Genomic DNA, 144179 nt, shown 5'->3' on the forward strand with positions numbered 1-144179 from the left:
TTCCCTCTATACAGTCCTTCCTTCCTCCATTATTGCCCCCCTCCCTAACCCTAACTCTAACCCTAACACTAACCTCTCCCACCCCCCATTATGTGTCATCATCCACTTATTAGCGATATCATTTGTCCTTTGGTTTTTTGAGATTGGCTTATCTCACTTAGCATGATATTCTCCAATTTCATTCATTTGCCTGCAAATGCCATAATTTTATCATTCTTTATGGCTGAGTAATATTTTCAAATGTAATTTTTCACTCATCATTTCTACATGACCAAGTGGGCACTAATCAGATTTGAAAGAAATAAAATTGTAAATTTAGCTCTTAAATTACCATTGACTTCAATATATACTTGTTCACTCAACCTTGCTATTAATTGAGATTTCAAGTTAACCTACGGAAAGCTTTAGTTAAGCATATACATTTCTGGGAGCAATTTCACCTGTTGTCACAATTCATATCTCCAGGACATCTGGAAAGGCTGACTAATGCTTATCTTTTAAATTCTCCCTCTTACATTCTGTATTAATAGGTAATAAGTATAAAATGATTTGAAATATACTGCACCTGTTACTATTTAGATGAAACAGTGTGATATCTAAGTAGATCCTAAACAGAAAGATCTTCAAAGTCTCTGATCTGATAACCATGAGCTCAGTTCTGTCTTATAGCAGTATAATTTTAAATTGTGCTGAAATTACTTTGCATTTTATTATATTTAGTTCATCTAGGTTTTGGTGTAACAATTTTATTTTGTTGTGTTCTTAATTTTATTTTCCTTTAACATTATAACCTAAAAGACCTTCCTTAACATATCTTTCTATACCTCAATTTTCTCTCTCCTCATCCTGTTACAGTCATGTCTATTTGAGCTGATTGACTCTTAAAGTTATTTATAAGGTTTTATTTTGGTGTCAGTGGACAGTTATATATATTTAAGGGGTACAATGTGGTGCTTTGATACATGTATACATTATAGAATCAGAAAATTAGGCTAATTAGCATACCCATAACTTCAACTACTTATCATTTCTTTGTGAGGAGAACATTTAAAATACTCTCTTTTTAATTATTTTGAAATATACAATGCATTATTATTAACTATAGCCACCATATTGTGCAATAGAACACCAGGATTTATTTCTCTTATCTAACTGATTCTTTGTACCTAATGACCAGTCTCCCCTTTCCCAGTTGATCCACTACATCAAGCTTCTGGTAATCACTTTATTCTCTACTTCTATTAGCTAGATATTTATTGATTCCGCATGTGAGCCGATACTATATTAGCCTCTCTGTGCCTGACCAGTTCCACTTAACATAACATCCTCTAGATTCATTCATGTTGTCACAAATGACAGAATTCCTTTTTTTTCTTTTACATTTTTAACAACTGAATAGTATTCCATTGAATACATATTTATATATGTATATAGTGATATATATGTATATAATGATACAGTGAACATGGTATTGCAGATATCTTTTCAACATGCAGATTTCAATTCTTTAATGTATATTCGTAGTAGTAGGAGAGCTGGATCACATGGTAGCTCAATTTAAATTTTCTGAAGAACCTCCCACGGTTTCTGTAATGGATGTACTAATTTACATTCCTAATAACAGTGTTTAAAGGACTTTTTTCTCCACATTCTCATCAACACTTGCTATCTTTTATCATTTTTATAGATAACAGGTTTGAAGTGATATCTCATTGTGGTTTTAATTTCATTTCTTTTAAGATTGGAAATGTTGAACCTTTTCTCATATATCTGGTTATAATACTACATTGAAAATTCCCAAGTCTTTATCTCTGCACTTGATCTCTACATTGAGATCTAGATGTAAATTTCTAAAATCCAAATTTATTCATGCCAGTATTTCACTATGATAGCAAACACAGCCTATTTCAAATTGAAATAATCATTACAATTCTACTCTCCCATTTCACCTGAAAATGTGTTCCTATTTTTCTGTTTCACACTTCTTCATCAACCTTTCAGTGAAGTTCAGATGTCAGTATTTGTGATTCATGTCTTTGTATCAGTATTCATGTTTAATTAGTCATCAGATATTGTCCATGCTATTTCATGATTTCCTTCATGTTTTTCTCCAACTTCCATTTCCATCAATCTGTCCCAGGTCCCATCATCTCTTATCTATGTTATTGCAGCAGCCTCCTGATTTTCAATTGTCCTCTCTTTTCTCTGTAATCCATCCTTTACAAAATTGCTATATGTATATATCCTGCTAAAATTCAAAATCAAGCCTTTCTTAAATGTTATTCAGTTTTATTATAATTTTTATTTCATCTTGCCTTTCATTGTAGCTCTTGTTTATACATGTTTTTACCTACAGATGATAAACCTTTTGAAGAAAATGAACTATAAATATCTGACATTAGCTAGCAATACTTTGTTCACAGTAGGTAGGTAATATTACCTGACTTGAATGGTCTTTGCAATTCTATATGTAGTAAGTTCTGAAAATTCATGGAATGAAAATATTTATGTAGTGAATAGATTTATACTGAAAACTTTCCTGAAGTTGTTTTTGGTGAACATTTATTCTTAATACAACTGTAAAATCTAAATCAAGTCATTATAGCCAGCATATATTTTGAGAAATTACTTGCAAAAGACAGATTATCACAGTGAAGTGGCATATTAAATTGCTTATAAGTGTATTACTGTAAGAATGTAATGCACGTGCATATGTATATACATCATTCTTTTGAATACATTTTTTAATCAAAACCAAAGTATGTTGCTAACCAGGTAAGTGCAATTTTATGGTCTAATTTTCATGCTCATTCAGTTGAGGTAGACTTAATAGAAATTGTAGTTAGATCTTTGTCAGATTTCTAACAATGTGAAATCAGTGTGTGTATCTCTGTATATATGCATGCCTGTCAGCATAGGAATGTGCCTGTGCACTTCTGCCAGGTTCCGTAGTGATGGGAAATGAACAAACTATCTTACTATTTTATAGGGAATTTACTACTTGAAGTTTTTTTGTTTTATTCTGTGAGACATGATTTGGTTCATGATATGTATATGTATTAGGGTTCTCTAGAGGAACAGAACCAAGAGGAGATGTGATTATAAAAAGGGGATGTATTAGATTGGCTCACACAACCAGAAACTGGATAGTACACAATGGCCATCTGCAGGCTGGATAGCTAGAGGAACCAGTAGCTTCCCAGTCCAAGATGCTGAAGCTTCAAGACAAGGGATCGACAATGCTACCCCAGTCAAAGACTGAAGGCTTCTGGAAACTCCCTGGAGAATCACTGGCAGAGTCCACTTTGGAAGAGTAAAGGAGTAAGAGTCTGATAACCTAAGATGATGGTAGCAGCAATCAAGAACCTGTTCAAGAAGAAAGGAGATTGCTTGTGCTGCTGCTTCCTTGCTTTTCCAACTTTTATTCCATCCAAGTCTCTAACCTACTTGATGCTGCCACCTATGCTTCGGGAGAGTCTCCACTTCAGTTTGATATCACACATGCTTGTCGTTCCTAGACACACCCTCATTGACACACTCAGAAGCCTCTTAATTTGCAGTATCTCTTAATCCAATCAAGTTGACAGTTCAAATTAACCATTACAAGTCCACCACTTGTCAACTTGATATCCAAACATGACTCTTTACATCAGAGTTAATCTCCAAATAAACACAGTAACAAGGTCATAATTCCACCTAACATAACTTTATGCTATCCTATACTCAAAATTGTATTTTGTTTTTATGTTGAAATTTCTGAATTTTTTTTCAAGTTTTTCTCCAGGTATTCTTTACAAAAATTTTGGAAATTACATGTAATTAAAAATTATTGAAATTAAATTTTGACCTTGGTACCTTTACACATATTAATCCATGTTATTGGTAATTCAATCCAGACTTTGCCTGCTTCTGTTAGATCACATGATATTTCTTAGCTATTTATGAAGTATCTGATATTTGATTTGAACTTCTAAATGGGGCAAGACCAGTCTTCAAAGGAAAGTGTTCTGTTGAAAACACCATATATCCACACACACTCAAATCCAGACTCTTCTGCAGTTGTATTCTCCTTTTTAAGTTTCTCATTGTGAAATGAGGAAATAGACTTCAGCTTGAAATGATAACAGTTCCCCAGGTTTTATTACATATCATTGAATATAGTTTGTAGAGTTAGATTTTTAATGAATTCATTCATGATAACTAATTTTGCATAATTTGACTCTTCTTTCCTCCATAGTATATTGGGAAGTCTAATAGTTGTGCATTATGTTCTTAGTTTTCAATGTCATTTGATCTTGCAAATGAATTTAAATAACTTAAGTTATTTATCTCAGGAAATGAGAATTTTCACACTTCAATTCCTTAAAATGAAGTAAGAATGATTTTTGTCTATTTGATAATTAGGCATAGAAAGATTAGAAATAAAGGATTATAGTTTACTAAATTTTAGAACAATTTATGACTACATAGGCAAATATTTATGATGTTGAAAATGCTTTTGTTGGTGAACATTAACATATATCTTAATTTCATATAATTAAAGGTTAGTGTCCATGTCTGTAATTTAAGTCAGGATCATTCTGCTAAAGGATAAAAATAATATTTAAAACACTTTTTTTTTAGGGTAAAATCTTAATCCTTGAAACACTAGATGCATTTTGGTTTAATTGAAAGAAAAAGTTTAACTCAAGGTAATCAGCTTGTAAAATAACTGGCACTGCATAATGACAGAGATAAACACTTCTTTATATAGTAAGATTTTATAGGCAGCTAGAGATCTGGAACTGAAGTAGAATTGAGAGAATTTCTTAGGAGAAAGACTTAGAAATCACTGATGTAGAGATCACTGCTCAAATCTAGGAGCAAATGAAGTTTATATGACAGTTAATATAAATGAACAAATGCAGTGAAACAAGACTGATACCTGGGGCCTGCTCATATGTAGATGTCTGGGTGGAAAAGTGAGACTGATGAACATCAAGGCATAGACAGGAAGAGAGAGATGGTATATTATAATACATAAAGAGGAGGTTTCAAAGAAGGGATGGTTAAGAGTTTATAAAAGATAAGATTTTTATGAGCAAAGCAATGTAATATTTGCATCCTCATAGCCTGCATATTGTAGCCACTCAGTAAGTTTTTGTCATATAAATGAATGGAAGAATGAGTGAAAAACTTGTCAAAAGAAAGTTATATTTAACAACAATTTAAGAAACACATCATTAGTTACTTAAAAACACATTCTTAAATTGCCTGTGGTCTGCCAGCAAATGATGACCTAGAGTGGTCATTTAAAGGCAGATTTTTGAAACCTGTCTCCAAATTGATGAATTGGAGTATGCATTTATAATAAATAACAGATGTAAATTCTTGTCTCACTAAAGTTTGCAAACATTTGCATTTGAATTTATATAAGAGTGAGTGATGGCAGTTACATGTATCGGTATCAAGTGGGAAATATGCAGAGGATGTGTGAAATGTTACCATAGGATGCCTTTAATTAGCTAAGAAATAGAGGGAAAGGATTCAAATCAAGTGGAGATCTTTCAAAGATGTGTATTCAGCATACAAACTTGAAATCAGACACCACTTATTTTGACCATTTCAGTGCAACCTAGTGTTATCTCATGCCAATTGAATATTTCCATATTAGGACCATAATAGACTGTTGACATGCAGCTTTTATTTCATGGAAGTCTATGACTATATTATTTTTCTTTAAGTTGTGTAATCAGTTAATTATGGGAAAGAAATCAAGTATTCCAAGTACATTTGAATAATGTGAATTGTTCTGGTGTCGGGGAAGCTAATTTCCTGAACAGGTCTGTTCTCAAGAGTACAATAGCAAGAGAGCTCATGGTTAAGTTGCCAAGAATATTCCACTGACTTGCAGTCTTGTTTCTCCACCTCTATAATAACTAATTATTTAAACAGATATTTTAGCTGCATGAATATCCATGTCTTAAATCACTGCACAGATCCTGACCCTGAGTTTACTCAGAATGCTATCTACTAAATAGCAGGAAGATAATTCATGTTTGTTTGCTAGTACTCACTGATATGCCTGGAGCGTATGAAAAGAAGTATTTGAGATTTTCTAGAATTATTTACATGTTGAATGCTGGCGATAAACCAAAGAGAAATGATGATACTAACACTGGAGTTAAGAATCTGTTGGAAAATAAATCAGAAAGGTAGAAATGAAAATAACTTGTTGATAACTTACATTAGCCTGAATTATGTATGTTATCAGTGTGTATTTAATAAACTTCCAAGTATGAGAAAACAAACAACTGTACTATTCAGGGTTCTCTAGAGAACAGAACCAATAGGATGGCTGTGTATGTGTGGAGGGAGAAAGAGAGAGGAGAGACAGAAAGGGAAAGAGAGAAGCAGTAATGGAGGGAGAGAGGGAGGGAAGGGAGGAGAGAGAAAGAGAGAAGAGAAGGAAAGATTTATTACAAGAAATTAATTCACAGGATTACAGAGGCTAGCAAGTTCCAAAATCTGCAGTTGGCAAGCAGGAGACCCAGGTGAGCCAATGGTATGTAGTGCCATCCTAAATGCCATCAGACTTGAGATACACAAACAGTCAATGTTTCAATTCAGGTTTGAATACAGGAAAATAAAATCTATGTCCCAGTTCAAAGGTAGTCCAGCAAAATAAGGAATAGTTTTTACTCAGTGGAGAGTGAGTGATCTCTTCTGTTTAGGTCTTCATCTCATAAGATGAATTCCACCAAATTAGAGAGGACATTTTAACATTCTACTTTTTCTCAGTCTGTCAATTTAAATGCTAACCTCACCCAAAAACATCCTCACAGAACTAACCAAATTATGTTTAATCAAATACCTGGGTTCCCCATAATTGACACAAAAGTTAACTATCACACCTAAAAAACAAGAGGGGAAAATAGGGAAAGATAATAGTAGGATTTGGATTTGTAAAAAACTCCAGCCAAAAAAATGCCAGGCAAAACTTGGAAGTGTTCATTTCTCATTCTATAAGTTCTTTTTAAATCTATTGAATGTTGGTGCTGGTGGAATCTTAGAAATCTGTTCAGCCTATTCATATTATATGTGAAGAATTTGAGAAGTAAAGAAGTGTTTTATCCATGGTCACACAGCCCATTAACTTTAAGTCAGAACTAAATCCTAAAACTTACAAATTCAACATTATTTCTAAGGATATACTAGTATAATGTCCCTATTCTCACCTGTATACAAAACATAAGAGCTGGATAAAATTCAAACTAAATTTCAAAATGGCATTGGTAAATACAGCCCTGATTCATGATAGTCTTTTGTAGAAATAATTAACTCTTCACAAATTAGTGATTCTGATTCAGATCTCAGTGCACTTTGGGCACACCGTTGAGCAGTGTGGTGATATTGAATTAATGCAAAACATACCCTTTACATTCTTTCATACGAACTTCTGAACAAAGAAAACAAGACCTTAATGTGGCCTGTGAAAGTAAAGGATATGATAAGGAGGCGTTTACATTGGCATGAAGTCAGAATGGACTATTCATTTTCAAGCTTTGGTCACTGAAAGAAGACATTTCTTTAACCAATTTAGAAAACACATGTAAGCTTAAAATTCCTACTTCCCTTAGTGGAGTGTATATATGTGTGTAGGTGTTTTGCTGTTTTTTTGTATGTGGTAATGAGTAATCAGCACCTTCTTATGTTTCTGTAATTGTTCAAAATTTCAAGTAAGTGTTTATTTAGAAACACATTTTCAGATGAGCTGTGGTTATAACTACAGATCTGCATGAGGGGATTCATGACATGATGCTTTTCCTTAATGAACTACTTTCAAAATTTTCACAAGAGGAATCCAAAATAGATCATAATGAATTCCCTTGTCACATATTCTCCTAGGACAAAGTGACATATTTTCAAAAGTGGGTTACCCAAAAATTAGTCTGGTAGGGGGAGGGGTAAGGAAATCCACAAAGAAGTGAGTTTAAATACTTTGCTTTAATTTACTTGCCTAGGGCTGCAACTACTGAGTCTGGGTAGGAAAGAAGCTGGGCTAGACATTTGCATGTCCAGGCTGGAGGGCTAGTGAGCTTGCGGATCTAGCAGCTGGGGTGTGTTGTGGTAGCTGCTTTCCTGTGCTAAGCTGATTTACTTGTTTAAGGTCTGACCTCATCATCCTGTCAGTATGGGTTCCCACCTACACTGTTAGCAGCGGCAGCTTTCTGCCTCAGATAGAAGGCTAGAAGTATTCACAGTGTATCACAGGAGAGGGGGAGGGGAGAGAAAACAAGAAAGACTGCTCTCTTGTGCTTTTGTTAGTTTTACAGAAGAGGCAGAGAAACAAGAGATAACAAAGGCTCCGTTTCCTTTCTGTTAGAGGAGGCTTTGTCTTTCCTTTTGCAACAATGTCAGTGTCCGGCAAGAGAGAGTTTGATGTGAAACAGATCCTAAGGCTACGCTGGAGGTGGTTTAGTCACCCTTCTCAAGGTTCGCCTAACACTGGAAGCTGCCTTCAGCAGGAAGGATATGAGCATAGAGGGACCCCGGTTCAGGGCAGGTTGAAGAACCACTCTCGGGACAGAAACGGACTGAAGAAAAGCAACAGTCCTGTCCACTACAATATACTGACACCAGTGCCAGGACCGGCCCCTGCCCATCAAAGAGCCCTTCAGAATTGGCACCAGCAGAACCTGATAGAACATCTTCAAGCAAATGAAGATAAACCTAAAGCAGTACCAGAGGAGAATTTGTTCAAAGAAGATCGTGGTAAACGCTCACACAATTTGGAGATGATGGCTGATGACAATGTAGGAGATTCTAGAGCACGGTAGGAGTTTTGGGTTATATAAGTGAAAGCCATAACCTATTTTAGCTTATTCTCTAAAACTCCCAGGGTTAAATAGAAGGTGTTACAATAATCTCTGAATTTTTATGCATCCAATTAAGGTCTCCAAGAAACTCCCTCCTCTAAGTATATAAAGGAAAACTGTAATACCACATACATTTTGAAAATTAATGGGAATATTTTTAGGGTAGTGAGTTTATTTCTCCTGTTTCATTCCCACTCCATTAAGAATCGTTGTAGTTCTAAGAGAGATTTTTATAATTTTTAATTTTTTAGATGTTCAAATAGTTGTGATTCTTTGTGCAAGGGTGATAAATTGCAAGAACTCTTCCTAACTTTGTGAGTTAGACCAACTTGGACAAAATATAGACTTCGGCTGCCCAGCACATCCTTATCTATTGCTTAGTTCACAGCTATAATAAGGATTTATGAAATTAGGTTATTGTATGTGAGGATATGAAACTTTCTTTGGCATTTGAGATTACGTTCAAGTTGTGCTACTTTCACAACTAGTTTACAATCATGAAAATAGTCTGCATAAAGCACATAATAAGATAGTGCTTACAGCAATGAGATCTTGAAGTAGGAAATGGAATATGTCAACTATTTCAGGACATTAAAATGGAGGAAGAAAATATATAGTGTGTTCAGGTATAATTCAGAAACCATTTGATTTGGTTACTTTTGTGTCCATTGGTCCCATCTGAGTGGAAGAAAATTATGTTCTGCCCTCAAATATTGTCAAATATAACTTAACCTAGTGGATTTTTATGTCTTTTCTTTTTTTCTTCATTATCAGAAATCTTCATATTCTCAATATCTTTTAGACACAGGTGATGAACTTTCCAATGTAAGTTTTGGAAGTGCTATAGAGAAAGAGGTATTTTGATGTGCTTAAATAATATAACAGTTCAACAAAAAGTTATGCAATTTTATTTGAAAATCTGGAAACTTGGCATACTGTATCTTTATGGAGGACACAAATTTATCTCTTGATAAAAGTTTTTACAATGTATTTTCAGAACACTGTCTTGCTTCCATAAATTCAAAAGAGAAAGTCTAAAGAAAAATAACATAGTAACGTTATGACAAAAGACAAATCAATTGTGCCAAATGACATCTTTATAGAAACTCAGTTATGTTGAAATGTAAATACACAGATTTTTTTGAAATGACTTTATAATATTAGTTTACTGTGATATAGGCTTCTTAAGAAATTAAGTTGCCTGTGTGTATTTTCTAATGCACTTTGTGTTTTCCCAAGGAAATGTTATGTAAATATTGGGATTGAAAGTTGCATTTGGTACAACTAACAGGACCTTCAAAATAATATAAAGCCTATACTATTAGACTCAGCAGCTTTTCAAATTATTTCTCCTCACTGTGAATATGTTTTAAAAATGTTGAATTTTGAGAGTAATGAATGCATTTAACTCACAGTAGACAATTTTAAATTGCTCACTCTGCTTTTCTGACAAAATTCTCTGAGGATTCATGAATTGATTTTAAATCATGGAAATGTTTACAATAAATTAGATGCTAGAAGAAAATGATGAATAAGGTGTTGAATATAAAGTATCACCAAGTACTATATTTTTTAAAAGTAGTTTCTCTTTTGATATTCTTCCTGATGAATTTTTTATGTTTTAAAACAATATTCTGTTAATTTTCCAATGGTTTCAGAGGAAAGCAAATATTTTCTTAAAATAAAATAGGAAGTGGTCTTATAGATATGTTAAGGATATCTTAAGCATAAGGAAAGAACTAAATTGAAAACCTTATTAAATGAAATATGATGCTTTATTACTCTTTCATTACTCAGTCTGAATCTCCATGTCTTGCCTCAGGAAAGACTAAGAAGCAGTTGACTGATGTCTTGATTCTCTAATGCCTCTCTTCTTCAGCAAGATTAGGGAGCAGGATGAAAGAATTGTGGCAGTAGCCTGTATCACCACAATATAACTCTTTTGGTTTAAAAAAAAAGAAAACAGTAGTAAGTGTGCAGAATTACCACAGTATGAGATGACCTCTGACACTTATGCAAAGTAAGGATCTTTATTCCATTTTCTATGAACATTACAGGGAATGAACAGAGAATGGGCTAAGTTTGAAATACACAATATAACAGAATAAACTACAATTTAGTACCCCAAGAGATATTAAATCTAACATATTAAAATTTTATGTTGCTTTTGATATTTAAAAATTCAGATACATTCCTATAGAGTTGTATTATAAGTATGTAGTATATCAGAGAACAGCTCTACATCATAATTCAACTTCATAAGTATGCACACACATATATGATTATTATTAGAGACTGGAGCTCAATTATCATTTTCTTATTGTCCTAGTTATCTACAGAGTCTGCATCTTTGCTTCTCTGTAAATACCTTGCTTAAGTATTCTTTCTTTATTTCAACCATAGCTTCCAACAAAACATATTTTAGTAGTGCTTTATGATTTTGCTTTTTGTGACACAATATTTGGTTATGAATCCATATATATATATATTTGCAGTTGCTCATAAATAAATGATTGCATAAATACTCAGGTGGATGCCACAGTGTTAACACTAGGAAAGATTATTCAAAACTGCATTGGCTAAATCAAATGGAGTTATCTCTTCATCATGTTTGATGATATTGACAAACATGCAAATAACCTATTTATGGTCCAAGAACATGTCTTAGTACAAAATTTGAGGTTCACAAAATTGCTTATTTGAAAGAAATTGGCAGAAATGGGGATCATGATCGCATTCTACCTGTTAGGGATTTAGGCTTTTGCATACGGTGCCAACTATACTGATATATTAGTTCGTATATCTTTACCAGTGCTGCACTGTTCAACAAGACTCCAAATTACCTCTCTACTTGAGCTCTTTTGAATTTTCAAGTAAAAATTGCCTAGAAAAAAGAACAAGTATCAGTATTTATATTGATATCCAAAAGGAAAGTGGATTAGATGACTAAGACTAAGATTTATTAATAATTTATCCACAAATATTGAGCATCCATTGTGTGTCAGACACTCTTCTAGGTTCTAGGAATGAAATAGGATTAAAAATCAATCGTTTTCACAGAATAAACATTCTAATAGAGAGGGTCATTAACATAATCAAAAATATAATATTTAAGTTGTTATAAATGGTATGAAGAAATATTAATTAGAAGGAAGAGAGTGAATGGGTAATGCTCCTTTGGATAGGGAAGGCTTTTCTGATGAGGTGACATTTGAGCAGAGATTTAAATGAAATGATGGAAGAAGCCAAGATGGCTGAATCAAGAATTCAAAGCAAATGAGAAGTTACTGCTTCTATTCCACAAGAGAGTGCTTAACTGCCATACATCTTTTTCTACACAAATCTGTGCCACATGTCCCTACACAATGCCCTTAATATCCCTTAACTTAATTGATGAACTAAAAAATATGCCCTGCCCTTATTTTTATTAATGATTTTAAGATCATATGCATGGCCTATGGTTACAGAGGTGACTTTTAACCATCCTGTAATCATGTTACCATTTTGTCATCTGGAAATCTTTATATTCAACCAATAGATCATACACTTCATGTACAGAGACTTATGCTTTGTGAGACATTGCCACATGATACTCTGCTTCCTTTTTTAACAAAATTATTCAGATAGAGACAAATGTAGTCTGGATCTTCATCCTCTACAGAAACCCATCTGTGAAATGGAATCTGCTCGGGAAATGTTTATGCATGAGGGAAATCCTGAATTGAAAACAGTGAAAATTACTGTAAGATTCTTTTCTGATAAAATAAAAATGAGCTATGTGGATATTTGTAGGGAGAACTTTCCAGGAAGAGTGAACAACAATTTCAATTACCTTGAGATGGGACTGTGCATGCTGTGTTCAAACACAAGAAGGTCAGTGCATCTAGAGTAGATGGTTCAATAGAAAGAATGGTAGAAAATGAATTTGGAAAGGTAACAATAATAAAGCAATAATAATACAACAATTGCAGCCTTTTTCCTGGGAGTGAAATACTGTGGTCCTCCTGTCTCATTTTGGTCATACAACTTAAGTTAGGATTTTTAAAAATATATTTAATATTTGAAAAATTTAGTACTCCCTTCCATTTAAGAATCTGTGATATTTTGTGACCATGTTTCTTTAAATATTATGATTAAGCACTTGTAGTCTTTATTTCTGATATTTGAAATGCAAGGTTTTCACCTCTGCATTTGCAAACAAGTATAAATTATGCAAAATGTTTTATACTATTTATTATGTGACTCAAGAGCAATATATCACATTTTCCTGTTGCAAATTCCATATATGGAATATATGTCTGCCCCTTGATGCTATTTTGTTTTTTTGTTGTTGTTGTTATTTTTTGTAATGGGAATTGAACCCAGGGACACTTAACCACTGAGCCACATTCCCAGCTTTTTTGTATCTTATTTAGAGAGAGAGAGTCTCACTGAGTTGCTTAGGGCCTCACTAATTTGCTGATGCTGGCTTTGAACTAACTCACTATCCTCCTGATTCAGCTGCTCAAGCTGCGGGATTACAAGAGTATACCACTGCACCTGGCCCTTAATGCTAATTGTGTTGAATTCTTTCCTTTGATTTTCTAAGCAAAAAAAGTCACATATTGTGTGTATGTATATATATGCATATATACATGTGCATATATATTTATGTATGTTTACTTATCAATTTCACATTATTTTATCTAAAGGAAAGTGTAAACTGAAATCAAGGGGGAGGACTGGAGAGCACTGGATCCTCAATAAATATATTTACTTCAAAGTATAATATTCTGCAAGATGAACATAGAATACCTTGCAGTTTCAGAAAATAAGAAGTGATAAAAATAATAATGCATATACGTTAAAGGAACACAGGAATGACTTAAACAGCCCCCAATACAAAGTAGAGTAGTAAAATAGAGTAGCATTAGATTATGAACCAAAGTATTAAATAAACATCCATGCGTCCACACAGATATAAATAAATGATTGAATGGTTAGAGAGATAAATATAGGACTCTTGAAGTGTAATTCCAAATAATTTATTTAGAAACTCTACCCCCAAGAAGGTGGGGCAGAATATAGGGAAGAATACATTTAAATTTTCAGTGGAGAAAAATAGCAAACATTACCTTAGTTGTATAATTAAGGTTAACATCAAAAGTGTTCAATCACCTCAAATGTGCACAAAATGTATGTTGTGATGAGATTGATATTTTACCTGTCTTCCTCCTCTTCAAAACCTATCACCCCAATTTAATTATGAAAGAAAAATCAGAAAAATCCAAATAGGAAGACATTCTACAAAACACCCAGTGATTTATCCTGACATTGCCAATGTCATCAAAAACAAACAAAAAAGGGCCTGGGGATATAGCTCATTTGGCAGAGTGCTTGCGAGGCATGAAATACTGTCATGACCAAGAGGAGCTTAAGAAGAAACAATAATTCCATTCCTAGTCTTTTGAGAATTCTCTATACTGCTTTTCAGAGTGGTTGCACCAATTTGCAGTCCCACCTGCAATGTATAAGTGTACCTTTTTCCCCACATCCTTGCCAACATTTGTTGTTGCTTGTATTCTTGATAATTGCCATTCTGACTAGAGTGAGATGAAATCTCAGTGTAGTTTTAATTTACATTTCTCTAATTGCTAGAAATGTTGAATACTCTCAATCATTTGTTGATCTTTCATATTTCTTCTGTTAAGCATCTGTTCCTTTGTCCATTTATTGATTGGGTTATTTGCTTTTTTGGTATTAAGTTTTTTGAGACCTTTATAGATCATGGAGATTAATGCTGTATCTGAGGTGCAGGTGGCAAAGATTTTATCCCATAATATGGGCTCTTTCTTCATGCTTTTGATTTTTTCCTTGCTGCGGAGAATTTTTAGTTTGATACCATCCCATTTATTAATTCTTGATTTTACTTACTGTGCTTTAGTAGTCTAGTTGAAGATTTCGGTTCCTAAGCTGACATGACGGAGAGTTGGGCTTACTTTTACTTCTAGTAGGTGCAGGTTTCTGGTCTAATACTTAGGTCTTTGATCTACTTTGAGTTGAGTTTTGTGCAGGGTAAGAAATAGGAGAAATATGAATTTCCAGTTTTCCCAGCACCACTTGATGAAGAGGTTATGTTTATACCACCTTTGTCTAGTATGAGATAACTGTATTTATGTGGGTTTGTCTCTGTGTATTTTCCTATGTATATACATGGATACACCACAATGAATCACAACATCATGTATATCCACAAGACTGGGATCCTAATTAGAATAAGACATAATTCATGTTTGTATATATGTCAAAATATACTCTACTGTCATGTATAATAAGAAGAACATATAAAATAAAATGCAAGCCAAAAGAAGACATGATGAATATGTGGAACATATTTATATAATGTGGAAAAAATAGAACCTTTGGTAAAAACAGAAATCTGAACAAAGATTGACCTTATTTATTGATAAAATATTAATATTGGCTACTGAATTTAAAAATTCTTACAATACTAATATAAGAAAGGGAAACTGAGAGTGGGGTAAATGGGGACACTCTCTACTATAACTAAGCAATCACAGGTTTTCTATAAAAACATTTCGCCACTTTAGGAAGTACTACCTTAGCAAAGAAATTTCCTAAATAAACACTAGAGGACTATCCAATCACGAAAACTTTTTTTTTTTTTTTTTTTGGTGTGTGTGTGTTTCTGTGTGTGCTTTGGCAGCTAGATAAAAGGAAACATGCAAAATGTCATCCAGATGACATTAATTGTATCTATCATGTGATATGCACCAACTTTAAGGGCATAACAACTAATAAGGTCACAGTAAACTATCTCTTTTTGATGCCATCTGAAACAAAAATCATCTTTTAATCACTGAGAATATAATGGATACTGATGAAGTGGAATAAATTTATTAGTACTTTCAAATAAAAATGACCTGTCACTTTAATAAAAAATTAGTTGCATCCCTGTTTCTGACTTCTCTTTCAGGAGGAAAAAATGACACATATAAGACAAGCTTCCTTATATAAAAAAACTTTATCTTCCCATGCAAAATGACACATATAGCCATTAAGTATATACTGTTTATTGTATCAGGTTCATGCACCCCAAGTGGTACAGTAAGGAGATTTTCTAATTAGACTAAGAACTACCTAAGAGAAGGTGACTAGAATTGAGAAAATCTAAAACAGTTATAGGAAGACGTCGGATGGAACAGGTATTACTGAAATTTTATTTTATTTTTTTTTATAGATGACTTACTTTGGAAACACTGCAAAACATGTAATTCTTAAGTCAATAGCTAGATATGATATGTATATATCACTATAATTTGCATTAGAAAATGCAATGTGGATGGTCATATTTATTGCAGGTAACAAACGAATCTATAATTTTTTATTAATCCTGGTTAACTTTTCTCAGACTTTCCCATTGGTCACAGTGATTTATCACTTATATACTTCCAAATGCTATTGTATAGAATGTACCACTCACTCTCCTCACTACATGTTTATTCCCGTTGCTTCCTCCGTACCTATAGTCAACATCCTGAAATGTTTTCCAACACATCTTTAATTTAAGGTATTTGTTCTTGGTCATGCCACTGCTAGGTTACTAAATGGAAGCTATCTATTAAATCTCTTATCTAAATTTTCCCTGGGAATTAGATTGCTGACACCACAATTAGACTTAGGTGTTCTTTTCTGGTTAATGTTTATTATAGCACCTGTTAAAAGAACTAATAAACAACTGTATGAATAACAGAGTTTTACATGAAATTTTACGCAACACGACTATTCATATTAGTCTGAAGTCTGCTGCAGTATTTGACAAGCCAGTTGCTTACCTGAGATATTGGCGTTCTCTTTTTTTCTTCTATTCAAGAAGTAAGCCCTAAACACATTAAAATACAAAAAAGAATCCTGGCCAGATAAACCTTGAAACACATCACAGAAGAGATATGATTTGAAATAAACTTTGAGGAACAGGTAGCACCTTGATCCAACTGTCAGATCCTTTATTATTTTTGTCTCCAAATTGCATCAGCAAATAAATTATAAAATCAGAAATACTGTATTTAATGAATTCAAGATCGTTTTAAAATTTATTTGGTTTGTAAAAATCTTTATATTGAAACATCTTAATCACTCATTCTTGCTAGTACCATTAAGTGTTATTTTCCTCAAGAAGTCATATTTTGATGCTTGTGTGTGATCAAAAGAAATAAAACACAGAGAATTTATTATTTCCAGTAGAGCAATCTGTCTCCTCCACCTTAACTTACCATTCTGAAAGAAGAGAGTTCTGGGATTTACAAGAACAATACTTAATCAGTAACAGCTTGGCTATGCTTAAGTTTCCATATACCATGCTAGAAAACTAAAAAGTACATTTGAAAGTAAAAGAGTAAATATATATCAATATTTCCTTAGCATTTTTGCTTCACTTGATATGTAAGAACCAAGAAATTGTTAATTTGGAGCAACTTGTCCTTTAAAAACACATTGATTTGATTGCATCAAGATGTGGTAAAACACAAGATGATTTTTATTTTATAACATTTGTATGAATTCTAAAGAATGTTTTCTCCAAACATAATATAGCCTTATATTAGTGATTCAATGTTATATGATTTTGTAGCTTTTCAACTTTAACTGCAATGCATAAATGACACTATGATTTTTTTATCTCAAGCTCCATAATACTGTACAACCAATTTTATAGATATATATAGATATATATACATATATACATTCTTCCTAGAATAGATCAAACTTTCAAAATCTATGTCTTGTTTCTAAAGTGTAACTAACAAAATATATTTTGTTTTATAAAAGAAATACTTAAATGAACCTTAAGTTTAAACATTAAGGCATGTTCTTTAAATTTTACTTCAGTTTTTTTCTATTTCCACATTTCTTTTAGTTATGCCAGTTGCTATACTCCTATTATTCCCATTTGATGAAAGCTAAAAACATGTGGTTACAAAAGGGGGACATGTTAAACTTTTATATTGATTTGATCCTTGTATTTAATGTCAGCTAGTCTAAAACTGAATAGGAGACAACTTCAAATCATTTATTTGGTATTTCATTAAGAAACGTTTATGAGGGCACACATTAACTGAAGATGAGTCTAGCTTACTAGAAAGGCATAGTTCTGTACTTAATATCAAATAATAATGTAGGGATTTTTTAAAAAGATGAGCAACTTACTTCAGATTCCATTATATGCCAGGTACAGATATTGTTTAAGCTCTAATTATTTTCTCTTTATTTCCCTTTATTTTAATATTTATGTTTGTCTTAACTCTCTCTTTCTTTCTTTATTATTTAATTCCTTCCAAAGAGTGGAATCACAGAAATAGGAATTGATTTATGGAGGGACATCTCACCTGTACTTTTTGTCCAAAAGAGTGACTTTATGATGTACCAGAAGTCAGCATGAGAATGTTAAAGGAGAGTGTTAATCTGTGCCCCATGTGTGTTAGTGTTGACTGTGTCATAAATTCAAGGTTGCATCAGAAACTGACTGTGTTCTAAAGATCGTTTCTATATAGCTGGGTATTTACTATAAGGATTATTAAGATTATTGATATTCCTTTTTGGAAACTACCATATTTATCCTAATGATCTTTGCTTGTTGGGTTAATTTTATTAGCAGAGTAAAACCATAAATAAGGTAATATATTTGACAAACTTTTTAAAAATACCTTTAATTAATTACTTTATTTTTTTATGTAATGCTGAGGATCAAATGCAGTGCCTCACTCATGCTAGGAAATTGCTTTACCACTGACCTACAACCCCAGCCGAAGATGACAAATGTTTTAGAAATATATTACTGGGGGCTGGAGTTATGGCTCTAGTGGTAGAGCACTTGCCTAGCATGTGTGAGGCACTGGGTTCCATTCTCAGCACCACATATAAGTAAATGAATAAATAAAGATCTATCAACATCTAAAAAATATATTTTTTAAAAAAAGAAATATATTACTGTAGTTAGAACATCTGATGTATGAGAAAATGTTCTTTGGAAGATTCTGTTTAATATATTCTACTCATAATCATACTGGGAAATCCCAACTCCATCACTGTATGTTATTTTTTTAAGGAAGAGCTTTACTTTGATGTAGCTTGTGTAATACCATGGTGAAATATAATGAAATGTCCCAAATTCTCCCATCATATATCATTTATGAAATTTCAAATGTGACCTTCACCTAGCTCTGTAACTTTTACTGCGATTCCTTTGCCTTTTTCCACTTAAACTTCAAATATTAACTGTGAGAAAACTTGAGAAGGATAGAGAACACCATGGACCCCAAGCTACACCAAATCTTTTATTGGAGTTAGTTCCCTCACTGGACATTTTTGCCAAAATCCTTTGATTTTTCTTATATTTCATTTAAGATTATAGACACTTAAAATATGAAATAAAGCAAACCACATGGGAATAATTCTATTTTCCTATTTTATGAATATTTATAACTGCAATAGTCATTAACATTTGAAGAGAAAGAGTTACACAGTAGGTATAATAATTTATATTTCATGAGATTAACAATTTTAAATGCTCAAGAATATACAAATTGTATTATCTATATTATAAATACAGTGCAATAATTAATGCTATATATGTATGTATGGTAATAATAAGTCTTTTGAGTCATTTTGAGTTCAGGCTGTTCTATGCTAGTGTGTGTGGAATTGTCCACTTCAGAGACTTCTCATTATTATGCAGTATCTGCTGCATTTCATGAACTGTACTAAGGAGGACATAGAACTATTTTTTCCATTTAATCTTCTTGTCATTTTCAAAATTTTTTTATTTATTCTAATTAGATATACATTACAGTAGAATGTATTTATGTACTTTGATAAATCATACATAAATGGAGTATAATTTCTCATTTTTCTGATTGTACATGTTGTAGGACCACATCAGTCATGCAATCATATATATACATGAGGTAATAATGTCTGTTTCATTCTACTATCCTTCCTGTCCCCATACCACTTCCCCCCATCACTCCCCTCTATGTAATCTAAGGTAACTCTATTCTTCCCTAGTGCTCCCCCTTATTGTGAACTAACCAATCCCCAAAACCAAAGGCTGAATGTTTTTCACAATCTTCTTGTGATTTTTCAAATGTAAAATGTACTCCAGTTTTTTTCCCTGGAGAATCCAATTCTTTAAATATGTCCTCTATAATTGAAAAATAAGTTTATCCCTTCTGAAACAACCCATTCTTCATAATTTCTTTATCAATTTTCTGCCTAGTATATCAGACTTTTAGACTTAATTTTTTTCTGGGCTTCAAGAATACTGAACAACTTGTTTTTATGTTTATTTTTCTGTTTTCTGCAATTTGAGATTATTATTTTATGCATGCAACTTTTTTCACATTGAAAATTCACAATCTAATAGGATGTTCTGCAGAAGTTGTTAATTGCTTTTAATTTCCTCACATACAGCATTGCAAATCTAGTAAAATTCTTTTAATCTCCACTCTTATTTCAATCATTCAAGAGACATCTACTTATTACGAAATACTCAACTTTGGTTTTCATGATGTAACTAGTAGCTATGAGTTGGCTGGTAATTCAAGCTAAATTTCACATGTGTTTTTAGAAAAAAGACTGGAAGCAAAAAATATAAGTAAATACATTCATGTTCCTTTTAAAAATATTGTATTTATTTATTCATTTACTTTTTATGTGGTGCTGAGGATCAAACCCAGTGCCTCATACATGCTAGGTGAGTGCTGTACACCTGAGCCACAACCCCAGCCCCTGCATTAATGTTCTTTTTTTTTTTTTTTAGAAATCTAATTATTTTTTATTATTTTTTATTTATCTTTTAAATTTTTACAAACTACATTTTGATTCATTATACACATATGGAGTGCATCATTTCATTTCTATGGTTGTACACGATGTAGATTCATACCATTCATGTACTCATACATGTACATAGGGCATTTGCCACTTGATGCCGACCAGCGGGACAAAGGACACGTACACTTCAGAAGTTCAGAAAGCATCTTCTACTTTATTCGGATAACACCCTCAATATATAAGCAGTCTCATGCATAAGCAATTGTAATCAGATATGTCCATCCAATCCTATTAAAGGTCAAGCGATCATGAGCTCAAGCATACATGTAAGATATATCTGTCCACGCACTAAGCAGCTGAACTAATTATCATACAACCAATGGTAAACGCTTCCTGTTTTTCTCAAGGTGCATTCAGCATGTCCTTTGGCTCTCTGCCAGTCGCCATCTTGGATGCATGTGGTGTAACCCTGGGCCCTGGGTCTTGCCCGCCACATTTCCCCCTGTTTATTTATATAAGACTGTGCCTGTTTTAGGTTGTCCATGGCAGAGCAACATCCTTACCCGTCATCGGACAATGAGGCTCTTGCCCTCATTTCCTATCTTAGGTCAGTATGAGCTCCCCATGGATCTTACCCGTCTTTGACTACCCGTCCACCATATTTAACCAGACTTGGGGGGATGAGCCAGTATCAATTGCGACGAGAGCTTGGCGAATAATGGCTGTTTCTCTGCGCTGATGTATACGCATTTTGTATAAACACTATATGCACAGAACAGATACAACACACAATAGACCTCCCACGGACAAAAACCCAAACCATTCTTTTCCCCATTGAACAACTGACTGGAGAAATGTGGCCAATTGTTGTAAAAATAGGAGGATATAGAATAGAAGAGTTGGTAAGGGGTACAAGATAGGGCCACGTCTTTACTATCCCCCATAGTTCACGCGAGTCTCCTCCATTAACTTGGTGAGAAATCGCCAACACCATCAGCTGGAGAAGCCTCCTCATCTTCTTCCTGTTTTTGGGTCTCTGTTGAGGCCTTGACCAATCTCTCCTGCACCCAAATTGGTGATTCTGCATCCTGTGGGAAAAAACAAACAGATCCTCGGGTCCAGATTAACACCGGATTTCCATTGTCCTGATAGAATGTCCTTCCAGAGCACTTGAGGTAGATGTTTTTTATTAGGCTCTGATTGACGGTCAGCAGCCCATCAGCCCTCAGAATCAAGATTTAAAAAATTTAAGATGAACAAGGCAACAGATAATTTGTCTTTTGGGGATCTGTATGATGCCCCTATTCCCCCTTTTTGTTTATAAAGCATGTTTTTAAGCATTAAATGGGCACACTCAACAATGCTTTGTCCAGTAGGATAATAGGGAATTCCTGTGACATGTTGAATACCAAAGGTGGAACAAAATTGTTTAAAGGCCTGGGACGTATATCCAGGACCATTATCTGTTTTAATTTGTTTGGGAACCCCCAGGATGGAGAAAGAGTGTAAACAGTGTGTTATTACATCTTTGGTTTTTTCCTCCAGTATGAACAGAGGCCGTAATAAATCCTGAAAAGGTATCAATAGACACATGAATGAATTATAGTTTTCCAAATTCTGAATAATGAGTTACATCCATTTGCCAAATATGATTGGGCTGAAGCCCTTTTGGATTTACTCCTAACGAGGGGTAAGGAATAAGTGTAGCATATTTAGCATAAGACTTGACTATGTCCTGAGCTGTTACCTTAGTAATGTTATAGCATGTACGTAGAGTGGAAGTATTTATGTGAAATTTGGAATGAAAAGTTTTTGCAGTTTTAAGCATATTAAAGATGTGTGGATCTCTGGTGGCCGTGTCTGTTAAATCATTGTGTAAATTTAGAGGACCTGGAAGGTCAGTATGAGCCCGAACATGCCCAATAAAAAAGGATCTTTTCTGTCCCAGATAAGTTTTTTTAAGCATTGTAAATATTTAGTAATAGTGGAGGTGAGGGAAATCAGACCAGTTAATTCTAAATTTTGAATAGCATTAAACATATTTGCTATCAGAGAATAGGTTAAAAGGCTCATGTTGGGTTTTGAATACTTCTATAGCTACTAATAGTTCTGTTTGTTGTGCAGATAGAGTATTAAACAGCAATGTTGTTGTAACATTATCTATAGTAATAGCACCCGTACCATTTATTGATCCATCAGTAAATATAAGGTTAGCTCCTATAATAGGTTCTTTTCGGGTGACTTTAGGGAAAATTATGGGATGTTGACTCCAAAATTGGAGAAGAGGATCAGAGGGCAAATGGTTGTCAAACACAGCAGAAGTACTAGTAAAGACTATAGCCCATGAATTTCAATTATTAATAAGATATTGTATCTGATCAGTAGTATAAGGAGTAGTTATTGTCGAGGGATGTGACCCAAAGGTGGAAAGGGATACTTTTAATGCCCTAAGGATTAATTCTGCCACAGGTTCAATAAACAAAGATAAGACCTTGTTAGGGGCATAATTCATGTGAACCCATAGAATAGGACCCTTTTGTCAAAACACTCCTGTGGGTAACTTATTTGTGGCCAAGACAATGAATGATAAAGGCTTAGCTAGGTCAATACAATCAAGATGAACGTTTTCCATAGCTGTTTCAACAAACTTGAGAGCTGTTCGAGCCTTAGGGGTAAGCACCCGCTTAGAAAGGGGGTCAGAAACACCTTTAAGAGTGTCAAACAGGGGGCCCAAACTTGAGGTGGGTAAGTGAAGGTAAGGTCTAATCCAATTAATATCACCCAAAAGTTTTTGAAAAGCATTTAAAGTTCTAAGTTTGTCCACCAGAATGGTAATTTTTATGGGTTTTAACCATAGTTGCATTTATGATAGATCCCAGGACGTTTTTGGTGTCTGTCATTTGTACTTTATCAATGGCAATATGTAAGCCCCATCTTTCCAGTGACTTTAGTAAGGAATTATAACATTGCTCTAAGACAGGTTTTTCCTTATGAGCTAGCAAAATATCATCTATATAATGATAGATTGAAAGTTGAGGGTTTGCTAGGTGTATGAGTTCAATAGTCTTGCCTACATATATTTGACACATAGTGGGGCTATTGGCCATGCCCTGTGGGAGGACTATCCATTCATGTCTTTTATTAGGAGAGCTATTATTAAGTGAGGGCACAGTAAATGCGAACCTTTTGGTGTCTGAGGGATGTAACGGAATGGAAAAGAAGCAATCTTTTATGTCAATAACAATGGAGGGCCAATTAAGTGGGATAGTCAATAAAGTAGGTAATCGTAATTGAATAGGTCCCATGGGCTCCATTATAGAATTTACTGCTCTTAGATCATGTGATAGCCTCCATTTTCCTGATTTCTTTTTTATTATGAATATTGGTGTGTTGAAAGGAGAGGTGAATGGTTTGATGTGTCCGGCATCTAGTTGTTCTTTAACCAATTGCTGGGCCGCTTCTAATTTGTCTTTTGAGAGGGACCACTGAGGGACCCCGACAGGTTTATCAGATTTCCATGTTATTTTAATTGCTTCAGTGGTCCCTAATGAAAATCCAATCCCTTTTTATCTTGTTTTGGAGTAACTAAAATGGGTGAAGAGGTTCTTGACTATTTTTCCCAAGACCTTTTGCCCATATGTGTCCTTGGGCTAACATCATTTGATTAGCTTTTGGATTACTGTATGGGATCTCAGATGTGAGATGTAAATTCATCTGTTCCATGATATCTCTCCCCCACAAGTTTACCGGGAGATGTTCGAGGATGTAAGGTTGGACAGTACCATTATAACCTTCCTCATCCTTCCATTTTTATATGGCTGCACTCTTGTTAGGATTGGAAACTATACCCAATCCCCTTAAAGTCTGATCTGCTTGTTGAAGTGGCCAGGCTTTGGGCCATTCTGTAATTTTGATAATACTTTTGTCAGCCCCAGTATCTAATAAGCCCTCAAAACTTTTGCCTTTTATCACTAACTTTGTCATAGGTCTATCTTTTAAATCCAATGTTAACATGACCATATTTTGGCCAGTAGAACCTAATCCTTTATTTCCCCTAATAATATTCTTTGATGGATATTGATCATGGCAGCTGGGTAAGACCAACAATTGTGCTATGCGATCACCCTGAGCTATTATTGCTACACCTCTTAGTGAAGAAGCAAGGATTTTTATTTCTCCTGTAAAATCAGGGTCTATAACTCCAGGGACAATATTTAATCCTTTTAAAGCAGAAGAACGCCTCCCCAGAACTAGTCCCACTGTTCCTTTTGGTAATGGGCCGACAACTGAAGTTGGTATTGGTTGTACTCCCATCTCTGGAGTTAATACTGCTCTGGCGGAGGCACAGAGGTCCAATCCTGTTCTTCCTCTTGTTTGTCTAATTGGGGAGTCAAGGGGTAATGGGTCCGAGGCACGGACTGGATAGCCCCGTATATTTGTGAGCCCCAAGCCCGGGGGCCCTGATTCACGTTTTTTGAAGGTAAAGGGTTACCATCTTTGTCTCTAGTTGATTTACAGTCACTTACCCAGTGTTTCCCTTTTTTACATCGGGGACATAGTTTTGGCACAGAACCTTGGGGGCAGTCCTTTTTCATGTGTCCAAATTGTTTACATTGATAACACTGTTGGCCTGGGTGGGAGCTGGTATTACCTCTAAGACCCTGTGCAAGTGCTGCAGCCATCACCTGATCTTGAATAAAATCTCATTAATATCCCTACAAGCCTTTAAGTAGGCTCCAAGGTCTTTGTTTTTCCAAGGTCTTATTGCTTCTTTACCCCATTTATTTGCTTGCTCATATGCAAGCTGTTTGACTAAAGGCATAGCCTGGTCTATATCTCCAAATATACGTCCTGCTGTTTGAATCAATCTGTCTACAAAATCGGCATAGGGTTCATTGTTGCCTTAAATAACCTTAGATAACTGTCCTTGAAGATCGCCAGCACCTGAAAGCATTTTCCAAGCTTTAGTGGCAGCAGCACTAATTTGTTGATACACACCGGGGTGGAAATTAATCTGATTACCTTGCCCTTCATATGGTCCTTGGCCTGTCAGCATGTTTAGATTCCATTGAGGATTGCCCGCAACTGCATTACGTCAGACAGTATCAGAGCATAACTCCTGGTTAGCCACCTTTCACATGAGATATTGTCCCCCAGATAAACATGCCTTTGCTAAATTATCCCAATAAGTTGGAGTAAGATTTTCACTTGCAACATTCTCTAATAAAGAAATGGTAAATGCAGCTTGTACTCCATAAGACATAACTTCCTCTTTTAACTGTTTTACTAATTTTATATCTAATATTTGATGATATCTCTGATTGTTTTCATCTTCAAATACCGGGAATATTGGGAACACTGAGATTCTATATCAGCCCACTGTCTGGGGGCCGCCCCTGTGCAGCAAGTACATGCGCCCCTACAACTTGGAAAAGAGTGGTGATTTGGAGTATACGCCGGAGGGTGTGGAGCAGTAGGGGTTAAATGCCACTGAGAAAATTTCTTTTCTAGCTCTGTCTCAGATAGCTCCTGTTCTTCAGAGTCACATCCCTGTTCTGAATCTTAACATCTACTTTCTCTTTCAGAAGCTCAACATGATTGTTCTTCTTTTACAGTTTCTAATATTTTTTCCCCTTCTCTTAACTGTTCTTGAAATTTTGGTATTTTGGAAGTCAGACAGAAATGAACTAATGTCCATATTGCCACAACAACAACAAACAGAAACCAAACAAGAAAAGGTAACACAAATAACATCTTACACATAATTCATTTACTACATGATGTCCTTTGCTGTCTCTTAGGACAACCTTCTGTTAAGTTCCCTCACTAGGGGAACCTTCCGTTAAACCTTAAGGCCACCGTTTCCTCAAATAGGGAAACCTTCTTGTTAATTATGCTAGCAAAACTGTTTTTTACTTATCTTATCCTTGTGGTGCTGATAAAGCCAAGGCCGCGGTTCGATCCCCGTACGGACCACCACTTGCCACTTGCCGCCGACCAACAGGAAAAACGACACATACACTTCGGAAGTTCATAAAGCAGCTTCCGCTTTATTTGGATAACACCCTCAATATATAAGCAGTCTCATGTATAAGCAATTGTAATCAGATATGTCCATCCAATCCTATTAAAGGTCAAGCAATCACGAGCTCAAGCATACATGTAAGATATATCTGTCCACGCACTAAGTGGCTGAACTAATTATCATACAGCCAATGGTAAACGCTTCCTGTTTTTCTCAAGGCACATTCAGCATGTCCTTTGGCTCTTGTCAGTCGCCATCTTGGATGCATGTGGCGTAACCCTGGGCCCGGGTCTCTCCCGCCACAGGCATTCATGTTCTTGAAGTTTACTGGTACAATTAAGGAAATGATTCTCATACATTGACTTAGTGTAATCTAAAAAGTATCATGTCATTATTATTTAATGAAACTTTATGCTAGGCATTCTATTGCATATTAGTCTATATTTATACCATTGCCAGCTCAAAGTAGTAACCTTGCAATTCAAACATGGTCTAATTATTCCCTATTACAAACTTTAACCAGCGGCCATTTTTTAACATTCTATGTATCAGAATGCTTTCTTGTATAACTAATTATGAACATGAGAGTATCTTAATTCTAACATCACCTTCTAATTAACAATGACCATTGCAGTGGTGAAAAATTGTTTCAAGATTGTGCTGTTTTAGTCCTTAAGTGAATACACACACACACATGTACACACACACACACACACACACACACACACACACACATATATATATATATACACACACATACATATCCATTAGTGGTTTATTTTCTTCTGAATATAATTTTTACATGAACTTTTATTGGACTTATTTAAAAATGATTGTAACTTCACTGGAATTGGAAGTGTAAAATGGCAACTTGCATTATTGCAACTGGGTAGCTTCACAGTGGCTTTCTCTTGAGATATTGAGAAGGTGCTATTTATTATCCTGTATGAGAGATGGAGTTATCTGTATCCTAGTTCATCTTCTTTATAAATGTATTATATTTTATCGTGCAAGATAGTTTTGGTAACAATCAGACAAATAGAAACCAGGTAGCCAAGATAGGCGTTGAAAGCCACATGCACTTTTCTTAAAGTGGTATTTAATATCATATGATTTCATTGCATAAAATATAATGTTTTGAAGTATATATACATTGAAAAATGGTTAAATCTAGCCAGTAACTTTAATTGCAACTGAGAATTGACTTCCCAGGATGTTTCCTAACACTGATCTGGCAAGTGAAGGTTCTATGAGGGCCACTTAGTAGTGACAAGTTGGAAAGAAAAAGGGCGAAATTAACATGATCTACAAAAAATATAGAATAGGACACCATTATAAAACTATAACTGGTTAATTTTCAGAGTGAGCTATTACTAAAAAAAATCAATAAAAATTTGCCAGTATTAATATCACTGGATTTCATGCAGACATTACTGAAAAGTCAGCCCTGAGCTTGTAAGTAAAAATATCCACTTGCTGCTGAACAAATGCAAACTAAATTTCTTTCTGTCCTTTGATCTTTCCTATGCTGCTGGCTCCAAATGTGGAGATTACACCATAATCATTATAGATGGCAAAGTGTGATTTTTTTGTAGTTATGGTTTGTTCTTCCTAGAAGGATCATTTTCTTTGTCTATTAGTTGTTATTCAATCTTTTCAAAATATCAACCATCATTTGTTTTATGGAAACACTAGGAATGACAAAGTACTCTGATGAAATGTTTAATATTCTGAAGGAACAAATCAATTAACTGATATTAATAATGAAATTTATCTTCAAATAATGATAACCAACTTAAAATGCCCATTATTTTTAATGTATGGTCCCACATCTACCCCCAAGGAAACTTTGTTTGTGTTCTGGGACATTTTCCTACTACCTTGCATAAAAAGGCAGAATATGGTGCCTTTTGGAGTCAAAGTATCTAAATGCAAATGACAGTTCTGCCACTTATTTGATCCTATGTCCTTGAGTGAATTATTTAACTCTGTGAACCTCAATTTCTCTCATTAATAAAACGAAGAGAGTACTTACCCCTAGTTCATATGACTGTGTGAAACATTAACTGTGGTAATAAACAGAAAGGTTTTGAAACAGTGCCTCACAAAGAAGTGTTCCATAATTGTTAACACTATTTTGCATTTTGAACAATTTTTACTATACTTTATATAATAGTGTAAATTATCAAGCATATAATAGTTGCTTAAAGATGATAAAACTGCTTTCTAAATATTTTGCCATTGCTTATTCGTTCAGTGAATTATTTTAGAAGTATGTCATTGTTCTTTTACCAATCCCTTTGTTTAATTTCTCATGTGGTGAAATTTCCCTATATATCCATATCCAGTCAATTACAAACATCCTTCCTTCATTTACTAAAGTGAATTTCTGGAGTAAAGTAATGTTCAAAAACTAACACTTTCTCATAGTGGGAGCAATGAATGGAATAAGAGAGATTTAAAAATCCATCTAATACGTCATTGCTTTATTTAGATTGTGTTAAATCAATCTAACAAAATCTAGAAAACAGGATGATAAAAACTCTTAAGTCTTTGCTGGATATTCTAGAAGCAAATTGGTAGGCATGCATGTGATGACTGTTTTAGAGCAAGGGTAAGTGACCATTTTCAGTAAAGGAACTGGGAGTAAATATTAAGGATAGTAGGACATCTGTACTCTGTTACAACTCCTCAACTTTGATATTAGCTTGAAAGCAACAATAACTAGTATGTACATGAATGAGTGTGACAGTGTTCTAATAAAACCAAATTTATGCACATTGAATTTTGTACTTATAATTTTGAATTCCTCTTTTTAATTCTAACCAATAAAATGTAAAATTTAGTCCTACTTCAAAAGAATATAAAATGGATGGATGACTAGATTTGGCCCACAGGCTATAATTTGTCAATCCCTTTTCTAGAAGCACTCTGTGAGATATGAAATGAATGCTTTCTATAAGTGAAAATCATGAGTATTTTCATGTCAACAGCCTTAGTTGAGATACCTATAACTTTGAACCTTCACACTATTGCTTATTTTTCAGAAGTATTTCTATTTTGTACTCTATATAGATTCAGTTTCATATGTCAGTATGCTAACACAACTGTTAAAGAGGCTAATGTAAATCTGACTGCAAGTTTTTTACACCAATACAAAACAAAATAAGAAACAAGAGAGAGTATTAGTATAAATTGCTCTCATATCCATAAAATGAAAATTCTGTGAAAGTAAAAATTTCCCCCTAAAGTATACTTCCAGTTTTAAGTTCACTTGAAATTTAGAGTATATGACAAATGCAAAGCATTTTGAAACAGAGAAAGATGTATCAAACAACTGCTTTCAATTGCTTATAATATAGAAGAGAACATAGATGTGTATACTAATATCTAATTCAATATGGAATGTAATAAGTAATATAATAGTAGTATATCTGGAGGGTTTCTGCCACTCCAGCATGGGTGAGGGAAAAGTTTTCTGTCGGAGGAATGTGCTGCCTGTAGATTAATCACTAAGAAACCTATTTAATAAAATAGACACAAGAGACAATTATCTTTTTAAATTGAAACAGGTGTGATGGATTGAGTCATGCTAAAATCTGACTTCTAACAACAATGGAAAAGCTCACCTTCTCTTTATTTATAGTTCTACAGGTAAAGGGGGACCAGGAGGAGCTTCTTCTGTGAGGAACAGGATTGGGTGGAGTTAGGGAAGCCATTTGCCATCCCAATAGAATTAGCATTTTTCAGGCAGTGAGCCACTCTGCACAGAAGTCACATATTCCAGAATATCTGAAACAGTCTCTCATAACTACCAGTTCCTGGAAGTCAGACTTCCATGTCCCATGGCTCAGCCAAGCCTGAGTCTGCTAGTCATGAATGGCTTACCATAATATCCACTAAGCCATAAATAATGTAATTTTTAAAGTGAATTAGAAAAAAAATAAAGTGAATTAGAAAAGATCCTTACACAAACCTTACCATTAATCTCAATATTACTACTGATGTATAGTGTATGTATATGTGGGTGATTTACTTGTTCCTTTAGGCAATATTTGGGTAACTACTAGGTTCATATATAGCTAACTCTTTCTCCACATACAGGGGAGATGTTTATTTTAAGGTAAGGTCTAGATTCCTAAAGGGAGTATTGCCAGCTAGAATTTATTTTTGAAGCCCTGTAACAATGATATTTCACTCTTGTTTTATGACTCCTTAGGGTGTATCCTTAAGTAGGCCAAATATAATTGAAGGAATACTAGAAAAAATCACCTCATGGTCCAAATGTTCTCTTCTTATACATTTTGCTGATTTCCACATTTATTTTTGGAGATTACATCCTCTTTTTCAAGGCTGCCTTTGTCCTTTGTTTAACCATAAATAGCCATGGTTTCTCTGCTGATTTGAATAGGAACATGTTCATTTTCAGGCCTTTGATAAAATTTTTCACATAAAATTGGCTTATTTTTACTTTTTTTAATGTGGAAAGAATATTTAAAAAGAGACCTGTGCTCTTAACAATTACACTTAGAATAATCTCTTTCAGGTTCATTCATGTTGTTGCATGGTAGGGTTTGTTTGTTTCCTAAGACTAAACAGTAATTGTATGTATGTACCACAATTTCTTTATCCATTCAACTGAATGTGGTGATTTAGGTGTTTACTCCAATGATTAGAGCTATTGAGCATATTTTTATATACCTATTAGACATGTGTATAACTTTTAAAAAGAAGTGTATATTCAAGTCATTTACCTATTTTAATTATTTTAATATATATTTGGATAATAACTGTTTTTCAGATATATGGCTTGCAAAATTTTTCTCCCATTCTACAGGCTACCCTAGCATTTTATGATATCCTTTGCTGTGAAGAAACCTTCTAGTTTAATGTACTCCCACTTGTCTACTTTGTTTTTGTTGTTTTGCTTTTAGTGTCATATCCAAGAAATCATTTCCTGGATCAGTGGCACATAGATGTTGACCTTTATTTTTTCTTTATTGTCTCCTAGGGAACTCTACAGTTTCAAGTGTTATATTTAAATCATTTATCAATTTGAGTTGAGTTTTGTGTTATGTATAAGATATTCAGTCTCATTCTTCTATATGTGGGTATCCAATTTTCCCAACACAATTTACTGAAGGGACTGTCCTTTTCTTATTTTGTATTCTTGGCTGCCTGTGGAAGATCAGTTGGTCCTATCTGCATGGTTTTGTTTCTCAGTCGCCTCTTCTGTTCCACGCTCTATATATCTGGTTTTATGCTAGCAACATACTGTTTTTTAACTATATTTTCTTTAGTTATTTATATATTTTTAATGTGGTGCTGAGGATTGAACCCAGTTACTCACATGTTCTAGGCAAGCATTCTACCACTGAGCCACAACTCCAGCCCCAACATACCATTTTAATTACTGTCACTGTGTAATATATTTAAAAATGAAGAAACATGGCAGTGCCAGCTTTTTTTTCTTCAAGATTTCTTGAATATTTAGAATATTTTCTAAATCTATATGAATTTTGGTATTTTTTTCTATGATTGTAACAGTGCCATTGAGACTTTGATAGAATTGGAAATGAATCTATATATGACTTTCAATATTATTGTCCTTCCAAAATACTAAGACTTGAAATTTGTAAGTATGTGGTTTCTTTCCATTGCTTTGTGTTTTCTTGAATTTCTTTCATCTATATTATGTGACTTTGAGTATACAAGCATTTCATCTCCTTGTTTTAGTTAATTCCCAAGTATTTGATTGGTACTTATGCTATTCAGAAAAAGAATTATTTAATTTGTGGGTAGTTCATTGTTAGTTTCATGTTGCAACATTATTGAATTTGATTATTTTGTCAGTTTTTTGTGACTTTCATTAGAATTTTCAACATATGAGATCATGACATATGCAAATAGAAATAATTTTGTATCTTCCTTTATGAATTAAATTATGTTTATTGATTTTTCTTGCCTAATTTCTCCACTTAGACTTCCAATATGATGTCAAATAAGAAAAAAAAGGGAAAATATTCGAGTTTTAACCTTTGGGTATTATGTTATTTATGGGCTTTCATATGTGACATTAATGATGCTGAGGCAAATTCCTTCTCTGCTTAGTTTATTGAGAATTTTTATTGAGGAAGAATGTTGAATTTTTTCAAGTACAGTTTGACATGTAATATTATGATCTTATTCTTCATTTTATTAGTTTGGTGTATCACATTAATTAACTTGCTTATCACAAGACAGCCTTGCAGCTCAATGACAAATCCCATTCGTATTTGGTATTTTAAGGTGATGTTAAATTTGGTTCCTCTAGTGTTTTGCTGAAGATTTTTTCATCTACTAATAGGAATGTCAGTTTTCAGTTTTCTTAATTTGTGATGTGTTTATTTCACTTTGGGTATTAGTATAATATCTCAGAAAGTGATTTTATATGTGTTCCCTCTTCATCAATTCTTTGAAAATTTTTAGAAAGACTCATGTTAATCATTCTTAAATGTTAGGGCTAATTGACTACTGAAGCTATCTGGTCATGAGATTATTGTTTGTTTGTTTGTTTCTGGTTAGAAGGATTCTGATTACTGAATCACACTTCTTTTTAATTATTATTCTATTCAGATTTTCTATTTCTCCAGAATTGAGTCTTGCCAAGATTTATTCCTAGTTTTTGTAGGCCTTTCAGTTTGTTAGCATATAATTGTTTATGGTAATGCTTAATGATATAAGTACAATGATATAAGTAGTATGATATAAGTAGAAATATCTCATTTTTATTTCAGATTTTATTTAGTTGAATCTCCTTTCTTTTTTCTTAGTTTACTTAAGAGTTTGTCCATTTTACGTTTTAAAAAAAAAGCCAACTTTCATTTTATTAATTTTCTTATTGTTTTCTGCACTCAATTATATTTATTTCTGCTCTAATTTTATAATTTCCTTTCTTTTGCTAACTATGGGTTTTGTTTTTGTTTTGTTTGTACTGGGTATTAAAACCAGGGCATCCATGCTAGGCAGACCCTCTACCACTGAATTAAAATTCCATATGAGTTTTTTTTTTTTTTTTGATTCCTTGAAGTATAAATTTCGGTTCTTTAAGATCTTTCTTCTATAAAGTATATGCTGATAGCTATAAACTTCCTTCTTGGTATTGCTTTAGATGCATCCCATAAGTTTTGATATGTTATGTTTCCATTTTGACTCATCTTGAGATGTTTTGAATATTACAAATCAAAAAATTCCTGTTGTAAGTGAAGTCAGGTTATTTGAATTTAATTTAATCCTGAGATAGGGATACATTGGGAACTGCAATTCGATCATAGCAAAAAACAGGAAATAAACTTTATCAAGAAGAAAAATTCCAGAAATTACCATTACATTTTGAATATTAAAATATTATGTTAAAGTATTTAAAATTTTGATGTTATTGAAATACAGATACTGTGCATATGTAGTCTATCAAAATTATCATTTAGTTGCACTTCTTTGACAATTAAATGACAGACATAAATATTCACATTTTATAGGCTATGTCAGATACAACTTTTATAATCATATTATCAATGCAGAATTGGTTGAGTTCTTGATTAAAACCCTGGATTATGTAATACAAGTGCTATTGTAGTGTTCACTTGCTTAAAAGACAGCCTTATTTTTGTTTCAGAAAGGTAATGAAAGAAGAAAAGTGTAAGATATTTAAGCTAGAAGAAGAAAAGTAGTTGTAAAATGAGGCAAAGCATAATTCTATTATTTAAAAGTAGGTGGAGTTTTTTTTATTGCACTGTTTTAAAAAGATAATTTTAAATATGTAGCCTAACATACATGTTTTAGCATTTTCACATATACCTACCTATATTTTGAAATCTAACGCAGTATAGTTTACTTAGCAGTGAAAGTCTGTATTATATAACTTTGCAACACATTCAAATAACAAAATATTCTAAAGAAGATGACACTGAAAAACTTTTCACTTCTTCTGAGTGATTGATTAATACAATATTTACCAATTATCTTTTGTTTCATATGGACAAAGTTTATTATTTTGTTATTTTAATGGAAATACTTTATCAAAAATGTAATGTCTCATTTCAAACTTGAGTGTTTAATTCATTGATTTTTATGTATGTGATAAACATTTACATATGTGTATATAATATATACTTAAATGCAACTATATTTAGGTATGAGGAGAATCTTCATAGAAAATATTTTCTTTGTGAAATATCCTGAATAATATTACCATTTAGTTGATTAATTTTGTATATTAACAAAGGATTATGTAAAACTGTCTCACTCTAATAATTTCATGACAGAAGATAGCTTCATAACAAGAACTATAATTTTAAATTATTTTAGAAATACATCTAATAAAATAATTTTATAAGGAAATAGATTCCACATAGTTAATTGTAATTTATTTTGTTATAAACTATATGCTTTTCATTTCTCAATGATTTTTTGGTGTTCTTTTAAAGCACTCTCGCTTTTCATTCACAGTTTTTTCCCCCCATTTATGTGTTAGTTTAAAATACAGACACTCATAACATTTTTGTTTCAGTTTTCACTACTTCCCTCAAATCTCCAAAACTATAGCAAAGGAAAAAAATACAACCTCTCTTTTCATGGCCTTCAAGGGTGCAGGGTAATCAGGGTAATGTTAATCACTTACCTTATCAGGAAATAGAGCTCCGTTGTCATCATTTATATAAAAATAAAATATCCAGTTACTTTTTACTTCAATAGATTTGCAAAAATCCCACTTAAAGGGAAGACTTCATTGTTTATCATCACCTCAGAAATATCCTTCCAGCTTTATTAAAGAATGCTTCTATGTTATAACATTCATTCCTTAATTTTTAGAGTATACTTTGCTGCACTTCAGTTCTCAGTAATTCCTTTTTCCCTTTCCTCCTCCATTTCCCTGTTCCCCTTCCTCTCCTCTGCTGGTCTTCATTCTGATTATTTATTTTTTTTAATTCAGTGTTTTATAGATTTATAAGAAGTTGAAATTTACTGTGGTATATTTATGTATGTACATAGCATAATTTGGTCAATTTAATTCTGCCGTTCCTTTTCTCAACCTTCCTCCCTCCCCTTCAATCCCCTTTCTCTACTCCACTGATTTATTTTCCATTTCCACAGGATTTCCACAAACACAGTTTTTCCTTATTTTCCTCCAGCTTCCACATGAGAGAAAAAAATAATAGAACCTTGACTTTCTGAGTTTGGTTTATCTCATTTAGCATGATGTTCTCCAGTTCCATTCATTTACCAGCAAATGATGTAAATTCATTCTTCTTTATAACTGAATAAACCTCCATTGTGTATACATGACACACTTTATTTTTACAATGATGTGTTGATAGGCACCTGAACTTGTTCAGTATCTTGGCTGTTGTAAATTGTGCTACTACACACATTGATGTGCCTGTACAGTATACTGATTTTAGTGCTTTTGGATAAATAAGTAGTGGAATAATAGTGAAATAGGGTAATGTGGTAATAACATTCCTAGTCTTTTAAGGAATCTCTATTCTGCTTTCCAGAGTGATTATACTAATTTGCAGTCCCTCCAATAACATGTTAATTTTCCCATTCCCGAGATCCTCATCAGCATTTATTATTAATTGCATTCTTTTTTAAATTTAATTATTTATTTTTTAAAATTTTTTACAAACTGTATTTTGATTCATTGTACACAAATGGGGTACATCATTTCGTTTCTATGGTTGTACAATTGTATTCTTTTTTAAAGATTGCCATTCTAATTGAAGTGAGATGAACTCTTAATGTAGTTTTGATTTGCCTTTCCCTGATTACTAGGGATGTTGAACATTTTTTCATATATTTGCTGTATTTCTTCTTTTGAAAAGTGTCTGTTTAGTTCATTTGCCCATTTATTAATTGGTCTATTTTTTGGTCTTTTTTTTCAAGTTCCATTCTTAATGCTAAGATTAAATTATGCCACTTCCCTAAAGTTTTCCTGATTATTCCAGCCCACAGTGAATTCTTCCATCTGTGAAATTGTAAATCATACATGCGTTTTACTTTCTTCAACTGCTCGTCCTCCTATCACTTGTTTTTTATATACTTCTGACCATCTTGACTATTCTGATATATCCCTGTTTCAGTATCCCTCATTTAGAGAACAGTAACTATGTTTAAAACTCATAATGCAACTACAATATGCCCAACATAGTCCAATAGTCTGTTTTCATCATGCCCTATATACACCCCTTTACCAAAAAAGTTCTAGAAAAGTACTCAAAAATTATAGTAGTCTGTTTTGTCCATCATGTTCCACACTATTCATATTGTGATTTTCACTGATCCAGTAAGGTCTTTAATACATGAACTGTTGATGACCAGCAAATTTTTCCCACTTCATATACTTTCATGAAATGATTTTATTAAATGCTGTTATATTATGCCTTATTGATATTAATATTTTAGTTTATAAATATTTTGATGATAACTATCTCAATTCATGAGAATACAGTTTATACGACAGTGACACACATAATTTCATTTTATCCTCAACACTGTGAAGTAGGTTGGATTAGTAATCAACTCAAATTTAATGTATTAATAATTGACAAACTTATAAACTTTGTTAACCTAATTTCAAATACAGTTCTTCTATCATACAATGAAGTTTCTCCAGGTTGTTATAACAATTGCACATATGCACACTAATTATCACACACACACTAATTATCTTAACTTTATTTTGTATTTGTCATAAATTTGAATTTATTTACTTGTCTATTTATTTATACTTATTTGAAAAAAGGTATTTGTTCTTTTTAGACATACATGACAATAGAGTATATTTTGGCATATTTATGCAAACATGGCATATATCTTATTCTAATTAGAATCCCAGTCTTGTGGTTGCACATGATGTGGAAATTTATTGTGGTGTATTTATATATATATACATAGGAAAGTTGTATCAGATTCATTCCGTCTTTCCTATTCCTATCTGCTCCCTTCCCTTCATTCCCCTTTGTCTAATCCAATGAACTTGTTCTTCTCCTCCCCCGTTGTTGTTTGTTAGCAGTTGCATGTCACAGAGAATATTTAACCTTTGGATATTTGGGATTGGCTTACTTCACTTAGCATGATAGTCTCCAGATCCATCCATTTACTGACTAATATCTTAGACATTCAGTTTTTTTTGACTGAGTAATATTACATTGTGTATATATACCACATTTTCTTTATCCATTCATCTGTTGATAACGGGTACTTAGGTTGTTTCCATAGCTTAGATACTGTGAACTGAGTTGCTATAAACTTTGATGTGGCTGTGTCACTAGATTCAGACTTGTTTTTATTTCAAAAATTTAAATTGTATTTACTGAACAGCAGACATATACCTGCTATTATGAAGAGAAAGTTAAGTGTTCTTATTCATGCTGATATTTTTTAAAAATACTGTCAATAAGGATGACTTTAAAAGTTAGATCACTCTTTTAGCTATTTTTTGTCACAAAGTACAGTTTATAGTAATTTTTCATGATATTGTGCATTTTACTTCCATTCTTCAGTACATAATTGGGCAGTATTACATGGCCCTATCTAATTGTTCAAATCATTCATTCAATTGTGGTTATAATCTTATATTATATCTTATATCCATGAATTCGAGAAACTGAGAATCCTTAGGACTTTCATTTACAATGTTTAGGCCAAAATATTTGTTGTGACTTAATACTTTAGGTTTTAGCCAAATTCATTTTTATATTCAAATGATCAGGTATAAGGAAGGTATATTATGGAGAACAAAATTTTATAACTGTAGCTGTTTCTGCGGCCTGTTTCTCTATAGACAATTATGATTGTTCTTACACCAAACAAGAATGCAATCAGTCTTCGTCTTCACCATGGGAATTAAATCCAACCTTGCAACCCAACCTTGTATCTTTAGTATTTAATCAAGAATGTTATACTACTATTTGAGGTACTCATCTGCCATCATCAACTAAATCTATTTCCATTTTCCCATTCATTCTTTATTCTACATTACCATATTATTTTTCTTCATAATGCTAGTCATTTTTGAAATTATCTAGTTTACGTACTTGTGTGTCTATCTCCCCTGACTTCAGAATTGAAGATCTGTAAGAGTTATCTCTATTATTTACCTCTGTATTTCATTGTTTGGTACATAGCATGTGCTCAATAACTATTTGCTGAATTGTATTTTATTAGTAAATTCAATCATGAATTCATTATTATTCAGTTATTTACAAGCTCAATTGAAACCAAATATTTGAAAGAGGAAATATAGAGTAGTTTATCAAAGTAACCTGAATGCCATTTTCTTAAAAAAAATAAAATTCCTATGTTGTGACCTTAGCCTACTGAAGCAGAACATAGGAGGTTTATCTAAAGAATCTATGTCATTTGAAAATTTCACCATGTGATTCTGTTGTAATAGCTCAAATAGATATTTTTGATAGTTATTTGAAAATTATTGATTTAGAACATATTAATTTTTCCATTTACTGAGTTTCTAAATTCTGCATAATGTTAGTTCATAAAAAAATCAGTGCCACATTTTATAATGTGGTAATCCCCCAAAAGTGCTTTTACCAAATTTACAATTTAATTTCTTGCCTTCATATTTTATAGAAAAGTATTAAGTCAAACATTTATATGATAAACCTTTGCGAATTTTATAAATGAATCAAAGAAATTGTCATTTGAATAATATAATGGTAATCATTTTATTGAGCAAGCAAATACATACCGCTTTACCTTTATGCCAAAAATGTCTTTCTTATAATGAACTATTAAGGTTCTGTTCCTCATATAATTGTATGACTCAGTATCTTTTTTCTTTGACTTCATGATGAATCCAAACTAAATTTCACTCTTCAATAGAAACGAATTTGCGCTTGGTGCCAGGTAATATATCTTTTATTTCTGGTAGTTCTTTATTTTCAAAATTTTCTTGTAAAAATTTCAGTAAGATTACAGTGGTTCTTTAATTTATTATTTTAATGTTACCAGCCACAACACATGGTGTCCAAGAAGAAAAGTAGACTATATATGATAAATATAGAACTTTTGACATGAAAACATTAAACATCCTTTGTCTTTTGGGCTGTATATATGTGATTCTTTATTACCTCACCAAAAGCAGCAGCAATCCTGTATTATAGAAAAAGAAAGAGAGATAAGAGAGCATGAGAGAAAGAGAGACAGAGTTTTCTTTGCAGAGATTCTTACATATATTTATGCATTTATTTGGTTAAATGAGAAACTACATGTGTAGACTAGTGATCAAATTACAACTTATGTCTATGGAGAGGAAAAACAAATTCACAATATGTGAATTCTATCCTTCTGCCTTAACTTTCTAGTAGTTCTTAAAGTTATATCTTATACCGTAAATAGAACAGTGTGTATGGGAAGGCTTTGGCAGAATCTGTTGCTCTGATATGAAGTGTAAGGAGAGATCATTCAAATACTCTTTTTGCCAAGAACCACAAATTTTCCTATTAAAACTGTTATTTGGGCTGGGATTATGGCTCAGTGGTAGAGCACTTGCCTAGCACACATGAGGCCCTGGGTTTGATCCTCAGCACCACATAAAAATAAATAAATAAAGGTATTATGTTCACCTACAACTACATAAAAATAAATAAATAAAGGTATTGTGTTCACCTACAACTAAAGCAAAATATTTTTTAATAATTATTATTTAATGAAATAGAAGTACAAACAGAATTTCAAGTTATTGCTTAGCTATTATTTGTTGCTGTTGGTAATAGCAAGAGTTTATTCTTTAGGCAGTGTATCTACTGGCCCTCTCTGTCCACACACTAGATTTTATATTTTCCTTCTCAAGACTTAATTTCCTACACTAGTAAATATTCAGTAGTTAGTGTGGAAAGAAATGATCAACACACATTGCACAGACATAAACAAAAAAAGTAAATCATTTCCATCAGGACAAAGATTCTCATGAGAAAATGTCTTCATAAAATAGACTTCTCTGAAAAAATAACTATTATTTATGTTTTACAAGGAGTGCATTGACTGTATTAATATACAACAATAAAGGATAAAAATGAATAAAATTTTGTATTCTACAAAAAGTAAATTGTTATTACCATATCTAAACAGTGATAAAATTAGAAACATTTTATTACATTCATAATCTTACATCATACTGTGAATTCTGGTCTAAATAAAGTCAGTGGACCACCATAGTTTTCACACTACTGAAAGGAAATATTTCTCTATACTGTTAAATTAGTTGACTAGTAGTAAACTTTGAAACCCACTGAAACATCTTTGTATTTTGTTCTACTTGATAAATAAAGTTGAATTATTGTGTGATTCTGACATTCTTTGAGTTTTGACCAAGTGGTAAGAAAATATTAAATCATGGTTCTTAAATTGTCAAATAAGGGTTTTTAAGGATATTTTTATTGTAGCAAGGTAAAATATAGTTTTAAGAGCAATTATTTAATCTGAAAATTTAATATCCTTCATGGATAATACATTCAATATTAAAACATATAAAATGCAAATTACATGAATAATTAAGATTTATTCATAAAATACATTTTAACACTTGATCTCACTGAAGTATAATATATAGCAAATTCCAGATGTGATTTCCAAGAGAAATGAATTCTTGGATTATAAATATGTTCCCTGAGAGCTGATTGGGTTAAAAATAAATATTGTAAGAGTTTTCTTAAATTTCTGGACAATTCATCCCTAATAATTAGATTATTGAAAATTGATCATGGAACTAGTCGGTTTTAAAACTGTCAGCAAATCCCAACTTCCAACTAAATACGCACAAAATTGGAATACAGGCACTCATTGTCAGTTGTTTGCCACTTCTATCTTCCCAGACCTATTTGCCAAATTCCATTTGATCCAAGCTCTTAAATATTTTCACATCCTTGAAACTACTTATTTCATCACTCTGTATGCTTAATCCTCTTCTTTACACTCATAGTAGAATGATGCTTAATAGCATAAATCCAGTCATGTTATTTTTTAAATAAAATGCTTTCTTTTGCACTTAAGAAAACAGAAAATAAGTATGGTTTCCTACAAAGCCCTGATTGATCTGGCCTAACATCAGATTTGTGAGCCGGCTTCCCTTTTTCCACTCTCTAGCTATATGTGGATTGATTCTAAATCCAGATTTTCCCTGTGGAAAGAGTTCCAATATATTTCTGATGTCCTGACTTTTTTTTTTTTTTTTTTTTTTTTTTTTTTAGTACTGGGGATTTAACCTAACAGTGCTTTAGCACTGAGCTACATTACCAACACTTTTTATTTATTTTTTAGTTTGAGACAGGGTTTCACTAAGTTTTAGAGGCCAGGCTCAAACTTGTCATCCTCCTGCTTCAGTCTCCTGAATCACTGGAATTATACCAGATGGCACCACACCCAGTGCTGAGGTAATATTGATTACAATTCCCTTTTCATGTAAAACATGTTCACGTTTTGAAGATAAATGATATATTCACCCATATTTCACTTCTCTAAGTTCCCTAAGCCTACTGTGTTCCATCAGGGCCTTGTCACTCTCTCTATTCAGAATGCTTGCTCCCACCATACCTACTGAGCTTCAGGAACAGGTGAAGTCACTCTCCTATATTCACAGAGCCAACTGTACTATTTTTTATACTATGTATCATAATTGTTAATGTTTAATTAACATCATTAGATTTCCATGACAGAATGTCAGCTGGAGAGATGTCTCTTGTACTTACTAAGTTATTATTAGAAGGGAGCATCTTATCTTCCTTACAGAGGAGGCAGTCTACACATACTTATTGACTGATTTATCAACACATACACCTGATGTATGCCTATAAGTTGATTAACACATTATTTGTGGGTCATGTAAACTGTTACCTCTTTTTTTTTTCTTTCGTACCAGGTATTGAAACTAGGAGCACTTAAATACCAAGCCACATCTCCAGACATTTTTCTTATATTTTATTTAGAGACAGGGTCTCCCTGAGTTTCTTAGGGCCTTGCTAAGTTGCTGAGAATGGCTTTGAACTCACTATCCTCCTGCCTCAGCCTCCCAAGTCACTGCATATTATGTCCTTTTTGAAGCATTTCCCAGTAATTCTAATCTAAATATGGTATCTTCTTCCTCTCAAATCCATCTATTTTGTTCGTATATTTTTAATATTCTTTTTGAACTTATCTTACCTTAAGAGTAAATTACTTTAGGAAAGTGACAATGTCTTAACCTGTTCTCCTTTGCAATGTATTTAGCATGGTAACTTAAGCACAATACAATAGAACAGTGGAAATTTCTTATTCATATTAGATGAACTGAAAAAATTAACTTACAATTTACCATTTGAACCACTAAATAATGTAAAATTCAAGAGTATTACAGACAGTCACTCAGCAGTAACTGTCACCAGATAGTGTGTGACTGGATGAAGTAGGTCACTGGGAGCATGACTTTAGGGTTTATATTTTGTCTCTGGTGATCAAGAGTTCTCTATCTCTGCTTCCTGATGGCCAAGTGCTGAACTACTTTCCTCTGTCATACTCTTCTTCCCTAATGTTCTGCTTTACCTTAGGCCTAGAGGAATAGATATAGCCATCTATAGACTGAGACTTCAGAAATCAGGGGAAAAACAGAGAATTTTCCTCCTCTAAAGTTGTTCTAGTCAGAATTTTTAATCTCACTGATGGAATAACTGACTAATATAAAGAGGAGCCCCCCAAAAAAGCATAAAATCTCTCAAATAGGTGAAACTCACAAACACAACCAACTAAATGATACTTAGGACAGTATTAAATATAGCAAATCAACCATAATTATAAGAAGCAACAAATACCTCTCAATAGTAACAGAGAATATAATTTTTTCTCAACTTTCCAATTAAAAGACATAGATCAGAAGAATTAAAAAGCAAGATCCAAGTATATGACATTTTCAAGAGACTTATATGCAGAGTTTCCACAAGTTGAAAGTAAAAGAATGGACAGAGATATTCCATGCAAATGGTTTCAAAATAATTTTCTCATACTTGACAAACATATTTCAAGAAAAATTTTACAGAGGAAACAAGGCCACTACATATTAGTAAAGGGAACATTCCAACAAGAAGTTATAATGATAGTACATATATGTGCACCAAATATCAATGCATCTAATGACATTAAAAATAGTTTTTTACATTAAACCCCAGATAGACCCCAATATAATAATACTGGATGATTTTAGCACATCCTTGTTCTGAATAGACAGTTAATCCAAATGTAAAGTCAAAAATACATTTCACATATAAATAATATTATAAATCAAATGGACCAAATAGACATCTACAGAATTTTCATCCCCAACTATCAGAGTTTACTTTCTTCTCGGGAGCTCATACAACCTTTTCCAAAATAGACCATATTCTAGGTCACATAATTGTCTTAGTATACACAAAAATGATAAAATCTTGCTCTTCCTATCAGATCATAATGGATCAAAACTGAAAACCAACAACAATAAAAGTAATAGAAACCAAATAAACACAAGGAGATTGAAATACATATATATGTATATTTTACATATACATATATATTTTCCCCTTTTTTGTTTTGGAAGTAAACCCAAGGGTGCTTTACCACTGAGCTACATACCCAACCCCTTTCCTTTTTATTGTTTATTTTTTTGTGATAGTCTTGCTTAGTTGCTGAAGGTGGCCTTGAATTTGTGATATCCTTATCTGAACCTCACGAGTTACTTAGATTACAGGCATGTGCCATCATGCCCAGCTTGAACAATACTCTTTTATATGAAGAATGCATCACATTTGTAGCTAAGAATTTCTTAGCTACAAATGAGAATAGAAATGCAACATATCAAAATCTCAGGGACACTATGAAATCGGTTCTAAGAGGAAAAGTTCTAGCATTCAGTGCCTACATTTGAAAAAATAGATCTTAAGTAAATAAGCTTACACTCCACCTCAAGACCTTAAAAAGGAAGAGCAGATTAATTCCAAAATCTGTAGAAAACAGAAAATAATTAAAACCAAAAGCCCAAATTAATGAAATAGAGAATTAAAAATCACAGAATCAATGCAGCAAAGAGTTGGTAGTTTCAAGAGATATTAACAGATTTCTGGACACACATGACCTGTCCACACTGAACCAGGAAAATATAGAAAACATAAACAGATCAATATCATATAATGAAATTTAAACAGCAATTAAAAGCTTGCAACAAAGAAAAACCCAAGACCAGATATATTTTCAGCTGATTCCTATCAGACTTTTGAAGCACTAAGTTTTTCTCAAATTATTCCATGAAATTTAAAGGGAGGGAACACTCCTAAATTCATTCTATCAATTTAGCCAGTATGACCTGATACCAAAATGAGACAAAAACACATAAAGGAAAAAAATGAAAAACTACAGACAAATGTCCCTGGCAAACATAAATGCCAAATGTATTACTGACATATTAGCACCTTGAATTCAAATATACATCAAGAAGGTAATACACGATAACCAAGTGGATATGATCTCAGGGATGCAAGTTTGAGTTGGTTCAACATGCACAAATTGCTAAATGTAATTTACTACATAAATAGAATAAAGGACAATAATCATATAATCATCAAAATAGATTCAAAGGTCTTAGAAGAAATACAGCATCCATTCATATTAAAACACTGTAGAAACTAGAGATATAAAGAACCTCAATAATGTTACCTCAACATTATAAAGGTTGTATATGACAACCCCAAAGCCAATATACTGAATGGATAGAAACTGAAAGTATTTCCTCTAAAATTAAGAATGAGAAAAGACTGTCTACTTTCACCACTCCTTTTCAATATAGTTTTTGATATTCCAACCAGGACAGTCAAGTAGCAGGAGGAAATTAAAGAGATACAAATGGGAAAATAAGTCACATTATCTCTGCCGATGACATGATTCCATATCCTTGGGAACCCAAATACTTAACCAGAAGACTTCTAGAAATGATAAATGCATTTAACAAAATAGGATACATGATCAACACACACAAATCAATAGCTTTCCTGTATGCTAATAGTGATTTTGCATAGAAAGAAATCTGGGAAACTATCACATTCAAAAAATAAGTAAATAAAATAAAATAAGATAAAATACTTGAGAACTAATCTAATAAAGGAGGTAAAGATAGCTACAATGGGTTAGCATACACATATCAGAGAGAACATTCAACCTTTGATTTTTTGGGGACTGGCTTACTTTACCTAGCATGATATTCTCCAGTTCCATTTATTTACCAGCAAATGCTATAATTTCATTATTCTTTATAGCTGAGTAATATTCCATTGTGTAAGTATAAACCACATTTCCTTTATCCATTCATCTGTTGAAGGGCAAGGGAGAGTAGGGAGGGGGGCATACTATAGTTTATTATTTTAGAAATTGACAATTCCTTAGAAGATGGAAATACTTCCCATGTTTCCTTGATAGAATTCATATTTTTAAAGTGTCTATATGGCCAAAGCAATACAGAAATTCAATGAAATTTCCATTAAAATATCAATGACATTCTTCACAAAACTAGAGAAAAGAGTCCTAAAAGACATTTGGAAGAATAAGAATCCCAGAATAGCCAAAGCAATCCCGAGCAAGAACAGAAATGCTGAAGAAATCACAACAACTGATGTCAAATTATACAACATAGCTATAATAACAGAACAACATGATATTGGCATGAAAGTAGACATGAAGACCCTTGGAATAGAAGATGCAGAGACCAACCCAAATACTTACAGTTATCTTGTACTTTTAAAAGTTGCAAAAAATAGATGATGGACAAAGAGAACCTTTTTACTGAATGGTGCTGGGAAAAATGAATATTAGTATGTAGAAGAATAAAACTAGTTACCTATCTATGTTCCCATACAAAGATCAAATCAAAGTGGACCAAAGACTTAGGAATTAGACCAGAAGCTTTGCCACTCCTTAAAAAACCATAGGATAAGCAGTCCATCATATTGAATTAGCCACTGACTTCCTTAACAAAACCTTTAAAGTTGAAGAAATAAAGCCAGGAATCAATAGGTGGGGTGCTATCAAATCAATAAGCTCTGTACAGAAAGGAAAAGATTAAGAACATGAAGAGAGAGCCTAGAGAATGGGGGGAAAATCTTTGCTAAATACTCCTCTGATAGGGGATTACTATCCAGAATATATTAGGATTTCAAAAAACTTAACAACAAAAAACAAATAACCTAATAAATAAATTGGCAAAACAGCTAAACAATTTTCAAAATAAGGAACACAAATGGGCAAAAAATACATGAAAAAATGTTCAACATATCTAGCAATTAGGGAAATTCAAATCAAAACTGCACTAAGATTTCATCTAACTTTATTCAGAATGGCAGTTATCAACAATACAAAATACAGCTGGGTGCAGTGGTACATGCCTGTAATCCTAGCGGTTTGGGATTCTGAGGCAGGAGGATCATTAGTTCAAAGCCAAACACAGCAAAGGCAGGGTTCTAAACAATTCAGTGAGACCATGTCCCTAAATAAAATACAAAATATGGCTGGGGATGTAGCTCAGTGGTTAAGCTCCCCTGGGTTCAATCCCTGGTGCCAAAAAAAAAAAAAAAGAATAAAATAGTAATATACACCGGAGAGAATGTACAATGTACATAAATTATATACTTATACATTGTTGGTGGGACTGTAAATTAATACAGACCCTCTGGAAAGCAGTATGGAGACTCCTCAAAACACTTGGAATGTTATCACTATATGACCCAACTATCCCACTCCTTGCTATTTATCCAAGAGAACTAAAATCAGCATGCTATGTACAGTCATAGCATTGTTTATTGCAGTACAATTCACAATAGCCAAATTATGAAACAAGCCCAAATGTCTATGAATAGGTTAAAGGGCAAGGAAAATTTAAAAAATATACATACACACACAAATATATCATGAACTTTTACTCAATCATAAAGAATAATGAAATGATGGCATTTGTAAGTAATTGGATAGAAGTAGAGAACAGCTTGCTTAGTGAAATAAGTTAGACTCAGAAAAAAATAGGTTTGAATGCTTTTTTTCTCATATGTAGAAGCTGGAGAAAATAAGGTAAAAATGAGGGTTGGATGTAATAAAGATATAGGGAATATCAGTGTAGTAGAAGAAGTAGATCAAGAGGGATGGGAAAAAGGAAGGAATGTAGAATTAATTAAAGAAATCATACTATGCACGTGGATATATATGCCACAGTGAATTTTACCTTTATGTATATGTAAAAAGTACCCATCAAAACTAAACAAGTGGATGGAAGATCAGTAGAGAAAGGAGAATAGACAGAGGGAGGAGGGCAGAGTAAGGGAAGAAACCAGATCTGAAATGGTATAAATCAAACTCCGTGTATGTATGATTTTGTGAAAATGAACAAGCTAATTGTGTATACCTATAGTACTCTGATTAAAAAAAAGTGTTAATCTATCAAATGGATTAATATACTGATGAGGTCAGAGCCTCATGGTCTAATCATGACCTAAATGCTTCATTTCTGAATCTTGCTTAATTGGGGATCATGTCTGCAGCTCATGAGTTTTGTGGAACCTTCTATATCCAAGCCTTAACATCAGCCGATAGGAGATGACCTGGGCTCCAGTTATTGGTTCTGAGCTGCCAAATGTCACCAACAGTTTCTTCAGTTTGTCAGTGCCAAACTATTCCAACAGCTTCAGATTCTGTAATCAACAGCTTTTGGTTGTATCTAATGTATCTTGATAAGGTATCAGGGTCTCATATAGTGCAGCCCCTGCAAGACAGCAAATAGTCCTGCTTTGAATAATCACAGGACTGTACAGGGCTTGCCTCATTGTCTGCCACATCAAATCCCTGTATGTAGAACAGAAAGTCCTCAACCAAATTTATACACAGGACCCAAATCACTGAATCTGGGGAACGTGAGCTGCAAAGCTTGCTATAGCAGCCATCTAGGACAGCCCAGAACATCCCCATTAAAAAAATAGTTCTGTGACACTTAGTATACTTACACCCTCACTACGGTCCCAAACTAGAACTTTTAAGATGTAAAGTTTTTTCTTTTATAATGTATGTGTTTATAACTATATCATCTCCCTAATTACTGCTTTCCCTACATCACATAAATTTAAGTAGCTCATGTCCTTTTTTTAATTCATTTATAAACATTCTATCATTTCCCCTGTGATTTCTTTAATTCATTGGTTGTGTGTGTGTTCTTTAATTTCTACATGTTGGTAAATTTGACTCTTTCACTTCTATTATTTATTTCTTATTTTATTCCATTGTATTCTGAGAAGAAACTTAATATTGTTAGATTCTTTAAATTAATCAGGTCTTCTTTTTGGCAGAGGATTTGATCTTTTCTGGAGAATGTTCTATGTGCACTTGAGATGAGTGAGGACTCTCCAATTGAGGGGTAGAGAATTATGTATAGTTATGTTAGACCTTGGCAGTTTATAGTGTTTTTCATGTTCTCAGTTTCCTTAGAGTTGTTTTGTCTTATTGTTCTCTCATTGAAAGTTGATGGTGAAATCTCAAACTGTTAATATTAAACTGTCTACATCTCTTCAATTCTGTCTTTTTGCTTATGATTTGTCATTGTGTTGATAGGTATGTATATATTTATAATGTTAGGTCTTCCTGATAGATGAAACTTTTTTCAATATGTAATGTCCTGCTTTGTCTTTGTAGCAATGTTTTTACTTAGGTCTATTTTGTTTGATATACTAGTCTCTTCATATCTCTTTCATGGCACCCATGGTAAATATGGTACAAAAACATTGGATTGAAAATCCAGAAGCAATTCATGAGTTTTAAAATGTGTTCCAATCAGAGTAGTGTGATGAAATTTGGACTGTCCTACTCTCTATCAGCTGGGAAATGTCTTTTTCCAGGACATTCAGTCTGTATGGCTTACCCGGCCAGTAGTCATTTAGTAGCCATCTCAAGTTACCAGGTCGGCTATTGTGATATTTACAGTGCTTGTTTCCAAGTAACCCTTATATAGTAGCATTGTTATATTGTAATGCCTATATCATTTTTATACAGTCTCATGTAAGAATTATATCATCTCACATCATCCTGAATGAAAGAAGAGTGAGTGGACTACAGAAAGATATTTTGATAAGGGGAGAGAAAGAGAAAGACTACATTTGCATAATTTATTACACTATATTGTTATATTCTGTTTTATTATTATTATTTGTCTCTAGTGTGCATAATTCATAAGTTAAATTTTGTCATATGCATAAATACATAGGAAAATTTGTTCATATATATGTATATATATAATTCTGTATTGCCACTGTGTGTATTGGAATGTACCCCCCATGGATATGGAGGTGTTTATTAATATTACAATTCCAGCTCTTTTGGGGTTTTATTTTAATTGAATATATTTTCCATTCACTTTTAAACTGGTTGTATCTTAGGGTCTAAACTATGCCTTTTTTAGACAGTATACATGTGTATTGCTTTCTTAAAAAAATCCATGCTCTAAATCTCTGCCTTTTAATAGGAGATATAATCCCATTCACATTTAAAGTAATGCTGAAAAGAAAGAATATCCTGCTCCCATTTTACTACTAATTTCCTTTATGCATTATATAATTTTATTTTCAATTTCTCAATTACAATTTTTGTTTGTGTTTATTTGACTTTTTCATGTATGCCATTTAGATTTTCTTCCCATTTCTTTTCATATATGTTTTTGTCATTTTATTAGAGGTTACCCTGGTGGTTATAATTGACATCCGAAAATACATAACAACTTAATTTTAGTAACAATTTACCTTCAATAGTATAAAAAACACTATTTCTAACTGGGTGCTGTGGTGCACACCTGTAATCCTAGCGACTCAGGAGACTGAGGCAGGAGGATTGGTATTTCAAAGCCAGTCTCAGCAAAAGCGAGGCACTAAGCAACTCAGTGAGACACTATCTCTAAATAAAATGCAAAATAGGGATGGGGATGTGGTTCAGTGGTTGACTGCCCCTAAGGTCTATCCTTGGTACTCCTCTAAAAAAAAACTCCCACTATTTCTATACACATCCCTCTTTATAATCACAAATCATATCTTTATGTGTAGTGCTTTTGCTAACATAGGTTTAAAATTATTTTCATGATTTTAAATAAGAGTTACAAACTGAGTACAGGATGACTTTATCTATTTAATCTACATAATTACATTCACCAGGTTTTTTATTCCATTGTTTGTATTCAGGTTAATATCTAGGCTTCATATAATTCAGACTGAATAAATAACTTCCTTTGGAAATTCTTCTACATCAGGATTACTAGTGGCCAATTCTATATAATTTTGTTTTTCTGGAAATGTCTTAATTTCCTCTTTGTTCTGAAAGGATGATTTTAATCAGTAGAGAATTCTTGCTCAATTTTTTTCTTTCAGCATTTTAAATATATCATTCCAGTGGCATTTGTCCCCAGTCTTTTCTAAAGAGAAGTGTGCTAGTAATCATTTGAGAAACACTTGCATGTGATGAATCAAGTCTCTCTTAGTGCTTCCAAGATTCTCCATTTGTTTGTGATTTTTTGCATTTTGGTATTATATCACAGAATCTTAGACAATGCTACTGGGAATTTGTTGAGTTTCTTATATGTGTAGATTCAAATCTCCAATCAAAATTTGGAAATATTTTAACTGATATTTCTTCTAATATCTCTCTGTCTTTCCACATAAGCCTTTTTCTGGATTTAAATTATGCATATGTTATTATACTTAGGGGTATCAAATGGATCTCTTACACTGTTCAGTTTTCTTCATTATTTTAACTTTCTGCTGTCAGACTAGATCATCTCATTTCAGGTTGATTTTTTTCTCCTGCTTGCTATTACCACTAAACCAATATAGTAAACTTTTCATTTCTGTTATTATACTTTCAACTACAAAATTTCACTGGAATCTCATTAGAATTTATTTGCATCCATTTTTACAAGCTCTACCACTATATTCATATTTTGTATTTGGTGGACTTTAATTCTCCTAGTTTCCTTTAACTCTTTGAACATATTTAAAGTAGTTGACTAAAATCTTTGTCCAATAATCCCAATGTCTGGGCTTTTTTGACAGTTTCTACTGATAATCCACCACTAACATAAGTGGACCACAGCTTCTTGTTTCCTAGTATGCCCCATAATATTTTCTTGGAAAATGTCAGTTTAAGTTTTAAAATGTAACAATTATGAAAATCAAATTATCCCCCTCCATTGTTTCTTTTTTGCTGTTTTTTGTGCGTTGTGTGTTTCTTCTTAGTGAATTTCTTAACTCAATTTTAACTTATAGTTCATGCATGGTCACTGAAGTCTATATTCTGTTAGCTTTGTGGTTATTATTTTAACAGAGATCCTTAATCTCCTGGAAAAAAATGAATTATATTCCATTGATCTTTGCAGATTGCCTTTGTGTTGAGCCCTCTTTCAACAGTTAGCAAGTCCATTTACAACTTTGCTTTATTCTACATTTCCTCTTTACACAGAGCCTGTGTGTCACCCACAGTTGAAAGATTAGGGTTTTCTGACACTTTTAGGTATTCAGCTCTGACTTTGTGAGTGGTTTGCTAGATTTCTAAGTACATGTACAAAGTCCTTGTTTTCTTATCTGTCTCCTTTACTTGCCTCTTAATCCCTATGCTATTTGTGTTTTATGCTGCTTGTCCTATCTCTTATCCTTTGCCCCAGGAAAATGCTACTAGTGTATTTTCCCTTAAAATGACTTAAATAATCAATACCAAAGTGGCTGTACCATTGCTAAAAACCAATAAGGTAGACACAACAAAGGTAAGCCCCTGATTCTATGCTTCAAGGATCCATCAGAGTGGTCCATATCTACAACCTCAATTCTCAGAGATCAAAACCATATTGTTCCTTGTGGCACCAGCACTTTCCACCAGAAATATGTGCTATCATCTTCACATCCATCATCTTGGGAGAGAGTAGGGAGCTGTTTTGAAATAATGCCAGTCATCTGGTTTCATAAAATTATTCCTCAAGGCAAATGGTCATACATTCATTCACCTAAATATTAAAAACACTTGGTTTTCATGTATTTTTACCTGTTCAATAATTATAAAACTGAAATGTCCATTAAAATAAATAAATAAAAATAAAATAAATAAATCTCTGTGGAGCTGAAGATTTTTGTTATTGTTTAAATATGAAGTATTCATTAAAATCTCATGTGTGAGATAGTGAGATATTACCTAGTCTCAATTCACCTGTGAATGATTCAGTTAAGCAACTTCCAAATGAGGGAGTTTTGGGCATTGATTTATTTTTTGCCTCTTCTATGCATTAAACAGTAATTTGTGGAACCTTTCATTTCATTCCTACTTATTTCATTTATTCTCATGCCCTTCTTACTGTGATTACTTCCAAGAGACTACAGGAGACTAATCTCTTCCAACACATTAAATTGAAAAGGTTCTTCCTTTTGTTTTACCACTTTCATTGTGGATTGTCACAGAAGTTTATGTGGTCTACAATCCCACTCCCTTCTATCAGACTACATATTATTGTTGCAGTAGAAATCCATTGGAACCAATTGGTGTTGATTCTATCCAGATTATTCCATTTTTATTTTTCTTATTAGATTTAGAAACCACCATAAAAAATCTCTTCTGGTGGGACCTAGTTCTTGTGTCCCAGCAGAATAGATTTCTTGTTTTGTGCTTAAAAATTTTCCAAAAATTTTCTAGGGATCTCTGGGCTTTTAAATATTTTATTCAGAATAGAGTGAAAACCTCCATATTCCACAATGTCATATTATTAGGTAAGATATTTTCCAGTGTCCAATAAAATGCTATCATGCATTTTATCTCCATTTCTCCTTTCCTTCAGCTTCCCATTTTAGTACTGAACTATTATTTAGCTTTGCACAGTAAGAGGCCTCAAACCTTCTTTGAAAGTGTTTATTTGTAGAGATTTACTTGGGCATTTCTATTTATACCTTCTGAAACAGTCTACCCCTGTACTGTAGTATGTGTATATAGTCTTTGTGATTTGTGGAGCAGAGTTCAAATCAACCCACAACTAATTTCAGCCTGTATTTACATCATTGAAAATGTTATTAAAAGAAGGATAAATTCTATCCTAGTCTGAATTCTTAGTAGTGTCACATATTATCTTACCTGAGAGCATTCATACCCATGAATATAGTCACACTTTCTCCACTTCTTTTTTTCTGGAAGACAGAAATTCTTAGTTTTTCATCAGGTCCTGTCAAGCATACTCTTAGTACTTGTTTCCATGCTTACAGTATCAGAAATTATAAAAACATACCCAAGATAGTACCCAAACAAATTTCTGTGGAGTAATAGGTAATTATAATCTATTGTAAACTAAGTACACACATACGTAAACTTTAATGTACATAATATTTTATTTTGAAAATATTTGTGTATAAATTATATTCTGAAATTGTTTGCTAGTTATTCACCAAAACATGATATGAATTTTGTTTTACTTCACTTTATATGGGGCACAATATTTTGTCACATAAAACCATGGATGGAGGAAGAAATTGTATATATTCCTTCCCTTTTTGTATATATTTAGTAAATATTTGTTAAGGCCATGAGTACATTTCTGTGTTTGGTTTAGAAGTCAGGAGATAGTTTATTTTCAAATACAGTATGGTATGGATACATTTTTACTTCTTTTGCAACCGACTTAAAATGTGGCTACCAGAAGGTAAGGTGGAACCAGTAGGACTTTTAAAATTTGCTTTTTTGTATATAGTTGCAATGATCATTTATAATCTCTATGTAAGAGTCTCTTGGGCACCCTAACAAATTCTGAGATAGCTGAAAGACTCTGGCATGTGTAGCTATTACAATTAATTAGATCCTGGCAAAATTTAAAATATGGTTAGTCATCATCGATTTAATCTGCAAACTAAAAGAAAAAGGCAAATCAGAGAAGATATTCTAGAAAAAAAATGTTATTTATCTTTTTGTTTGTTTCTTTTAGTTATTAGGACTCTGACCCTGTAGACAGGCTACCTAAATTCAAATCCCAATTGTGACTTTGAGTGTCTTTTCCACCTTTTAGCAGTTTACATAATCACTCTGCATAGTTTATTTCTGCACCAATTATATCAGTATGATAATGTAGTTGTTGAGAGGGTTGAATAAGGAAATTTATATGAGATAATCTTTTTTTGGTACCTGTAATTGAACTCAGGGCCACTTAACCACTGAGCCACATCCCCAACTCTATTTTGTATTTTATTTAGAGATAAGGTCTCACTGATTTGCTTAGCACCTCGCCATTGCCAAGACTGACTTTGAACTCAAAGATCCTCATGCTTCAGCCTCCAAAGCCTCTGGTATTACAGTTGTGGGCCATCACTCCCAACTTATATCAACTGTTCTGGAAAGTACTTGTCATATAGCAAGTGATTGAACCTTTGAAAAGATAATTATTATTGATATTCACACCAGCACACAAATATTGCTTGCTATGGTTTGAATACAGATCGTATTCTCAAATAGTCATGTGTTGGTAGCTTGGTCCTTTCTCGGCATGATGACATTAAGGAGTTGTGGGATTTTTAAGAAGTGGGACTTAAAGGAGGTCATTAGTTCAATGGTAGAATATCTTTGGAAGGGATTAATGTAGTTCTCATGGGACCAGAGTCTTTATCTGATTCTGTAGCTACATGGATCTCTTCTTCTCACATGTACTTCCACAATAATACCCTCTGCCATGATGTGATAGCACTGAAAGAGGCCCTCACCTGGTGTGGTGTCATGCTGTTTGGAATTTGGTCTCCCAAACTGTGAATTAAATGAGCCTCTTTTCTTCATAAAGGGACCAACCTAAAGTTTTTATAAAGTTTTTTATAGTAATGGAAAATGGACTAACACATTGTCTTAACACAAGGAATTGAAATTCTGATATCTGCGCCTCACCTTGCTTTGTTTAGGAAGAATAACAAAATCCAGGTTTGTTCCAAGTTACTGCTTATAGTTCCAGTCGGCCCAAGTATTGATACATTCCTTTCTCCTATAAAACTTCTTTAAATATGCCATTTCAATTTGAGGCTTTAACTTTATTTCACCTTGCTTATCTTGAATTTGTTCCTAATATTATAAAATTGTTTTAATTGAAGTTCAGTAAGGAAAATAAATTTTGGTGAGTTTCAGGCATATAAAATTATAGAAATGGGCATAATAAAGTACTTACTTCAAGGTATCAGTATTCCCTTTTGGTTCACATTTGTTTTAGTACATGCATAAAATGAAGATAATATTATTTCTTACAAATCTGACTATAAAAAGTGGTGGGCTGTTCACATGTGTCATGGTACACTGTGTGTCAGTACAGTGGTTTGTGTATACTAGTTATTGAATATTTGCTGAATTGAATAGAACAGTGTTTTAGCTCTAATTCTCTGGTAGTATTTAGAAAGTCACATCTTTCCACCATTTTTTTTTTTTTTTTTTTGGTGCAGAGGTATCATCCCCATATACTTTATAATGTTTTTCAAGCATAGAAAAAGTCTGTTTGTTCAAATTTGATTTCTTTTCACTAATTGATCTCAGATGATAACACACTATAGTAAAGGAATTCTGATTTCTTCAATGGTTTGGAAATAAATAAAATTACATTAAATACATATATTCTACTAGGAATGTTAATTTAACATATAGTCAAAGGTTATTTTTAATTAGAATATGAAAACCCAAACTGTTGTCTGCTTATACTAGGATTACATTTTTGTTATGTAAATTAATGTTCCTAATATACATTTAAGAATTGCCTTCTCTTTATTAATTAATTTCTTTAGTAAACTCTTTTTAACATTAACAATGTACCACCTATTTCACGTATTACAAAATCTAAATCAGTGAACTCCAAATTAATGAATTTTAGCAGGATAATTATAATAGTTTATGTGAATATATTATCAGAATATAGAATGAACAAGTATTTTTGACATTTTGTTTTGGTAAAAGCAAATCACTCCTCTTAGTGCCATATAAATAATGCAGTCTTTAAAAAGTTAAAAGATAAATTAAAAAAATAAATAATGTAGAGCAATTCAGCATTCTAATGGAAATAAGATAGTAAAATCTCCTTATCTACATCCATAAATTAATTTTTGTTAAAGAACTTGAAAGAGGATTATGTACCCAGTCTAGGGAAGAAATAGAAGATAATTAAATCTCAAAGCAACACTGGGCATGGTGGTCAAACCTGTAATCTTAGCGACTTGGGAGACTGAGGCATGAGGATCAAAAGTTCAAAACCAGCAAAGCATACTGATAAAAAAAAAAAAGTCATTATTTCTGGTGGTGCTGGGGATTGAACCCAGGGCCTTGTACATAGTAGACAACCACCAGGCTATATCCCCAAACCCCAAAACAGATTCTTTTGACAACTATTTAGAACTCTCAGATCAGCTATTGGTCAAATCAAAAGATGAGACACTAAATTAAAATCCCCACAATAGTGTTGAATATTTAAAAGTGTATGAAATTAACAGATTTTGATAGTTTAATTTTGATATTTTTTTCAACTTGAAAACTAGGAAAATGGAAGATCACGCTTGCCTTGTCTTTCCATAAAATCATGTCTGCTTTATTTTTATCTCTCTTCCTGGATAGCTGATCCTATTATTTCTAAGATTTACATTTAATATGTTCTCCTGAGGTTCTTACTACCTGACGGGATTGTGCTACATTGTCTTACCTAAATATTGAAGTGCCAAATTCAGAAATACTATGAAAGGAAAAATAATTCTAAGAAATGCTCAACCCAGCCTACTAATGTATTTCATTTTATTAGATTCATATTCAAACCAGCACTGAGAACATAAATGATCCATTATTATGATTTTGCAAAAACTCACGTACCATGTATGAATTACGTTTATCTTTCAGTCTATTCAGACAATATTTCTGAAAAAATACTACTTATGTTTCTTTTCTACAGTCATAGATCCTGAATATTTTAAACATCTGAAGTAAGTATATTATCAAATACATTTGATTCTATAAACGGTTTGTAAATCTTTTTTTTTGTAAATCTTAAAAGCATAAGTAGCAAACAAAACAATGATGTGATTCTTAAGAGAGTGCCAGCCATAGACCTGAAGGATTATACCACTTGTGCTGCTTTTAATAGAACATTCTCACACCACTGAGAGAATGTGATTATTTTAGTTCAGCATTTCTACTTCTGTCACTTCCCAATCAGAGGCTCTACTTTGGATTTGACAATAGCCCCACTTTTTGAAAAGAGAAGTAAGGCAAGTATATGTGGTTCAAGTTCCCAAATAACCATATATGAAGATGTAATAAATCCATCCCTCTTAGATTATGAGATAGCCCATTATTTTGTTTTTGTTTCTTCTTGTTGTTCCTACTTTACAAGTAAACTACAAATCAGACTTAACACAAGAGTCTAAATAATATAAATGAAAATTAAAAATCTTCATCATTAATATGAAAATATTACTACAATGAGAAACACCATTTCTTATCTTCATGGGTCTCTTCTAAAATATGATAGTGAAGAATACTTTATTTAAAAAAAAACAATAGAAAGGATACAAAATTTCAGTTAGAAAGGAAGAATAGGTTCTGGTGATTCGATGCACAGAATAGTGAATATAGTTAATATTAATATATTTTATGTTTAGAAACAACTAAAAAGAAAGGAATTTTAAAGTTCTTACCACAAAGAAATGATAAATATTTGCAGCTATGGATACACTAATTAAACTGGTTTGCTCATTTAACAAGGTATCAATTGTATGTATGTATCAAAATACACATTTATATAACCCATAAATATGTACAAATACTTTGTTAATTACAATAATAAAATTGTGTTAAGATATATAGATAAAAAGTAAAACTATTCATCAATATGATTTTTTTAGAGAATAGTTTCAAGAGATTCCCCCTTCTTGAACTGAGTTTTAAAAGATTCTAAAATGCTAAAATTAGTAGATCAGCAAAGAAAACAACTATATCTCTCAAATGACTTCTAAGCGAAGTGACCCTTAAATATCTTGTCTTCCTACCTTGAATTATCTTGAGTTAAAAATGTGATTTCCAAGTCAATAACTTCTAATCCTTATATTTTGTCATTATAATAAGTTATTTAAGAGACTTTCAGAAATTTATGTAATTCATCAGGGTTTTTCTAAGTCAAGTTTTTCTAAGATTTCCTTTTAAGTAAGTATATACTGTAACAGGATAACTTATATACTGTAACAGCATAATTTAGATCTGTTTAGAAGACAGTACAAAGATTCAAATATACTATAAATGAGAAAATTAATGGAAGGACTTAAATGCTAGTGTGAAATAATGCAAAGATCACAGTCAGGATCAGAGAGACCCGGGTTCAAAACAAACTCTGTATTTACTAGCTGTGTAATATTGGGCAGTTTTTATAGCTTGCTGAGCCTGAGTTTCCATATGTGAGAAGTGGTGGTAAAATTTAACTCAAAGACTGAAGATTAAATGTATTAATACATAAGAAATTCTGCATATTGCCTGGTTTCTAAGTGAAATTCAATAGCCTATCATTATTACATTGGTAATATAGAAGGATGTCTAAGTCTGTCGTTCTTGGAAACTGCAAACAAAAGTGTAAAATATGGTGTTATATTTTCATCAGAAATTTTTGATAGTTGAAGTAAGTTATAAAGTATACAGTTCATTATAGAATGGATTTGTATACACTGCTGTTAAAATTATTATATCTCCTAAATCATAGCAACTCTGAAAAAAATGAAGCCATAAGAGAGATATATGCCAAAAGGAAAATTTAATCCTAATTCATTTAGTCATATAAAATCTTTAACTGTATCCCAGAATGAAAAGAGAGAGGTTGCAAGTACAAGATGAAAGACAAGTCTTTTAAGAACCGACCTTTTTCTATAACATTTTATTATTAAAATGCACTATCTATACCTTTCCTTACTTGTCCTGTATCTTTCTCTTAGATTAAGTATTATTTCAGAACTAAGAAAGATAATAGTAAAAGCAAGTAGTATTTTTTTAAGTGATTTTTCATTTTTTTTTATTTTTATTTTTATTTTTTTTTACATTTACATAGGGTAATGATGTTTATTTTATTTTTCCCCTCCCCCCACCCCTCCCACCCCCTTCCCTCTACACAGTCCTTCTTTCCTTCATTCTTACCGCTCTCCTTAGCCTAACTCTAAACCTAACCCTAAACCTAATGCTAGCCCCTCCCACCCCCCATTATATGTCCTCATCCGCTTATCAGCGAGATCATTCGTCCTTTAGTTTTTTGAGATTGGCTTATCTCACTTAGCATGATATTCTCCAATTTCGACCATTTGCCTACAAATGCCATAATTTTATCATTCTTCATTGCGGAGTAATATTCCATTGTATAAATATGCCACAGTTTCTTTATCCATTCATCAACTGAAGGGCATCTAGGTTGGTTCCACAATCTGGCTATGGTGAATTGAGCAGCAATGAACATTGATGTGGCTGTATCTCTGTAGTATGCTGATTTTAAGTCCTTTGGGTATAGGCCAAGGAGTGGGATAGCTGGGTCAAATGGTGTTTCCATTCCAAGCTTTCTGAGGAATCTCCACACTGCTTTCCAGAGTGGCTGCACTAATTTGCAACCCCACCAGCAATGTATGAGTGTTCCTTTTTCACCACATCCTCGCCAACACCTATTGTTGCTTGTATTCTTGATAATCGCCATTCTAATTGGGGTGAGATGAAATCTTAGGGTAGTTTTGATTTGCATTTCCCTTATTACTAGGGATGTTGAACATTTTTTCATATATCTGGTGATTACTTGTACATCTTCTTCTGTGAAGTGTCTGTTCATTTCCTTAGCCCATTTGTTGATTGGATTATTTGTATTCTTCGTGTAGAGTTTTTTGAGTTCTTTATAGATTCTGGAAATTAGCGCTCTATCTGAGGTATGGTTGGCAAAGATATTCTCCCACTCTGTAGGCTCTCTCTTCACATTTCTGATAGTTTCCTTTGCTGAGAGAAAGCTTTTAAGTTTGAATCTATCCCAGTTGTTGATTCTTGCTTTTATTTCTTGTGCTATGGGAGTCCTGTTAAGGAAATCTGATCCTAAGCCAACAAGTTGAAGATTTGGACCTACTTTTTCTTCTATAAGATGCAGGGTCTCTGGTCTGATTCCGAGGTCCTTGATCCATTTTGAGTTGAGTTTTGTGTAGGGTGAGAGATAGGGATTTAATTTCATTCTATTTCATATGGTTTTCCAGTTTTCCCAGCACCATTTGTTGAAGAGGCTATCTTTTCTCCATTGCATATTGTTGGAACCTTTGTCTAGTATGAGAAAATTGTATTTATTTGGGTTTGTGTCCATGTCCTCTATTCTGTACCATTGATCAACCTGTCTATTTTGGTACCAATACCATGCCGTTTTTGTTACTATTGCTTTGTAGTAGAGTTGAAGATCTGGTGTTGCAATACCCCCTGCTTCGCTCTTGCTACTGAGGATTGCTTTAGCTATTCTAGGTTTTTTATTCTTCCAGATGAATTTCATAATTGCTTGCTCTATTTCTGCAAGGTACATCATTGGGATTTTAATTGGAATTGCATTGAATCTGTATAGCACTTTAGGTAGTATAGCCATTTTGACAATATTAATTCTGCCTATCCAGGAACATGGGAGATCTTTCCATCTTCTAAGGTTTTCTTGAATTTCTTTCTTTAGTGTTCTGTAGTTCTCATTGTAGAGGTCTTTCACCTCTTTTGTGAGATTGATTCCCAAGTATTTTATTTTTTTCGATGCTATTGTGAATGGGGTAGTTTTCCTAATTTCTCTTTCTGAAGATTCATCCCTTATGTATAAAAATGCATTGGATTTATGAGCATTGATCTTGTAACCTGCTACTTTACTGAATTCACTTATGAGTTCTAAAAGTTTTCTGGTGGAATTTCCAGGTTCCTCTAAATATATAATCATGTCATCAGCGAACAGGGATAGTTTGAGTTCTTCTTTTCCTATTCTTATCCCTTTAATTTCTTTGGTTTGTCTGATTGCTCTGGCTAGAGTCTCAAGGATGATGTTGAATAGAAGCGGTGAAAGAGGGCATCCCTGCCTTGTTCCAGTTTTTAGGGGGAACGCTTTCAGTTTTTCACCATTTAGAATGATATTAGCCATGGGCTTAGCGTAGATGGCCTTTATAATGTTAAGGAATGTTCCCACTACCCCAATTTTTTCTAGTGTTTTGAGCATGAAGGGATGCTGTATTTTATCAAATGCTTTTTCTGCATCTATTGAAATAATCATGTGATTCTTAACTTTAAGTCTGTTGATATGGTGAATGACATTTATTGATTTCCGAATGTTGAACCAACCTTGCATCCCTGGGATAAAACCCACTTGATCGTGGTGCACTATCTTTTTAATATATATTTGTATGCGATTTGCTAAAATTTTGTTGAGAATTTTTGCGTCGATATTCATTAAGGATATTGGTCTGCAATTTTCTTTCCTCGATGTGTCTCTGTCTGGTTTAGGTATCAGGGTGATATTGGCTTCATAGAACGAGTTTGGTAGGGTTCCCTCCTCTTCTATTTCATGGAGTAGTTTGAGAAGTATTGGAATGAGCTCTTCTTTAAAGGTTTTGTAGAAGCAAGTAGTATTAGAGAACAAGCCAAATTGAAGATTACTTTGATTGACAGCATCTGTTTCCACATTCTTCTTAGAAATTTTTTTAAAGTATATTTTTTGTCTTTATTTGATGTTTTGTAAGGGCTTTTTGTTGTTTACCCCAAATGTGGCTTAATCACATTCTCCTTCTAATCTTTGACTTGATCTACATGTAGATCACAGATAATTGGTATTATATTTTAACATAAATAGATCTGTGATGTATGCATCTGTATACACCTCAACACAAAATTCAAATCATTTTCATAGTGTAACATTAAGGTTATACTAAGAAAGTACGAGAGATGAGGTGTTAATGAGTCCTTTTATGTACTGGATATGAAAAGTAGCCTTCTGTATCATAAGACAACAATGAAGAAAATAATTATATGCATACCTGAAAGATTCATAAATAAATTTGAAACAAGAATATTTCTTCAAATTTGAAAGACTTTAATATGTTCTATTTTCAGCTCTAAAAGCTGTTTTGGTTAATGTGACATTGAATACTTGATAGACTTTATAGATTCATTATATTATGGAAAATGTAGAAAATATGCTTCAATTATAAGAATGTATCCAAAATGACTCTTGTACATTCGTGTAGCAATACTCAGTGATTTTTTTTGTATAACTTGTAAATGACTATATTAGATTTTGTAAATTGTTAATCAGTACTTCATAATTGTCATTTTGTCAGTAGTTTAAGAGTGTCATTTTGTGTAGAAATACACTCATAGATTATTGTTATGGTTTGGATGTGTGGTGTCCGCCAAAAGCTTACATGTGAAACAATGCAAAAATGTTTGGAGGAGAAATGATTGGGTTATAAGAGCCTTAACTCAATCAGTGAATTAATCCCCCAATAGGGATTAATTGACTAGTAATTAAAGTGGTAGGGTGTAGCTGGAGGAGGTGGGAATTGGGGCATGGTTTTGGGGTACACATTTGTATCTGGTGACTGGAGACTTTCTCTGCTTCCTGATCATTATGTGAGCTGGTTACCGCTGCCACATTCATCTGCCATGTTATCCTGCCTCACCTTGAGCCCCATGGAATGAATCTGGCCTTCTATGGACTAAGACCTCTGAAACCATGAGCCCTCAAATAAACTTTTCTTCCCCTAAAATTGTTCTGATGAGGACTTTTAGTAGCAAGAAAGTTGACTATAACAATAATATAATCTTGGGTAGAATTATAGATGTAATTTCTATAAATGAAGTCAATGTATTAAGATTTGGTCAATCAAAATAAAATTATTTTTATCTATTACAAGTCTCCATTAAAGGAATTTTCTTTTTCCTTTTCTTTCTTTTCTTTCTCTCTCTCTCTCTTTCTTTCTTTTCTTTTCTTTTCTTTTTTTTTTTTTTTTTTTTTTTTTGTAGTGCTGGGCATCAAATCCAAGCTCACTTGTATGTTAGGCATGTTTTTCATCACTGAGCTCAATCCTCAGCCCAGAAATCCTAGTTTGAATGTAGAAAATTGGCATCTGTTTTTAATGAAAAGCAGTCACAAATTTCTTGAATGTTATCAGATGAAAAATGATAGTATTAAAACATTCTCAGTAGTCTTTAGAAAACCAGTAAGTGTGCTGTATTTAAAATGTTGTCACATTAAACAATAAATAAGCAAACATTTTAATAGTACTTTAAATCTGGTCAGAGGACTACCAGCTTCCTTTTACTTCTCCCACTATAAGACCCAAAACATTATAGGTTGCTGCAATAGCCTTTCAGAAACCTCAGACATGTTAATGCATTCATCTTCACATATAAGGGGCTGTTATTTATGTATAGATTGTGTGAAATTTGATTTTGTTGGACAAATTAACCTTGTTCAGACACTTTTGTCCCAGCAAGGTGTAACCAAAAAATCATGAGGTTTCCTGCAGTTAAATAATTCCCCCAAATTAAAAACAACAAACAAAAAGCACAAATTCTCTTCACCATTCATCTGTTTAAATCACAATTTTGTCACTCTCTTTCTCATTAAATCTAATATTTGTTATTTGTTGTTTCCATTTTTGTGACACACAAAGTACATCAGATTGATCAAATGCTGGTTCATAATTGTCAATTTTTACTCAGGGAGAACCTTCAGCTCACTGTTGGCATGTGCAAACTGCTTCCACTCTCCTTGTATCATGGCCGAGTTCCCGTCAGCTTTAATTTCAATAGACCCCTCAGAAGCCCTAATTCTGAGAATCCCTTCTTCTTGGTCCAGTTCCTTTTATGTTTCTTTCTTTTCTTTTTCTGTTGTCACATGTTCATACTATATATGCTAAATGGCCTATGTTTTTCCTGTATTTAGCTCTGTAATAATCCACTTTGTGCTACTTCCAAGTTTCTCCTTACATCTAAAATTAACTTAAGTGGGACAAATAACACAAGTTACAACAGTTACACATTTTGTTCACTCTGTTCTCCATTCCTTTCTCACACTTTACTATTTATGCAGGCTATGTATGTTCTTCAAGTCTAAACTTACCTGTGTTCTTTCTTCATCCTTCAAAGGCTACATGGTAGTTTATCTCTTGCCTTTACAGTTAATGACAGCCATGAATGGTGATGATGGTATCTTATATTTAAGGAGTGCTTTTTTTTCATTAAAAAATCTGTACGTGGAATCAAAAATATCAAACTCATGTAAATATATATATATTTGTATAGTTGAAAAGCCTGTATATATGTGTGTGTGCATGTTCGTGTGTGTGTATGTGTGTGTGTGTGTGTGTGTGTGTGTATAGTCATAGAAACCAGAGAGGAGACACATTCAAATAAGAGGGCATTGAAAATAGTATTAAAACAATGGGATCTGATTCCAGGAAGAGGGACTCAAATATACATATGCACATACATAATCCATACTCTCATATACAGAATATTATCATATAGAATTTTAACTGGGATTTAAACATACCCACTTAGAGATGTGGATTTTAACAGTTTTCCAAATTTTCATTAGCTTAATTTTAATGTGTGGGGCTATTATATAAACATGTTAATAATAAGCTTTGAACTGTATCTCCAAATGCTTAAAGCAGTATTTCTGAGAAGTTCCTCAGAGGCATGTGGTTTTTAAATTTTACAACACTATGAGGTTTTTGTGTTTGTTTGTTTGGTACCAGGAATTGAACCTAGAGGCTCTTAACCACTGAGACACATCCATCTTTATTTTTACAGAAGTTCTCGCTAGGTTGCTTAGGGCCTTGATAAATTGCTGAGGCTGGCTTTGAATTTGTGATCCTCCTGCCTCAGCTTCCATAGTCACTGGGATTACAGGTGTGCACCACAACCTCCTGTGCACTATGAGTTTTTTAAGGATATGTTATTTTATTTATTTTATTTTTTGATTGACATCTATGCCAAGAACACTAATAGAATAATTGTATTTTGGCCATCAATTTTTGCCAATTTTCAATTTTTACGTCTGTTTTAAAAATCGCATTTGCAGTTCAATTACAGTACCATCCTGAGTTTAGACTCTAAGAGAAAAATAGTTTTTATTTAAGTTGGCGATAATCATGTGAAGTGCTGCCTAAGAACAAAAGTTTACAAATACCTAGAGCACTAAAGTAATACTTGAATTTTAATATTAAACACAAGTTATTGGGTTAGTTTATATACATATATTCCCTTACTCTGATGAGAAACCCTAGAGGCAATCATACCTAATAAAGTAAGCACACCTAGTACCCAGATGTTGATTTCTAATCTAAGTAACAGATGAAAGGGCAGGTGCAGTGGTGCACACCTGTAATCCCAGCAGCTTGGGAGGCTGAGGCAGGAGGATCTCGAGTTCAAAACCAGACTCAGTAAAAGCAAGGTGCTAAGCAACTCAGTGAGACCCCATCTCTAAATAAAATACAAAACAGGACTGGGGATGTGGCTCAGTGGTTGAGTGCCCCTGAATTCAATCCTTGCTACCAAAATAAAACAACAACAAAAAAATTAACCAATGGAGGGAACTTAGGATCCTTGGAGAAATGGCTGATTCTACAAAAAAGTGAGCCTACTGCAACTTCTAGTGTCAGACAGGGAATTCTAACAATAATTCCATGATAATAAAATATGTCAGAGTGGCAGATGAGCCAGTTGTAAGAGCTCCTAATGTTCAAACCTAGAATGATTTAAGCAATGGAATGAATGAAGCAGTATTAGTTTATAAACCAAAATATAGAGGAAAAGTTCATGAGCTGATATTGATATAAATACATCATATATTTATATATGTATATATAAATACATTTATATATATTATATAATTCTATTACTTTTCCAGAGAAAATATATATTAATTTATAAAAAATTCAGTACAATTTTTAAAACATTATGTATTTATGTAAATAAATATTTTATCAGTTAAAACTTAAGACAACTTTGTACATAAAACTTTCATATTCATTATTTCATTTGATTCGTAGAAGATTCCTATACCATAAACATAATTTCTGATAGTTTTAATATTATTTTCATCCCTATTTTGTAGGATAAATTTAACAACTAGAAAGATAACGTGACTTGGCTAAGATCACTTGTCAAGTAAATGACAAGGACTGGACTTAAATTTAAGCATTTCATGTTCACATCATAGGATCTTTTCATTCCACCATGCTGCCTCCCATGTTATATCCCTTAGTTACTATACAATAAAGCAATGGGATAGATATTATCTAATACAGTGGTTTTATTATAATATCTGACTTGGTATCCAAACTAGAGACAAGAGTACTATACTTTTTGAGTTCTAGGTAATTACTAAGATCAGGTAAGTATCAATGTACTAGCTTTCCTGCTGGTAATCATTACATTCTCCTTAGACAATAACCAAGAGTAGATCATAATTTCTTCTTCATTTTATATATTTAGATTAATATATTTCTTGTATTTTGGATGCTAGTATTTTGGTTTACTCATATCTCTGAGCACTGATTTCTTATTTCTTGGTTTAACGGAAGATAAGAGTTGTGTCTTTATTTTGAAACCTAACGATCTTATAAGCCGTTCATATTTATTGGATTTTTAGATTCTGAAAATCTGCATCTTGATTATGAAATACATTTCAGCTATCTGATACACTTCATTGTGTCCAGATAAGAGCATCACAAACTAGTTTTTGTCTTTATCCAAATTAGGCGGATGAAAACAAAATCGGAGAATAAAATTGTTCCCTAGCCAAAACTTGTCAAGCATATCTCTCCTTTACAATATGTTTCACATCATTGCTGTATACATGATGAAAACTAAGATAATTAGACACTGAATGTTTGATTGATGCAATTAATGTGAATTTAACCAGTAGTATTGCAGAAGAAATATTTAAATAAAGTTAAATGAGTTAAATGTAACCTCAATGTTTTTCTTTCAGTGGTTCCAAAGAATTTTTCCTTTCCTTTCCAGAATTAGTTAAAAGGAGTGTCTCTAAAGGGATAAAACAGGGAATTATTAGGCTAGCCGTACCATATGTTAAAGAAAAAATTAAATTTAGCAATGTTTATTTGAGGGAAAAAAGATTCTAGAACAGATCAACATTCTATATGAAGATGATTTAGTATGCCATTACCTCCAATATGGTAAGCTATATTTACAGCCAGAAAACCGGGAAAGGGCATACAGAAATTACCTGATTGGTGTAGTTCAGCATTCACCTTATTTGTTTATCATTTGCCAGCGTTTTTCCTGAGATTGGTTGAAGATCCAACTGCTATATTTTGCTGGGTCTCAGTTACTTGATTACGAGACTGCACTCTTTGATTGATTACATTACTATTTATTTGCATAGCAAGCTAAGGTTCAGTTCACCTGTGCATGGAGGCCACTGATGGGACAAAATTTATCATCAAAGTATGAAGATAGGTTTAATCCAAATTTAATTTAATGCATGGTACCTTGGTTATAAATACAACATTGTGACTTAAAAATTCTTTAAAGTTAAGAAGATTCAGAGAGGAATCATTTATTTGAGTTATACAGAGAGAGTAATATTACTGTGGATCAATTTTCTTCAAAAATACATAGACTGTGTTAGGGTTGGGGAACTGAAAGTTAATCTTAATTGGTGGTTGGAAAATGATGCCTGGAAGCAAGAAAGGTAATAAGCAACATATTTAAGTATGTTCATTCAACTATCAAACTTGTAAGACTCTGTCAATTATAAGCCTGAATGTGCTTCTATAGGCATTTAAATTTCTCCACTGTGTGAAATTCAAAATATACTAGTATAGTTTTTGTTATTGTAAATACCATAGTGATCATATTTTCCTAAATATTCAGAAATAAATAGTGGAAATACATAGTTTCTTCATGAGATTGAAGATTGTAAAGAATGTTACAAGGACTCTCAGGCTAAAAAATCTTCAAGAAATATTTCTGATGGGTAATGACAAAAATGGAATTAAAATTATTTAAAATTATTTTGAAAGTTGTGTAATGATTATGTGTCCATGACATAAATTTAATACCCATTTAGATTCAAAGAAATCTGATGGTATTTTGATGATTATGTTTGTGCATATGACAGGTATTACTAGGGTAAACCATTCTTGGTTGTGGTTTCATTCCAAACATAAATACTAACCCTGACTGTTCACTTTCATGGAAGGTTAAAGAGTAAACCATACTAAAATATTTAAGATTAGAGAACTAATTTTAATTTTACTTTAATTCAAAATATTGCTTTTTGAAGTTGATGTGCCTAAATTTCTACTAATGTTGAGGAACTCTCTTACAGAGAAACAGGACACTGTTTTATTAGTCCTGGCACTGGCGCAGTGGATTCATATCCAGAGGCTGAGCCCCAAGCACAGCAGCAAGGGGTTGCCTTATTTACTCCCATTACTTGTTAGCTTCTTTGTCTTCCCTATATGATAACATTCATTCTGATTAAGTATTCTTCGCTATAGAATTACAAGAGTTGGACAGTGTCATACATAACAGATTGCAACAGATTTGTGGTAGAATTAGGAGAGAGTTAGAGCAGAGTTGCACATGCACACTGAGTATAACACATTGCTTTCTCTTTGTTCTGGGAATACATGCACATAGTTACTGAGTGTGTCATGTTGCTTTTTCTTTGTTCTGGGTGAGCCCTTACCACATTAGATATGTGCATACTATAGGAGAAAACAATTGCAATTTTTATAAAATGTTGTGATAGACTATATTCTCATTCTTAACTTCCCTTTCAGATTGTATACACACTATACTGAAGACATGAATACCACCAAGTCTGAGGAGCAATACCACGCTAAAAACCATGCAGAGCAAACTCTCTGTAAAATGGAGAACTACTTGAAAGAGAAACAACTGTGTGACGTCCTCCTCATTGCTGGACACCTCAGAATCCCAGCACATCGGTAAATATACTTATGCAAACAGAACATTTGGACAGTAGAGCCAATATGAATGAGGGAGAATAAGCAAATTGCTCATAAATTGGAACACTGGGCAAATAGATTTTATTTTTCCACAATTGAAAAAACATTACCCCATGTGATCCAATTCTTCATGCAATATTTAGAAGAGCCAAATTTCAGAGATATTGTTGAAGGAAAACAGCACAAACTCTCTGAAAGAAGACCAGTTTACTTATTTGATGTTTCTAACTTCATTATTATCAATTTATGAAAGATGTATGCAAAAAACAAACTGAGTAGATTCACAAACTCACTGCATGAATTTTATACTTTTGATGAGATTATTAATTTGATGTCAGTTCTTATGAAACATTACTATTTATAGGTTGGTTCTCAGTGCAGTGTCTGATTATTTTGCTGCCATGTTCACTAATGATGTGCTTGAAGCCAAACAAGAAGAGATCAGAATGGAAGGAGTAGATCCAAATGCTCTTAACTCCTTGGTGCAGTACGCTTACACAGGTAAGTTCTTTACATGCATTAACTCATTATAATTCTGTATTACATAAAGCATATTATTATTATTATTTTCAATCTAATGAAGGATAGACTAGTTAAGTAACCTTTCTAAGGTAGTAAGAAGGAAGAGCATGGGTATTTAATTATAACATAAAATAACAAAAGATAAATAACAGGCAGTAAATTATTTTTACCATGGGAGTAGAGAACTATTTTAGCCCCAAAATATAAGAAGATATCCCTCTTGAATAAAGTTAACAAATTCTTGTTTGTGAGAAAAGAGTGAAAGTGAAATTTTCTAATTCTATTTTAGAGATTTAGTCAGCCACTTCCTTTGGGATTATAAACTCAAATTTACTCAAGCTCTAATACACAATGACTTTGGGGGCAAAAAATGTATTTTGGTCCTTTTTTCCATAATCATTTTTTCATCTTTAGGATCTCTAAGTATTTAAATACCTTTATATAATTATATATTCATAGACACTTCTAAAGGCTACACGTATGCATCTTGGCTTTCTCCAGAATTGTTTTCAAACAAGTTTGTTTACATTGTCCCTAAAGTAAATTTGAAAAATGCACTCCCCTTACATTTTTCCACTAATGACTAAATAATTTTGTAATTTTTAAATGGTTCTAAGGTATAAAATTCCTAACATATTGTAAGTATTGATTCCTTTCAAAAATAACTATTACATTTTGCATTTTTGATGTATCTGGTGATATCTCAACACTTTATCAATTTAATACAACATCCATTCATTTGAAAGTATATGTGTAGGGAAGTTTCTCAAAAGTTGAACACATTTTTCTTATACTTTTAAGTATATATCCAAGATAAATTAAAATATATGCACCCCAAAATGTATGCACAAATGTTTATAGAAGCATTATTCATAGTAATGAAAATGTAGAAACAATCAAAATGTTTATTAAATGAGAATTGATACAGCAAACTTTGTGTGTGCATAACATGGGATATTAATAGGCAATAAAGAAAGAATGGCATTCTGATATGTTCTACAACAGGAATGTAACTTTGAAAACATCATACCACACAAAAGACCACTTACTGTATTACTCCATCTGTCTTAGTTGTCCAAAATAGGGAAAGTCATGGAGAAAATACATTAGTGTTTGCAAAAGTATAGGGAAAATTGGGAGTGACTGTTTTGCAGGTATGTTTTCTACTTTTCTGCATCTCATAAAGTATTGTCTGGTTTTTCTTTTCAAACTCCAAGAAAAGATACAACACAAGAAAATGCACAAATGGATCAGACTGCTTTGCAACATATTTCACAAATTGAATTAATTATAGAGCATATCACAACATGTATTACTCTCTTGCTTATGTTGTGCAATCATATAGGATCCATATTAAGTTACTTTAGAAAGAAAAACTTAAAAGAAATAGTCACTTTGGCTAAAACAATTAAAAGTATGGATATATCTTAAAAATGACAGTGTTTGCAATAAATTATCAATAATGCTCACTCTAAAAATAGTAGACATATCATGATAAAGAAATTGATTTAAATTGCTTCTGAGCACATTTTAAAAAATCATTACAGATATTTTTTAAACAGTTTATTTTTTATAAGAAGCAAATACTTATATAAGCAGTTATTTATATGAGACCCCTGTGCAACATTCTCTTCCTTTTGAGACACCTGCAGGACTCAAGTTCATGCATAATATTTGGGCAGACATATCTTTACCAATTGATAGATGGATATACAAAAATTTGGATATAAAGAACTCTTTTCATTTACCAGTATCTTTAGCTTCTCACAAATGACAGTTAATAAGTATGGTCAATGGTATGATCTTTATATAACATGATATAATGTGCCTTGACTCAATGTAGACAATTTTCCCAGCTTTATTTAGGTTTGATTGATAATTTAAAATTACATATTTTAGGTCATGTTCTTATGAATACATTCATAAGAATGATTAATATTTAAAGTCAGACTTAAGAAAAACAAGTTGTAGTTTTTGTTGATAATGTTCACTCTTCATTTGCCATAGTCTTTTTGATAATCTATTTTGACTCCCTTCAATCTTCTTATTAGTAACACTCAGAATATCTTATGTATGTCAGGCTCAAAACATATTCCCAGAGTAACTACAGTGTAGGAAAAAAAACATAGCCTTAATTATGAGGGAAATGGAAAATCCTACTAATTAGTATATTTTTGTCTTCCTTTTCAGGAAACATAATCTTTCTTTACTTTTTCAAACCCTTTAGGTGTCCTGCAATTGAAAGAAGATACCATCGAAAGTCTGCTGGCTGCAGCTTGTCTCCTGCAGCTGACTCAGGTCATTGAAGTCTGCTCCAGTTTCCTCATAAAGCAGCTCCATCCTTCAAACTGCTTAGGAATTCGATCATTTGGAGATGCCCAGGGCTGTACAGAGCTCCTGAACGTGGCACACAAGTACACCATGGTAACGTCAAGTGTTTCAAAATAACTTGCACTAATAATATGTAAATGTTGGAATAAAATTAAAAGCAATATAAACATAATTTACAGGTGACTTGCATATAGTTATGATCGCCCACCGCCCACAGGCGGTGGGCAATCACAACGCATACGCTTTTCTTGATCACAGGAACCAAAAGGCCAAAAAGACTTTATTCCACAAGTCTCAGACTTATATTGAGAACATCAGCCAATCAGAGAGTAGACTACCAGGAAAGTCAGCCTATCAAGGAACAGCCTCCAGGCAGATACCAGGATCGCCTCGTGTACAACAGCCAACCAGAGTTACTTCCTAAAACTTGTTTACGAGTGCAGCTATGTTTGGCAAGCTGCCAGGCGCCATCTTAGAGATCAGGCCACGGAGTGGCTCTGGGACCCTCAGAGCCCGCCCCTGACATATAGTAGATAAAAATATTTGTCTAGTTGAGCAATACTCAATTAAGTTTTGTTCATCTTTGGAACCAAGAAGGTTTTACTAAATCTCAAAACTTGGAGAAGTGAAAACAGTGCCAAAATTGAATTGTGCATATATATATTGAAATTCAGATCTATATTACTAAGAAAAAAGATTAATTCTCTGATGCTTTTGCATAACTATTTAATTTCTAAAATTGACTCATTATGATTTATAATGAAAGGTAAATATCACTTAGTAAGAAATGCTAATATTAATAGATCAATATAAATTAAAAGAGCTTAAGAATTACCAAAATTAATATCTCAGACAGTTTTATTGGAGCTCTTGCTTAACATATGTAAGGTCCTGGGTTTTATACTCAGCACTACAGAAAAGCAAAATCAAACCTCTCTCAATTTTACTATTAATTATATTGAATTAAATAAACATGTCAGAATGCTAGGCAAGTGCTCTACGACTGAGTTCTGTTGCCAGCCCTGTCAGTATGTGGTAGTTATTTAAAATTTCCATAGGATGAAATGATCTTTATTTAGTCAGGTGACAAGCACATGAAATATGAATTGTAGAGGTAAGGAAAACTCGATAGAGAATATAAAGTAAGCCTTAGCATTAATGCTGATACTATTCTGATGAAAAGAATAAAATGAACTTTTTTAACCCGTGGGAGCACTGACTGACATAAGAGACGGATCTTACTGTGAAACCTAATAAAAATATTTCAAACAAAGGAATTTCTCCAGCTATTTAAGTTTTAAAAAATTTAAGGCATATGCTTACAAGTGAACAAGAGAATTTCAGGTAAAATTGATTAGTAAAAGTAGCATTATTTTAGTGTAGAGATCATATAAATAAAAACATATTTTCTACAGCTTTATCCAGATCATAAAATTTTCAAATTTCTAAATTTCACCTTCTCTAAAAATTTCTTATAAATTGTTCTCCTTCCTTTTTCCCACATGTCATTCTTGAAAATTCGAAATTGCAATTATATTTCTTAAACAATACCATTATAAGGAGAATCACATCATAATGGATTTGCATTTTAAAATGTGTCATTTAATTATGCTATTTATATTCCTGTATCCTAAACACACATGTCACATAATCTAAGGGAACAGCAGTTATATAGTTCAAAGGTTAATCCTGCCACAAAAGCCAAACATGAAAACTTCCTGTTAAATTACTTAAATTCTTGAACTAAGTATTAACAGTTTCCTGTCTGGTATCTTACTTTTGCAGACAAAATACATTCTGATAAACAGTTTGGATTATTTTTGTTACACAAAATGAACTTGTCTTCCTTTTCCTATTATGTGTCCCAAACTGAGTGTTAAGGCAGGATGTGTATAAAAATACAATGGTGTTGTCTCCCTTAATCCTTCTTTAGAATTATGTTACTATCTACTGTGAGTACAATAAAATATGTAAAGGTCTTATTATAATAGTGCTTTGTAATACTGTATAGATTATATAATAATGCAAATAATTTTAATATAAAAAAATAATGCTAAACAATTTAGAGATGCAATTACAGTTGATAGACTGAAAAAGCAGATTGTCCTCTATAATGTGGCTGGGCTTCATTCGGAAATACCCTTACAGCAACACCCAGAAAAATGTTTGATCAAACATCTAGATATTCTATGACCTAAACAAGTTCACACATAAAATTAACCATTTCAATCATGTAAATAGTTGTCTGTGTGAATTAATCATTCAACAAGCATGCTATGTTCTTTTAATAAATTTGATAGTAATTTAAATGTAGATGTAAAAAAAAGAGTTCCATAGTGAACCCATGGCACAAAAGAAGACTCCTCGGAAGGTACATAGAAGAAAAAAGTGCTTACCTTGAAACAAGGAACAAAATAATTACTTTTTTTCCGAGAATGGATTTTCATTTTGTTTTCTTCATTCTTTTTTTGTTTTTAAATTGATTTTAAGAAATTTTCCATACATGTATATGGGGTAGTAATGTCTCAAAATCAAAAAATTAGTCTTTATGCATAACTAATTATTTGTCTAAAATATTGGACACTGCATCAATGTAGATACTTTAAAACGATACATTTATTTGTTATTTAGACTTATCCATATTGTCCAGTGATTTTTAGTAGTCTCATAAGACAGCAAGTCTGAAGTTATAAAAAATTCTATCAGAAAATCAAATCTCTGGTTGTATGTAGTATGACCACCAAATGAACCATTTCTAGTAACTTATTTACTCCCTAAAATGTGTAATCAAATTTAGCAGACTATAATTCGCCTTGTCCATTGAGTAGTTATCTCTTTCCTTTCTTTTTCCCTTTTCTGTCATTGGAAAATAGACACAAAGGAGAGTGAGACCAGGTGTTTTCCATCATATTAACATAGTTTCAGAGCTTATGTATAATACCAGTAATAGGTAGTCATAAGTTTTACAGTGTTTTATGTTTTTTATTAGCTCTTTAATAAAAATCTTTATCACTTAACAAAAACAATTTCAGCATTTATAAAATGCAATAGGCATTATACTAGAGGCTTACATCTGAGTCCAGATTTTGCCACTTAATAGATCAAATAATATATATTGCTAGCTTTCTCATCAGAGTAATTTCACCTCTTCATAAGACCATATTGAGGATGGTTTAATGCTTGTGAAATATTTTATTAAAATGTGAAGTGCTGTATGAATGAGATATATTAGTAACACTTTTGACATCATTTACTATGAGAGGATTTTCAGTATCAGTTTTCTCCCAACTGCTTGCTTTAATCACAAAAGTGTTCTTTTTTTTTCTTTGTATAGGTGAGTTAGTTTGAAACTTTAGGACATCAGAGCTTCCTTATGGGTCTATCAACCTTGAGAATACTGTTTGGATAATTTTGTTATTAGGCTAACTCATACTATAATGACTAATGTAAGAGTAGAGGTGGGGGAATTGTTCGATTCATTCAGAACCCCCAGTTATTCAGAGACTGTCTTACTCTATTCTCAGAATATCTGCTTACAATGTAACATAAGTTACGAGGTACACATGTTTATGTCCATTTCAGAAGCATATTTTATAGCATTAAAAACTTGATATCTTCGCTGTGAAAAATATTGGAAATTATAATGTTTCAAAAATTCATATAAAATATTTATGAACTAGAAAATATGGTAATATTTGGATGAAAAAATGGAAACACAGCTGTTTAAAATTTGATACTTGCCAAAATACATGAGAAAACATTTACAGAAAGGAGATTGGAGATATAATACATGGAAATTGAAATATAATCCCACTCTTTCCTGAAGGAACACTTCCTAGAGAACCCCTTTCAAGTTGTCGAATCTTTTGACCATGATGCATTAGAAAAGGATATATTTGGGCTGGGATTGTGGCTCAGTGGTAGAGTCCTTGCCTCACACATGTGAGGCACTGGATTTGATCCTCAGCACCACATAAAAATAAATAAAGGTACTGTGTCCATCTATAACTAAAAATATTTTTTTAAAAAAGCATACATTTCCTTTGGTCAATACTAGATCATTCTCTTCTATAAGAGCAAAGACTTTTTCATTAATCTTCTTTTCTCATCTCAAAAGACTACAGTCTGTTGCTGCCTCAAATGCATAGCCAGAGTTAACTCTCCCACCTCAAGAATTTTCAGCCTTTCTCTTGGGGCTTTTGACTAAAGGCCAACTGAGCATTCAGTTCTAGAATCAAAGGCTGTTGTCATGTAAAACAGCTGGAAGGAAAAGCACTACTCTCAGCTCTGATATTCTTCCCATGTGGTCTGTGAAGCAGTTAAAGACTTTCCTTCTGTTCATTAAATAATTCCTAGTGGAAACATTTGGACCCTAAACTTCAGAAGGCTCCCATACTCCTTTCATGGGCAGCTATAATAGCACCTATTGGTATAAATGAATATCTCTCTCTCTCTCTGAACTTTTCTGAAAATTAACAAAGTAAAATCCCTTGAAAGGCTTATTTCCTTAAGAAAATTCTAAAGTACAAAATTTCAGTAGATGACCTTTCTTTTCTAGGAACACTTCATTGAGGTAACAAAAAATCAAGAATTCCTCCTGCTTCCAGCTAATGAAATTTCAAAACTTCTGTGCAGTGATGATATTAATGTGCCTGATGAAGAAACCATTTTCCACGCTCTAATGCAGTGGGTAGATCATGATGTTCAGACTAGGCAACAAGACCTGGCAACGCTGCTTTCTTATATCAGATTGCCATTACTTCCACCACAGGTATGGAAATTTCTTCAGGTAATGTATATTAGAGTTCTAAACTACCTCTACCCACCAATCCAGTCTTTAATTGCCTATTTATTCAGGGAATATTTAATATGTTGTATCCAGAATTCATTTCACAGAAGGTCATATTCAATCTTTGATTAGAGATATTAATATGGAAAGAGGAAACATGGATAAAAATACAGATAATCCCTATACATCATTGTATTCATTAGTTTCAGTTTCCTCTCTTGCGAAATAGCACTTGTACCAAGCAGAGAAATGACTAGACTAACACTTTTTCTTTTACTGCTCACCTCCTAGGCAAGGTGTTCATAATAAGTATAAGAACCTTCCACAGGAAGGTCTAGGAAGGAGTCTAATCCTGGATAATACCTACTAGCATGAGTAATTATTTGCTATGATTGAAAGCATACTTTCAGATGCACTAGAGCATCATTATAATGGCATTCTCATCATGCTTACCAAAGTGATGTAGTATAGCAAGGGTGCTTCCATAAACAAGCAACATTGGTTAAGATCCAAGATTGACTTATCTCATATTCAATTTTAATATTTTGCCTTTTAGTGAAGCTGCAGTGCAGTGCCACTGCATAATTTCATCACTCATGGCAAGCACAATTTTTTTCTTTAATAAATTTATCAAAAATATATCTAATTTATACTATATATAAAAACAAAAATATATTGCCCATTTGCATTTCATATATATTGATTTAGTTGAAGTCCACAAACATCATCCACATCAGAAAGAGAGGCCTTGGACTGGGGATATAGTTCAGTTGGTAGAGTGCTTGCTTTGCAAGCACAAGGCCCTGGGTTCAATCCCCAGTACCAAAAAAAAAAAAAAAAGAAAAAAAAAAGAAAAGAAAAAGAAAGAGAGGCCTTGTCTGGATTAGTAGATTGAGTGAGAGCTTAGTAGATTAATATTAAATTAATTAATTTTTTAATAAAATTAAATGAATATTAATATTGAAAAAAGTGTGTTAATTCACTGATAGTTTCTCCAAATACTACTTTTAACTCTTAATTACATCCCATGAAACTACCTACTTGCTCTTAAGATTCTATACATGTTCAATGAAATAACATTGATCACCCTTCTAACAGTAGCAAATTTATCGAAAGGGCAAGGCAATAGTGACACCTAAAAGAGAAACATTAATTTATATGTGTAATTTTAGACCCATGGTTCTAAGTCCAGAATAGATAAACTTTATAAACTACAGAAATGTTATGTTTATGTGAATGTGTGTTTGCTTATGTGTGTTATTCTCAATGATATATCAGATTCTTTAAGAGAGCACCATTTAAAATGTTACTGTCCCAGGGGAGGAAGGAGAGAAGGGAAAGGGAAATTATTGGGGAATGATATTGGCGAAATTATATTGTTATATTGTGGGCATGTAACAATATGTAACAATGACTTCCAGGATTATGTATGACTATAATGCACTAATAAATATATGGAAGAAAAAATTTTCCTGTCCTAGTTATATGGCATTACCTAGGTACTTATTAGAAACATAATTTCTCAAGCCATAGTCCAGACCCACTTAAGTAATATCTGGGAGTCAGGGAGTCAGGCTCAGAAAGCTTTGTTTTTAAAATCTCATCAGATGATTTTTAGACATGGAAAATTTTAAGATGCACTGGTGGGTGTAATATATTAGAAGTCTTTAATTTTACATTCCTTTAAGTCTATTTAATTTTTTTTAGCAAGGTGTTTAGTTTGAAGTTATCTTACTTTATTGAAATGAAGGGAAATTTCCAGCTCAAACTTACAACCAGTGGTCCTTTGTACACTTATCTGAGTGTTCCCTATGCCTAGAATATTATAAATTATTATAATAATAACTTAAGTGCTTTTTCTAACTTCTTCAGATGATATAAGTATACATTCAAATGGAAGAGTATCAATTAAATATGTATAGATCATTGGCTACTACTGTGAAACTTCTAATCATTTTACATGATGAATGAAAATAAAAATATCTTACTAACAGGAAATTTAAAATAATAAATAACAAAAATTATACACTTGAATTAGCTTCAATCACTTCCAAATTTATATAAACTTATATATTTTCTTTCTAATGGTAGATCTCACTTATATGCCATGTACCATTACTTTTCAGTTACTGGCAGATCTAGAAAATAGTTCCATGTTTACTGGTGATCTTGAGTGTCAAAAGTTACTAATGGAAGCTATGAAGTACCATCTGTTGCCTGAAAGAAGACCCATGATGCAAAGCCCTCGAACAAAACCTAGAAAATCAACTGTGGGGTCACTTTATGCTGTGGGAGGCATGGATGCTATGAAAGGTAAAAGAGACAAAAAGAAAGTGCCTTCATTCCAAAAGGAAAAGATATACTAAACATTCTCCAAATCGCGAAGTTGCTATTAAAGCCATGTTAAATGAGTATAAGTGTGTGTGTGCATGTGTGTAAATGTTCGTAAGTTATTAAATGTAGTTCTGTGATCTAATTTTTTTCTTTTCTTATGAGACATAATGCTTTAATTGATGTTAACTAAACTCCTGATAGACACTTTCAATATATGCAAGGAACTTTCAATTTGAATATTCATATTTCTATATGTAATGTCAGGGATCACTTATTTAATGTTTTTCATAAAGGTAAAGGACAAGGACCTTCAGATTTATTTTTTGAGAGAAAGAGTACTTTCTAGATCCTGTTCTCAATTTCTTTTCTTATTTTAATAATATGTTTAATCTAATACAGCAAAAACATTATTTTAACATATATTCAATATTAAAAAGTAATGAGATTTTTATATCCTTTTCTTTGTACTAAGTCTTTGAAAGATAGTGTGTATTTTATTCATTAATTATTATTCTATTTAGTTTTACATGACAGCAGAATGCATTTTGATTCACTGTACACAGAGTACAACTTTTCATTTTTCTGGATGTACGTGATGTAGAGTCACACCATTTGTGTAATCATACATGTACATAGGGTAATGATGTTTGTGCCATTCTACCGTCTTTCCTTCCCCTTGCCACCTCACCTCTCAATGCCTTGTTAGATACTCAAAGACTAGTTAGATACTCAAAGAGTGGTTGCTAGATACTCATGAAATGCTGGAATTCAAACCTAGGAGAAAATAATGATTTTTATAAGAATTTCATCAAATGTTGTATGGACCAGTTCCTGAAGCCAAACCCCTTCCTAGAACTTGTTTTCTATAGTTCTGCCTCTTTATACCTGGTTTCTCAATTTTTCAACACATAGTGTGAAAATAGACAAAGATTTTACAATTGAGTTGGTTGCATAGAAAATAAAACCATCAACCTACTTAAAGATAAAATATATTGGTAAATCATAAGTAGAAGGCTACATTGTAGAAAATGATAAAAAACTAAAAATTTTATGCTCCTAGAAACCTGTTTTTTCCTTTGATAAGTATAACTGGAAATTGGAAGAGTACACAGGAAATATTCTGATTAATTGTCACCTTATGTTTTAGTTTCCTGTTTTATGTATAGGAACAAACTAGGTAAATTTTAAATGATAAAAGTTTATTTAGTTGGAGACTGGAAGTCCAAACTGTTAGAAAAGTAAAAGGGCAAAGCAGGTACATGTAAAGAGAAAAACACAAGGGCACCTTGTTTGTAATGAAGTACTCTCTTGGTAACTATTTCATTGGAGAAAGAGCAGCATTAATCCATTCATTCATAAGATAGTGACTCATGACCCTGTCTCCTCTCAGAGGTTCAATCACCTATTAGTACCCTGGGGACTAATTTTTCAACAAATATATTCCAGAGGATATGTTGAAATCACAGCACCTATTTAAAAACAAAAGGTTGGAAATGCAATTATTTTAGGGTTATTTTACAGGCTTTGTGATTCAGAATTTTCCAAATACAATAGGATTCTATAGTAAGTTTTAAGTCTGAAAACTGAGTATTTTCTTGCATTTCGTTGAATAGAATGATTATTAATAGAATGTTACAAGCTTTTCGCTATTTAAATTGAAAGGTACTAAATACAAAATTCAAATGTGGTTATCTTTAGTTTCTAATATTTTCAAAGGATTCATTCAATGTGAGCAATGGAAACTTTTATGTTTATTTTTTATGCTTGTTTCTATTTCTGTCATATTTTTCAAGTTATACTTGAATTATTTTCATATAAATGAATGTTTTTACACAACAGTTATAAGTATCTACAACTCCTATCAATTCCTCTATTTTGTATAAGAAAAAATTTAATGAAATAGAGAATAAATTAAAAATCAGTACTAAACTTATTAAACTAATTAAAGAAATACAACATTTTGGGATGCCTAATAAAATAGTTGTCTGTCATATCACATTAAGAAAAAAGGATAGTGGTTTTGGTAGAATGAGCCTAAGAGTTTACATCACACAAAACTATGGGGAACTTCCATTAATCATCAGGATTCCCCAGGAAAACAAAACCAAATGAATTTGGTTCATCTAGAATTGAGTCATGGATTATAGAGGCTTGGCACATCCAAGTTATGCCAAAGAGGCTGGCAAGAAAGAGTTTCAATTAGTTTGAGTCCAAGGGCAGCACGCAGGCAAAATTTCTTCTTGGGGAAGTCAACGTTTTTTCCACTGATACCTTCAACTAATTGGATGAGGTCCCCATATATTTTGTATGGTAGTCATATTTACTGAGTCCTTCACAAAAGCATCTGTTACTTCAGGCTAGCCAGTTTTACACATAAAATAAACCATCCAACTTCAGGCCCTGTCAACTTGACACCCATACACATGTCCTAAAACCATGCTTAATTTCCAAATTAGCAGGGTCATACTTCCACCTAATGTGATACAACTGTGAGCAACAGACAATGCTAACACTTGCCCCAGAAGAGAATATAGAATTATTGTGTGGTGTTTATTCTTTTCCTTGGTGTCCTTTGATATCTAACTGATGACTTAAATATTAAAATGTAAAGTTCACAATATCATAATATTATGATATAAAGTCAATAGATCCTGTAACAGGACAAAGGGATAAGAGAAGAAGAAAATTAGCATTGGTTCATTTATATAAATCATCATGTGTTTGTAGCTGGTGTTTATCACGATCTTCTTCTACTACCCATTCTTTGTTTCCTTTCCCCTCAACAGGCATCTCAGCTAGGCATAGCTTTTCATTATAGCCATGCATAATAATGTGGTTATTTTGACTTACTCATAAATGCATATAATATAATTTGTACCATTTCAATTCCCAGTACTTTCTCTTTCCTACCACTCTTCCCACCTACTGATTCCCTTGCTCTACTCTACTAGTTTTCCATTTACTTGTTGTTTTTATAATTGGTGTATTACTGTTACACATAAAGTGGAATTCACTCATTATAATATATTTAAACATGCACATAACATAATATGTTCATTTTCTTTCCACAGTTACTCCCCTTTCCCATTTCTCCTTCCTCCTCAGTCCCTTTTCTCTACCCCACTATTCTCCCTTCTATTTTCACGAGCTTCCTCATTTTTTTTCTTCCGTCTCTCTACTTTCAGCATATGAGAGAAAACATTCAATCCTTGACATTCTAAATCTGGCTTATTTCACTTATCATGATGGTCTCCAGCTTCATCCTTTTATCAGCAAATGACATAATTTTGTTTTAATTTATTGCTGAGTAAAAGTCTATTGTGTGCATATATCACAATAATTATATTATATTATATATATTCATGTGCTCATGGGTGCCTATTCTGGTTCCATGACTTTGCTATTGTGAATTACACTGCTATCAATATTAGTATGCATATATCACTATAAATGCTCATTCTAGTTATTTTGGATAAATACCAAGGAGTGCAATACCTGGGTCATACGGTGGTGATATTCCTAGTCTTCTGAAGAATCTCCATATTGCTTTCCAAAGGAGTTGTAATAATTTTCAGTTCCACCAAAAATGCATGAGTGTACTTTTTCCTCCACATCTTTACCAGCAATTATTTTAATCTTGATGATTGCCATTCTAACTGGAGTGAGGTGAAATTTTAGTGTTTTTTTTAGTTGTATGTCCCTTATTGCTAAGAATGCAAATATATTTTCATATATTTGTGGACCATCTTCATTTCTTCTTTTGAGAAATGTCTGTTCAGTTCATTTGCACATTTATTGATTGGGTTATTTATTTTTGTGTTAAATTTTTGAGTCCTTTATATATTCAGGTTATTGATCCCCCCATTGAAAGAGTAGCTGCCAAAGATTTTCTCCCATTTTGTAGGCTCCGTGTTCACACCTTTCTTTCCTTTGGTTTGCAGAAGTTTTTTAATTTGATGCCATTCCACTTAAAGATTCTAGGTCTTATTTCTTGAACTTCAGGAGTCTTCGTCTGTAGGAATTTGGTCCCCTGTATTTGGAGCCAGTATGTTGAAGTGTTGACCTGTTTCCTTCTAGTAGTTGCAGTTTTCTTGTGTAATTCCTAGGTCTTTTATCTACTTTATGTTGAATTTTGTGCAGGGCAAGTCATAAGTATTTAGTTTCATTATTCTACATATGGATAGCCAGTTGTCCTAATACTATTTGTTAAAAAGGCTACCTTTTCTTCAAGGTATGTTTTTACACTTTTGTCAAGGTTAAGTTACTGTGTGGACTTTTCTGTGTCTTCCGTTTTATTCCACTTATCCTCATGCTGTTTTTATGACAAAACCATGCTGTTTTGTTACTGTAACTCTGTGGTATAATTTGAGATCCAGCATTACTCTTATGGCTTAGTATTGCTTTGATTATTCTGGGTCTTTTATTCTTCCATATGAATTTTAGTACTGTTTCTTCTAGTTCTATGCAGAATGTCATTGGTATTTTGATGGCAATCACATTAAATCTATAGATCACTTTTGGTAATATGCCCATTTTAACAATATAAATTGTGCCTATCCAAGAATATGGAAGGGCTTTCCATCCTCTGAGATCTACAATTTCTTTATTCATTGTCCTATAGTTTTTATTGTAGAGCTCTTTCACTTCTTAGGTTAGTTTATTCCCACGTGTTTCTTGTTTTGAGGTAATTGTGAATGCAATAGTTTTCCTAATTTCTTTCTCAGCAGATTCATTGTGGGAGTACAAGAAAGTCATTGACTCTTTTATATTGATCTTGGATCCTGTTCTTTTACTGAATTTGTTTATTGGCTTTGTAAATCTTCTGGGTTTTCTTGGGTCTTCGACATATAGGGTCATGTAATCAGCAAACAGATACCTCTACTTCTTTTTTTCCTATTTGTATGCCTTTTATTTCAGTCTGTTCCCTGAATTCTCTGACTAGTTTCAAGAAACATATTAAATAGAAGTGATCTGAGTGTACATCTTTGTCTTCTTCCTGATTTTAGAGGATATTCTTTTAGTTTTTCTCCATTCATAATGATGTTTGGATTGGTTTTAGATTTATTACATATAGTTTTTATGATGTTCAGGTAAGTTCTTTGTATCCCTACATTCTTCAGTGTTTTTGCAAGAATGTGTCCTGGACTTTGTTGAAGGCTTTTCTGCATCTATTGAGATGATGTGTTTTTTGTCTAATTCTATTTATATGGTGAGTTACATTTATTGATTTGTATATGTTTAGACAACAAATGTATCACTTGGATGAAACCAACTTGATCATTATGTACAATCTACTTAATGTATTTTTGAATGTGGAATGCTAATATTTTTATTAAGGATTTTTATATCTAAGTTCATCAGGTATATTTGTGGTTTTTTTCATTGACATGTCTTAATATGGTTTTGGTATCAGTGTTAAAGGATAAATTTGGGAGTGTCCCTTCCCTTTCTATTGCATGGAACAATTTGAGGATGATTGACATTAGTTATTCATTAAAGATCTGGTAGAACTTAGCTGAGAATCCATCCGTTTATGGAGTTTTCTTTATTGGAAGACTTTTTTATTGAGTCACTCTCACTGCTTGATATTGGTCTGCTTAGGTTTTCTGTATCTTCATGGTTCAATTTGGGTAGGACATATGTATGTAGCAATTTATTAATACCTTCTAGATTTTCCAGTTTATCAAAGTATAATAAATTTTCAAAATTGTCCCCAGTGATCCTCTTGATTTCAGAAATATCTGTGATGATATCTTCTTTTACATCTCTGATTTTGTTTATTGGGTTTTCTGTTTCTCTTTTGGCTCATTTGGCTAAAATCTTGTTTATTTTTTTAAAGAACCGACACTTTGTTTCATTAATCCTTTGTGTTTTTTCTCAATTTCATTACTTTTTGACTCTTAATTATTTCCTGTCTTCTGTTGATTTCAGAATTAGTTCTTGCTTTTCTAGGGCTTTAAGATGTAACATTAGATGGTTTATTTGAGATCTTTCTCTTTTTTTATGTAGACACTCAGTGTTACAAACGTTCCTCTTAAAATTGCCTTCATGATGTCCTGGAGTTTATGATATGTTTTATCTCTATTCTTGTTTCTAATAATTGGTTTGATTTCCCCTCTTATTTCTATTATGACCCATTCCTCATTCAAAAGTACAATATTCAGACTCCATGTATTAAAATTATTTATTTTTATCTTGTCATTGTTTTCTAATTTCATTCTATTATTATCTGACAACTTGAAAAATTATCTGTTCTTTATCTGTTAAGACTTGCTCTGTGTCCTAAAATACAGTATATATTGGAGAAGATTCCATGTGTGTAAAGAGAAAGTGACCTCAGTTTGTGATGGGTAAAATATTATATAGATGACGGTTAGGTCTGTTTGATTAATAGTATTTTTTAGGTCTGAAGGAACTTGGTTTATATGTGGCTAAGCTATCTATTGGTGAAAGAGGTTATGTTGAAACAACTCAGTATTATTGTATTGGGGGATATTGGAGTCATTATATATTAAGTAAGGTTTGCTTTATGTTAGTAAGTGCACCAATATTTGAGGCATAAACATTTATGATCATTATTCTTGTTGAATAGCTCCCTTTACCAATATGACATGGTAAATACTTTTTATAATGTATCTAAAAGAATGATGACAATGTTCTAAGCAGGATCAAAGTTGAAATTTAAAATAATCAAATGATAAACTTTATCTTGTACATATAAGCTACTCATTAATGATTTATTTATTAAAATCAGTGAATTATCTGTCTCTTCTGATTAATTTTTGCTTCAAGTCTACTTTGTCAGATATGAGAGTAGCTACTCTTGCTTGCCTTTGTACTACATTTGCATGGTATGTTTTCTATCCTTTCATTTCTATTCTGTGGCTATCTTTGCCTGTAAGGTCAGTCTCCCATAAAGAATACATGGTTGCATCTTGTTCTCTATTTCATTCTGCTAGTCTGTGTCTTATAATTGGAGAGTTGAGAGCATTTTCATTCAATGTTATTATAGAGAGATGATTACCATTTCATTCTACTAAAGTTTACTTCTAATGTTTAATTCACACTTGATTATTTTATTTGACTATGCTTGTAATATTCATCCATTTGCTGGCTCTGACATTTTTAAATTACATCTACATGTAATATTTCATTAAATATTTGGAATAGTACTGACTCTGTTGCCATGAATTATTTTATTTTCTGCCTATATTAGAGGTTTTTTTCTCATTTTCAATTCTGAAGGTTAGCTTTGCTTAATATAGCAATTTTTGTTGACAATCATTACCTCTCAGGACTTGGTTTATACTATTCCAGTTCCTCATGGCTTTAAAAGACCTAACTAAAAGATGAAAAGTAATTTATATTTACCTCTAAATGTGACCTGCCATTTTTCTCTTGTGGATTTTAAAATTATTCTTTTTCTGTATAATAAATATCTTAATGTGTCTTGAAAAGAATCATTTCTTAAGTATTTGGGGTTCTAAATGGTTCACATATTTGATTTCCATCTCAGTCCCAAGGTTTGAAAAATATTCTGACATTATTTCACTGAAAACATTGTAAATTCTCTCAGTATATATCTCACTAGCTTTTCTAAGTCAAAAATTCTAAGATTTGGTTTCTTAATGTTATCTCATTTTTTCTTGTATATTTTGGCCATGGTCAGTTATCATCTTTTGTTTATCATTTACTCTTCCAAGATTATATTCTTTCTTTGATGCCTGAAAATCTGTTTTGTACATGGTCTAATCTATTGGTTATACTTTCAAACAAATTTTTAATTTGATTTATTCTTTCATTTTCAGTATTTCTATTTAGTTCTTAGTCTCTATTTAGTTCATAGTCTCCATCTCTTTATTGCAGGGTTTTTTTGCTTTCTGTGTTCCCTCTCTTAGTTCGTTCTTAGATTATTTTTAGTTCAATTATCATTTTAACTACTCAATTTCATAAAATAAGTAAAATGGGAGCCTTCAATCCCTGGTTTCTTTTACTCAAGTTTGTTATGGAAGGTAAAGGCAATCATTTTGAGACAGTTTGAGTTCCTATTATGTGGAGATACTATAAATATCTCTATGGGATATTGCAGACTGCTAGAAGAATTACTTAAAATTCCAACTTTTGAGCCCCCAATAGATTTACATTTTTCAAATATCATTTCCAATCCTCACAGTAATACTATGAGAGAGGTTTTATTACTTCTACTTTGCACTTATTAATATTAGGTCACCAGCCCAAGGGCAAACATATAGAAAGACTAGAAATAGAGTTCTGACTCAAATTCCATGTGCTGCTTTTTATGCTACCACTATTCTAGAAGGAAGAACATCAGAAAAATACCCTCTTTCTTAAATGCCTTAGATTCTGTTGGAAAACAAGGGCAAGTACTTAAGAATGATAATAAAAAGTGGGGAAAAGAAAGAAAACAGAAAGAAATATAACAAAGAACGTTAAAGTGCAAATTTATTTATATAAATCAATATTATATCTAAAAATATGTCAATTGACATTTTTTCATAAAACTACAATAATGTCTATACTTAGAGCTCTTATTGTGTGTTATTTCAGTTATTTTTTAAAGATACTTTTGGAACTTTCACCTTTTGATGTCTATTAAATACAGTACTTCCTTTGTTTTTAATTTCCTCTCTGACTCATGCAATAAACTCAGAATTAATTGCTAAATATAGATACCACACAAATGAATAGGGTTAACAATAACTTTAGAATGTAACTGAAAGAATAATCAGAAAGTTCTAAGTATGATCAAGGTTGAAATTTTAAAATGTTCCAATGATAAACTTTGAATATATTGTACAAATTATTCAGTAATGATTTATTCATTGAAAAAATGAATTCTGGGAGACAATACCACAGAGGACAAAAGAAACATGATTATAGTCACTTTTAGTGCATTTTAAAAATAAAGGAAATCACTAATTCATATATATTCACAACTGCAGGAACTATAGTGTTCCCACCAGTATTACGAAGTTTAATGGAATTTTTTCACTCTTCAAAAATTATAATTGACAGTTGAGCACAAGCTTCAAAATGATTTGAGAAACAATAATTGTAACATTCTCAGCCAAAGTTTGATTTCCACAGAAAAATTACAAAATATCAGCCCAAAATACAATTTATGATTTTTTTCCTTTAAATGTGGAGCTGTCATAATAAACTAGTTAGAGAATTTACATCTTGATTAGTTGGAACATTGGTACCTATGGGCAAAGAGAATAGGGAATTCTCCAGAATTCAAGATACCAACTAGTGGTTCATAAACATTCACGATGGCAATAGAGAGGTGAGAGATAATCTTATCTCTTAAAATTAATCTAATTCCTGGAAATATTAACCTGGCATAAGGCAAATTTCTCTAACTTTTATTGTAAACCTTCTGTATATAGATAATTAATGTAGTTTTGTACAGTTTCCTGCCCAATTATCTCAACATTTATATCGCCATGATATCAATAATTAATGCAGCCTAACTTTTATGTCACAATACTCTAAATTGGCTAGTTTATAAATTCAACTACTGAAAGAAGAAGTAAAAAGTTTATATGTATGTATACATTTATACATTTATTAAGTGTATACATACATATACATTAAATGTATTAAATAAATACATTTATTACATTTATATACAAATGTATATATGTATGTGTATACATATATACACATATATATACATATACATATACATATATGGAGAAAGATTTTGGAAAATTGGAATAAGGAAATGTAATCCTGTGAAAATTTTTAGAGAAAACTAGTTAAAAGCAACAAGAGTGAAAATAGATGTGTTTGTAGATGTTCAAGTTTGAACAGTGTCATTTGAATGTTTAGTGCAGAAATGATAATCTACTCCAAGACAAATGTAACCCAAGACAACTTTCAGAATTAACAAAAGATCTAATATGCACTCTGATCAAATTTTGATTTGATGTGACCCCATACCATATCCTTATAACTGCCATTGAATAAATCTCAGATATTAACTTTATTTTTATAACTGATGGATTACATTTTCTCCATAAATGTCTCAGTAAAGGAACAACTAGAGAAGATTTTTCATATAACTGTTGTTGGTTTTGTGTAATTGGTATGAAGATTCCTAAACCTTTCACATAATATCATAGGAACACTACTGATGTGACTAATAATTCTATCATTTTCCATCATAGTTACTAGTGAGAGAAACCTCTCTTTTGTGCAAAATCTGCTTTAACTATATCAGCAGCTATTATGAATGAATAGTAATCAAGAGTTGCCTGCAGAAATGACACTTTATTATGATAGTAGTGATACTTTCCCATGGCCATAAACATTAAAAATTGTTTAGTAATAGAGTTGAAAATGAAATTTTATTAAGACCTAAAGTAACACCTCAGAATTCTGTATTCTTAACCATAATTCTTTGTGATACTATCATGAAACATTGTGTGTATCAGTTCCTTGTTTTTTAGTCATTTGTCTTTTAAACACATACACATACACACACACATCCCACAGCCTGAACAAAAGAGCAGAAATTAACATACCCAATGCTCATAAGTAATTAAAACTGTAAAAGGTGAGTAAATGTTGAATAATAGAATCCAAGGTATTTATTTTTGTTATAAAATATAATTAGTAAAACCTACTGGTAGCCTAACATTTCCAAAGGAGACATTATTATGGTATGTACCACATATGTTATTTTATTCCTACTCTTCTATTTTGATCCAAAAGTGATAAGTAAATATTTTACCCTTTGCTTTATCTCTCATGATGTAGTTTCATCTGGACTACCTAAGGCAATATAGCCTGCAATCACTGATACTGTGCTATATAAGTTGTGGGTATAAAAATATAATGTGAATGATGCCAAATTAAATTTTTAGTATAAGTGAGTTTATCATTCTTAAACATCCCTTTAACAGGTACCACTACAATTGAAAAGTTTGACCTCAGGACCAACAATTGGCTACATATTGGCACCATGAGTGGCCGTAGGCTTCAGTTTGGCGTTGCAGTTATTGATAATAAACTTTATGTTGTGGGAGGAAGAGATGGTCTAAAAACTTTGAATACTGTAGAATGTTTTAATCCTGTTGCCAAAATCTGGATTGTCATGCCTCCCATGTCAACTCACCGTCATGGCTTAGGTAAGAATTAACGCTGAATAATTTATAAAGAATGTATAATAGGGCTGGGGAGATAGCTCAGCTGGTAGTGTGCTTGCCTCGCAAGCACAAGGCCCTGAGTTTGATCTCCAGCCACAGAAAAAAAAAAGAATGTATAATAAATATTTTTAAAAATTAACCATCCTTGCACATTATTGGAATTTGGTCAACTCTAGGTCAAAATTATTCTAAATGTTGAAAAGCTTAAGCAGATAGTAAAAACTAATGAAACTCTACATGTAATAGATTACATACTTGTTAATCCTGTCTCTACCATTTTTTAAAGAGGATTATATTTTAGCAAACATTGCAACTTTAGAGGTTATATTATTGGGGAACATAAAATTACAGTAGGAAGTATTCTCCTGAGCTATATTTAAAGAGGAGAGCATTTGATGATAGAGAGATATTGTTTCTAGTTAGATGAATTATGTCTCTTCTCACAAGAATCAAATCTATATTTCTCCAAAACTCTTAGGATGCAAGTCCAAGGTAAAGTTGTTTGAGAAAAACATTGTGATTGAGAATAGTTTTAACATTCACATAACCCAGAAGCTTCCAAGAAGTTTAAGATTAATGGAGGAGGGACTCATGGAATAGTAGGAAATATTTTTTCTCCTGAATATCTGTCAGGGTATATCTTTCTTCATACTAGGTTCCATATGTTTGCAATGTCATAGTGTTGGTTAAAAACACAAGAATTGACTTTTTAAATAATGGACATTTTATAGCTAAAAAGTGGCAGACCCAGGACTGGTATCCCCCTTACCAATTACCCTGATATATTGTTTCTGTCAAATATGCACTATATAATTATTGAGATCAGTTATGTTACATGATACAGCTAAGAAAGCATGTCCTATAGAGAAGAAATCAGAGGAAGTTTGTTTTCAATCCAATCTGGGTTATTAAAGAGGTGGGAAAGAAGATGAAGATATGCCACTGAAAGTTGGATTGGGATGGTGAATAAAGTGGAGAAAAAGTCAGTGATGTGATTTCTCTAAAACAGGAAGCAGAAAGAGACTGTTAATAGAGAACATAAGAGAACAAATGACTAACTAGACCTTAAAACTCAGTGTCTGGTTAATTATCTCACAGGACTCTTTTATCTCTATATTAAGTAACAAGAGTTAAAAAGACATGCTATATTCAGCCTACAATTCCAGGTTTATCTAAGATTGAATATTTTATCTACCACTTGCATTAAAAAAAAATTGAAGCTATGCCAGAAAGAAAGTAGTTTCCCATTTTTATTACGTACCTGGAGAGGTGCATTCCATGACGTCTTTGACTTCAGTATCAATGATACCCTTCTATGATATAGTAGCTATGAAAAAACATTTTCTAGTATTAGAAGACTATATTTAGCATTGGATCAAATTGAGTAAATTATTTCTATGGAGGCAAAACCATTTGAGAAGTATACCAATTTTTGAGCAGTAGGTTGCTTGTGAAATGAAACAGTGCATATTGTGAATGACATAACTAGTTGAATCCTAACACTATTTTTATCCTGTAGGTGTAGCCACACTCGAAGGACCAATGTATGCTGTAGGTGGTCATGATGGATGGAGTTACCTAAATACTGTAGAAAGATGGGATCCTGAGGGACGCCAGTGGAATTATGTGGCCAGTATGTCTACTCCTAGAAGCACAGTTGGTGTTGTTGCATTAAACAACAAGTAAGTTCAGATATACATTGTCTTTGTTCCCAGGTCATGTGGTACAGAACTTCACAAACGTGATCCATCAATTAATAAGCATTCCAAGTAATAAGGGTATGTTTATTATTAATTATAAAAGCATTTTATAATTAAAGAGGTGGGAAAGAAGAATGTAACTCTCCATTCATTAAAATGAAAGTACTTGTCTAAAATAGATATGTGATAAAAATATTCTGTGACCCTTGCTACTCAGAGTGTGGTCCTGGGACAAGCAACATCAGCATTCATTGAAGTCTATTTAGAAGTGCTGAGTCCTATCCCAAACAAAGACTTCCTGCGTCAGAATGTATTTAATCAAGATACTCAGTAGAGGTGTATGCACATAAATCTGAGACTCACTCTTGTGGCAACCACGTTTAATTTTACCCTTAAGCTACTGCTTTTTATATTAATATTTACTCTTTTAAAAATATTTTTAGTTGTAGATGGACACAATACCTTTATTTTATTTATTTATTTTTATGTGGTGCTGAGAATCAAACCCAGTGCCTCATAGGTGCCGGCAAATGCTCTACCCCTGAGCTACAACTCCAGCCCTAATATGTACTCTTTTTTTAATCAAAATTTTGGCTGCTTGTGTTTGAAAAAGGTGAGTTTTTTTTGTTTTTGTTGTTGTTGTTTTGTTTGGTTTTGGGTTTCTTGGTTCTACAATTGCTCTCCTGAGTGTTCAGGGTTCCCAACTGTAGAATCCGACCTAGTCTCACTCATCCTCAATATTTGCCTCTTCTTGATTACTTCCCTACGAGAGCAAACCAATACTAAAACTGTTGATGTTAAAGGTTTTCAAGTGTTTGGATTGTTACCAGATAGTTATAGGCTTTTCGAGATGGGACATTTGGAGACAATGATAAACATATAGAAGGGGCTTGCATGGTAAGAATGTCAGACAATAGGGTGAATCAGTGGCAGGAGACAGCCTTGTCTGTCTGTAGTGACTATGCATAAAGCCAATACCTTATCATATAAATGATTTCAATAGAAATTTCAGCACAAATTAATTTTTAAATATTGCACAGGAAGACATAGGACATTTTTATAGGTAAGAGGAGATTCATATTTACAATGGTTACATCTTAAATTACATCTCAAATATCTCTGGTCTTACCCAAATGATGTCAGGTGATTCAGTAATATGATCTTCTACAGAGAACAGGTTGAAATCATTAACTTTGACTCATTTAATTTTGTTTCAATGAGTTGCTATTGTTCACAATCATCATGAAGGGTATTTATAGACATATGGTTCAATAACTGTTTATTATCTTAATTATTATAAGATTAAATTTATATTAGATTAAAAACACTGCCCATCAAAAGAATTGGCATTTTAAAGTTAATGGGTGAAATATCATAGTCTATTTCTTTTATAAGCTAGAAAAATTCCAGCTCCTGTGTTCTCTCATATCCCCTTGGTTAGTTATTAATTTAATTTCCTCTTAGTAGTAAATATTTTTATCCTAAATAAAGTGCTTCATGTCAGGGATTCTGATGCTAGGTGATTGAACCTAACTAAAATTGTAAGTTTGCTGAGGTTGGTCTTTGGAACCATTTTCCCAACATTTTTGGTATCTCCCTCCTTTTTCTGTTAATTTCCTGTGGGTTCATTTATCTATTTGTTGAAGTTATTCTGATGAAAATCATGAAGGAAAAAGGATTGGGGTAGATAGACCTTAACAGTTGCCCCAGATAATTGTCCATTCACAAACTATGTTACAAAATAATTAGGGAGTACAACAGAAAATCAGAAATGTCAGAAAATTGAGTTGCTTTTTGTGAGGTTCTTTCACTTTCATTTCTATGCATGCATTTGTGTGTGTGTACACACACACACACACACACACACACACACACACATATATATACACATATGTATATGTGTGTGTACAATTATATTTCTTCCAGGTTATATGCTATTGGTGGACGTGATGGAAGTTCCTGCCTCAAATCAATGGAATATTTTGACCCACACACTAACAAGTGGAGTCTCTGTGCTCCAATGTCTAAAAGACGTGGAGGTGTGGGAGTTGCAACATACAATGGATTCTTATATGTTGTAGGTGGTCATGATGCCCCTGCTTCTAACCATTGCTCCAGGCTTTCTGACTGTGTGGAACGGTAAATTGTTTCTACTTATTTTTGTATGCAATCATTTGGTTATTCATTGTTTCAGAAATGAGAAAGATTTTTAAAGTATGAAAAAGTAATCTTCCAAATAAGTGTTAATCTTTTCATTTGATTAATTCTTTCTAAAATTGTCTACTTACTCTTTTTATTTCCTTTTGGTACTGGGGATTGAACCCAGGGTGTTTAACTATTGAGTCATATCCCCAACCCTTTTTTTTATATTTTATTTTAGAGACAGAGTCTCACTAAGTTGCTTAGGGCCTCACTAAATTGCTGAGGCTGGCTTTGAACTCATGATCCTCCTGCCTCAGCCTCCCGAACTGCAGACATGTGCCACTGACCTTGGCTTCTACTTACTCTTACACTCAAACTATTTTGGAGAAATTCTCCTTAGTATTTTGTAGTCAGCGTAAAACTAAAAATATATCTTTCTGGTTGGTAATCACACAAAATAGAGACAAAAGTGATGAAAGAATAAGGAAACTTTATCCTAAGCTACATCAGTCTATCCATTTATTAGAATCAAGTGAAATTAAGTTTAGAGTTTCTAAAATAATCCTCAAAAGGATAAAGACTTTAATTCCACAAAATATACAGGGAAAACTCCTATGGAAAGGTGTTAATAGTTTTCTGAATGAGGACTCTATTTCAATAAGTACGTCCTTTCCCAAAGGTAAATTCTTTGAGTGGGAGACATTTATTGGGTGAATGGTGTAGTATGTTGTTTAAAAAAGTTGTACTTCCTACTTCTATAAAAGTAGGTGGGACTTTCTGGTCTAGAAAAAGTCACAACTAAAACCAAGGAGGTAAAAGGAGAAAGCTTTGTAAAAGAGAGCAGACACTTGGGGTTGAAATATAATTTGAAAAGACAATTTGCTCATATCATATTGTCAAATGACCTAAAATAACAAAGTAGATATTTTGGGACTTGATCTTGTAGACAAAGGAACATTTAAATGTGAGGGAATTGGAGTATCATGAAGAAAGCAGTTTGGATGAAATTTATCCAATAATGGTATTAAAGGATGGACTACAGGAAGAAAAGACTTAAGGAAGAAGACTAATATTTTACTTCTGGAAAACATTAATATTGAATCATAGGTATTATATCTGATAGTTTCTCTCAGAGATTATCTGATCTGTGGCAATTTAAAATATTTTATTATCATCAATAAGTAAAAAGGATCTGATTCATGCATATTCTTGCCAACATTTTTGTTTTATGTTTATTTATTAACCAATGGCCATCCCAGTGGGTGTGAAGTACCATCTCATTGTGGTTGTGATACTGTTTTCCTAAGGATTATATGTTAAGCATCTTGTCAGATGCTATTAGACTTTTGGATATCTTTTTCAGACTAATGTCTATTTAAATCCTTTGCACATTTTAAAAGTAAGGATGTTTATTTTTTGTTATTCAGAGAAAAGAATTCTATACATATTGTGGAAATTAATCTCTTGTCTGATATGTGATTTTCAAATAATTTCTCCATTGTATTGGTTTCCTTTTCACCATGTTGACAATGTCACATGATGCAAAACATTTTTAATTTTGATGATATCCTATTTATCTATTTTTATTCTTTTAAACTATATTTTGGTGCAATATCTAAGAATTATTGCCAAATCCAATATCAGTAAATTTTTCATTTATGTTTACTTCTTAGAATATTATAGTTTTAGCTCTTACATTCAGGTCTTTGATCCATTTGAGCTAATTTTCATGTGCAGAGTAGAGACCCAACTTTATTTTTCACATGCAGATATCCTGTTTTCCCATTTGCTGAAATGTCTCCCCTTCCTTAATGGATGGTCTTGGCACCTTTACCCAAAATTATTTGACTATGAAAGTGAGGATTTGTTTCTGGGGTCTCCAATCTGTTCAACTGGTCTTTTATGTATTTATAACAATACCACACTGTTTGCATCAGTGTAACTTTACAGTGAGTTTTGAAATTTTAATGTGTCTGACTTCCAAATTTGTTCTTTCAGTTATTATGAATCCCTTGGTATCCCATGTGGAGTTATGATGCATTTTATATTTCTGCAAAAAAATGTCATTCAGGTTTTTTAAGGGACTGTAATTGATTTGTAGATCAAGTTGTTTAGTTTGGCATCTTAAACAATATTAACTCCTCCAATCCATAAACAAGAGGTATCTTGTCATTCATTAGTAATTTATTTGATTTATTATTTTCCAGTTTGGATGCCTTTAATTTCTTCTTTTTTGCCTTTAGTGCTTTGGCTATAATTCCCATTAATGTGTTCAATAGAACTATTGAAAGTGAGCACACTTTCTTGTTCCTGATCACATAAGAAATTTATTTCATCATTAAATACAATAATACTAGCTATGGGTTTCCATATATAGTTTTTATTATATTGAGGTAGATTTCTTTTACTTCTGTTTTTTTTTTTGAGTATTGTTATCATGAAAATGTGGTTTATTTTGACCCATACTTTTTTCTATATCAGTTGAGATGATCATGTATTTATTTTCCTACATTCCGTTAATGATGTGCATTATACTGGTAGTTTTTTGTATATTAAAATATCCTGAAGTCCAGAAATAAATTCCACTTGATTACAGTTATAGTCATTTTAATAGGTTGTATAATTTGGTTTCCTAGTATCATGTTGAAAATTTTACATCAATATTCATTTTAGATATTATTGTGTAGTTTTCTTTCCTTGTAGGGTATTTTTGGAGCATTTGAGGATTAATGTTAACTTCCTTTAAATTTTAGGAAAGCAATATAGTCCTAGAGATTTCTTTGTTGAAAAATATTTGATTACTGAGTCTCATTTTATGTTATAAATCTACTCACATTTTCTACTTCTTCATAGTGCAGTCTCAGTGGGTTGTGTTTTTCTAGGAATTCACCCATTTCATCTAGTTTATTCAAATTGTTGGAGTAAAAACATTCATAGTAATTTCTTATAATTTATTTCCTCTGTAAGATTAGTATCAATGCCTCTTCTTTCACTTATTCTAGTGATTTGTTTTTCTCTATTTGCTTATCATAAAAACTTTAAAATTTATAAACATTTTTATCATTTCAAAGAACCAACACTTGCCAAGTATGGTGGCATACATCTACTCAGGAGGAAGAGGCAGGAGGATTTCAAGTTCAAGTCCAGCCTTAGCAAATTAGCAAGACACTGTCTCAAATTTAAAAAATAAATAAAAAGGACTGAGGATGGATACCAGTGGTAACATGCCCCTGGGTTCTACCCCAGGGCCAAAATGAAAAATAATTTCAAAAAGAACCAACGTTTGGTTTCATTTATTTAGTAATTTTCTTTATTTTCTCCATTGTCTCTATTATTTCCTTACTTCTGTACTTTGGGTTTAGTTTGCTCACCATTTCTAGGTTTTAAATGTAAAGTTTGTTGATTTGCAAAATTCATTTTTAATACAGCATTTTCATCATTTATAAATTTTCCACATAGCACTGTTTTCTCTGCCTCATACATGATTTGGTATATCATGTTTTCCTTTTCATTTCTATTAAAGTATTTTATAATTCTCCTTGTGATTACTTTTTTGCTTTTTGGTAGTAGGGATTGAACCCAGTAGTGATTTACCACTGAGCCACATCTCCAGTCTTTTTTATTGTTTATTTTGAGACAGAGTCTCACTAAGTTGCTTAGGGCCTTGCTAAATTGCTGAAGCTGGTTTTAAACTTGCCATCTTCATGCCATAATGTCCCAGCTATAGGGATTACGGGTGTGCACCATCACACCTAGCTCTTGTGACTTGGTTTGACACACTGCTCAATGTATATTCTTTAATTCCACAGGTTTATCGATTTTTAAGTTTCATTTTTGCATTTCTAGTTTATTTTCTTTGTGATCAGCAAAGACTATCTTGGATGTTTTCAATGTTTTTGATTTATAAGTGCTTACTTTGTGGCATAAAATGTACTTTATACTGGATGATATTCACTAGTCACTTGAAAAAAACATGTTCTGCTATTTTTGGGTGGATCGGGGAAGACAGATGATTAGATAGATAGATAGATAGATAGATAGATAGATAGATAGAGCTTCTGAGTCTACCAGCTTACTGACATCACTCTCTAATGATACTACATTGACAAGATTAAAAATTACAAAAATGTCACATTGAGTTTTCTTTATATTTAGAGATGAGGCTTACGTCTGTGTTCATTGTTTATGTCTAGCAGCACAGTACTGGAATTATTGTAGTTTTAAGTGGAAAAGACCTTTTAAGATGTAGTGCATCACTATCACTTTACAAATGTGGAAACTGAGGTCCTCTCCTGTTAAATAGCAGAAGAATTTTTTTTATACATGTGGAGTTTGTAAAAGTATGAAACCAGTCATATTTGACTTTCCATTTTGGTGTAAAATCAGATTTGTTATAGTGCATTAGGACGTTTGAAGAATTAAACTTCAAGTCAATACTTTATTCATACAGAATTCCACCATATTTTAAAGATTGTGTGTGTAGATAAAAGGAATCTTGGTTTCCTTTTTGAAATACCCAAAATATGTAGCAGATTGAGTTGTTAAAAGTACATTGAAAGAAATTGAAATAAGTGTAGATTCCACTGAAATTACAAATTACCTAGATAATTTATTGATGGCTTCTTTAGACATCGAAGAGTTAAATATATCCACAATTCACAATTTATGCCTGTTGGAAAATGTGTGTGCATACACGTATGTGTGTGTGTGTGTGTATATATCAAAAACATGTACTTATCATGTGATATATATGTATAGGTTTTATTTTAACTGTACCTAAGAATTGAGTTATACTCTTATGTAAAGTATTTATGGATCTGTACCTAAGAACTATGTACCTATAGACTTTTTAAATTTTTTTTTTAGTTTTAGATGGACACAATAACTATATTTATTTTTATGTGGTACTGAGAATCGAACTCAGTGCCTCACATGTTCTAGGCAAGTGCTCTATCACAGAAGCACAACTCCAACCCTCTGTAGCCTTTTTATGAGATACTTGATTGTGCACAACACTAAAACATCTATAATATAAACATAACATTAGTACAATATTACAGAAAACATTAATCCAAAGTACAAATGAATTCATGAAAATGATTGCTATTTTACAATTTTATGAGTGCTTAAAAACTATGTTGAAATGTGTATTAAGCAATATCCATATAATATTAACAACTTAGATTTGAGTTATTAATAATAAACATGCATAAACGTCTTGGATTGTTGGATGCAAATCTGTAAGGAATTCCTTCAGTGAGGTCTGGTTCACCATTCCTACATGTTTTTTACACTAAGTGTTAATGAATGCAGCCTCAATTAAAAATAACTGGCGTTTTGAAGATCCACTTAGCTAGAGCAAATACCTATGAGTATTCTGGTTGTGGGTCATCTTATATCAGAATTCAAGTTGATATACTACATGACAATAAAATTTAATGGGTATTGAAGTTGTTTTAGTTACTTATTGTTTTCTAATAGTATTAAAATATTCTTGGATATGAGATCAAATTCAGATAGAAGTTGAGATCAGATGATTTAGAAGATAATTAAAGCTGCAGGACATGGTAGTACACATCTATAATCCCAGTGACTCCACAGGTTAGGCAGGAGGATCTCAAGTTCAAAGCCAGACTCAGTAAATTAGTGAAGTCCTAAGCAACTTGGAAAGACCCTGTCTCAAAACATAAAAAAATAAAAATAAAAAGGGTAGAGGATATAACTCAGTGGTTGAGCACTCCTGTCAGAATGGCAATTGTTAAGAATATAAGTAACAATAAATACTGGTGAGGATGTGGGGGAAAAGGTTCACTCGTACATTGCTGGTGGGACTGGAAATTGGTACAATCACTGTGGAAATTAATATGGAGATTCCTCAGAAAACTTGGAAAGGAACCACATTTGACCCAGTTATCCCACTCTTGTCTATACCCAAAGGACTTAAAAACAGCATACACAGTGACGCAGCCACATTGATGTTTATAGCAGTTCAATTCACAGTAGCCAAGTTATGGAAACTACCTTGGTGCCCCTCAACAGATGAATGGATGAAGAGAATGTGGTGCATATATACACAATGGAATTCTTCTCAACCATAAAGAAGAATGAAATTATGGCATTTGCTAGTAAATGTGTGGAATTGGAGAATATTATGCTAAGTGAAATCAGCCAATCCTCAATAACCAAAGGCTAAATATTCTTTCTGACTTGTGGATACTAACCCAAAACAAGGGAGGTTGGGGAGGGGGATAATAGAAATCCATTGGATTAGACAAAGTGAAACATAGGGAAGGGAGGGAGAGGGGAATAGGAAAGACAGTGGAATTAATTGATCATAACTTTCCTAGGCTTATATTTGAATACAGGACCAGGGTAATTCCACATCATGTACAATCACAAGAGTCTGATCCTAAATAGAATAAGTTATGCTCTATGTATGCATAATGTGCCACAATACATTCTCTTGTCTACTAAAAAGAACAAATAAATAAAAATTAAATTGAAAACATAAAACATATAAAGGTCTGGGGATCTAACTCAATGGTTGAGCAATCCCCTGTACCCCCAAAATAAGGATAGATAGAGATTAAAAGAAAAATTAGAGGAAGCAATATGAATATATAAATACAATTACATTAGTAGGTGATAAAAGAAAATTTATTTCTAAAAATAAATTTTTCATTGGACCTTTATAACTAGGTCAATATAAAATCATGTATAGTTTCATGAATTTTTGTAATTTTCCCCCTTTCAATCTCAATGTTGTATATATTTTAAACAGACTTCAAAGTTTAAGAAGAAATTCCTAGAGAGTATTTTAATTAATATTACTTACTGAATTCTCTTTTACTCTGCACACTGAAAATGTTTGGAGATAGGAGTTAACTTAGACTAAAATGCAAACACACAAAAAAAGCTCCTAGAGTCCTGTATATTTGAATAAGTACCCTCCAAAGGGAAAAAAATGTAAAATTGTATTCATTCTAACTGTAAAGAATATTAAAAGCAAGGTACTACATTTTATTCAGCAAAACTAAAATTTAAAAAAAATTATTTTAAGGTTTACTTAGAAATGTGAACTCTCATGTAATCAAACCTCTCAAGAATAATTTTCAAGAACATTAAAGTAGATATCTCCTCAACCAGAACGCTAAATGAGAGAGGGGACGATTTTTATATAATGCTAGGATTCCAACATGTGAATTTTCTTCAATGATAATCTGAGTACAGAATAAATTCATGGTATTTAGGAAACACTTCTTTGATGTGCTTTGAGAGACCTCTGGTGGCTGAAGAGAATTCTGTCATGTATGTTTCCTTAACACTATTAGCCACCTTACACTTGATTTTTATAATGTGTTTTAAATTTTGTGTTTTAGATAAACATACATTTTATTAATACCCATTATTTTACATTTTAACAATATTGAATTTTCTCTCTGAATTGTCTTCCTGAATCTCTTAAGATATGATCCAAAAAATGATTCATGGTCAACAGTGGCGCCTTTGAGTGTTCCTCGAGATGCTGTTGCTGTCTGTCCCCTTGGAGACAAACTGTATGTGGTTGGAGGATATGATGGACACACTTATTTGAACACTGTCGAGTCATATGATGCTCAGAAAAATGAATGGACAGAGGTACTCTCATAAAAATATTCAAATTTGTATGTTTCTATTTTAATGAATGATTTTAAAATGTATTTTTGGAATTGATTTTATTCTCTTTCTCTCTAGGACCTAACCAGACCTCTTAGTTAGATCGATAATGTGTGTTTTATCTATGTCTTAGAGAACTTATAGTTGATTTAGAGAATTACTAGTCAATTTAGCTGATCATTACTAGGGTCCAGCAGCACTAATATAAAAGAGAAAAAGTTAATCTCTTGATTCAATCGAAGCATTACTTTCACAGATAGGAAGTGGATCAACTGGGAGTGGTGGTACATGCCTCTAATCCCAGTGGCTCTGGAGCCTGAAGCAGGAGGATCATAAGTTTGAAGCCAGTCTCAGCAATTCAGTGAGGCCCTTAGCAGCTTAGTAAGACTGTGTCTCTAAATAAGATATAAAAAAGAGCTAGGGATGTGGCTCAGTGGTTAAGCACCCCTGGGTTCAATGCCTGGTATCAGGGGAAAAAAAAGAAAGTAAGGCAGTGAATGAGATGGAACAATTCAAGAGCTTCACTCTGGCTAACATTTTACGTATGAATTATAAGTTGAGAAACAATGATCAATGTCTGCCTTGGTAAGACTAGGAGAAAAGTCTTCAATCTTCTCCTCATAGAGACTTCATAAATGGCAATACTCCTAACATCAGTCATTCAAGAAATTTAGTGCACAGCAAGAGACCAGAATTAAACCCCAACAAAGAGCCAAGGATCTAATAGAACAAATTCCAAGGATGCAAAAAAGAAAAATGAAAGGACATCTTGGAGATTGTGAAGGAAAATGTTATTCTTTAGACCATTATGGTAGTGGTAGCCCTAGATTTATTCCAAAATATATATTGATATTCTGTCAAGTAGATTATGGGTTGATAAAATATTACATATGATTAACTCTACCATCAACTCAAACTGGCAAATCTTATATTAACTCAACTTCATCTTGCATTAAACTCACTTCATGCTACATTGTATTTTGTTGTGTTCTAATTAAATATTTGTTAATATAATGACAACTGGTAATGGGTTATCATCTTTTTCCTCCAAAAATTCGATTCATTAAAAATTTCAGAGTCTCACACCCTACCATGTAGGTAACTCTTTATTTTAGCAATGCTTGGTACCAATCAGAAAAAAGAAGCAAACAATGTGTTAGGTCAAATACAATAATCAAAATGTTTGACTAAGCTTATGTAATTGACTTTTCCAAAGATTGTAGACAAGTTGCTATGAGAACCCTATTCTATTTCTGGTTGTCACTGTTACCTTGTGTGATAATGCACAAAGGGAAAGAATTACCAGAGAGTATATTTACAAATATATATGACAATTATCATTCATAATTTTATTAAACCCTCAAAAACATTGAAGAGTTAGTATTATTTTCACCAACTTTTCAAGTATAAAAATTACCAGAGAGGTGAAACTTACCCAAGATCACCTAATCCTCAAACTCAGGTCTTTGCCGTTCTAAAATCTGTATTATTTCCACTATGCTACACTGTTATCTGGGCTACAGTTTCTCTTATCTTTCTGTAAGGTGAAGATTGGACCTAAATAATAAAGGACCTTACTCAGTCCCAACGTTCTATGTTGTGCTAAAGACAGAGTTCAAACCTTATTTCTTTTCGTGTTTTTATTTTAGGAGGTGCCTGTTAACATTGGAAGAGCTGGTGCATGTGTTGTGGTGGTGAAGCTACCCTAAAGCTATCTTTATCAAATAGAATGAAAATGGATAACTGCAAGGAACAGAGTAGAAAGAAGGGAGAAGGAAGTAATATGTTTTTTTTGTATTAATAACCAAACTGAAAAATTGTTTTGTCATTTTAATATGTACTTAAAATTGCTCTCATTTGTGAAGCCAAAACAAGTTTTAAACATGAATTGTAGACAAAGCGAAATATATGTTGTCACAGTTAATAATGTACAGAAAACCAACAGACTAGGTTTAGCCTCTTTAGTATATAATGGTAAAATACTTAATGAAAATTGATAGTGGTCAAAGTGTGAAGGTAATAAAAGCATTAATAATTTTCAAATTAAGAGGCTGACAAGTTAAAAACATTCTATTTTTTAAAAAGGTACTCTATTATCTTAAACATAACAATATGTGAGAATATCTGAAACTTAAAATATAGAATATGATTTTCAGCAAGACACTGTAGTCTTATTCAAACAATGCCCAAATAAGGAAATGATATCTCACATTTTTCAAATTAAATCATTTACTGTATCAAGTCTGAAAAATGGTTCATTGTTATAATTTGTTATGTTGATCGCAGTATGCCAAAATTTTCACCTTATTTATTTTCTTCAGTAACTGTCTATGAGAAAACACATATAGATTTGATAGTTCTTAACATACTGTGGTATTAATTTAGTTACCAGTAAAATATTATTATGGTGTTACATATATAATCTACATAGTAAAACAGTGAATATTTATCATATTGATACAAACCGTGACCTCAGCTTCAGTGTATCAGGGCCTCCCTTATAAGAAAAGCATTATTCTCAAACATTTATGTGAACTCTGTAAACACATCCTATTAAGTTAAACATGTTTCAAAATGAACAGTTTTAAGTGCATTAAATTTGAAAATATATTAACTCAATATTAACACATGGGAACACCAAAATGTTTCATATGCATAGCCCATTCTATAGCTACCTTCTTTGTTCCAACACATGCTTTTCTGTTAACATTATATTTATCCAATAGAAAAAGGATAAATGTATAATAAACACTTTTCAAATTAAAATAGAACAACCAAAATAGCTACTTGAGTCGTATTTAGCTTTAAATTCTTATTTCCAATTATTACATTTAAATATAGAGCTATAAATAGAAGTAGTGGAAAAACCTCTTCATGAAAGTAACTTTTCAGGTAAATGTTCAATTTTAGAATTTCTGCAATAAGTTCTTTTAAAATGGCTTTGTATTTTAGATTATGATACCAGCAAATAAAAATCCAGAGAGATGCTTATAAAATGTACTACTACCTATTAATTTTTAAAATGAACAACATAATTTGTACAAAGATATTTGTACTTTGACAAGTTGAATTTAAATAAAACATATTTCCTCTGGTTATAAAGAGTGTGCCTTTAGAATATGTCAATGTGTCCTAAATATTCTTTTGATGTTATATTGCCACAGTAGCTGAAATGTTTAAATAAAAAAGTAAAATTCCCTTCCTTTGTTTCTCACACTTGCCATTGTCTCTAATTCTAAATTGAGGGCTGCACACTTTTCCAGTTCTAAAGGGGAAGATGGAGACATAAAGAAACTTTAAAGCATGCATGCAGTTGTGTCAGATCTTTTGAATTAACATTTTATCCAAAGCAATACAAAAGTAAAGTTAAACATTTATTCACAGCACACAACTTGTCCTATCAAGTTAAAAGAGGCCAGTGAATAAGGGACAGAACAAAAGACCTATTACAGCCTGGTTTGCTGATGCTCCAGAAACAGTTATGTGGCAATAACATGTAGACTGTGTTTAGAGTCATGCCTGGTTAAGCAAACAGATTGAATGTCATCTTGATGGTCTAGTTGGGCCTGCTTCAGTTTAAGTATACAATGACTTGTAGGAGACATACACATGTTACCCAGGGCTACCACTAAACAGCTGCATTTGAAAGTCACCTTTGGGCCACTAAGGCCTAGAATGAGATTCTAAAATCTGAGTGATTTGAGCAAAAGGAATGGCGTGCTGCAGAGGCCCAGAGCACTGAAAAATAACTGTACTTGCATAAGTCAAGCATAATTGGTTAAAGGAGGAATAGGGACAAGGTACTTGCTGCCATGCCTTATTTGGTAGCTTAATCAAACAAATATAGGAAAGGGAGTTGCTAATTTATATATTCTTTCAACAAATATAAGGGTCGACACATTTAGAAACTATAATTAGAAAATATTGCTTCTTGATTTTTCTTTAATCACTATGACCATGTTTGGGATTCCCTGGATATCATCTGAACAACACCATTATCAATATCTCTATATTTCTATGGCGTATACAGGAACTTATAAATTCCTTATATACCACACAGCTGGGGCACTAAATTCTGTTCATACCTTGCCTAACTATGCCATCCATCAAGTAGACTCAGATATGACTGCTTCCTCGTTTTGATGTAGAGGGAACACTAAAAGGCAGTTTCTTCTACAGTTGTAATATTGTGAAGTATATGGTGTGTTTGTCTTCATTTACTGTCATACTATTCATAAAATCTTTGGAATCTCCAAAGTGTGAGTGATGACTGTCTTCTTGGATAGTAATGAGTTAACTGATGGCTGGAAGCCTCTAGGTAACTTCATGATGGGTCCTGTCACAGGAAGACCAAAGCTTTAGAAGTTTGAGACTTTTTAGCTCCATCTCCAACAACTATGAAGCGAGGAGAGTCTACAGTTTATCACCAGTGGTCAATGCTTTAATCAATCAGAACTTCATAATGAATCTTCCACACATACCAAAAAAAAAAAAAAAAAAAAGAAAACCTGAAGACTGGTTTGGGAATGTTTGTGGACTTCTGATCATGTGGAGGTTCCTGGATGGTGCTTGCTCTGAAAGGGTCTAGGAGTTATATACCTCTTCTTCCATACCTTACCCTCTCTAACTCTTCATCTGATATTCATTAGTATCCTTTGTCATATCCTTTATAATAAACTAGGGAATGTAAGTTAACAATTTCCCTGAGTTCCGTGAGTCATACAGAAAATTAATGGAACTTGAGGAGACACTCATAGGAACTCTAATTTATATCCAGTGGATCAGAAACACAAGCGAAACAACCTAGGGTTTTTAATTGACTTCTAAAATGGGGGAAGGCATGCTACTGGGAACAGAGACCTCCAACTGTGAGAGTTGATGCTGTCAACTGTGAGATGGTGTCAAAATTGAATTGGATTAAAAGACATGGATGGTTTGTCCACTGCAGAACATAGGATAGCAGAAGCATTTTGTGTTGTGAGAGTACAGTAGGAAGAAATTGTTTTTTTCTTCCTATATCCACAGAGTAATATAGAACAAAAACCCATGGGATTTTAGATTTTCTCTTAAGTCCTCTAACAAGTCTTGGACCCTGTGATCTTATTCCAGGAAAATAAAAAGACTATGAAACAGGTTTTCTCAGCTTTCATCATTATTTGCCAACTTTTCCTTGCCACATTCATCTGAGGTGGAAGGGACAGGTTTTCTAATTAATTTTCCTCTTTGTTACAAATTTTCTTAACATCATATCCCCCTTGCTGAGACATTAAGCCTCTCGAGTAACTGAGATTTCAGGCACATGCCACCACTACCAACTGGAAAGATTATAGTTAAAAGGAAGAAAAATGTCTGTGTCTACTGAACTAGACCTTCTCTCACTGGGAAAAGTTAATCAGCTTTGGACTGACCAGGATCGTGGTGTGAAGTCAGATTTCCAAGCCTAACTGCTTCTTTTTCAGCCTCATTCTTTTAATGCAGATTTGATAAAACTGAGGCAAATGTAAGTAAATTTGTGAAGGCATATAGTTCAAAGAGCTCCATCTAGTTTTATCTTGCCAGGCCTGTTTTAAAATAACATTGGGTGTGCTCTCATGACCAGAACTTCTGTTATCACTAATTAATATTGTGGTGTATGAATTGATACCAAAATAATAATATAAAAAAGTAAAAACTGCACAGTGCTTATATTGTAAGCCCTAAGAATGTTCTCTTTCTCGGTGTTCTGGAAATCTTAGCCCAGATCCCTAAACATTGACACCCTTTCTCACTAACCTTACTTTTTAACTCAGAAGTCTATACTGCTCACTAATTTTGTTAGAAGGGAAACACTTTTACTACTATTTGTGCACTAGTGTCATGAATTGACATGTGAGCTGGGGTTTTCTTTACTTCAGAGTTCACTCTTATCCTATAACCATTTCCACTGTAGGCCATTCAAAAGTTATAAAAATAAAATCTTAAAAGTTTGAAAGGTCTAAGCATAAGACAGATGACAAAATCTTTTAATGGAAATATATATTAAGTTAGAAGCAGATATTCATGCTTCCCTACTAAAAATGCATAAAAATACCATGGGCTTAGAGGGACTGTGCCTTGGGAAGAAGACTGCTGTCAAAGCAAGATAGACAAGAGTATGTGTTGGACATGGCAAGTTCTTCCCATGCCCCCATCTTCTTTGACTAAGTGCTAGAAGTAAATAAAACTCCTGCTAAGTTTCCCAGAACAGAAAGAATGTATGCCTTATTTTCTCGAATAAAAACTTGGATAGCAGCAAGCTTTAACACTATGTAGAAATAGATGTAAAATAGAAATAATTGTGTGGTATTTCTAGGTATAAAAGGGCTGGAAATCACTTCTGAGTTTCCTGTGATCATAAGTGGGATGGGAAGTATCCAGGAATTTCCCTGGCCTCCTAAGTAGGTGTAAATATACCTAGGACCTGCAGGGTGGTCTTATAGCCAGAACAACAGTATTCCTGATAAAGAGCATATAGAATGAATCAAAAAGTTGGCAATTAGATAAAGAGGACTTTATATTTATGTATATATCATGACAGAATAGTAGTACATGGAAGGCCCAGATAGACAGATGGTTTCTCAAAGTGATTGAGATAATATGATTCATTTCTGTAAACTTTAAAAAATCATTACATGTGTATGTAAAAATACAAAACAATAAACTGGAAGGGTATACATGAACATCATAGTAATGGCTGATTCATACACAAAGACTGGAAATAAGTATGGAAAAATTATCAGAATTATGCTGATGTCAGAATTCAATATTTTGTAGCATTACTTTCAGAAAGAGGAGTGGGGCTAACCCTTTAATTTCTGCTGGAATAAAATAACTAAGATGTTTTGTTATGAATTACAAAATCACAAGTAAGTAATTGAATATGTGTTATATTTATGACGTTGCACTCATAAAGTCAGAAGCCATGTTTGGTTTTTAAAAAGTAAATCAATGGATACTAAGTTGGGATATTTATTTCCCTTGCTCTCTTCTTACCATGATAACATTTTGGCATTGTGAGTGTTCTATAGAAGGCTAAAGCTTTTGCTAAGCATCCCTTTCTCTTAACTATATCTTTATTTGAATTCAGTAACTATTTCTTCCTTATCTTACAGGTTTAGGGCTACTTGAGGTTCCCTACCATTAACTGTTCATGGATCCTTCTCTATACAAGTTTCCTAAATATGGTGCCTTATCCTTAATTTGAGCTGCCTTCCATACAAAATAGACCTAGGATGGATTCACCTGCATTGGATGCTTCTTAGAATAGCAATTTTTCTATCATTATGTTAGGGTAGTCCAGAGTTTGGACCAAGGTGAAAATCATAAAATACACAGAAAATGGTACAGAAAATCCCTTCTACACCAAGCTGACAGCTAAATTATAGTAAATGCATACTATTTTCTAAGTATTACATTAAATTATCTCCATGCTTTACTTCATTTTAATCCCATGGTATCACTAGAGAGATTGATTTTAGTCACATTTTACAAATGAGATAACTGCAAGCCAGGTATATTAAATGACTAGAGAACTACTAATTGGCAGAGCCACATTTGACTCCAAAGAACATGAAAATGATAGCAGTTCCTTAGAGATTTATTATCTGGAGATGATAACTGAGAAATAATGAAACACAAGTATTACTTACCAAAGACCAAGACTTGTTAGTCCTATAATATTGCTTATTTTAGAACCTTTTAACAAATTACCTAGCATAATAGAGGTGCTCAGAAAATAAAGAACAGGGGTGCCTTTCAAGGCTAGCTTCTCAGAGCAGACCGCCCAGTGAGAAGCTTTCTACATAGAACCAGCCACAAGCCCCCGAACCAACGGAGAGCTTCGATCCGCAAGCAGCCTCTGGGATCAGGGCAGGGCAGCCAGAGAACTCTTCAGGCGGCTCTGCCCACTCCGGCCGCAGGCTCTCTTCACGGGGCGATCCAAGATGGCGGCCTAGAGGGTGACTGCACCCCCAGTTGCTCCAGAACCCAGGAGTTAAGAAGGGGAGGCATTGAGAGACTCGGACTGAAATAGAGCCACAGGTGAGTCTGCCCACTGGGTAAAGCTCGGCCCGGGTGGCAGGCCCAGATAGAGGTGGCTTATCGGAGCCGGGCAGGGCAGCTAGAGTCTTCCCAAGGTAGCCTTCCACACTCCAGCAGTGGGCTCCTCCCACACGGCCAGCTGCGTGGTGCAGGCACCCAGTGAGAGCCTTTCCGCACAGAGCCAGCTCCAAACCGTGGAACCAGTAGGGGGCTAGGGGCAGTTTTCTTCGGATGCACTGCATTATCAGATTCCTCCAAGACATCAGGCTACTGAAGGCTGGGAGGTGATACACTGGAAATCTACCAGGGCACTATAAGCCAATAGCGGAAAACTGCAATATCTCAGGGTCCCACTGACAGCTGACCAATAAGAGAAAACAAGGGAAGAAAATGTCCCAAACAAACCTAGATACTACATCAATAAAACCCAATGACAGCACAACAGAAGAAATGTGAGAAAGGGAGTTCAGAATGTACGTAATTAAAACGATCAGGGAAGCTAATGAGGAGATGAAAGAGCAAATGCAGGCATTGAAGGAGGAGAAGAAAGAGCAAATGCAGGCAATAAATGATCGCACCAATGAACAGTTAAAAGATCAAATACGGGAAGCAAGAGATCATTTCAATAAAGAGTTAGAGATACTGAAAAAAAAACAAACTGAAATACTTGAAATGAAGGAAACAATAAACCAAGTTAAAAACTCCATAGAAAGCATAACCAATAGGATAGAACATCTGGAAGACAGAACCTCAGACATTGAAGACAAATTATTTAATCTTGAAACAAAGTTGGCCAAACAGAAAAGATGGTAAGAAATCATGAACAGAATCTACAAGAATTATGGGATATCATGAAAAGGCCAAATTTAAGAATTATTGGGATTGAGGAAGGCTTAGAGAAACAAACCAAAGGAATGAACAATCTATTCAATGAAATAATATCAGAAAATTTCCCAAATCTGAAGAACGAAATGGAAAACCAAGTACAAGAGGCTTACAGAACTCCAAACATACAAAATTACAACAGACCCACACCAAGGCACATTATTATGAAAATACCTAACATACAAAATAAGGACAGAATTTTAAAGGCCGTGAGAGAAAAGAATCAAATTACATTCAGAGGGAAACCAATAAGAATATCAGCAGATTTTTCAATCCAGACCCTAAAAGCTACAAGGGACTGGAATAACATATACCAAGCCCTGAAAGAAAACGGATGCCAACCAAGAATCTTATACCCAGCAAAACTTACCTTCAAATTTGACGATGAAATAAGATCCTTCCATGATAAACAAAAGCTAAAGGAATTTACAAAAAGAAAGTCAGCATTACAGAATATTCTCAGCAAAATATTCCATGAGGAAGAGAAGAAAAACAAAGATGCAAATCAGCAACAGGAGGCGCTAGCCTAAAGGAATAGCCAAATAAAGGAGAAACCAAATCATGTCAAAAAGAAATATGAGTCAATTGACTGGGAATACAAATCATATCACAATAATAACCCTGAATTTTAATGGCCTGAATTCATCAATCAAAAGACACAGACTGGCAGATTGGATTAAAAAGAAAAATCCAACAATATGCTGCCTGCAAGAGACTCATCTCATAGAAAGAGACACCCATAGACTAAAGGTGAAAGGATGGGGAAAAACATACCATGCACACGGACACAGCAAAAAAGCTGGAGTATCCATCCTCATTTCAGATAATGTGGACTTCAAACCAAAACTAGTCAGAAGGGATAAAGAAGGACATTACAAGCTGCTTAAGGGAAGCATAAATCAGCAAGACATAACAATCATAAATATCTATGCCCCGAACATTGGCTCATCCACAAACGTCAAACAAATCCTTCTCAATTCCAGAAATCAAATAGACCACAACACAATAATACTAGGCGATTTTAACACACCTCTCTCACTACTGGATAGATCGTCCAAACAAAAATTGAATAAAGAAACTATAGATCTCAACAACACAATCAACAATTTAGACCTAACGGACATATATAGAATATACCATCCAACAAAGAACGAATACATTTTCTTCTCAGCAGCACATGGATCCTTCTCTAAAATAGACCATATTTTGTGCCACAAAGCTACTGTTAGCAAATACAAGAAGATAGAGATACTACCTTGTACTCTATCAGATCATAATGGATTGAAATTAGAAATAAATGACAGAATAAAAAACAGAAACTTCTCCAATACCTGGAGATTGAATAATACACTATTATATGATGAATGGATAACAGAAGACATCAGGAGGGAAATAAAAAAATTCTTAGAAGTAAACGAGAACAAAGACACATCATATCAAAATCTCTGGGACACTATGAAAGCAGTACTTAGAGGAAGATTTATTTCATGGGGCGCATTCAAAAAAAGAAGTAGAAATCAACAAATAAATGACTTAACACTACAGCTCTAAGCGCTAGAAAAAGAAGAGCAGACCAATACCAAATGTAGTAGAAGACAGGAAATAGTTAAAATCAGAGCCAAAATCAACGAAATCGAAACAAAAGAAACAATTGGAAAAATTAACAAAATAAATAGTTGGTTCTTTGAAGAAATAAATAAAATTGATAAACCCTTAGCCACACTAACAAAGAGAAAGAGGGAGAAAACTCAAATTACTAAAATTCGGAATGAACAAGGAAACATCACAACAGACACGACTGAAATACAAAACATAATTAGAAGCTATTTCGAAAATCTATACTCCAACAAAACAGAAAACCTCGAAGACATCAACAAATTTCTAGAGACATATGAATTACCTAAACTGAACGAGGAGGACATACACAACTTAAATAAACCAATCTCAAGCAATGAAATAGAAGAGGTCATCGAAAGCCTACCAACAAAGAAAAGTCCAGGACCAGATGGGTTCTCAGCTGAGTTCTACAAAACCTTTAAAGAAGAGCTCATTCCAATACTTTTCAAACTATTCCATGAAATAGAAGAGGAGGGAACCCTCCCAAACTCGTTCTATGAAGCCAATATCACCCTGATATCTAAACCAAACAGAGACACATCGAGGAAAGAAAATTTCAGACCAATATCCTTAATGAACATCAACGCAAAAATTCTCAACAAAATTTTAGCAAATCACATACAAATATATATTAAAAAGATAGTGCACCATGATCAAGTGGGTTTTATCCCAGGGATGCAAGGTTGGTTCAACATTCGGAAATCAATAAATGTCATTCACCATATCAATAGACTTAAAGTTAAGAATCACATGATTATTTCAGTAGATGCAGAGAAAGCATTCAATAAAATACAGCATCCCTTCATGCTCAAAACACTAGAAAAAATTGGGGTAGTGGGAACATTCCTTAACATTATAAAGGCCATCTACGCTAAGCCCATGGCTAATATCATTCTAAATGGTGAAAAACTGAATGCGTTCCCCCTAAAAACTGGAACAAGGCAGGGATGCCCTCTTTCACCACTTCTATTCAACATGGTCCTTGAGACTCTAGCCAGAGCAATCAGACAAACCAAAGAAATTAAAGGGATACGAATAGGAAAAGAAGAACTCAAACTATCCCTGTTCGCTGATGACATGATTATATATTTAGAGGAACCTGGAAATTCCACCAGAAAACTTTTAGAACTCATAAGTGAATTCAGTAAAGTAGCAGGTTACAAGATCAATGCTCATAAATCCAATGCATTTTTATACATAAGTGATGAATCTTCAGAAAGAGAAATTAGGAAAACTACCCCACTCACAATAGCATCGAAAAAAATAAAATACTTGGGAATCAATCTCACAAAAGAGGTGAAAGACCTCTACAATGAGAACTACAGAACACTAAAGAAAGAAATTAAAGAAAACCTTGGAAGATGGAAAGATCTCCCATGTTCCTGGATACGCAGAATTAATATTGTCAAAATGGCTATACTACCTAAAGTGCTATACAGATTCAATGCAATTCCAATTAAAATCCCAATGATGTACCTTGCAGAAATAGAGCAAGCAATTATGAAATTCATCTGGAAGAATAAAAAACCTAGAATAGCTAAAGCAATCCTCAGTAGCAAGAGCGAAGCAGGGGGTATTGCAATACCAGATCTTCAACTCTACTACAAAGCAATAGTAACAAAAACGGCATGGTATTGGTACCAAAATAGACAGGTAGATCAATGGTACAGAATAGAGGACATGGACACAAACCCAAATTAATACAATTTTCTCATACTAGACAAAGGTTTCAAAAATATGTAATGGAGAAAAGATAGCCTCTTCAACAAATGGTGCTGGGAAAACTGGAAAACCATATGAAATAGAATGAAATTAAACCCCTGTCTCTCACCCTACACAAAACTCAACTCAAAATGGATCAGGGACCTCGGAATCAGACCAGAGACCCTGCATCTTATAGAAGAAAAAGTAGGTCCAAATCTTCAACTTGTTGGCTTAGGATCAGACTTCCTTAACAGGACTCCCATAGCATAAGAAATAAAAGCAAGAATCAACAACTGGGATAGATTCAAACTAACAAGCTTTCTCTCAGCAAAGGAAACTATCAGCAATGTGAAGAGAGAGCCTACAGAGTGGGAGAATATCTTTGCCAACCATACCTCAGATAGAGCGCTAATTTCCAGAATCTATAAAGAACTCAAAAAACTCTACATGAAGAATACAAATAATCCAATCAACAAATGGGCTAAGGAAATGAACAGACACTTCACAGAAGAAGATGTACAAGTAATCACCAGATATATGAAAAAATGTTCAACATCCCTAGTAATAAGGGAAATGCAAATCAAAACTACCCTAAGATTTCATCTCACCCCAATTAGAATGGCGATTATCAAGAATACAAGCAACAATAGGTGTTGGCGAGGATGTGGTGAAAAAGGAACACTCATACATTGCTGGTGGGGTTGCAAATTAGTGCAGCCACTCTGGAAAGCAGTGTGGAGATTCCTCAGAAAGCTTGGAATGGAAACACCATTTGACCCAGCTATCCCACTCTTTGGCCTCTACCCAAAGGACTTAAAATCAGCATACTACAGAGATACAGCCACATCAATGTTCATTGCTGCTCAATTCACCATAGCCAGATTGTGGAACCAACCTAGATGCCCTTCAGTTGATGAATGGATAAAGAAACTCTGGCATATATATACAATGGAATATTACTCCGCAATGAAGAATGATAAAATTATGGCATTTGTAGGCAAATGGATGAAATTGGAGAATATCATGCTAAGTGAGATAAGCCAATCTCAAAAAACTAAAGGACGAATGATCTCGCTGATAAGCAGATGAGGACATATAATGGTGGGTGGGAGGGGTTAGCATTAGGTTTAGGGTTAGGTTTAGGGTTAGGGATAAGGAGAGCGGTAAGAATGAAGAAAAGAAGGACTGTATAGAGGGAAAAGAGGGGTGGGAGGGGTGGGGGGGAAGGAAAAAAAAATAAACATCATTGCCCTATGTAAACGTATGATTACACAAATGGTATGCCTTGACTCCATGTACAAATAGAGAAACAACATGTATCCCATTTGTATACAATAAAAAAAAATAAAGAAAAAAAAGAAAAGAAATTAAAGATCAGTATGTTTAAGGAAATCAGAAGATACAGTTTGTAGATACTGAAAGATTAAGTTGCAAGTTATAGGATAGGTAAAAAGGCTGTGCTAATAAAGAAACCTCAAACATTAATGGCTTATCACATCAAATGTTTATTTCTCACTAACGTAAAGTCTGATACACGTTGTAATCATGTATTATATGAGCATGTGTGGCAGTGGTGGTAGTAGGCTGGGAGCATGAGTTCAATATGAGGGTGAGATTTTCCTGATGTTGTGACTCAGAGATTCAAGTTTTCTAAATAGTGTGAACATCAATGGTCCATCTTGTGCCCTCTTAGAGCACTAAGACAGAAAAAGAGAGAGTGTGGAATAACAACACAGGATTTTAAAATTTTCAGTCCACCAGGAGAATGAGTTCATATTTATTTAATATAACCAGTAACATGACACCCATCAGTAACTGGAAAGAAGTAAAAGAGAACGGTTTCCTTATTTGTCCTGGAAAAAAATGAGAACTACAAAAGTTGGTTAGTAGTACTTTCTATATTTCCCCAATGGACTGGGGGTCAACAGATTTTAAATTATTATTTAGGTATCTACATTGCAGTCCATGTAAAGTAATCAATGCAATGTGTTACATTAAGAATTTAAATTTTATATGATATAATCATCTCAATAAATACAGAAAAATCATTTGATAAAATTCAACAAATTTTCATAGTTTAAAAAAATCTGAGTTGGAGGAGTAGCTGCCTTGCTGAATGGGCAAAGGCCTGGGTCCAGACTGAGCAGGAAAGGTGGCAGAGGCAAGCGACTTATGAGAAACCAAGTCGTTTTCTACAGCGGAGACGCGCTCTGAAGAGAAGGGCGAGAAGAACGTTTGCAAGAGCGTTAGTCTACATGGTGTGAGAGCCCTTTTCTCCTCTTTTGGGCCACGGAAGTCCCCAAGGAGGGGATTTGTGGAAGTCACATTTCCTGAAAGTCGTTATTTCTCCTCGGATAACGTAAGGTCTGAGGAGGCTGCTTTGGCAGCAGTTGGAGTTCAGATTCTTGTGCTTAAAGTCATCTTGTAACCGGAGGGGATCTAAAGAGGCCTTAAGAGAGGGACCTCAACTATTACGCAGGAACAAGTTGAAAGTAAGACACAGGCAGAGACTCATGTAAGGACAGCAAAGGACCCTGAGGAGGGACGGGTGCCCCTGCTTCTCAGAGGAGAGGACAGGGACGTACCCAGGTTTGAGCTCTCTATTTCAAAAACGCGGTCCTGGTGCCCAGTGCCAATCCAAGAACGAGGACACGGTTGAGAAAAAGGAAAAAGGTTTATTGCTTTGCTGGCTAAGGAGAAACTCAGGGGACTCCTGTCCCATGGGCTGTGATTCTGCCCCTCAGCAGAAGGGCGGGGGCTTTTAAAGAGGTGACTCAGGGGCTACATTCCATGTGTTCTCAGCTGGAGCTGTGATTCACTTGTGAATTTGAGAGATAGTCATTTCTGAGACCGTCTGATGCCATCTCCAAATTCTGGATCACTTCTTCCTGTGGTGGGTGTGTGCTCAGGGACAGATAACTCTGCCCAGGATGGGGAAGAAAGGTGATCCTATTTCCCCTGAGATTAGGAAGGGGAGAGACTAGGGAGGAGCAGGGAGAGAGGAAGAGAAAGAAAAGTGTCCATTTTAAACATAAGTCTCAGTGGTGGAGCAGCAGGGGCTGATTCAAAGCACAGCATGGACACTGCTACATGATTACCTCAGTGATTTTCAGGGGATGAGGTGGAATCCTGAGCAGATGAGCCGTTGTTAGATTTTGCTAGCTTGGAATATGGTTACGAACGTTCTTGGAGATGGAGTCCCATGGCCGCAGCCTGTTCTTGGAGGTCAGAATGCTGTTCTTTGCTAAAGCAGCACAACACTGTCACTTGTGGGTGCCTGTGGAGTTCCTCAGGATAGTGACGCCTGATCTCTTCCCAGCAAGCTCCAGGGTTCTGTTTAACTTGCCTGGCTCTCGAGGTCTCCACTTACTGGTTTTCTCCCCACGAGCCCGTCCGTTTTAGCTCACCTGTCAGTCTACATGCTGACTCTGGGGTCCAGCCTCCCCCCCACCTCCCCGCTGTCCCCCGCCCCCATCTGCCTGTGTGTTCAGCCTCTCACCATTTGCAGGGTAAGCACCCTGAGGCCCGGGAGGAGAAAAGCCTTAGTCGCTGCCCCACAGATGAGGCCAGAGCTGCCCCGCATTTGAATCCTTCCCCCAGGTCACCTTCTGCACATCAGGGACACCAGATTGTGTAAAGACGACCTCACAGAATTCCCCCCACGTCCAGTCTGGATTCATCCAGGAACATGCTGAGTGCCTGAGGAGAAGGAAGCCCAGCGAGGTCTGCTGCCTCATTTTGAGGCATCCACACTGGTTGATCCTGAAGGTGTGATGCTGTCCTGTACTGAAGACTGCAGCGACCTCTCTGTAAAGCACCCACCGCCCGTGTGTATGGGGGACCGGATGGCCGGTCCACTCATACGATGATGATACGGGTCTTCAGCAAGCTGGTGAGGTGGCGGCCAGCGAGCTTCCCATGTACGAGGTTCCGTGCTTTCCAAACTGTCTGCCCTCCGCTTCCTCACCTTGGTCCTGGGGTGGGGGATGTTAAAGTCCTTCAGCGCTTCGGACCGCCCTTCCGGACGCACACAGTCCTCTGGCTCACCTCCCGTCTGGTCTGGAGATGTCTTCCCTCCACTGCTGCCTGGAAAACGGCCTTTACTCCTTAGGGTCCACCCTAAATGCCGCCTCCTTGCCCCTAGTGCTGCCTGCCTGCCTGACCGAGGTGTGGCCAGTGCTCCTGTCAGACATGCGCTTCTCCATCCGAGGGTGCCGGTCCCCTGGACGCCCCAGCTCCGTCCCAAGGTGGACAGCATTTAAGTGGCTTCACCCAGGGTCTTTGATGGCGTCTGCTTCCTCGGGCAGTGTGTGTAGAGGTGGAATGCACATCAAAGAGTGAGGACGTCTTTGAGGCTCCTCACGGAGAGTTCTCAACGTCTTCTGAGCAGGTTGGAGGGTCTGCGCTGCAGTCCCTGTGTGGCTGTGCCCGTTCACCCCCATTGCTGGAGCGTTGTCATTTCAAACCCGTACATTGGGGCCTGGGCGCGGGTCAGAGGCAGAGCTCCTCCCCAGCGCCCTGGGTTCCATCTCAGCATGGCAAACAGCAGGCGAAGAATAATGTCGAAGTTCCTATGCTACACGTTCTCACGGGCACGTGCCTTCTGCCTCTTTGGCGATGGCCTTCTGGACTGGAGCCTGGTGATAGTCCACTGTGGCTCTGTGTTACATTTCCCTGCAACTTGTGACATGGAGCATTTTTGCCCAACCCTGTTGGTCGACTGTGTCTTCTTTTGGGAAATACCTATTCTGGTGTTTTGCTCATTTTAAAATCAAGATATGTATGTATGTATTTATGGGGCTGGGGACTGAACCCAACGGCATTCTATCACTGAGCTACATCCTCAGAACTGTCTTTTTTTTTTTTTTTTTTTTTTTTTTTGCAGTGCTGGAGATGGAACCCAGGGCCCTATGCTTGTAAGGCAAGCACTTTACCAACTGAGATATCTCCCCAGCCCTATCTATCTATTTTTGAAACACGTCTCACTAAGTTGTCCAGCCCAGCCTTGAATTTGTGATTCTCCTGCCACAGTCTCCTGAGGTGCTGGGATTAGAGGTGTAACACCTGACTGAAATAAGTCTGCGTATCTTTCTGTCGGCTGTTTGAGTTCCGTATGTATTTTGAATGTTAACCCCTTATTGGATGTATGACTTGCAAATGTATTTTCCCATCTGTAAAAAAACAAAATCTAAAAAGAAAGAGATGGCCATATGTGAAAAAGGCACACAAAAGATTACACTCAATAGTGAAATACTGAAAACTTTCTAAGTTCTGAGATCAAAAGCAGGACATGAATGCTTCATTCTATTCAGCATAGTATTGGAAAGCTAGACTATAACTCAGTGGCAAAGTTCTTCCCTATATGTGCAAGGCTCTGAGTTTGAATCCCATCAGAGAAAAAACAAACCAAATGAATAAAAACAGTACTGGAAGTCCTAACCAAAGTAATTATGCAAAACAAAAATAATAAATAATTAAAATAAAAGCTGCCCAAATTGGAATCTTACTTTTTAGTAAGATTGCCTTTGTGTGAAAAAGACCACATGATCTTATACATAGAAATCCCTAAAACTTCCTAATACAAATAACTGGTATAACTAATGCACAAATATAGCAAAGTTATAGGACACAAAATCACCCAAAAAACAGTGTAATCTCTATACATTAATGATGAACAACAAGGAAAGATGTTTAGGAAAGTTGTTATATTTGCCATACCATCAAATAAGTAAAATACTTGAGGATGAATTTAGCCAAGTGGGTGAATCATTTATATGCTAAAGACTATAAATATTTTTGAATAGAATTATGTGCGATAAATGAAAAGATATTCATGCACATGGAATTGGAAATCAAATATTGTAAAGATATCAATAATATCTAAAGCAATCCTCAAATTAGGAGATTCCTATCCAAATCCCAACAATTCTTTTTTGGAGAAATAACAAAATTCATAACCATTCAAAAGACCCTGAATAGAAAAATCAGTTTTGAGCAAGAACAAAACTGGAGGTGTTAAATTTCTGACTTCAAAACTTACCATAGACACATGCTCACACCTGGCTCCAGATCGAGGCAGAGGCAGTGGGGTGGGAGTATCTGATTCATGGGACACAGACACAATCTCTATGGAAGACTGGGTGCAAAGGGTGGGGGGCAGTGGCACTGCAGGCAGGGACTGTTGGGAAGGTGGTATGAGGACATGAGGATGTCAAGGATAACTGGGATGATGATAGTGATGGGAAAAAAAGAGAGGAAGCAGAAGTATAATTAGAAATTAAAATTTCAAAAAAGGAAAAGATAGCAAGAAAAGATAAAAGAGAAATAGCAGAAACAGAAGAACAAGCAAGAAGAAATTTAAAAACTGGTTAGAAGAACCTGAAAAACCTAAAGTACTAATTCCAGAACAATTAGCAGAGAAACTGTTGCTTAAGAAATTACAGGTAGAGTCAGATCTTGAATTAGCAAAAGAAACTTTTGGTGTTAACAATACAGTTTATGGAATAGATGCTATGAACCTATCTTCAAGAGATGATTTCACAGTTTGAAAAGTTACTAAAAGATAAAATTACACAATGTGAAAAGTCACTGTATTATGCCAGTTTTTTGGAAGCCTTAGTTCAAGATGTGTGTATTTCATTGGAAATTAATGACTTGAAAAAGATTGCCAATTCATTGACAGTGCTTTGCAGTGAAAAACAGAAGCAAGAAAAGCAAAGCCAAGCCAAAAAGAAGAATGGATGGGGGTTAAAGGCCACCATGAAAGATGATCTTGGCAGATTACGGTGGTTATGATGGAGGCTATGCACAAGACTATAAAGACTTCATGTGACATATTATCTTTGACTGGTGTCTTCTTTCTGTTGTCCACAATCCCTTCAACATGTAGCACAACTTCCTTTCCTTTCAGTTCTGCCAAATGCTATAATCAGAAGTGCAGTATCTTTTGTGTTGGTTATTTTACTCCTTGACACTTATGCTAATGTGAAAATGAGGGAACTTGGATCTTGCTGACAAGGGGTTAAAATTTGGGAAACTCAATTGCTACTAAATCGTAATTTATTAAAAAAAAAACTAATAGTGTTGTCAGCATTGCTAGTTAATTCCATAGCAACAATCACTAAATTGGAAACAAAGGTAGCAACTTGACAAAAAATTATGTAGTATTTATCAGCACCATTCAGTAATACAGCCGTAACCACACCTCCTTGAACTACTTCATAACTTGTCAAGAAAAGCAGTTTGCAGCAAGGGCATGTAGTGTGCACCAAGTATTAAAATTGCTTTGTCTTAAAATTGAGTGTGAGGATGTTAAAAATGCATTGTGTAGAAGACTGCTTACCTCAGACTGAAGATACTACAGCTGAAAAGTTTTAGTGTGATACTTAAAAATTAAATGGCCCAAACCCTCCAACTTTGAAGCTGAAGAAGGTAAACTTCTCCATTTTTGCAATACAAGTTGTGGAATCTCTTATTTATCAAACTATTTCTACTGATAAAGTGCTTCAGACGGAAGAGAAAAACTCTCTTTTTATTGGATTGATTCAAGTGTCTGAGAAACAGAACTCTGTTCTCCTAGACTTCAATGGAACAACTTTAACAGAATTTTGGCATTTCCTTTCCTTTAACAGGATTTTGGCATTTCCACATTCAGCAAACTGCACAGGTTAACTACAGTTTGGTAAATTGTTATGTTAACAATTATGACATCTGCAATGTTTTGTAAAGCAACTAACTTAATAAAATATCTATTGTGAGGACTATAAAAAAACTTACCATAAAACTACTGTAATAAAAAGAACGTGGTACTAGCCTAAATGCAGCCATATAGGACAATACAATAAATGAAAGTCCACAAATAAAACTTCACTTATATGGAAACATGATTTTTTTATATGGATTCTAAGTGTATGTAATGGGAAATCACAATCTTTTCAAAGAGTAGTGCTGGTAAATTTAGATGTTTACATTGAAAGGAATGAAATTAAATGTATATCTTAATCCTTACATAAAAATAACCTCAAGATTGACTAAAAATTCAATGTAAGCACTAAAAGTATTAAAATTTTTATTAAACATATAGAGAAAAAGCTTCATGGAATTAAATTTCAAAATGGTTTCTTTTAGATATTATATAAAAAGCACAAGTTATCCTGTGACTTGTGAGGCTAAGAAAGGAAGATTATGAATTCAAAGCCAGCCTCAGCAACTTAGCAAGGTCTTAAGCAACTTAGTGAGACCTCGTCTCAAAATATAAAAGGACTGGAGCTGGGGCTCAGTCGTTAAGTGTCCTGTAAAAAATAAAATAAAATAAAAAGCACAGGTATGATGCTTAATTTTATGTGTCAAAATAACTGGATCAAGAAAAGCCCAGTAGCTGGTAAAAATGTTTCTAGTCATAGTCTACAAGGGTGCTTTGAGAAGCGATTGTCAGAGATCAACATTTGAATCAACAGAGTAAAGAAGAACACCTTCATCAATGTAGGTTGGAATCATTTGACCCAATGAGGTCCTGAATGGATCCAAAATGCAGAGGGAGGGAAAATTTGCTTCTGTTTGAGCTAGATCATCCATCTTCTCCTGCCTTCAGACATCAGCGCTTATGGTTCTTTGACCTTTGACATAAACGTGGACATATAGTGTTGATTTCCTGTTCCTATAGCTTACAGATAAGAAATCATGATAACTCTCATCCTCCATAATTACACATATAAATGCACATATATTATATGAAATATATGAACTTATATATCTGTATATTTGAATCTATCTATGCACATACACATGCCTGCATGCACATGCACGCACACACACACATATATGAGAGAGAAAGAGAGTTCTGTTTCTCTGGAGAATCCAGATTAATACAGATCTTGCTACTAGCAGTGATTCTACTGTGGTCCTATAGGAAAAACAATTAAGGATAAATGTTCCAAATTGCTTCTGGGGTTTCTGGAATTGGTTTTGATTAGATTTAAAAGTGTTAATGACACTTTTCTCAGTAGTAAAGAGAACACTAATAGTTCATGGCATGAACTATTTATAGAGATATGCAAAATACCTGCATTGGGTACTTCTAATCAATCCCTTCTAAGAACCAAGGAGTAAGTGACTCAGCATATGATACTTTCAAACATTTTTGGAAAATTAAGGCATATCATAACTTAGTTGTTTTTTTCTCAGTGTTACTGGAGAAAATGGTAAGAATGAGCAGAAGTATTTTAATTCCCAACTCAAGCACCACATAAATGACAGAAGAACATCTAGATATGGGCTGAAGGAGACCCTCATTTTCTGTAGCCAGGACTACAGGGTTGAAGTGGCTTAAAAGTCAATAAATAACCTCATTTTGTGTTTGGTTGACTTATATCACAACTTGAACTCCTAGCTTCATAGAGTATCTACCACTAAATTGAAGAAATTGGTTGGGAAAGAATAGAATACTATAAGTTGTAATGAGGGTGGTGAGAAAAACTTGAAACCAAAAATATTGGGCCCCTCATTTATGTTGACTCTTCTTTGTGAATGGAAAGTATCTCCCTGCTCCTGGTGGAATTAGTTTCCCCACATCCATCAGAATTGTCCTCTCCACCCACAATGGCAGGTGCATCCCAAGGACAGTGGCATTCCCTTGACTCAAAGTACTATCAACCTACTCACTTCCCTCTGAGGAATTTAACCCTAAATTTTCTGAGGAAATGTTAATGTCCTCCCATGAGACAGTTATCAGGTTAGATAATAATGGTTCTCCTCAGGACCTTCATCTAACACCTTTCTTTTCTTCTATACCTATAACTAGACTTGAGTCTAGAAGCCACAAAAGGTTAGGTTCAAAGTGTGACCTGTGAAAAGTGGATGAAACTCCAGAAGAATTTCTTGTATTTTCTAATTGATGTGATTAGAGATCTAGGAACACATGTGGGAAAGGATGGTAAAGTTGCGGGAAAATGGCAGAAGAAACATAATGTTGAATCAGGCTAAATTTATTGATATGAACTCGCTAAGCAGAAATTCTATACTTGATGCTGCAGATTGATGAGTTAGAAAGGGCTTTAGGGGGAGTGGGGATATAGCTCAATTGGTAAAGTATTTCCCTAGTATATACAAGGCCATGGGTTCAATCCCCAGTACAACAAAGAAAGGGCTTTAGTAGTTGATTTGGTTGGTTGATTCAAATGTAGACCAAAAAATGATCTTCCATAAGCAAATTCTTCCATTGTTTTTAGATTTTTCAATTCAAGCAACTGAGGTTTCCACTGTAATGACTGGCTTGAAGAGAAGATCAGTAACAAGAATGCTATGGCTCCCATTACAAATTTATTTCTCAAAAAATTCATGAAAGTTGTGTCTTTTGGAGCCTTCCAGTTTGGGCAAAAGCTTTTAATGACAAATTTGAAATTCTAACCTCTTTATGCTTTTGAATCCCTTCCTCAATATTAAGCCAACAGAGGTCAAACATTACCAATTTTCCTATGTGATTATGGAGGCTGGGAAGTTCCATGATCTTCCAGCTTCAAGCTAGAGATTTACAGTTATCCGTACTATAGCTCCTGTCCAAGTCTCAGGGCCTGAAAACCAAAAAGCCAATGGTATAAAACTAAGTCTAAGGACAGAAGGCCATGCTCTCAGATCAAGCAGTTAGGAAGAAGGGGTTTTGATTAGATTTCCCTTCCTCCGTCTTGTTCTATATAGGTCCTCAGTAGATTGGATGATGCCTTGTTCTATATAGGTCCTCAGTAGATTGGATGATGCCTGCTTACTCTGAAAGGAAAATTCTTTTATAGACTCCACTGATGCTAATGCTAATCTCACTCAGAACACCCTCACACCCGAAAATTATGTTTAACCAATTACTGGGCACTCTGAAATATAGCAAAATTAGCACATAAAATTACACGTCACAAATATATACCAAATAATGATATGAGGTACAAATTTCAAACAAACAACATGTAAACTTTGGTACAAATACATCATGCCATACTTGGGACATAAGTATAATGAAAAATATGTATTGTTTATCTGAAATTCAAATTTAATTTTCTGGAAAATGTACTTTGGCCCCCAAGGACAGTCACATATTGGCCTTATGCTGTCTCAGTCTGTTCCTTACAAGTTTCTGGCCTCAATTCATAAGGCATTATCATTCTACTCATTCTCCATCATACCTTCTTATACTTTCTGACCCTGTAGCATCAAGGAATAACTTAATACAAATATATGGCTCATATTATAACTGGTGTCCTAGACACATTGTTCCCTTTATAACACATTGTTCCCTTTTAATTGGCACAATTAAAACAAGATTTATAAACTGTCTAATTTTAGGAATTTTCTTTTCCAAGATATGAATTGCCAAGAAACAGGCCTGGAGACAAGGCCACCTGGCAAGCCATGTTCCAAATTTCAGGAAAGGAACCACAAAAAAGACTGAAATAATAATGGCTTCTATGGGTTCAGCTACACAGGGAAGAGTGAATATGAAAGGAAAATCACATAGTGCTAATGACCCCAGGATATACATAACCCGCAGATGACTGAATATCTGGACTTTTGTTCTTTCTTGACTAGGAGAATTAACAACTGGTGTTTAACAAATTTTCCTTTTCAAGATATGCAAAAATTGTGATAATGACTTACACTAGATGGCTCCACTTCCACAAATTTATTTAGAGAAATAAAGATTTTCTTCAAGTTTTGAAAATTTTTCCATACTTTTATTTTTCTTATTTCTGGGTCAGATGAATCATTTGTGGAAGTCTCATTAAGTTTTCTTGGTCATCATTACAGTGACAGTTGAAACATAACATTTCATGTTACACAGTTGTATACTAATGGGGGTCAAAAGTAATCTCGGAATGAAAACCTACTTTTCTTAATTAGGAGATTTTGAGAGATGTTTCAGTGATGAAATGAAACAAGTTAAAAACAGAATACTGATTTTGACACCCAATTAAGAGTTAGGAATCTAAGTACTAGGTATAATAGCACAAATTTGTCATCTATGCATATTTGAAACTCTGGAATGTTAGAAAACAGTTCACTGAAATGAGCCCCCTTCAAATTTACATGAGACAGTATGAGATTATTCAGTGTTAGAAAAGTAGCACTTTTGGTCATATCAGCTTCCCACCACTGGCTTTTTGATTTTTGTTTCATAGGAACTCAGCTATACTCATACACTAGCATATTACAATGGAAGAGTTGATTATTTGCTACAGAGACTGTGGTCCATAAAGAATAACATACTTACTTTACAATTAAATATTTCATACTTAAAATATGAATGTTACATAAAATTTGTTTTAGGAGAAAATTTTCTAAATTCTACCCCTCCTTTACTTTATGATAGGATACTCCCAGGTTTGAGGAGAAAAGAAATGAGGGTTAAATTAGGTAGAAAAGACAATATCACAGTGCTTTCCCAAGAAGTGAAGCTGAACTGGATGTGGTGCATGCCTGTAATCCCAGTTGCTCAGGAGGCTTAGGCAGAAGAACAGTCTCAGCAATTTAACAAGTCCCTAAGCAACTCAGTGAGACCCTGTCTCTAAGTATAAACAAAAAAGAGGGGGAGGCAGGGGATGTGGCTTAGTGGATTAGCACCCCTGGGTTCAATCCCTGGTACAAAAAAACAAACAAAAAAGAAGTTAAACTGCATAAGTTTCTGCTGCTATATGTAAAGCATGGTATTGTAGACCAAATTAATAAAGGAGAACAGGTGCAAGATAACCCAGTCAAACAATAACTACACATAGAAGTATTTTTTCAAGTTATAAAAATAATATACTAAAAAAAAAGTCCATGTTTTAAAACTTTTAAAATCAATGTTGCTAGCTTGTCTCAGTGGTGCATGCCTGTAATCCCAGCTACTCTGGAGGCAGCTGAGGCAGGAGGATCACATGTTTTGAGGCCAGCCTTGGCAACTTAGAAAGGCCCTGTCTCAAAATAAAGAAAATTAAATACAATAAAAAAGAGCTCGGACATAGTTCAGTTGTACAGGACCCAGAATGGGTCCTCAAATGGGGAAAAAATAAAATTGATATCACTGATAACACCTGTGGCATCATTGAGCCACTATCATAGGTTTGTGATTTGAATTCTTGGCACACTTTTAACAAATAAAAAATGTAAGCTACCTAAGTGTCTTAAGGGGTTGCAGTTACTACCTAAAATGTGTGGTTTCGTTGTTTCCTATTCAGATGTAGCAAACATAATGGTTAAGCTTGCAATGTAGGGGACTCTAACCTACCTTAAAAGGTTCGTTGAGATCCAACTAATCTACTTGAAGCAATTAGAAGACAAGGCATTTTTTAGGTTAGAGATTAGCAAACTGAAATATTTTTATGGGCCATGTAGGAAAAATAAATGCATGAATGGCACTGTATAAATGCAATGCCATCACAAGTACTTTGGGATTGAGAATACAAATTCCTCCAAAGGTGTTCAAATTCAATTTTTAAACTTTTTAAAGCCAAATAAGCCAGGTTTGTAATCAGGTTTGTTTTTCACCAGCTGTTCACTGCCAAAAGAATATATAAAAAGAGACCTTCTAGCAATTCAGGGTCATTGTTTTTCTGTTCTTTAGGGTCCTCTTATATCACTATTTGGTCCTTAACTTTGAAGGTCTGGGAGCTTTATTCTTTCTGAATTCCTATGTTAGCCAACTATAGGCGACACAGTTATATCATTTTCATAAAATAACAAATCAGGATGTAAGTGTATTTAATGTCAACATGGAATACACATTTGCAATGGCCAATATTATCTAAGATATATTTACCTTAGCTAAGGTGTTTATGAGACTAAATTAAACATCAGAATAAAAGGAGTTATTGCTGGTGAGGAATATATCATCCAAGCTGTAGGCCAGCTTTTAATAACTGAACTGCTTTTGCCCTCCAGTTACAGTGTCTCTTCAATGGATCTTAAAATCACATAATGACCAAGTTTCATTACTTACCTCACTTTTACTCTAATCCATACATATCATTGAGCTTTTGATATTGCAGCTCTAGGCATAAGATCAGATAAAATGATTTAATTATATTTTAGTTACACTTAGTATATATGTATTTATAATTATTCTTATATATATACACTTTTGTATTTTTATGTGTATTTATTTAGAGTATTTGTGTGTATTATACATTTATTGTTTAGTTATATTAAGGTCATGAAGATGCCTTATAATCATTTTGATTAAACTTTATAGCATCCACATTCTCCACAGAAAATTTTTGGATTATGATAACAATTAGAGGTGAAAAATCATACAACTATTCATAAGACTGGCTGGAGAGTAGAAGAGATGTTTTTACCTGAGATTAAGTTGAAGGTGCTAAGGAAGTCTAAGGAGAGTAGAGGGGAAAAATAATGACTTCCAGCTAAATGATACAATCCTCCCACACTCCCTTGATGTATGATTAAGCTACAAATGAGGAGCAGGTTGAGAGCTGGTTAGAGAAAGAAAATATTTGGCCAGTAGTTCAGAAAGGTAAGATGCAGAACTGAAGCACCTATGACAGTAGATCATGATCAGAACAGATAGTAGCTTTGCTATTTGGGGTCAGACAAGTGGTTTTACTGTGTCTAAACTTCTTTGTTTGCTCAGGATATAAGTAACTGGCATAGAGGAGAAAGAAATCCTTAAGATATTCCCAGCTTTGGAGGAAACTAAAGTCAATTCTTTCATTGGTACTCCAAGGAAGTTGGAAGATTATACAGAGAAAATTGGACGTGAACAACAATATTGCAAAAATAGTACTCAGAATACTGAAACAGAATGTATACTGATCTCTTGGTTTTAGACCATCATTTAAAAAGAGTAAGCCAGTGCTTCAGTTTAGTATTACCTTGACAGCAGTACAATGTACCTACATAAAAATAGTGTTCCTTATGTCACCATTGTTATGTAACAAATGATCCCAAATTAGCACATTAAAACAAACATTAATTATGGTATGCATTTTTTGAGGATCAGGAATACAGGAGAAACTTGTTTGGGTGTCTAGCTCAGAGTCTTTCATGAATTTGCAGTCAAACTATAGGCTGGAGTGGAAACTATAAGGTTTGAAGTGCCAACCCATACTGAATTTTCACAATATACCCAGGAAATTGACATTGTATCAATGGTTGTTGTGAAGTAAATAGGCTTCTAAATATTGAAATTCCCTAGAAATTATCTATGTTCTTTGTTGTCTATAAATTTCATTTTATACATATATAATATTTTAAAGCACCCTAACATACATTAGAATTTGGAGAACAAGCCATTTCATTTGATGATTCTTTTCAGAAACTTCATGATGCATTCAGGCCACAATCCTATACCCTTGAACCAGCCAATAAAATCTGGCAAAATCATCAGATTCCCTCCTCCCCATCAAAATGCCAATCCTGTCATTCTCATATAAATTACGTGACTGGATATGTCCTGTGATTCCTGACTTAGCACATGAATAGTAACCATCTGCTTTCCTAAAGACAATTGTTGCATAATGACCTCTGTCACTGGAACTCAATATGTATGGGATGAAGCCCTGAGGCCTCCCAGATTCCCACCAGCATATCACTGGATTGTTCCTCTGCCAAGTACATTCATTGCTGAAGATACAATATGGACCTGTGGAAACCAAATGCATAAAATGTGAGGAAATGTAAATAGGCATGTGTCTTCTTTCCCTCAGGTATGAGCTTTGTTTTGTATCAAAATTTATGAGGAAGATAATCAGTAAATCTGTATTTTATAGCAAGAATCCAGGTGATGCTGATGCATACAAAATTTGAGAGAAATGAACTTTGTCATATCCTCTGTAATCTCATATTTTCTCAGTAGATGGTGTTATATAACCATTTTTCTCATATTTATATTATCATATTAGCAGTGTGCTCTCAGCATCAAAGTGGAAATTTTTCTTTCCATACTCTTCTCACTTTTTCATAAGATTCCATTTTCTTAGACTCACATATGCTATTTTATCAACACATACATATGCATATCCACATCCCCTCCCAAAAACACACATATACAATGAATTAAATGGAGGTATGGTCCAAGGTTAGAACAAGTAACAGATTAGAGGTGGCAAACATAACCTGTAAAAGACTATTTAACCAACATTTTTTCTATTATCAGTTATATAGTCTCCATAGCAATTACACAACTGTACTGTTTTATAATTTGTTATTATTAGTTATAAATGACAGTAGAATGCACTTTGACACATCAAACATAAATGGAGTAAAACTTCTCATTCTTCTGATTGCATATGATGTAGAATTACATTGGTCATATAGTCATATATGTACACAAGGGAATAATGTCCAATTCATTTTACTACCCTTCCTACCCTCCAAATCGCCCCCTCCCTTCACTATCCTTCACCTAATCTAAAGTAACTCTATTATTCCCTAGCACTCCCCCCTTATTGTGAATTATCATCTGCATATCAGAAAAAAATATTCAGTCTTTGGCTTTTTGGGATTGCCTTATTTTGCTTAGAATGATATTCTCCAGCTCCATTCATTTACTGCAAGGATGTGGTGGAAAAGGTACACTCATATATTGCTGGCGAGACAACAAATTGGTGCAACCATTATGGAAAACAGTATGGAGATTCCTCAGAAAACTTGGAATGGAACCACCATTTGACCTAGTTATCCAACTCCTAGGTTTTTTACCCAAAGGACTTCAAATCAGTATATTACAGTGATGTAGCCACAGCCATATTTATAGCAGCTCAACTCACAGTACAGTAGTTAAGCTATGGAACCAACCTAGGTGTCCTTCAACAACTATACTGTTTTAGCATGAAAATAACTACAGACAATATATTAATGAATGAGTATGGATCTGTTCCAATAGAACTTTATATATGGGCATTGAAATTTAAATTTCAAGTACCTTTTACATATCAAAGTATTATCTGATTCTTTTGTCTTTCAACACCTTAAAAATGCAAAATACATATGTGGTGTCAAGGACCAAGAAGAAGTTCTCATTCTGAGAACGTTCTGACCTTTACGATAAGCAGCAGCGCACCTCCCCCCTCCTGGCTGATAGTTCTGACAAAATGGCGCCTATGGCGCCGTCCCTGCTTCTCTTCCGGGATTTCACCTTCCCGCCAGTGGGAACTTCACCTTCCCACCGGCTCGAATTTCACCTTCCTGCAAACGGGAACTTGCACCCTATTGGGAGCCCAATAGAAGAACACAGCCAACCAGCCTGCACCTCGTCATACCCCTCATTCCCTTAGGATATAAATACCCGTGTGAACAATAAAAATTTGCAGCTTGATCAGAACTCCTGTCTTGCTGTCATTCCTTGTGTCTCTTGTCCCTTCATTCCTTCTCCCTTAGGTTCGCAGTCCCCGTTGATGTCCCGCAGGTCGGGACAATGTGGCTTGTGGACCTTACAAAACCAGGACAGGCTAGATTTGGCCTGTTGCTTGTGGTAGGTAATTTGTTGTTTTCTGATCTAGATATTTGTGTTCATTCAAACAAAAACATAGTACTTAAAAATTTGGGTTCTGATGTCTGGCAGTCTAAGAACAAATACAGGCTCTAGAAAGTTATTTCTCTAACATTTCCAAGATTTGTTTTCTTTTTCTGTAAAATGGTAATAATAATACTAAAGGTATCTTAAGATTATTGTGATAATTACACTAGTTGATTTGTGTATAGAGCTTAGAGTAACAGTGAAAACATGGAAAGCAGTCAGGAAATGATAAATATTATATTTTCCTTTTCTATGCCTATTTAACACATCACATTTCAACTTGATAATAACCTTCAAAAGATAAAAAAAAAAAAAAAACAGTCTTGAGAGGTAAGAGATTTGTACAAGGTTACTTAGTAAGTAAATGGTAGGGCCTGGATTTGGAGACAGGCTCAAGTTTGTCTCACTTTCTAGTTCATGCTTTTGTAACTGTTCATCTCCTCTTTGAACTCATTAGTGTGAGACTTTAGACAACTCTCAAACCCTATAAATTTGGAAAGTAGTGCCAGTTATAAAATTTCTATTTTTCATATTATTGTTTATTTATTTATTTTGGTACCAAAGATTGAACCCAGGGGTACTTAACCACATCCCCATCCCTTTAATCTTTTTTTGTTTTGTTTTGTTTTGTTTTAATTTTGAGACAGGTTCTAAGTTACTTAGGTCCTGGCAAAGTTGCTGAGGCTGGCCTCATATTTGTGATCTCCCTGCTTCAGCCTTGAGAGCTGCTGGGATTATATGTGTGTGCCACTGTGACCAGCTAAGAATTACTGTTTCATAATCAACATACTAATATGACTATTTATGGAAATTAGCTTGTGAAATTCAAAAATATAGATGGAGTGATATTTTATGTACCTACATGACTGGTTATGGTACTCAGATATTCAAATACTAATACAAGTTGTGGAGGTATTTCATAGATGTGATTAACATTTACAGTCAGTTGAATTGAGTAAAAAAGATTAATTTGAGATAGGAATGTGTCTTATTCAATCAGTTGAAAGGTCTTAAGAAAAAAAATACCTCATGTTTCCCTGAGGAAAAAGAAATTCTGCTCAAAACTGTTAACATCAGGTACTGTTTGTCAGTTTCCAGTCTACCACCCTACCTTACAGTTTTCACATTTACCAGCTCTCACAAACACATAAGCCAATGTGTGAAAAGTATCTATTGGGTTCTGTTTTAATACATCAGGAAATACTAGGTTTATCTTCATTTGTACATGTTACTAGGGCTTATCAAGCTACTCTTCAGGGAAAACCTAGATTTCTGAAATAGTTTCAAAATCAATTTCTGTGACTCTGCCCTCTCGCTCTACAGCAGCATTTCTTAGTTGGTACAACTTTGGCCACTAAAGGCATATTTGGCAATATCTGAAGATATTTTAATTGTAACAATTTGATGGGTACAACTAGCACTTATTAAATAGGGACCAGTGATACTAATAAACATCTTACATTACATAGGATAACCCCACAAAATGAAGAACTATTCATTATAAAATATAATAGTGCTAAACATGAAGAAAACTGATTTGTAGTAGTACAGCCTACAGTCCATTCAAAATCTACTCAAATAGTTATCAGAGCCCCAAAATGGAAGCAGAGAGCAGTTGCTTTCCACAAGTCTTGATTCTCTCACTTTGACTTCCTTTTTAATTGTTGGTGACCAAAGTAGCAATTATAGCATCACTATCTAAGAAGTACTCAGCACTGATGTTGGGGTTTGCTGAAGGCAGAGATGCTGTAACTATGCCCATTTGTATCTGGGATGAGGTTTTGGATGCCTCATGTCCAGGGTCTTAGTGTTAATAATGAGGGCATCATCTTTCATAATATCTGAAAGTGCTAGAATTACTTCTTCCAAACTAGGGTTTTCTGGTATCTCATCCTCTCTACCATTCTCATTTTTATTGGCTATTTTATCACAGCCCTTTTTTCTGAGGGTAAAGAAATAATCTGGGAAGTATTCACCATGCTATATAGTCTTTCCTTAATTAGATTTGGTCTATTTCATTAAAAACAAGTTAAATTGCTTTGAATGAATTATCTACCAAAAATATCCTAAATCCCTATTTTTAATTCATAATGATGCATATCAACTCTCTCTGTCAAGATATATTCACACCTTAGTGTGAGTCACTTTTTTTGCTCAGATAAGGATTCCTTGCTCATAGAGAAGCAATTTCTTTATTCATCTACTACACATATATTTATTGAACATGACTCACTCATTCAAGACATTTATTGAACAAATAGCATGTGCTGGGTAGTTCTTTGAGAAATAAGGACATAGATTGTCAAGATAAGCCAAAGTTTTTATTCCTGTAGAACTCATATTTTATCTGGGAAACAAAGAAAGAATAAAATATATTTACTCTGGAAATATATACTGGGATTTGGTTCTTTTAAATGGATACCATCAGGGAATGCTTCTCTCAGGGATAATATTTAATCTGAGACTTGAATGATATGAAATATATGGAGAAAAAAAATTAAGGAGAGCAAATAAATGGAAAAAAGGAAACAAACAAAAATGGTGCCATTGGGACTTGGGTTGTAGCTCAGGCGATGAGCACTTATCTAGCATGTGTGAGGTGCTGAGTTCAATTCTCAGCACCCATATAAATAAAGGTCCATCAACAACTAAAAAAAATATTGAAGTAAAGTGCCAGGGAGACTGGAGCACAGTGAGTCAGAGAGAGTATAGTGCAAGATGAAGTCAGAGTTTGGCGGGCTCCATAACAAGTAGATTCTACCACTTCCTGAGCACAGTGCAGTACTCTAGGGTTTGTAAGGCAAATATTTTCTGGACCTCAAGGCACGGTTCAGAAGATATACATTCATGAAAATTTACATGAATAATATTTAATTTCTAATTGTAGTAAGTGTTATGAAGGGAATTTCCTGAAGAGAGCATAAAACTAAAGTTCAGAATCTGATCTAATTTAAAGAGAAAATTCCCCTGAAATGATGATAAGGATGAGTAGCTGATAAGAAAGAATGAAAGATGATTGGTATCAGGCAAACAAGTAAGTTGTCAACTTTTTCCATTTTTTAACTACTTGTGAAACTAGTACAAGATGTCCTTTTAAAAAATATTTATTTATCTTTTTTTTTTAATTTGGATTCACAAAATAAGAAAATCTAGATAAAAAGAAATGAGTAGTTTCAAAGTAAACCTCAATTAAAAATAAAATAATTAAGTTTAAGTGGCTTTAACTCCAGGCTTCTGGTGGTCATTTATTTCTCACATTATACTACTATTATAGCATGGCTTAGAAGAGAAACTTATACTTTGATCATGTGAAGAGAGACCAAAATAAGTTGTAGCCCCAACTATTGCTGCCTTGTCCCAGGGAATATAGGTGAATAGTCACTTGGGAAAAGACATAGTGTCATCAGTTTTTAGAAAATCCCAGTAGTCTGAATATTGTATTTTTTCTTTAAGTAGTTCTTAAAGTCTTTCCCTGGGGAGTAGCTAGGCTATGAACTCCAAATCTGCCCTGATGGGAATCCAGGGTAGGTGGTATTTGTAAATGTTTACAGTGTGCCTTTCACAGGTTATTTCATCCTAGAAGTTACTCAAGGATGCTTTAGTGTCTGACCTATCACCAAGTGTCCCTCTGACAAGAAACTTGTTTATCCTGGAAGATGCCCTTATGACACTTGTCAGATCTCTGTCTAGCTTATTCCAATCAAGGCATCTACTCTCTAGGAGAGGTCCTTCAAGGAGGAAAGTTAAGTTCAAGTGCATTCATAAAGTGAAATACAGGGGAGGCTACTAAACAAAATACATGAAATAACAGATGTAGTGAATTACTTATAAATCCCAGAAGGAAGAGGGAAGTATGCCTTGTAGGGTCAATGAAAAGAAGAGGGAGCTGCTTGGGACATGCTCAACTAGTTTGGGGGATGTGATTGAGACAACAAGGCACCTGTGGACTGAAGTCTTTATTGTATTTCAGGGCATTACACAAGCAGGTTTCCTATGGGGAATTTTAATCAATAAGTTTAGAACAAAAAAGGCATGAGTTCTGTGGAGACTCACTATGACTGAGAAATAGTCATTGCAGCCTAGTTGCATAATACATGCCAGTTGTGGGAGTTGGTGGAGAATTTCAAGTAGGTGTCATTTAGCTGTCACGGGGTTATGGTCACCAGGAGGTGGTTGTGTAAGTTTAATCACCTTAAGGAACTGGAAGATAGTGAAAAAGTTAATAAGTCATGCTTTTACTATGAGAAAGAAATCAATAATTAAAATGAATGCCAAGTCAACATAAAACTAGAGAAGGTTATCAACTAACAATGGTTTGACATAAGATTTTTTGATTTTATGATAGTTTGAAAGTTATGTAGGTGGAGCAGAAGTTATACTTCAATTTTTTTTTTTTTTTTTTTTTTTTTTACTCCACTAGTAGTATGCTTTAGGATACTCTGCCATAATGCTAGGCAGCTCCCAGTCAGCCACACAATCAAAAGAATAAACCATTAATATTCTAAATTGTACTGTTGTTAAGCTATAATGTTTGTTTGATAAGGAGTATTAAATGAATTTTCCACTTTTTATATTTTCAACTCGTGATGGTTTTATCAGAATGTAACCCAATCATAAGTTAAGGAGTATCTATGTAAGAATTCACACACTCCATCATGAGCATTTCCACAAGTCAGACTTCTGTAGCAATTTAGAATTCTGGAAATGTTGCTCATGAAACAAATAGGAGAGGAAAAAATGATAAAATATTCATATATATGAACCAAAATACAATTTTATAACCATTTATATATGTAATCAGCAATGTATGAGTGTGCCACAGAATAAACAGTAATGTTAAATTACACATAAAAAGAAATCAAGAGACAGGAAATCCCTGACTTGGTCAGTGATAGATTCATCCTTTAGAAAAGACATGGTTGTGGTAGTGTTTGAAACACTTGTTACTCTCAATTTTTATGCATTGTAATTTCCTGATGTCAGTAGTGATGTCTCCAAAAGATCCAAGCATGTATAATTGTCTCCACCCATCATACTCTATCAGTTGCTAATATTTTTTTAAGAAGTAACATAAACATTAACCTGGTGTCAGAAAATTTTCAGATCCTGCAAGCAATTAGAAGTTTTTAAAAACTGAATGATATTCTCTCCAAAGTATACCTAAGCAGTACTTTTATGAACAAGCAAAATTTTAGTGCTATCAGTTACAAACTCAAAACAATAAAACAATTGAATTAGATGATTAAGCCTTAAAATGTGTTAAAATTTAGTTTGAAAAGCTATAATCCTAAAATAACACTTTGGACTATATTGATTTGTGATTTTTTGATAGAACAACTACTTTTTAACTGATGTCAAACTTATTTTATTAACTAATGTAAAATTTTATTTTCATAAAGAAAAAGGCAACTAATTTTACAAATGACACTTAGCAGAAGTTTAATATGTTAGCTGGCATTGCCTGGTATTAATTATATGCAATAGTTAACACAAATAGTTGCATCTCTTTATAACCTTTGTGCAACTTCTTTATATTTCAGAATTTCCAGCACTATTTCAAAAAATGTTGTATATAATGGAATATTTTTATGATAAATTGTTATGTTTTCTGAGCCAATGGGATATTTTTTACCTTATACTGCCAAAGTTTCAGTTTTTCATTTAAATACCAGTATTTATTGTATTTTACACTAGCATATTACATGTTTCTATTTTATATATCATGGTAAAATTCACAAAAAAATGAATGTGAAAATTTAGTAACTAGGTTAATAACCACTAGTACCTAAGATAAACAGTTTCTACAAGCAGAAACTAAAAGGCTATGCTCAAGTATTGTTTAAAGTTTCATCAATAGATAACTTACAGCAACAGTAATTTTGTACACTGAAATTTAATAATATATTTTCTATAGACAGCAAAATAAAACTAAATAATCAGTTATTACTCAAATATTCTGGAAACTACACTTCAAATAGTAAATATTGTACTGCAAGAAGAAATTAATATTTCCCCATATTTTTTAAAAACCTTGATTGTTCTCTGCAGCTTTTTTAAAGCAGTATAAACTATGATATATGATTTAAATAATCAATTATTTGAACACAATCTTGATTTGGCTATTCATAATTTACTCATTCCTCATAATGAAATGTATTTTCCTATTTCAATGTTTCATGCATATTGCTTGAATTACACGGTTGCTGGGTGGATTCAGTGGTATATGTAAGTGCACAGCATAGCACCTGAAACATAGGAAGTTCTCAAAATACACTATTATTGTTTATATTAAGTGATCTGTTAGTTATAATAAAAATATTTAACAGTCTATAGTAATCAACAGAATATAAATCTACAGATGTGTGACTTTTTGTAAAGTGCCAATCTAATCCAGCAGTTGCCTGTTGTGGACTCTAGAGTGTACCTGAATCAGTGTGACTATAATAGGTGCAAAGAGAGTTATGCCTAAGGCAAACCAGACTCTAGGTCCCAAAGAGAGAGAACTCCTTTTGTAGCTCTTGTTTCATAAAAGACTCAGATGTCCAGCAGAGGTTGGCACCTCTACAACAATAAGAGGTGCAGATCAAATCTAAAAAAACCAGTAACAAAGTTTCAATATTCAATCAAGATTAAATTCCTACTACTGGAACTTCCACTTAGAACTCTGCGTCACCTTTGATAAAGGAGTACACAATCTGTCAGCACTCCCCAGGCTATCTCACCTTATAGTGGGAGACTAGAAGCTGAGAGCTACTACAATTGGCTTTGGTTCTTAGCCACAAGGACAGGCAAGTGAGGAACACAATTATGTTGGGATTAACAACCCTCAACCCTTGACCCAAGGGTTTCTGAACCCCAAAATAAATACCCAGCTATCCCACTCCTTGGCCTATACCCAAAGGACTTAAAATCAGCATACTACAGAGATACAGCCACATCAATGTTCATTGCTGCTCAATTCACCATAGCCAGATTGTGGAACCAACCTAGATGCCCTTCAGTTGATGAATGGATAAAGAAACTGTGGCATATTTATACAATGGAATATTACTCCGCAATGAAGAATGATAAAATTATGGCATTTGTAGGCAAATGGTCGAAATTGGAGAATATCATGCTAAGTGAGATAAGCCAATCTCAAAAAACTAAAGGACGAATGATCTCGCTGATAAGCGGATGAGGACATATAATGGGGGGTGGGAGGGGCTAGCATTAGGTTTAGGGTTAGGTTTAGAGTTAGGCTAAGGAGAGCGGCAAGAATGAAGGAAAGAAGGACTGCGTAGAGGGAAAAGAGGGGTGGGAGGGGTGGGGGGAGGGGAAAAATAAAATAAACATCATTACCCTATGTAAATGTAAAAAAATTAAAAAAAAGAAAGAAAATTAATACCAAAAAAAAAAAAAATGAGAATTCATGCTTGCCAACAATTTTGGCCGCCTCAGCTAAAACAACTCTTTATTTCTCATAAATATATAGTTTTTATATTTTTCCCCTGTACCCTCTATTTTTTACTCTTTTAAAATTTTATTTTTAAAAAGCTTTTCAAATTTTATTTCCTTTCATTATATTAAATTTTATTTTTTTCCATTCTGCATGAGTGTGTGTGTATGGTGTATGAATGTGTGTTCTCACTGTGCAGATAGGTTTGTATATGTAAAATTTTATGAATATGTATATTACTTTCACTTTAAATGCTTTCTTCTTCACCCATTTATTATTCAGTCTTCATCTGATTTAAGTCAGTTAAAATTATATGTGGGTTTGAGTGTTTTTTTCTTATATTTGTTAATTTGTTTGTACCTTTGTTTTTTTCATCTTATTGCCACCTTTACACTCTCGTCACCCACTAATAGTCAAATTTCCTGCTCTTGTTTCCTCACTTTCATTATTTTGTTACTTTTGGTTATTTATTTTATACCTCCTTCTTTATAGCTACCATCTTCCACCTATCTCCTTTCTTCTGTTCACTTTTTAAATATTTCAAACTGTCTTTTGCCTCCCTATCCCATTTTCCTATCCCAATTAAGAAACTGTAATCCAACTATCTGATAGAGCTACATATTTTATGTAATCCCTACCCTATTCATTTTGTTATGAATATTAATACAGAGGATGATGCAGTACCTATCTGCTGTCTGATGCCTGATCTAGTTTGTATTTTCAAATTGTTGGTTCTGATTTTAAATGCTAACCCAACCATTATTATATTAGTGGCAATTAGTATCATAGATGTCAAAGTAGATACCAGACATTTGCCATTAAGGCAGTACATCTATTGCTAATATTAGTATTATTCCTGGTTCCTTCTTCCTCTAGGAGGTGTGGAAAGTGATTGGGACACTTCAAGATCACAGAATAGATATCTTGCTGCCAAGGAATTCTGACAGCTTAACCAAGTTAAGAGTGAGTTTCACACAACACATGATCCATCCCCACTGAAGCATCAACAATATTTCAACATATATAACAGAGGAAACAAAAACTCCAAACCAAACCAACAACCAGACCCCAAGTTGGAAAAAACAGAGAGGGACCTCACATTCTACATCTGGACATTTACTCTGTATCAAATACAGAGAGAAACTCCAGAATAAAAAAGTTAACTACACACAAAAAGACACATGTATAAAAGACTAAGGGGAATTCATCTCAAATAATGCATAAGTCCAAGACCTCTGAAAACATGAAGAAACAGGCAAAAAAATCTACCTTGAAAATTCACAATACCTCAACAGATAATCCCACAGATGTAGAAGTGGTTGAGATTCCAGAGAAAGATTATTTAAAAACAGAGTATTAAAATGTTCAATGAAGAAAAATAAGATTTAAGGAAAAAGTATGGAGAGCAAATACAGGAGTTGAAAGAGCATTTCAATAAAGAACTAGACATAATGTAAAAACATAATAGGAACACCTATAAATGAAAAACACAATCAATTTAAAAATTCACTTGAAAGTAAAACCAAGATATTACATTGTGTAGAAAATAACACTTCAGGCCTTCAGGACGGAAATTCAGGCCTGTGTGATAGGCCTGAATTGAATATCCAGTATAACATAAAGGACAAATATACAAGATCATGATCAGAATACACAAGAACTCTGGGAAAACATCAAGAGAACAAATCCAAGAGTCATTGGGATAGAAGAGAACATGGAAATGCAAGCTAAAGGCATTAAGAACACCTTCAATGAGATAGTAAAAAGAAAAATATCCCCATATTAAAAATTAGACATCCATTTACAGAGGGCATATAGGACCCCAAATAGACAAAATCAAACCAGAACCTCTTCAAAACACATCATAATCAAAATGTCTGACACAGGAAATAAAGAGGGCATATTAAAAGCTATAAGAGAAAAATGTCAGGTCACATTTAGAGGTGGACCAATAAGACTCACTTTTGATGTCTCAACTCATACCCTAAAATCAAGGGGGGCCTGGAATGAGATATTCCAGCATCTAAAAGAAAAGAATGACCAGTCAAAGCTGCTAATCCAGCAAAGTTATATTTCAAAAGCAATGAAGATATAAAAACTTTCCATGACTGGAATGCACTAAAAGAATTCATGACCTCCAAGCCAGTGCTACAAAGAATATTCTAATATAAACTGCACACAACAGTACCTTAAAATAATCCTCCAAGCTCCCAAGTAGAAATCTCTAGGAGAGTAACTCACTAAATAAAAAACACAATAATATTAAATATAGCGAATGGACCAAAATGATGGAAAACTATAAACACATCTCCATAATAAAAGTGAACTTGAATGATCTTGACTCCCCAATAAAAAGACATATTATCAGACTGGATTAAAATACCTGATACAACCATATTCTGTGTTCAAGAGACTTATTTCATAGATAAAGACACCCATAGGCTAAGTGTAAAGAAATTGAAAAAATATCCCATAAAAATTTTAAAAACAATCAGAAGTATCTGTTCTCATATCTTTAAAAGCATAATTCAAGCAAAAATTATCAGAAGACATGCAAGGGAAAGAAAACTTCAGACCAATATCTCTGATGAACATAGATGCAAAAATTCTTAATAAAATACCAGCAAATCACTTGCAAAAACACATTAAAAAGATAGTGTACTATGATCGAGTGGGTTTCATTCCATGGATGCAAGGTTAGCACAACATATGGAAATCAATAAATGTAATTCACACATCAATAGAGTAAAAACCAAGAATCACATGATTATTTCAATAGATGCAGAAAATTATAGCATCCACGTATGGTGAAAATACTAGAAAAACTAGGGATAATAGGAATATATCTCAACATTGTGAAAGCTATGTATGTTGAACCCAAGGTTAACATTATTCTAAATGGAGAAAAACTGAAAGCATTCCCTCTAAAAACTGGAAGAAGACAAGGATGTCCTCTTTCACCACTTCTATTCAACATAGCTCTGGAAACTCTAGCCAGAGTAATTAAGCAAAATAAAGAAATTAAAGAGATAAAAATAGGAAGAGAAGAACTCAAATAATACCTATTTGCCAACAACAGGATCCTATATTTAGAAGACCCAAAAGACCACCAGAAAATTTCTAGAACTCATAAATGAATTCAGCAATGAAGCAAGATATAAATTTAACACTTATAAAACAATTATGTTCCTAAACACCAATGATGAATCTGCTGAGAAAAATTAGGAAAACTATCCCATTCACAATAGCTTCAAAAAAAGAAAACTGGAAATCAATCTAACAAAAGTGGCAAAAGACCTCTGAAATGAAAACTAGAGAACACTATAGAAATACATTGAAGAAGATCTGGGTGTAGTGGTGCCTGCCTGTAATCCCAGTGGCTTGGTAGGCTGAGGCAGGAGGACAAGTTCAAAGCTAGCCTCAGAAACTTAGAGAGGGCTTATGCAACTTATTGAGACCCTGTCTCAAAATAAAAATGGAAAGGGCTGGGAATGTGCTCAGTAGTTAAACACCACTATGTTCAATCCTCAGTACCAAAAGAAAAGAAAAGAAAGTGAAGAAAACCTTAGAAGATGTCCCATGTACTAGGACAGGAAGAGTTAATATTATCAAAATGGCCATACTACCAAAAGTACCATACAGATTTAATGCAATTTCTATTAAAATTCCAATGATCTTCATAGAAATAGAAAAAGCAATCATGAAATTCATTTGGAATATAAGATGCCAAGAACAACCAAAGCTATACTTAGCAATAAAGGTAAAGTTGGAAGCATCACAATACCAGACCTTAAACTGTACTACAGAGTTATAGTAACAAAAACATCATTGTATTAGCATCAAAATACACAGGCAGACCAATGGTACAGAATAGAAGACACAGAGACAAACCCACATAAATACGGTCACCTCATACTAGACAAAGGTGCCAAAAACATACAATGGAGAAAAGATAGCCTCTTCAACAAATGGTGCTGGGAAAACTGGAAATCCATATGCAGCAAAATGAAATTTAAACCCTATCTCTCACCCTCCACAAAACTCAAATCAAAGTGGATTAAAGACTTAGACATTAGACCAGAAACCCTGCACCTAAAAGAAAAAATAGTAGGCCCAACTCTCCATCATGTTAGCTTATGAATTGAATTTCTCAACAAGACTCCTAAAGTGTAAGAAATAAAATCAAGAATCAATAAATGGGTTGGGGTTGTGGCTCAGTGGTAGAGCATTTGCCTGGCATGTGTGAGGCACTGGGTTCAATTCTCAGCACTACATATAAATAAACGAATAAAATGAAGGTCTATCAACATCTAAAATTTTTTTAAAAGAATTAATAAATGGGATAGTATCAAACCAAAAAGCTTCTTCATGGCAAAAGAAACAATCAAGAACTTGAAGAGAGAGAGCTTATAGATTGGGAGAAAAATCTTTACCACCTACACCTTAGATAGAGCATTAAACTCCAGGAGCTCAAAAAATTAATACCATAAAAAATCAAATAACCCAATCAATAAATAGGCAAACAAACTGAATATGCACCTAACAGAAAAGAAAAC

The 144179-nt window shown here is 33.6% G+C and overlaps 1 protein-coding gene, 1 non-coding gene and 1 pseudogene across 4 annotated transcripts; 2 read left to right on the plus strand and 1 right to left on the minus strand.

Moving 5' to 3' along the window:
* Positions 1-8105: 8105 nt before the first annotated feature.
* Positions 8106-105622, plus strand: Klhl4 (kelch like family member 4). 3 transcript variants are annotated; one of them, XM_047535871.1, is made up of 11 exons: positions 8106-8815; positions 69588-69755; positions 70141-70277; positions 72526-72722; positions 77188-77400; positions 79545-79731; positions 90684-90908; positions 92446-92608; positions 94553-94765; positions 102235-102406; positions 104074-105622. In XM_047535871.1, exons 1-11 carry the CDS (start codon positions 8394-8396, stop codon positions 104131-104133), a joined length of 2157 nt encoding a protein of 718 aa, XP_047391827.1. In that variant the 5' UTR covers positions 8106-8393; the 3' UTR covers positions 104134-105622. The 3 variants fall into 3 exon arrangements, with proteins under 3 accessions (XP_047391827.1, XP_047391828.1, XP_047391829.1); XM_047535873.1 differs by lacking the exon at positions 8106-8815 and adding an exon at positions 12642-12731; XM_047535872.1 differs by lacking the exon at positions 94553-94765.
* Positions 48606-48750, minus strand: LOC124972748 (small nucleolar RNA SNORA5). The gene has a single exon (XR_007106528.1). It is a non-coding gene; the product is annotated as a small nucleolar RNA SNORA5 (small nucleolar RNA).
* A 13350-nt stretch (positions 105623-118972) lies between the features above and the next one.
* On the plus strand, positions 118973-121520 carry LOC124972565 (eukaryotic translation initiation factor 3 subunit J-like; annotated as a pseudogene).
* Positions 121521-144179: the final 22659 nt, after the last annotated feature.

The sequence above is a fragment of the Sciurus carolinensis genome, chromosome X, assembly GCF_902686445.1.
Source record: "Sciurus carolinensis chromosome X, mSciCar1.2, whole genome shotgun sequence".
NCBI lineage: Eukaryota > Metazoa > Chordata > Mammalia > Rodentia > Sciuridae > Sciurus > Sciurus carolinensis.

Bases quoted from the DNA above. Each gene is read 5' to 3' on its own strand.
- Klhl4 (XM_047535871.1), top strand. From the start codon at position 8,394: ATGTCAGTGTCCGGCAAGAGAGAGTTTGATGTGAAACAGATCCTAAGG. The intron at 69,756-70,140 runs GTAAATATACTT...TACTATTTATAG, and splicing joins CTCAGAATCCCAGCACATCG to GTTGGTTCTCAGTGCAGTGT. The intron at 70,278-72,525 runs GTAAGTTCTTTA...CAAACCCTTTAG, and splicing joins GGTGCAGTACGCTTACACAG to GTGTCCTGCAATTGAAAGAA.